We start from the raw sequence: 144,179 nt of genomic DNA, 5'->3' as shown, positions 1-144,179 counted from the left end.
GCCTAGGATACATCCTTGTGGAACTCCAGTTTTATTGGCATAACGCCAGTTTACGTGATATCAGGGAAAATATTAGCGTGTCCGAGCGATCTTACCAAAGGAGACAAGAACCAATATAAAACTTATTTTCAGTATTTTTAAATTATTTTTTCCGCCTTTGTTGTCTGTACATTCCGACCTTACGCCTGATAATAAAATAAGACGTAAGATTGTAATAAATATCACTTGTCCGAAAAGTTACAAAAACCAACATAAATTTGCGATAAAGTATATAAAAAAATGTTTTAAATATTAGATTTGTCTTTACCACCCCCTAGTGCTTTTAAATAAGAATTTTCAAAGTAATTAAAAAAAATAGGCATTCTTGAATTACTAACTCATAATTATTTGATTTTAACTTAAAAATGCATAACTCCTCTGGATTTTAACCAAATTCAACGTTTTTACAACCTTTGTACAGCATATTCGTTCTTTTAGGTTATGTCAACAACATTTAGATTTTTATTGTTATAAGTAAGAAAAGTACGGCCAGAAACTACAAAAATGTTTCAAACCTTTATTTTTTATCTCCGGCATTAATTTAATGAAGGAAGGTCTACGGATGTAGTGTAAATATCGTAGAAACGTGCTTCCTGTGAAATTCTTTCAGTATTCAATGCTAGTTTAATTGCGTTTACTAGTGAACAGTGTACTCCTGGTGGCATTCTTCTTAGTGTAGACCTTTTCCTGTACAGAACTGTTGATTACGTTAAAGACAAGAAAGTGAAAAAAAATTGAGCCGGGTCAGTAATCAACGGTTCGATTTGTCGTCTTTTATACGACGGACATAAGAGGATTGTTTACGCCAGTGTAATTTTTCTTGGTAATAATTTAAGTTTTTCTATATTTTTTTAACTTGTCGATGGGAAATCTTCTATAAATAAATTCCGTAGCAGAAATTTTGCAACTCCAAGCAGGTCTGTATATCGGAATTTTTCTGGAAAGAGAAAGAGTCGTCACTATTTTAGTCAGTTGTTCTTCCGTCTACAGTAAGAAAGTACCTTCTGTTCTCGGCTTTCCAGTCATTCAAGTTAATCCTGCGATCCATCGGTTTAAACGAACAAGCCTTTTCAGCGAGACTTCTCTTTATCTTGTGTGTGTTCTTTTAATTATTGGTTTTTCTTCATTCATGTTCTTCATTTGACCTGGAGGACAAAAATTAAGTATGAGCCGGTACGAGACGTTGTGTTTAATAAAGAATTTAAATTTGATAAAGAACAATCGATTTCTCTACTAAGTGTAACATTTATTATATCAACAAAAAATCAGAATGAACAAACGGTAAGTTAGAATTAAATAAAAGAAAAAAATCAAAATGAACGTAATGAAAGAGAGAACAAAAAATCATAACTAAAATTAAAGCGAACAAACCATACCGATGAAAACAATACCGCGTCGATACCGATACCGCCCAACCTAACGAATATTACCAACGCAAACAACAAACTTAATTCAGGGAACCTTTCACATGTTAAAAAAAGCACAAAATTTGCACAATTCTGTCAGTAATTGCAGATACGAATCCGTATATGTTTAGCGGTGATAATTGATCATATTACTTATTTCAATTAATTATTCTGTTTATCTTAAGTCTTGTGAGGTGAAAAAGTGACACGAGCCGGATTTGAACCCATGACTTTCGGCCGGGTTAATTAATTGAAATTATAGATACTATTGAGAAGTGAAAATTGTATTGTCGATCACGCGTAAAATACTTAACATAATGTAGTTAAATTTTTGATCATAAATCATTACAAGTACCATTGCTACAAACTGAAGGAAGACAGCTAACCTGAAATAAACTCTCGTTCCTCAACCGTTTCTTTCTTATAATGGAGTTCAATAAGCTTTAATTTTCTTTTTAAATGTTAAATTGTATTTACTTGCTTGGCATTACCTTATTTTTCTTTTTGTTATTGATTTTTTATTTTTTATTAGTTTTTTGGTTTATTATTCAGGGATAAAAGAAACATATCCTGGATAATGTCCAAAAACAGCGACTATAAATCATCGGCGAGCGCTGTTAATTGTTTCGGTTTTGTTGTAATAACCGGCCAAAACTAATGATATATATTAATCATAAGAGCCCTGTTCAGAATTTCAATCTATCTAATTAGTTATGAGAAAACAAGAATAGAAGGGAACAATATTAAATATCGTTGTAAAAAAATCGTTTTGGCTGAATGACATTTTTGTTTAATTTTGTTGAGTATTTACAGCGAAACATAAGTCGAGATCGCTATGGTTTATTTGGCCGCTGGCTCTTCCAAGAGCCTTATTTTAATATTATTTCCGCCCTAAATACCTCAATCGTAGGCAGGAATCACGTTAAAATAACCACGAACACGGCTGAAACGAGAAATTATTTGACGGAATGCCAAATATTAAAACCACAAAAGCCTTTCACGTATAAACCAGATGATTAATCAATAAAAAGTGCGTTTTTAGGTATATTAATACGAGTTTCTTTGAGGAAGAAATTGCAAAAAACTTAAAATCGGTCTCCAATAATAAGTCTTTAAAAATATGACAGAATAGACGGTAAAATTAAATAAAATTAAAATTAATTTTGCTGGCCAAAAAATCCAGGAGCGGATATTGAGATAGTGTGCAAATTGTTTATGGGTCAACCATGTCGCGGAAAGCAAAGATGCCCGAAATCCGGTAAGATACATTGGAACGAAAACCAGCCTACATGTCTGTACCTATTCTGGTAAAGGTCACCTGGGTAAGGATAAGATCTGTGATCCGTTATCAATAAAAAAGTGGCTTAACTACAAAAAATGATACATTCAATATCCATAACAGCCCTGATTTGGCTAGCCACATACAATTTTGATAAAGTGAACGAAACAAATATCAACAAACTGCACTCACAAAATTGGAACCGTTTACATTACTACTCACACCTAGCCAATACATAAAGGCTTTTGGCTTGTATTCGTTTTTTAACAAACGAGTGAATATAATTACCAAGTACTGCGCAAGAGTCAACAGTCCTGGATGAACATGTCTACAATGGCATATCAACTAAAAGAATAGTGAAACTCCGAAAAATCCTCATTTTAATACAAATTACAATATCGAGAAAGTGTTGCATAAGATTTGGCTATTTTACGACTTAATGTTTTTTCACACAAAACACGGTGGAAAGTTGACAATTACAAGGCCAACATTTGCCCGCATTGACAAACTGTTCAATCCAAATTTGTGAGATAAAATTTCGCATTACATCAAGTAGTTTTGTCAAATGTGAAGAAAAGATGTCGCATTATTGTATTTAAAGGTGAAAAAGTCAATAGCTAATTAACGTAATGATGTGAACACATTTCACAATACGTTTTTTCATAGAATGATAGCAAACTAAGAAAGGATTTCAAGTAATTTCAGATTTGACAGTATATCAGAGATTTCACAAATCACGGCGCAAAACCTATACACTTCTGCACGAATTTAATGTCAACGAGTGCATACTGCCAATTAAACTGAACAAAATTGTGCTTAGAATTTTCCCATGCTTTGATAAACTGTATTTTCTAAGAAAAGATACACATCATATTCAGATTTCAAATCTTCTATATTTACTACTTTTTTATGCTTAGAAGGTCCTCAGGTTTTGAATAACTGTACTGTCGATAGAATTTTGTGAGATTACATTTCACATTATATTAAACAATTGTGACAAATCACGGCGCAAAAGTATACAGTTCTGCACAACTTTAGTGTCAACGTTAGCATACTGGCAAGACAAATGAACTAAATCAGCTCAAGAAATTTCTCTATGTCCAATTTCATGTTTAAAATCCCCCCATGAATTGACAAACAGTACTGTTGAACGTATTTTTGGAAGTAAAATTTCACGTTATATCAAGAAAGCAGACCTAAAACACGGCGCAAAAGTAGACAGTTCCGTAAAACTTTAGTCTACATTTGCATAAAAGCAAGATAAACTGAGCAAAATTGTGTCAACAAATTTCACAATAACATTTTTTATGCTTAGAATGTCCTCCAGTTTTGACAAATTCTACTGCCATTCGAATTTTATGAGACTAGATTTAACGTTGTATCAAGAAAGTAGCCATAAAGCACGGCGCCAACGTATACAGTTCTGCACGACCAAAGTATCAATAATTGCATACTGACGAGTTAAACTGAGAAAAATCGTGTCAGAAAATTTCCTAACATTTTTTATGCTTAGAATGTGCCTCATTTTCAGGAAACATTCAAGTTTTATGAAATTAGATTTAATCTAAATATCAACAGAGTAACAAACTGTAATAATTATAATGTTTTATTTACTCATAAATAGATACAATGCAAAAAGAGAGATAAAATAATGAACTCGTCTAGAATGGACATAAATACAAATCAAAAATAAAGATAAAGGAATACAAAAGTAAACATATTAACAATAAGCAAAATATCTTTTTTATAAAAAATTTTATAAAATTAATTAAATTTAAATTTCTGCACTAAAAGCTTTCTTTATTTTATAATAATAAATATTACAACCGGTGATTCTTGACACATGATCAAGACACACTTGGGAAATAAGCGTCTCCAATTAAAATAGCTATTTACTGATCATGTGTCAAGAATCACCGGTTGTAATAAAGTAAACCTAATTATACTAGGATAGGACATTCGTCTAGATATTGGATTGTAGTTTCGTTGAGGTTGTAGTTGCACAGCGAGCAAACGTAATTATAATTTTGCCTCCAGCGTTGATAATTGAAGTTTATCATTTCTGTTCTTAATTTAAAAAAATAAGCTAGCCTCATTTAGAGTAAACTGGTTGATGTAATCTAAACATAATACGTGTTCATACTAGAGATACCATGGCCAATAATCTGTTCTATTCCTTTAACCTAAGCTTCTCCAAAAATATTACAGCGATGCCACCAACAAATTCGGCCCTAATTCCGTTTAAATCCATGGGGATTTCTGGTTCCTGCGCTCTTTTCAACCAGCCCTTAACCCAACCTCGGTCTAGAGAATTTTTTCTGATAAGATTTCACATTACATCGAGAAAATTGTGACAAATCACGGTGCAAAAGTGTAAAGTGCTGCAAGACTTTAATGTTAAAATGTGCGTAAACTGAACAAATTCTGACAACTAATTTCTCAAAATTGTTGTTTTGTTTAAAATGTACTCTCGCTTTGACTAACTGTACTGTCGATCGTTTGTGAGATGAGATCTCATATTGTATCCAGAAAATTGCCACAAATCACGGGGGAAATTTAACAGATCTGCACGACACCTATGTAAACAATTGCTAAATAAATTGTTTACATGATAAAAATAAAGTCAACGGACTTCTCAATGTATCTCAAATTTTTAGAATGTTCGTAAGCTTAAAAAAAACTGTATTTCATAGGAAGAGATTATACAACATTCATTTATCACACACCACGGAGCAAATGTTTGCAGTTTTTCAGATATTAAATGTTACTATTTGCATACAAATCATTTCAGAACAATATTTCACAAAATTTCAACAGATGCTACAAATCACGGCGCAAAATCATACACTTCGGCACGACTTATATACGATCGCGTACGAAGTAGGTCCACTGAACAATCTTTCCAACGGTTTTATTTCTGTTAAATTACACATTTTTACCTAAAAAATTATATTTTTGATTTTTTCCCCTTTGAAATTAAAAGTTTTACCCTTGTCACATTTTATCATGCTTTTTCCGACAAAAAATTAAGACGCTACATTTCATTTTGCACAGTTGACCTGTTCGCAATATCAATCAATTTGTCCGAAACAATTATTAACAAAATTAATGAAGGTTTCGTCGGTAAAATTAATTGCCGAAGTTGTAGAAAATTACTCCCTCCCTCCTTAATTTAAACCCTCAGAGCATTCGTCTTTTCAGTTGTTAATAGCGATTACGATAGGGGACCGCATGAGAGACTCTCACGCCGCGGTCGTGGGTTCGATTCTCACCGTCGCCTCTGGCCCTTTTTTCACAATAACCCCCCCCCCAAAATTTGAACACACATATATGAATTGTCACATGGCTAATATGCATAGTTCATAACGAAAAAAAAACGATTACGATAAAGATTTGCCTTTTATCTATTACCAAGCCTAAAATATTTTCGATTCGTGCTTGTTTTAAATATTATTCCGTTTAATGAACTAACATAAACAATTATATTGCAAAATGTTTCGTTTAAGCATGGCAAATGACTATTATTATCTAATACAAAATTTAATTATGCTTTTGTCATTTAAACATATTATTGAAAATCTATATTTAAACAGTCTACATAATCTGAACAAACAGCTGTGGAAATGTCGCATTTCTCTCTGTCTCTGTGCAATTATTCTCGATTCGGCGGACCCCCTCACTCTTCGGACTTGCCTAGAGATAAAATGTCCAATCCCTAGCGGATTTTCTCTCGTCTTAGTTATAAAACGTAAAAGCTATTTTTATCTCGTGTATTTTATAATTTTTAGAAATGACGAAAGTTTTATTGCCTAGGAATTCACCGAATTGCACTTCAGAACGAGCAGTCGGTTTTTTAGAATGCCTCTAGTATTGTTTTGTCTAATATGGATTTAACCTAAATAATTTGATAAATTAATTTATTTTATTTTATGATTCTAGAAGATAATATGTTATATCATACAATTCTTTATGTACTTATGACCAAAATGTTGTCAATGTGATCAAAACTGTTACCATTTTTTACTATGTTTGTAATTATATTGTAAATATGAGACAACAGTTTTGAAATATATCTATCTCTTCTTTTTGTTAATGTAATCTTTATTTCTTGCTGGAACCTCCTTTCCGCCCTTTGAGAGAGTCCGTAACAAAAAAAAATGTAACATGATGGCAATCTGTCCCTGGGTAAAAAGGCTTGGTGGAACGTACGTTGCGGTCGCTTTTCCCTCTGAACCCCTTTGTAAGGTTGATCACCGGCCCTTTTAATCCAGTTAATCACCAAGAAGGAATTCCTGGAGGGAAAAACCATGCTACAACGTGAAGTTTCATTTTACCCGGCGGCTGAAAATTCCAGGGTCGTCGTTTCGCATTGCCTTGTGGCGGTAAAACTGGAGTTGGGGATGTTTAAGTAAAGTTGGTGGAAAAGAAAAGCTTGTAGTGAATAAAGTATCAAACGGTATGTGCATAATTCATAACAGGCGGCCTTGGTAGAAAATTGCCACGCTGTCATATAAATGGAATAATATTATGTCCGGTTATCACGTTAAATCGAATACTGAATACAAAAACAATATTTACATTTTAATTTTTGCACATTTTTGTTTTTATAAAAAGATGAGAGGTGAGGTTTTTATTGAATTTGTTGAATGTCTGTGTTTGTTTGTACTTACGTTTTTACTTGATTGTCATTGATCGTATGTAAGATGGTTTGTGTAAATCTCAGGGTTTCTTTGTATTTATGATGGTTTGTGTAAGTGCCTGCGTATAATTATTTGTATGTTTGTTTACGTGATTTCATTGTTCATACGTATTTTTTGCACCCAGTACACCCTGGAATCGACGAATTTATTTCTACTGTTACTTAAAGTAATACATGTGATTGATTACGTTAATTATAAGTACAATTTATTCCTTATTATTAATTTTTCATTTAGACATTTAAACATAATATACGCTCAATGGCGTTGCGAATTTTACGTTATTGCAAGCTAGCATTTATTTTTATTTTAATTAATTTAATTTTTATTAATTATTTGGAGGTCGTGAGATGCGGTCTGGTACTTAGAAAAACAATTTCTTTATCGTGCAAACGTTTCGATCTTTATTGAGATCATTTTCAGGGCTCAAAGTGTTTGTTTTCCGTGTAGATGTGTCATTCTTGTCTGTCGTGTTAAGAGTGCCCAATAATAAATAATTTTTATTATTTAACAGTTATTGTTACTGATAGTAAATAAATGTCTGTGGCTGTATGTATGTTTGTTTGGTGGGCGAGTGTCTGCGTTTTTTTTTGTGAGTGCCTGTATTTGATTATATGTTGGTTTTTTGTGTGAGTGTCTGCGTTTGTATATACAATGGCTTTCTTCAAGTATCTGTGTTCGTTTGGATTCATGATGGTAAGTTGTTTGTATGTATGATTCATCGCGTGAAAATTCGTGGTTGTTGGTGTGGATATTTGTTTGCTAGAGTTGTTGTGGTCATTTGTGTTCATGTTCGTTTGCAGTGCGCGTTTGTTTTTCGTTTGTTTGCGTATGTGACCCCGTTTTGTTCGCGTGACTGTTTGTGTTTGCTACAATTAAGTATTTTTTGTCATTTACTGGTATCTAAATATGTACAATCAAAAACAAAATGTCTGTTATTTGGTCACCAGTATGATCTAAATGACAATAATAGAAACAATATTTGCCTGATAGACTTCAGAGAATTTGAACTAACAAATATAGCTTCGAATAAATAATTCCACTACAGTCTAGACCCAAATATAATTAATCTACATTTTATATAACAACTTTTGAATGTGTTTTTTTTTCAGGCATCAGAGGAGCTCGATCGGAATAGCTGTTCTTGGTTGACGCCGCATTGGAGCGACTGGATCGACCAGTCTGCGGCTCTTCTAGTCCTCGGGGTCAACCTCATATTCCTCTTCATGATCATGCTGGTGAGTCCATGAATAGCCAAAATTCGTGTAAAGAGCCCCAATCAAGCAAATTCCCACTCCCGCTCGTCAGCCTCATAACTTCCAGGCCTTTTCCAACGCGATAGTTCAAATTATACAAGTTCATAATACCGGTTGAATAGCTAATCCGTACTGTTAATGCCATGTCCAACAGAAAAGAGAAAGGCTCGTGTCAAAATGCTCAACTGAAATATCGGCCTTGATAAACAGCCAAGAGCATTTACATAAATTTGCATGTGGGTTTTATTTTCAACGAAACGTTGGAAACACCATGTTCAAAGTTGTTTTTTTTTTTAATAAAAAACCTGATTTTAATGCTGAAAATCATTTTCTATTCAGAAAGACTTGTAAAATTTGAAAACTAGTCCGTTCATCCATCACGCTGAAATAGGAAACAAAACCCTTTCTACAATTTTAAATCATAAAAAGTATTGGGTTTTATACGTTAAACAAAAGAAAGATCTCATAAAAAAATTACATATTTCATCTTGATCAAAATTCCATAAGCCACCGGTAAAAAATAAGTAGTTAGCCAAAAAAAATTTACGTAAAAAGCAGCAAATCCCTCGAACTTTGTTTTAAAATTGAAAACACAAAATGCAATTGTATGTTTTTTCTCAGTCATAAAATATATATTTCAATATCTAAAATACGATATTGTCCAAAGGCTGGTATTACTAAGGCTAGCTGCCAAATAATATTCTGGCAAAGTGACCAAACGACTTTGCAAATTACGTCAAAATATAGTTTAGCAAGAAACTAAGTTATTTCTTATTGAAGATCAAATTGTCAAAACCATTCTTAAGAAGCAAAACGAGAAGTCATTCTTTTCTCATATATGAAACAAAAAGAGGTTTTCAGATTATCAGTTAGATCTTCGGCAATTGCTTCCCCTTTATTGTAATTTCTTTTCCTTCTCTTCTGTGAAAGGATCACTCTAAGTAACTACTGAACTTTTTTTCCAAAGACTGTGGGAAAATTTTGACTCAATTAAGAAAAGGAAAGGTAAAAATATCTCTTAAAGATTTCAAAAGATTTATATTTTTTTCTTCCAAAAATGGAGCTCTTAGTGACATCCATATTGTTCAGAATAGTTACAAAATGTTTACAAAACATGTGCCGGACATAAGACGTGGGTGGGCGGTGACCAGTGGACACATTCAAAAGGATAATGTGACGGCTATTGATACCTGCCTTAAGAAAAATTGTTATCCTCACTTTCTATTATGCCCTACAGATTATTTTCTTCTAACATATTACTCATGTTACATGTTTTTCTGCATATTATATTACATTAGTGTTATATAAAATATATTTTCATAATTTTGTTTTTCCTATAAACATCCTTTCACAGTTAACTTTCTCTTCGAGGAACAAGTGATCCAACGATTCCCATTTATGCAGTGTACGTTGACTCGAAACTTTCCGGAGTTTGTACTTGCCTGACAATTCAATCTGCCAGGCCGTTTCCCATTTTCTCAGATACGTTTTTCATTAGCCAGCCAGTCACATAACTTTCGGGCTGTTATTACGAGCGTCCGGGATTCGTGGGCTTTCAAATTAAAAGATTTCAGCAGAATCGTTTATCAGAATGGCACATAATAATTTCTGTTTTACAGTTCACGCATTTTAATATACTGTTTCACATAAAAATCGTGACTCTATTGTATAAATTTTCATTAATAATCTCCATTTTAAACACAGTCAACAATCAAGAATTCATATTCTCCCAATCAATTACAACAACCTAGAAGCTTTACTGTTTTTATCACATAAATGAATTACAACGTATGTATGTTTATATACTTTTTCTTATCTTTTAAATATAAAGGTGTAAAAGTCTAATTATCAGAGTTAAAAAAATTATTTATTTCGTTTTATTTATATTTTTTTATTTAAAATGCAAAAAAACTGTTAGAAATGGTTTAAAAAATTATGAAACACACTCTTAGGCATCAAATTAAACGAGCATTTAGGATCAAAAGGCATTAAATAAATCCCATTTCCCCAAATTTCCAAGCATGATTTAGCCTTTTTTTACCATGGGTAGTGAAAATTATTCATGCCCAAAGCCCATATAATTGGTTGACAATATATAAAACATTATTTTGGTTCAATCAGTTATAACAAATAAATAGATGTTTTTTACACTATATGTAAACAGTAGTAAAGATTTGTAAATTAACTTGCAACCTAATACCCAGACCCCATATGAAAATATACCTCTAATCTCCAGCCTGAAGTACATGCAATTCAGAGATGTACCCAGTTCAATCTGAACAAAGGGTACAACAACAAGAATATAGTTATCATGCCAGATAGCCAAGCAAGCACCAAAGCTCTAAGTTCAAACATCATTAGCTCAAAGATGGTGCTGAATTGTAAAATTAAACCAAATAAATTACGTATGCAAAATAAAGTCAACCTCTGCTGGGTCCCAGGACATGTGGAGTAGCTGGAGTAGCGGGATAAGGAGAAAGCGGACCCCTTCCAGGGAAAGGAACTCTCACTCTCTCTCTCTCTCTCTCTCTCTCTCTCTCTCTCTCTCACTCTCTCTCACTCTCTCTGTCTCTCTCTGTCTCTCTCCCTCTCTCTCTCTCTCTCTTTCTCTCTCTCCCTCCCTCCTTCTCACCGCTCCCTCCTTCTCACCTCTCCCTCTCTCACCCCTTCTTCTCTCTCCCCTTCCTATCTCTCCCCCTTCCTCTCTCTCCCCCTCCTCACTCTCCCCCTCCTCACTCACTCCCTCTAGCAATCCCTCTAGCAATCCTTCCCTCACTCTCTCTCTCTCCCTCCCCCTCCCTCGGTCCCACTCCCTCTCTCTTATTATCCTAAATTCTTAAGCTTTCTAGTTGTTTTGTGAACTTTTTTTTACTTTTAACAGACACAATTTTTCAGATAATTGATTGATAAATATCGGCGTTTGCTCGTAAGTTTCCCTAACGGCGCGCGTTGTATAAATTATATTTAAATGTAAATACATTTAAAAAAACTTACCGTTTCATACTCTGAATTTGAATTAATTGAGTAATGTGAGATTTTACTGGTTTCAACCATGTCAGTGTCGTTAAGATTAAAACATTCCTTTATCTGAAATGACAAAGTACAAAAAATAATGTATGTATACAAATGAACAAATCACAATTCTTGTATAAATCCAGCTAATAGCATTTACCCAATCATGAGAAATGTTGCAATTGTTCTTTATCATATTGAAATATCCCTGTTAAAAATTGATTAAATATTATTATATTGATAAATATCGGTGTTTCCTCGTAAGTTTCCCTAACGGCGCACAAGTCCAACCCTGTAGGCGCTGGTAAATAAGGCGCGCGCTGGTGTGGTCGCGAAACTAATAAAAAAATAATAAAATAAAATGCTATTAAAATAAAACTCCAACACCTGAGATGGGTAGTCCTCGCCAATCTTCTGTTCGGTAGCCAGCAATGCAGTACCTAAACCCTCAATATAACCAAGGCCCTGAATCATATGATGGCTTAGATTACTACAATACCTGCTAGGTTCCGTCCGAACCTCTTCTATCGGCGGCTGGCGGATATCACTCCCGTGATTTGAAATGAAAAGAAAACTAAACTGAAAATAACTTTCTAGCCTAACGAATGCTAAAACTAAATAAAATGTTTGCACGGAAGCAAGACGTTCGTGTCTCTCGGACGCATGAGAGAAGTAACGACGGGAGCCAGTTGCAGACGCAGTGCCCTATCGGCCCGTTTTAGGGATTAGGGCACAAGGAAATGGATCAGCTTTAAACAGAAACAAAATATTTACGCTAATTACTTTGGCGAAAACACCAACTCTTTTCCAACACTCACAGGTCTTGCGGGTTTAGTATAAATGTGTCGCCGTATTGAACACAGTATATTAGATTTGTAGACACGGCAACACCTGAATACTAAACCCGCAAGGCCTGTGAGTGTTGGAGAAGTGTTGCTCTTGCGCGCCGTTATGGAAACTTACTTAGCAAACGCCGATATTTATCAATCAATTATCTGATAAATTGCCTCTGTGAAAAGTTAAAAATAATGTTTCAAGTAAACTAGAAAACATAAAAAAAGTTACGGATTTAGGATAATAAGGCCATGTGTCATAAACTGGACTGTGTGAAAAATGTTTTCGGTGATTGCACGAAGTTGCTGAGCAATAGCACTTTTGGTGACACTCGTTTTGTTGATAAAGGGTTATTTTTCAGATATACGTTTATGTTGTTTACATCGTGCAGAAATCACGAGAAAAATATGACTTCTTTGAGCCGATCCGTGCGAGCCTGATAGCGTTCAATGCCAAAATTTTGTTTGACTTCTTGATGACACGACTTTCGCACCAATGAAAAAACGAACTTTTTTACGTTTAATTCGACATAATATATGATTTGAAAAATCACAAATTTGAATATAAATTATTGTAATAAAAGGACATATAAGTAATTCGGTAACCTGCTAATGATATCGTTGCCCTTAAAGAAGCCAGCGGTGACTTAAGTGCATGAATCGCATTCGCAGGTTGCTAAATAATAAAAATTTTATTTTGCTTAGTGGTGATGACGCAACTGCGTTAAACTTTATACAATTAGGTGGACAGGGGGTAATTTCTGTAACAGCCAATATTGCAGCGAAGTTAATGAGTGAGATAAATAAGCTAGCATAAATAGGAAAGTATGCCGTATTAACTTTCCTGTTTTCTTTCAGCATTCTTTCATATAACTATTATACAGAATCCTTACGTTTTCTTTTCCAACCAACCAAAAAAATACATCTAATGAGGTAACAGAGTTTAAAAAATACATGATACTAATCTCCTGTGCTTAATGTACTTAATTATTTATATTATTTTTTTAAATAGTATATATTAAATATATATTATAAAAAATTATTATTTTACATTCATAGCGGGATAAAGATTCTAAAAAATCTGGCCTGCAAAACTTGACGGCAGGAAATGAATCCAAAAGAGATGCGTACTTGAAGAAAGCAAATTCACTCGTAAAACTTCATATCTGCAATTAAAAATATTATGTAATGCACAAACGAACGTTATTATATTTTGCAACATTTCTCATGATTGGGTAAATTCTATTACCTGGATTTACAGAAGAATTATAATTTGTACATATTATATTTTAGTACTTTGTTATTTCTTTTGAATTTAGAAGACTTTTGAAATTAAAATTGTTTCATTTATCAAATCTTGATCTTTGGGTGTATTCTTTCTTTGACTACGCCCGAAAAGTACACTCCAGTAACTTACTACGCCTGTTTTACAATAATGGGCGACTGGTCAACTATTTAGTAATTTATTTATTATTTATTTAGTACTAAACTTTTGTCATTAATATAGGCGTGGGTAATCTGTTGATTTTATAATATTATTGATATTGCCCATAATAAAAAAAAGCCTTTGAATAGTAATAATTTTGCTATAGTTTTTACTTTTATTTTTCCAAGTTTTCAATCCATTCACAAACCTTATCATTTAAAATAAATCAAACAAGTATATTTTATTTTGAAGTGACCCGGTGCGGTGTGTCACTGGTAGTTATATATTACACAGTCATTATTTACGAGGTAATTCGATATGCTTTCATACATAACTTTAGACAGTGTACTTTTATGTCTTTTTGCTTGTTCGTAAATGACATTGGTGGATAATTTGTTTTGCCAACTTAATTAGGTTAAAAAGCTGTATGTTAGTTTTACTTCATGTTACGACTGAATAATCATGTTCAGTTGATATTGAATTATAAAGCCCTTTTAGGTAGTTTGCTGAGCGATGTGCCTGCTTAAAAGTCCACACAGTAGAATGAAAAATTGCACAACCAGGATAGCACGCGAAGGATGATACGACGATCAAAAAATGTAGCAATTTACGAGTACAAATAAATTTTTAGGCTCAACCTGGCAGAATACCGATTCGATCAGCACATTCTGGCAAAACACGCAAATGTTCATTCTGGTCATTCCTCTCGAATATACACGCAAGCTTTAGTTATGTCAGGCTTTTAAATCCTTTTTTATCCTGTTTTTTTTAATCTACAAAGAAAATTATAAATCTAGAAAGAAAAAAATTTAAATTTGCACTATAAACTTGGGTTTACTAGGTTTCTAAACCTAGTAAAATGAAAATAATAAATTATTTATTCAAAGATCACGTCAAAAAATTTCTCAATGTACGAAAAGTACTTTTTTCGGCTGTTGTCCATGATGTCCCTCGGATGGGTCAGTCCTCCCTCGGAACTTTAACATCAAAGCCGTTCTTGTGTCTTTTCCCTGACAAGACAAAAATTCCAAAAACTTTTCCCCTAAGGCATTTTCTACTTTTGAAAAATTTCCATTAACACAGTTATAAAAAAATACCGAGTAATGGAAAAACTTGATTGATATGGTTTAAACAGAGATTTCTTTTATATTTGTAAAAATTGTTTTGTAATAATTGTACTTTTAACAAGCTATTTGTGTTTATCTTTAAAACCACGTAATATAAGCTCAACTTGGTTTGAAATGTCCAAGTTGAAATCTGATCAAGATGGCAGGGTTATTGACGTAAGCTGTCAAGAGCTTAATAAAGTTCGTAGGGTTTTAGCAACAAAATACTTCGATCAAACTGAATAAAGTACTCAATTCTCCGGCAGATCGTTGATGTTTTATACAAATTTGATGAAATAGAAGTGGCATCTAGTCACTCCCTGCTTATACTCCAGATATTACGCTGTAAATATGTGTTTGGGTTTTCCGGGCAATTATTTCTGAATCCTTATTACTGCCGGTGCTCTTCAAGTCTCTATACTTGGACCCATCGGGTTTCTTGCATATTTTAACACAATACCACACCCAAGTAATGTTAACACTGTAACAAATACACGCTAAGATACAATATCGAAAAGATTAAGCAACCCAATGCGCTTTATAGAAATTGGTAAAAGCTTTTAACAAGCGAAGACTGTTGATATAGTAGAAAGTACAAATTGAACCATTATAAAAATTAATTTAAGCGAATTTTCAAACATACAAGCGTAAGCATTTCTTAAGTGTCACTTCTCACAGTATACGTTTAGAAACTTTATCTTATTAGACTGTAGAGCAGCAGGTGTAGAAGTTATGAGCACTATGTCATCTGAGTACATTAGCGTCTTTATCCTCCGATCATTAATCCTTCTGGAGAGTTCGTCCTCTAAATCCATGCTGCTCTCATATTCCAAAAGCCTGTCGAAAATTATGTTTTGTCCAGATTCGAGCTACCGACTGGTCGTACAAGTTTTTGAAGCATTGTAATATTCGTCAAATGCCCGTATTGGATCAATACTTCAAAAGTATCGGACAAGAGAAAAATATGACTTGAATATGTAAAAAAGTAAGATTTAGGATATAGCATGAAAACGGGAAAAAAGACAAGGATGTAAAAATAAAATAAAACAGTTATGTATTTAGAACACACCGAACATTTATGGCATTGTCTTTTAATCCCACTATAATCTTTTTAATCCGGTCAACAAATATGTGAGAATGTCATGTTGTCCTAATAATGTCAGCAATAGCTTGGAGGTGACTTCTAATCCCACTGGTATCAACAAAAATGTGAGGATGTCATTTAATCAGACTGATCTCAAAAATTATGGGAGGAATTATTTTATTATCCCTCTGGTATCAGAAATTGTCTGGAAATGCCTTGTAAAAACCACTAGTTTCATCGCTTTTGTGGCGATGTCTTGTATCCAAGTAGTGTCCGCATATTGTGAGGAAGATTTTAATCCCACTGGTGTTCAACAAATGTGTGAGGATGTCATGTAATCCTAATGATATCGCTCTCATTTTGATTGGAGACATCTTATATTCCAACTGATGCCAATAATTGTGTGGGGATTTCATTTAATCCCTCTGGTATCAACAACATTTGAGGATGTCATGCAATCCCAGTGAAGTCGCTCACAAATTATTTGAAGATGTCTTATAATCAAAGTTGGGCAAAATCTAACTAATTCAATCATGATTAAGAATTTTGATTGAAGTTTAATCATCATTGAATTTGTCATGAGTAAATTAATCATTATGTGATTTTAATTAATTCAGTCATGAGGTATGACTAAATCATACAATGATTAATTTACTCATGACTAATTCAATCATTATGTGATTTTAATTAATTCAGTCATGAGGTATGACTAAATCATGCAATGATTAATTTACTCATGACTAATTCAATCATGATTAAACTTCAATCAAAATTCTTAATCATGATTGAAGTAGTTAGATTTTGCCCAACTCTGGCTACAATGACAAACTTACCAAAATCCAACAGACTGCGGATAAAAATTTTGAGATAAGAGTCGTGCTCAGGGCCAACATTCAAAAAGTGTTATCATAAACAAAACCAAAGTTGCATAATTATTCTACATGTCTATTTTATTACATTCAAGACCCCTAGATGGTGTATTTTCCAAATAATGTAGAAATCTCTCCTTTTAAGTGGAATAAATTTTAATTCTAAGAAATACTTTTTCCATTAATCGGTTATGTAAACATTTACTTTCCAAAGCGTAGCTTGTTCTAAGATTTTATTCTATTTTTTTTATTATTATCATTATTTTTTGGATTTTCATAAGAACGTAGTTTTACTTATAGTTGGAAGATGGATTTTTGTTAAATAAGGTGTTGACGAATTTTCGTTTTGATGAAATAAATTTCTGTTAGAAAATTTTTTAAAAGTGATGAAGTTGTGTATTTTTCGTTTTTTGCGCACCCATTTGAACATGATTTATCGAAATTTAGTCATGACCAACTATATTGTGACTAAATTAGTCATGCCTCGTATTTAATTACTAATCATGACTAATTTAGCCATCAATCAAATATGGTGACGAATGACTAAATTAGTCACTTACTACCAGTCATGACTAACGGTCTGAGTGATCAATCATTAATCATTAGACATGACTAATTTTTGCCCAACACTGCTTATAATCCAACTTGCCAATAATTGTGTGGGGTTTCATTTAATCCCACTGTTATCAAAAATGTTTGAGGATGTCATGTTATACCAATAATGTCGCTCACCAATCGTTTTAATATTTCTTATAATCTCACTGGTGACAACAAATGTGACGATATTTTGTAACATAATTGGTCTTAAAAGATTTGTAAGGATGTCTTGTGTTCCCACTGATGTCACCAATTGTACGGTGATGTCTAAAGTCTCTCTGGTATTGCTAATTGTCTGGGGACTTGTAATTCCAATGTGCCAACAAATGTGAGAGGATGTATGTACTTATTTTTGGTTATATCTCACCAAAAGTATCAAATGAGTAAAAATATCAAGAGAAAAGTATGGAGGAGAAAGTATTGGTATCGGATGGCATAAACCGAAACCTCTAAATTGTAGATGTTTAATCATTATCTCTAAAATGTACATTAACTTTTGACATGTCAAATTTCTGTTGGTGTTGTGGTGTTTAGGTCCTAGGATGACACCTTGGGGAAGTCCTGCCAAATTTTCTGCAAACTAGGAATTGGCGTGTCGTTCCAACAGTCTAACAGTTTAATTGAGAATTTAATTCGAGGGATTTCAGCCATTGCGGTTTGGAAATATTTCTCTAATCGAACTCTTTGTAGATTCCTCGAGAATTAGAAATGGTTTCCCGTCGAAGGCATAGGCCGCCGATGAAATTCTGAAAGGGCCTGCGGTTTTCCGTATCGGACATTTCGGAGCAAACTATGTGTGTCTGCGAATACTCGGAAATCTATCGCCGGCCAGAGCTGGGCCTTTGCCATATACACGATCGAAAGTAAACTGGGCAAGGGGTCGGTTAATTGCTTTTGCCAACAGTTTACAAGCTCGAAGTAATTATTTGCTCTAGGTAAACTTGTCCGTTTTGCTGGTTCGCGATAAAAAAAGTCAAATGAAAATTTTATTTTATTGTAAAACCATTTTTTTTTAATCCTGGCACGTTATTCATATCGCATCACACTTTTTTTACACGAAACCTTTTTATACAACTTCACTGACATGAGAAATTTATATGCTTCGGCATTCAAACGGTCGTTGCCACGTTGTCGATCTAATTTGGCGCAGGTTCTGATTTCATTTCGTTCCGACCGGCATAAAAACAGCAAAGCTTTTTCAGGATTTGGTGAAAAAGGAAGAGCAGTCGGGAAGAATAAATTCTTCCTTTGCCCTTGTTAACATAAATTAGGACCAGTAAATGTAGCAAAACCTGTTACTGACATTGGGTTATAAAAAGAGCCCATGTTGAAAACAAAGAACAAAACTTCTTTTGTAGGCTTACAAATGTTACAGCTAAATTTATTTAATAAGTCAATTTCGTTATTTTCCCACTTTATTTTAATATTTGTATTGGAGCTCGACCAAATGAAAATGTACATAACTCGGTTACAAGGATGATTCCTAGGTTTTTCAAACAGTGACCACGGTGCTTTGTTGGGCCAAACAATAATGTTTGCGTGTTCCTAAAAATCATCAAGGCGTTTTTGTGCCTCAGTTTCAATCTAGATATTGACTCTTTGTATTCTTACAGGTTTACTTTTTTCTTTCCCTTAGATGTCTATACAACGTAACCTTAAAATTACAGAGGAATGATAATATATGATGAAAGTGTGTTAGGTTAATTCAATGTTTATAAAACCATTATAATTCGTGGTCCGATTGACCAAATAACTTCTTTTCAATTGATTAATCTTTATGAAAGGTATTTGTTGAGATAAAAAGTCAGTGTCACGAGAGGGATTCGAACCCACGACCTTCGGCTAATACGCCGCTGCTCTACCACTTGAGCTATCGTGACTTCAATCTCCTCGGACATTTGAAAAATGGCAAAATGGGAAAATTCGAAAGGTGGGTTGATATGAGATACGAATTTTCCCATTTTGCCATTTTTCAAATGTCCGAAGAGATTGAAGTCACGATAGCTCAAGTGGTAGAGCAGCGGCGTATTAGCCGAAGGTCGTGGGTTCGAATCCCTATCGTGACATTGACTTTTTTATCTCAACCAATACCTTTCATAAAGTTTGTAATACCGATGAACAGGCAAGCATACAGTGAATAAAATACAATATAAACAACATAATAAAACATACATTGATTACTTGTGATCGATGAGATGATCTAGGGGATATTTGACTAGAAATAAATGGAAACAAATTTTAAAATATATTAAAAACTATACAGATAGACCTATGATAAATATTTGAAGATAAGAGAAAGATCAGTAAAATTATTGAATAAAGAATTAAAATCACATGACTACGAATTACAGCTCCACAAAAGACTTTTTTTTTTAATTATTCAGAAATCGTAAGATGCGCTCTGGTGTGATGTAGGTTTCAGAAAAACATTTTCTTTATCGTGCCAACGTTTCGATCTTTATTGAGACCATCTTCAGGGCCTGGGATTTACAAACATTGTTTACATTTAACAAATACATTTAGGATGTGGAAAAGTGAATTTATACAATGCAAAATATATTTTTTATATTCAATCAAAGTATTTCTACTCACTCAAAGTGTTTGTCTTCTGTGTAATTGTGCCATTCTTGCGTGTCGTGTTGAGAGTGCCAGTGAGATTTTGCTGTTTTATGTTTATATACGTTGGATTTTGAAGGGGTGGGGAAGGAAGTCGGTATAGAAAAGACATTTTTGTATAAGGCGTCGGCTTCTTTGAGGTGAAAAGAGCCGACGAAGGGAAAAAATGTGTTGGTAATGGTTCGGCCAGATTATCCTTTCAGGATTATATAGAAAGGGATAAATAGGAAAAGGAAAGCTAAATTGTTGGAAAATTAGACTATGTGAAAAATATTTGATGTGTGGAATGTAATGTGATGATATAGGTATGTTATCTGTATTGAATTTGATTAATGATATTGGCGTAGCTGCGACTGAGTTTACATGTATCTGTTCTGTAATTGATGCTGTGTTTATCTCTGTTGATATAAACCATTTCTAAGAAATTACGTTTATGTTTGTTTTGTTCTGTGTGTAATATTTTTGGATTTTTGAAGTCGAAATTGTGTTGGTGTTCAAAATGGTGGGTAGCGAGTGCTGTAGGATTTTGCTTAGGTTTTTTGCAATCATAGATATGTTGCTTTACTCTCTTGTCTAGATATTGGGATGTAAGACCGATGTAAGTTGCTGGACAGTTTAAACAGTTGATCTTGTAGATTACGTCAGATTTATTTGTTATTGGTGTGGGATCTTTAATTTTGGAAAAAAGTGTTTGGATTGTTTTATAATCTTTGAAAGCTATTTTGAAGTTATCGGACGAGAGAAATATGTTTAATTTATGTGATAGGCCTTGAATAAATGGCACGGAAATGTATGCTGGTTTGTTTGTATTTGATAGACTTAATGTAGTATTATTAGTAATAGTGGATGGTGTTAGTGTTGAGTTGTAGTTGTTGATTATTCTGTTAATTATGCGTTTAGGGTAGAGATTGTTATGGAGGATCTGTTTGTATATCTTTATGTTCTTGTGGTGAAATGATTCATGGATTAGGGTAATCATTCTGTGAACTAACCCTTTGACCGTGTTTATTATTTTATGAAAAGGATGGTGAGATGTAAAGTTGAGGTAGCGATCTGTATTTCTTGGTTTATGATACCAATCTGTGGTTAATGTGCCATCTGGTTGTTTTATTACGAGTGTATCTAAAAATGGTATTTTTTTGTTGTTTTCGATTTCATGTGTAAATTATAGGCGTGGGTGAAAGCTATTAAATGTATCTAATGTAGTTTGAATTTGATCTGTGGGAACTGCTGTCAATATATCATCTACGTATTTAGTGAGGAAGAGTAATGTGAAAGGAAGTTGTGGTATGACTATATTTAATAGATGTGTCATTATTATGTCTGCCAGTATCGGGCCTAGGTTGCTACCCATGGCTATGCCAAATAACTGTAAAATTGATTGTCGTATGTAAAGTATCCGTTAACACAGCAGTGTCGGATCATTGTTACGAACGTGTTCTTTGATAGAGTTGTGTGTGGTGTTATGTTGGGCCATTTATCTTTAATATTCAGTGTTGTGTCGATTGGTATGTTGGTTGGTAAACAATGATGAAACATCTAGGGATATGAGAGTGTGAGGGAATGTGGATATTATTAATTTTGTTAATGAAATGAAATGAATCATTTACATTATATGTGTTATCTGTGATGTTGTTGAGTATGTTGGTTAGGTATTTTGTCATGTTTTATGTGGGTGAGTTTACAAATGAAATTATGGGTCTTAGAGGATGTTCGGGGTTATGTGTTTTTACAGATCCATATAGTTTCGGAGGTGTTGGTGAGTTGTTTTGAGTGATTTGTAGGTTTATGTGTCAATTTCTTTTCGTTTAAGTGTTTCTTGGAGAATTTTGATTGTCTGTTTGATGAGAGAAGGAGTAGGGTCTGATTTGATTTTGCTGTATGTGTTTGTGTCTGTGATAATTTTGTCACTTTTTTCCTTGTACTCTTTTTTGCTGATTGCTACTGCTTGTTTCGTCTTATCAGCAGTCTTTTCCACATCCTAAATGTATTTGTTAAATGTAAACAATGTTTGTAAATCCCGGGCCCTGAAGATGATCTCAATAAAGATCGAAACGTTGGCACGATAAAGAAAATGTTTCTCTGAAACCTACATCACACCAGACCGCATCTCACGATTTCTGAATAATTATCGATTAACGGTCACTAATCACCACACTCTTTTTTAAAAGTTTTATTTTAGTTTTTATTCGTATACTGTATATTTTTTAAGTATAAAATGTAATTATTTATTCACGATCTTCACATATTCATTAGTAATTAAAAATAGCGATTTGGTCATTAATGTCTTAATGCTTAATTTTCATCTTGATTTTTTTTTTATCCGGGAAATCGTTTCTCTAAATAATTAACTAAACATTATATTTTAAAATTATTTTTCGGAACTGCTTGTACTCAGCTTAAAAATTTTTCATTTTTTATAGGTTCTCATCACCAAGCTGAGATCCAGCAACAACGTTGAGACTCAACAGTACCGCAAAGCATCGAAAGCACTTCTCGTCCTCATCCCACTTCTCGGCGTCACCTACATCTTTTTTCTCGTCGGCCCTAAAACGGACATCTACGAGTACATAAGGGCCATTCTTCTTTCAACTCAAGTGAGTCGATTTTGGACAAAACCGGAAACGTAGAAACGAAATTACTTGGGCGATTCAAGGGCGCGGTTGAGTCCATAATGAAATCGTTATTTTCTTACTTTATTCCCAGGGGTCTATCGTCAAATATTTTTCCATTACACTAATACGAACCTTTAATTTTTTTAATCTGATATTTCCACGTCAATGAAAGCTACAATAACATACGGCTTTTTCTTAAAAATAATAATAAGTTAAAGTGATTGCAGGTTAGGTGTTTTAATTTCTTGTGGTCCCAGTTTACTCCTGTGAGATTACCTATTGCACTGCGTATGGTTTTAGAGCTTATTGCTTATGCTAAGAAATTAAGCATCCCTTGCAAGATTACTGTTTGGAACAATAATATTCCTGGGTATATACAAGTCAGACAGTTTAATGTACTATTTATTTATGTTTTTAGTGGTCAATTGACCAAGTTACATCAATCAACTAATTATTCTTTTTATGGAAGGTCTTGGTTGAGGTAAAATAAAAAGAATAATTAATTGAAAAAAATAACTTGGTTAATTGACCACTAAAAAACATAAATGGATTAATATTTAATAAGAAAAAGAAGTATCACTTCACTAATAGCTCCCCGTGACCACTTCATAAGTCCCTGAGAGTTGAATCCTGATTACACATTTGAAAATGGCAAAAAGAGGGAAAATTCGAACGGTTGTAGGTTGAGATGGAGATTTGGTGTCCGAGAGGATCGAAGTCACGATAGATCAAGTGGTTAGAGCAGCGGCGTATTTAGCCGAAGGTCGTGGGTTCGAATCCCGCTCGTGACACTCACTTTTTTAACTCAGCCAAGACCTTGCATAAACATAATAATTTATTTATTTACTATATTGACTAGGTTGTAAGCTTTAGCTTACACTCCGTCATATTTTTTCTTCTCTCGAAATGAAACAGAACTACTCGGCAGTATTTCTTTAGAGCAGGCCTAAGACCGCGTCTCTGGGTCTTAATTAAAATTAAAAATGCATTTATTTTTCATATCACCTAATCATACCTGCAACCTTGATGACCGGCATTGTTAGCGAAAGAACTGCCCTTTTCTCATACCATCCAGTAAAAGCTGGAGTTCCTCAAGGTAGCGTTTTTGCTCCTGTCCTTTAGTTTTATTCTTACCTTTGCTGATGCCGATAAAAATCCTCTCCAGCCATACAGATCCAGTCAATCCCTTTTGTAACCTAAAGCAATATCTCCTAATCAAGCAATAGCGCAAAGAAAAGCGAATTAAAAACAAATAGAAGAAGTCCGTGAATATCACTTCCAATCTAAATTATCGATATTATTTCTCTTTGTGGAAGAATGTAGCTAACTTTCAATTAAGCTAATGTTTCAACTGTTCCGATTCATGTCTGGAAAAAATTTGACGAGTTCCAACTTTTCATGCGTTTGCAAATGCAGAAGTTAAGGAAATATAATAGAAAACGATTGAAATTTCATCTGCTATACACGCTATACACTATGCGCACAAAAATAACCCTTTAAAAAGTACAACTAATTGTTGTATTTATGATACCAAATTCGAAATAACTTTTTCGTTCATTTTCCAGGGATTTTCAGTGGCTTTGTTCTACTGCTTTCTTAACACGGAGGTGCAGAACACATTCCGTCACCACTTTCTCCGCTGGAAGGAATCCCGTGACATCGGCCACAGGAGGTACACGTACAGCAAAGACTGGTCGCCAAACACAAGGACGGAAAGCATCAGGTAATTGAAGTGGGCCTCGCACCAGCGATTTCAGGCTAAACTGACGCAGTTTTACCACTTTCCAGGCTGTACTCGAAGCACGAGGTGGCTCCGTACAAGAAGCGTGAATCGACGGCGAGCGAAAGCACGACAATGACGATGGTGGGAGCCGTGGGCGGAAGGCTGTCCAACGGATCGACGGCCAACGCGCTCAAGACGCCGGTCAACCCATCCTTACTCGCTCCACCGACTGAAAACGCCGTCTAAAAGCGAAAAACTAACGAAAATTTTCTACTTTTTAGGCCCGAGGGAAAGAATCAAAACCTAAAAATTTCTAGCTCGTACAACTAAATGGAGAGACTAAGTAAAATCACATATATTTTTACATCACTGCGAAGGCTACAGTGAATCCCCTGATTTAAAAACAATAGAACAACACTCTTTAAATTTTTATTTTTTTAAATCTATTTTCAATCATTGAATTTCACTTAAGTATCATTCCTGTGTCTTGAAATTCCTCGAAATCAAAGCTGTATGTAAAAAGAACAGTTTACAGTAAATGCTTATCTTCAAAACTAATCGCAATTTTAGATCTTTTGAAAATAATGGAAAAGCGATACTGTAGTCGAACAATATCCATTAAAAAGAAAACCCATCCACGAGTTAGCATTTTCCTGAGTTTACTTCACTTTTATTGTTCAAATTGAAGAAATTTCCACCTCTTAGGAAATTGAGACGTTTAAATCCATGGATTACTTTTAGCACCTATTTCCTTTAATTTGCTGAAATAAGAAGAACAACGATAAGTTTTTCATTTGTCTTTAAACCTTGTGGTGATATTTATTTTCTAATTAATCAATAGTGACCATTAAAAATATAAGTTGAAAATAAATTTTTTTATTTTTTACCAGTAGTAAGTAAATTTGATAACATCATAGAGAGTAAAACAAAACAAAAATATACATAAAAAAAGAGGAACTTCTCATTAATAGTTACTTCTGTTAATAAGCGTTAATCACTTTCACTGACATATAGGAGGTCGCGATGTCGCTTGAGTGGTTGATGATGAGTGTTTGGAAGGGTGCGGGATGAAAGGTTTCGTGGCTTGTGTGACTGGATAATTGTTTGTGAAACTTCTGTGGTTTTTCACTACGACTTCACGGTCGTATTGGATATTAAGATCATTGTCAATGTTAAGATTGGATAGATAGAAAGGAACAGTGACGATGGTTCGAAGGATTTTTGATCGTAGGGAATGAATACAGGTTGGACGTTATAACGCACAATGTAGGCGCCGCTAGGGCGCGCGCTGGTGTGGTGAAACCAATAATGAAAATCATTAAAAAAACTAAAATTAAATTGAATTAAAATTAAAATTGAAGTGAACGGGTGTGTAGTCCTCGCCAATCTTCTTTTCAGTACTCAGAAATGCAGCACCTAAACCCTCAACATAACCAACGTCCTGGATAATATGATGTCTTAGATTATTACGATACCTAGGTTCCATCTGAACGGCTGGCGGATTTCACTCCCGTGATTTGAAATTAAAAGAAAATTGAAAATTATACTGAAAATAACTTCTAAATCTTGAAGGTAAGGTGGCCATTCAAGATCGCTCCAAATAGAACCGCGCCGAGCCGTATAGATCCATTTGGAGTGCCTGAAATTTGAGGGGGATTCACGATCGCTCCACAGCCAGTCGTCTATCGTCATCTAGTGAATTACTTCCTCAAAATGAATGACGATCTCTTGTGCTAAGCTGCTGTTTGTTTATATATATATATATATATATATATATATATATATATATATATATATATATCTGTTTGTTTATATATAAAAAGCAAAAAACCGACGAGGAAATGGTGTAAGAAGTGGCTACTGAACAGAAGCCGTAATACCTACATCAATTTATGAAAGATTTTTCCCTTGAACCCGCTGATTGGAGGAAATATTTAAGAATGGATGAAACGTCTTATTTATATTTACTTGCTTGTTATTATTATATTCCCTTGATTAGAAAACAAAAGACAGTCATGAGAGAAATCATCACTCTACATTAAAGGTTGGCAGCCACATTACAATTTCTGGCTACAGGGATGAAGTACGAAGAACGTTCTCTACTACGATTTCTGCTCAGCGCTTAGAAGTTATCAATACCGCATCTCTCGTTGCATTTGGATCCTTTGTTTTGAAAAGGTCGACCAACTGGTCGAGGGCCGAATTTCTTTTATTTCTATCGTGGTAATCATTGTCCACCACTTTCCATAAACACGGTAAACATTTGATACAATTCAATCACCTCAACAATAAAATCTCGATTGGATGTCATTGCCAATAAAGAATAAACATTTTTGACTTTTGTGTACGACGGAGATGTTTGCTCAGTGACAGAAAGACGGAGACCGCCAAAAAAACGCGGGTTGTCCCATTCACGACCAAGCGAGCGAGCCAATATTCCACCGTTCACGCTAAGTTTTCCCATTCATCACGCGCCATGCCATCGTCGCGCCGTAGATGTTTGAACTGGCTCGATGAAATTTGGCTCGGTCGAATATTCGGCACGCCAGTTCAGTTTTGCCATTGACGTGGTTTTTGGCCCCTCGTCGCTCCGTTTGGACTGTAGGGAGCGATTGTGAATGGCAACGAAGGAATGCTATCATTTCGTATTTTTCGCACGGAAGCAAAGACGTTCGTCCCTAATCGGCCCGTTTAGGTATTAAGGCGCAAGGGATTGACAAAAAAGAACTGTTTTTTCAATGCTGAAAATTACTGTAACTTCAAGGGGAGAACACAACGGCCGACGGATGACTTACGAAGTTTGAATTCCTGCGCCGGCCCCCACCAATCATATTTTATTTATATATTTATCATCCTCACGATTACTAATTTATAATTTTGATAATTTTCCGAATAGGTTTGAGTTCAGGGCTTACGTTTTGCCATCAAGAACAAAAGTCCGTGAAGCGTTCATAATTATGTATAAAGATTCCTTAATTTTTTGCATATTCACCCCTTTATCATTTCTATAAAGATTTTTTTTTGCTTGCAACTTTTGTTAAAAGCGGTTTATTACTATGAGCAGGCACGTTCCTATTAAAAACCGCTCATAAAATGTAACCATATTGCAACTTTTTTATTTTTAATCATTATTCTTGTAAATTTTATGAGTTTATTTGACATAAATAAGTTTAATTTTTTTAAGTAGAAAAACAAATAACACGGAGCTAAAGACACTGGGCGATTCTGTCAAATTTAAAACCCCTCAACGTCACACCGACCTCGTTAAAATAATTGATTGTGGATAGTACTTCACAGAAAACACTAGAAAATATTTCTTTTATGGCGAGTTAAAACGAACTTCGCTATTCACAAAAAATATGCTAAACAAAGCCAATATATTTCACCAATTTGCCTCTTTTTTTAATGAAATACATCGACTTGTTATTACGTACATTTTATGTTTATATGTGCGCTGATTTTGATTTCGTTCGTCTAGTAGAAAAAATCTAGTGTTTAGTATATTCTACGTTTGAAATTCATCCTTTCAAAAAATAGTTTTTTGAAGCTGTTTCTTTTAGAGTGTCTTCCAAAATAGCTAGTAAACTAGCAAATTTACTCGTCATTAATAATTAATTAATTTAAAAACACAACAATAGCATCAAGGCTTTCTGTTTTTTTATTGGTTTGTTTACATTTGTAGTCTAAGTTAAATTTAGCAAATCCTTCGAATAGCCTACGTTAGAAAATTCTTAAAACAAATTTCAATAAATAGCTTTTTCCACATATTTATAGATTTAAATTATCTCTAAATTTTTATCATTAATTTGGCTGTAAATTGCACTAATTATTTTAAAAGACCATAATATTTTATATAATGAGGGCAATTTAATTTTGACGCATTTCTAAATCTTGTATAATTTTTGTAACGTCAAAGTAGAGCATGCCATCAATATACGTTACACTTGGAGTTTGTTTCCGACTGCAGCAAACTTTACATATGCCGACAAATTATTAAGTATAAATAAATAAAGCAAATAGCAAAGGTCTTAAGATACAACCTTGTTTTGACACCAGGCGGTGTTGAAAAAAGTTCCGAAAGACATTTACCATCCCATATTTTGTGATACTTTATAATATTCCTTATTTTTCCATATATTATGATAAATTAATTTGTAAAAAACCCTGCTGCAACAAAACACAACATTAAAAATACAAATGTTCCCTTTTGTTTAACAAGTTTACTTTTTGTATTTTTTGTTGTCCATTTTCGTTTTGTTTTGTTACATAAAATCAATTAAACCAATCAATCCTTAGATATTCTATATTAAAAACTTGTACTGCCTTTTCTTAAAATAAATTTCTTTTCAGTCATTTTATCTAGTAGTTGTTTATTTTTGAAAACTTTCTTGGAAAAAGCTGACAGATGAGCCAACCTTACAATATTCTACATCCAAACATATCATTTAAAAAAATAAATTATAGGCTATTTCTGTTGAGATTTGTTCTAGTTTAGTTTATTTACGTATTATAATGGTTTATTTAGTTCTGTTAAAAATATAGTAAACTTGACAAGTCCTTCGAATATTCTAGGCAAGACTCTCGATTCAATACTTTAGAATATTCCTTTTTTTCATATACTGCTGTAAAGTAATTAAAAAAAGCACTGCAACATCAACAAAACAAAATATCAAGGAAGAAATATTTGCTTTTGTTTAAGAAGTATTGTTCTTAAAGTTTTTATGTTTATATGTGTGCTATTTTCTTTTCGTTTTGTTTTCTTACACAAAATCTAGTAAACTTGTCAAGTTCAGAGAATGCTCTATTTCTTTGAGGTTGTTTTTTCTGTTTTGATGTTGACCAATTTTCCAACAAACATTCCTCTTTTGTGTGCTACTTCTACTTCTATTCAATGGATTTTAATTTCGATGGACTTTTTTTTCAGGAAAAAGTTTACGATCCGATTAAATACGAAACTCTAAAATAATAACGCGTTTCAGCATTTTTCGGGTATCATTTTCTTTAAATCTATTTGTCTTATATACAACTAATTTTTTGTGGTTTATTTTTTTGTGTACTACGAATTTGTAGTTAGGGACTATTAAAAACAACGAATCGTTAATTTTGGGCAACAATCTAAAATTGTGACAAAACTGTACACCTTTTCGATTACACAAAAAAATATTTCACCGAACCTGAGTGTTTTTAAATTCTGCTGGCTACGATTGTTCGCCTCTTATACGACAATACGCATACAATATCAAAAAAGTTAAAAGATAAAAGCGCATCAAAAGTTGATAAAGTACCACTTTCAGGAGAATTCTGATCGCGCTCAAATTTTCCCCTTTGCTTTCAAATTTACACAATAAAAACTTTACACGTAGGTTGTTTTATTTGGGAAAGTAGTTTTTAACTCAGAATATTTTAAAAAAGACTAGACCTGTCAAACGTAAGATATGGAGAGTTGCAAGTTCAAACACAATTTGATTCGCAACTTATAAAAAATTATTTCAAGCACAATTAAACGTTAGAAACGAAAAGGACAAGTTTCATTCCATTTAGAAAAAATTGTACTCTAATGTGACAAAATATCAACAAACAAAATGTACTTTAGGGATCAAAAAGCGGTCGCTACTCCCTTAAACGAGCCAACTTCTTGGAATACTTTAATATTAAAAAACTTATGAGTTTTTTTGAAAAGTGTCTTTTATATTAGATTGTATGTTCGCTATTTTTGTTCAAACCTAGTGAATCTGCCAATTTCATGAAAAATTCTACAAGAGACAGCATTANTATATATATATAAAGTGGAAGGTTTATGGTTTATGGGCCGACAAACAGCTGAGGTCATCGCCGGCCCTCCGCGTGTATTCCTTCTCTTTCCTAAAACTATCATTTATCATCTTTTATTTTATTTTTCTCGTGGTCGATTCTCGCAGTTCAGTGCTCTTTTGTAAATATCACCACTGAGTAGACATTGGTCGTAAATAATAATAGCTTGAAACAGTAAACGTGAAAAATAAGGATTTCACAAGGTGCTAAAAGCAATTAAACAAAATTATCAATTTCTAGGCGACAATGAACATATAAAACCATCATAATTCTTATATGATCCTTATCACCATCATCTTTATACTGTGAACCGATCGTACATTCTACACAATTTAAAGAGGGTAGATGTCCAAATGATTTAAACATCCATGGATTTAAATTGTTTTTACATTTCCCTTCCTGCCTGCCATTTTGGAAAGATTTTACTAAAGATTACACATACATTATAAGAAACATGTGCTGTATATAAATACCATCTAATATCATTAGATCATATCCTCGGCCTAAGTAGTTACTAAAATTTATAAGTAAATTACCATCTTATTAACAACCCGGATGATGTTTACTATTTTAAGAAAAAATGTACAAAATCAGTCATGTGTGTGAATAATCACTGGCGTTTGGTGAATGCCAAGGCGAATATAAAACTAATTGAAGTCCATCGGTTAAAAATCAGGGTCCTCTTTGCTTCGTCAGTACATCTTGGCTCGGTCAAAAGGTAAAACAGCAATATTTAAAAATAATAAAAAGAACATGAACCAAGCTTCAAAATCGAATATATTTCGTGGAAAGATTTTAGACCAAAAATTTTGGAATTTTTAAAAACGTCAGAATGTTAATAATAACGAATAGAATATTTTAAGATTTTAAAGAAATTTTTTATCTTCTTACGTAAACCAAACTGGTGGCTCTCAGGATTAAGAGTATCCTTCTTGGAAAAAAAATCTTCATCATAAAGATTGTCTTGAAAAATAACAGGTGCAATTGATGTTGCAATACCCGTGTTTCTAAAGCTCAATTTTGTTCCTGTGCAACTCTGAAATATTTTATACGGAAAATAAAAATGGCTGTTCACTGAATGTTCTGGACAGACAGGGTTTAATATTAAATTGCATTTTCTATCTCTCTCTTTTCTTTGTCTTTGCGCCTTTGCCTTTGCGCGTCGTCTTTGTAAATAGGCATTTCGTGAAGCAAAACAGTTGTTATAATTTTGTACACAACGTCATCTCTCAAAAGTTCTTATCAAATAGAAAAAAAAATTGTGAAGAGCAAACTGGATAAAAAAAGTTCCATATAATTCAAGAAGTATTTGAGCGATGACATAAATTTTAAATTTGTATTATAAACTTTTAATTTTAGTTTAAACAAAAATGTTTACATATCTTTAAATTGTTTAAAGTTCTGTCGTATTTCATACTTACATGAATGTTCTTTTTACAGCTACAAAAAATGATTAATTAAATAAAAATAATAACACTTCAAGTGAATTATTATTCTGTGATCTATTTCTATAATTAATATTGTTCGTTGTTTAACATTGTTAATAATTAGTAGGTTAACAAAAGTAATTTTAAAAATACTGTACCCTATGTTATCTGATGTACATAATAAAATGCTAGTCGTTGCTAAGTGGAAATTCTACAAGTAAAAAAGTTTAAAAATAAAATGTATATAGATGTTTAGTCGAGTCTGCAGTTACCATTCGCAAAAAGAACAAAATTTCTTCGAGAATAAAACCTCGCTTAAGCCGCCTAATCCTGGCCAAAGCCCAAAGTTTAGGACTTAAGGAGGACTTTCTTTTGTACTTGAACTATTTATTGATTTTAAAATAAACTTAAATAGATTATGTATTTTTTGTCGTAAGATTTTATGTATGAAAAATAAGAGAAATAAATGTTTGTTTTTTAAAAAAACTTTATTTCCTATGGAGACATTTATTTTTCAAAGTATTGAACCAAGTATGGTATTGAACAACAAACTTGATCAGGATCCGTGTGCATTCGCTGGTTTAAGACATCTTTAATAAAGAACGCGTTTGGCTGAAATATAAATCAGCGAGAGTAGACGGATCCAGCAAAGTCATCAACCGTTCCAATGGTCTCGAATCTCAGACCAACTTTTAACTTACGAATCAATAATTTAAGAAAAAAATCCTCACTACGATTTAACAGTACCACAAATTTCCGGAAGAATCACCTGGCCGCAGACTGTGTTCAAACCGTTGTCCAAATTTCTGGTACGAGATGGAAAATTGCCCCAAAAAGAGGTACTGCGTCAGCCGTATCGTCGATTCTATTAAAAACATGGTCGTACGCAAAAATGCCAACAAGCAGAAGGTGAGATTGTACCATTTATCATCTTAACAAAATATGTATATAAATAAAACGTAATTTGAAAAAATTTCTACACCTGCCTTCTCGATTTGACTCGAATTGTCCAATTTTAAACAGTGCTCAACACAGATAACAAATTATAGTTGAAACACATTTCTACACAAAATTATTGGCATAATTGAATTACATTTTAATTTTTGTATTGCAATTTTAATAATTTTGTAAAACAAAAAAATATATACTTACCAGACTCCATTTTCCAATGGTTTCCATAAAAACTTCAAAGATGCATAGTTCCCAAAGCACCAATCTAAAATAAACCGTTGTCCAGGAAGGGGCCATAGTTAATTCGTTAGGGTTATAAGCGGAGAGAGCATTCTAGCTGATTAAAAAATGAAAAAAATTGACTCTCATGCCTCTTTTCATTTTTCGACTCGAACCATATGCAATAGCAGACCATACCCCATTCATATGTCTGTTGAGTATAAAGTTAGAGTTTATTATTCATATTAGTATTCTAGAGTAAGAATCAAAGTTTCGTCAATGAGCCATGACCTCTCATTATACAACGAATGACTACTATCTCTTCGGCCATTAACTGCAACTTCAAAACAAGAACAGAACTCAAGAATACAAAAAAAGCACCAAAATTCAATAAATTATCCACACATTATCATTTACTGTTTATTCATTTGAGATATAAATGAAAATCTCTCTCTCTCACTCTCCCTCTCTCTCTCCCTGTGATAAAGTGTGAGAGGGAGAATACGTTTCTGTAAAACGTTACTGTAATGTAGAGAGTGATGAAAATATGTAATGACAGTCAGATATACCGACAACTATATACAAAAGAGACAGAGATGGAGAAAGAAGATGAATAGGATATATATGTATATATATATATATATATATATGTATAGCTCGAGAGAGAGAGAGAGAGAGCGAGAGAGAGAGAGCGAGATAGAAAGGTTAGAAGAACAATAAGGAAAAACAGGGCAAAAAAGAAAATATAGATAGATATTTAAATAACTATATAGATAAAAATATACACGATATATAAATAGATAGAGATAAAAAGAGAGGGAGCGAATAAAGATATTGATACAATAAGTCACAGTAAAAGTTATAAAACGAAGCAAACAATCTATAGATCGCGCGCTGAGGTGAGGACGAAAGTGAGAAAAGGGAAGAAGAAAGAATAAAAGTGAGAACGAGCGTTAAAGTTCGTATTCTCTCTCTCTCTCTCTCTCTCTCTCTCTCTCTCTCTCTCTCTCACACACACACACACTCACTTTCTCTATACGTTAAACATAGAGTAAAAATAAATGAATCTCTAAATGAGAATGATGATAGAGCAAACGCCCTTTACTTTATACTTTATTTATACACTTCAAATAGTCGCAAAGTACTAGTTGGCGTCTCCAAGCTGCTTGACTCTACCAATTGAGGTTGAGGATCGCAAAGTTTCTTGACTCTACTAGTTGAACTTCACCAAGTTGTTTCACGCTATTAGTTGCACTACTAAGTAGTTTGGCTTTACTATTGAGCGTTGCCAAATTGCTTGACTCTACTGTTGAGCGTTGCCAAGTTGCTAGACTCTACTAGTTGGGCGTCCGCTAGTTGCTTGACTCTACTATTGAGCGTTGCCAAGTTGCTAGACTCTACTAGTTGAGTGTCTCCAAGCTGCTTGACTCTACCAATTGAGGTTGAGGATCGCAAAGTTTCTTGACTCTACTATTTAAACTTCATCATGTTGTTTCACGCTATTAGTTGCACTACTAAGTAGTTTGACTTTACTATTGAGCGTTGCCAAATTGCTTGATTCTACTGGTTGAGCGTCAGCAAGCTGTTTGGCTCTACTAGTTCCTAGGTAGGGAACGTCAAGTTGCTTGACTCTACTACTAGGGCGTCTCCAAGTTGGTTGACTCTATAATTGAGGTTGAGGGTCGCAATGTTTCTTGACACTACTAGTTGAGATTCGCCAAATTGCTTTAAACTACAAAGTAGATTGACTCTACTATTGAGCGTTGCCAAGCTGCTAGACTCTACTAGTTGAGTGTCTCCAAGTTGCTTGACTCTACTAGTTAATCGTCATACACGCGCAAACTCACAATTTGTAACTAGCAATACGGATAAATACGCAAACAAAGTCATTGACAAAAAATAGGATTTTTCATATTATAATTGATATTTAAAAATTATCATTGAAATTTAAAAGTGTTTGACTGATGGTGATGAAAATACAAAAAAAACCGATAGTATCTCCCAAGCCCATCAAGATCAGAGAAATGACGAGATGCGTCTTCTCGAAACTAAGCTCGATCGCGAAATCAAAATGGGGGCTGAGTCCAAGGGCGCTCTCTATCACTTACAAAAGCGTATTCCTGCCCATTGCCACGTACGGAGGAGCAGCTTGGGGAACAAAATTGCAAAGCAGGAGTAGAAGCATCCTCGAGCAGAGTCAAAGAATAGCGCTCCTGAGAACGACTAAAGCTTATAGGACAGCCCCTTCTCACGCCCTCCAAGTCCTTGCTTCCGCTGCACCAATAGACATTGTCCTCCACAGTAAAATTGCAATCCGGCAGCTAAGAAATGGAAAGGAGCCAACAATGGTAAATTTGGATGCGGCGGATAGGGAAAGGCTACGAACTGCACCTAGAAAGCAGATCCGGGAGATCCTTACAGTTTGGATAGACAACTTGTGGCAGGAAAGATGGGACAGAAGCACCAAGGGAAGGCTAACCCACGAGTTTCTACCCAGTATTGAGGACCGAGCAAAAGCAAAGTGGTTTCAACCAGATTACTGGATCACACAAATATTGACAGGTCACGGAAATTTCAACGCTTACTTGCACCGATTCCGTAGAGCTAACAGTCCACTAGTGTCCAACACAGACTGTTCAACTGCCCCCTCCTTGAGAGTGTGAGGGAACCACTAAAGCTCCTCTTCCGCCACACTTGGCCACCGACCCTCCACGAACTGATTAAAGAAAAGAGGACGTTTGAGATCCTCAAGCCTGTTAGCCGAGCCATAGTGGACAAAGTGCCTGATTAGTTTGTTCTTTCGTTCTTTTTTTATTTTTCTTCCTATGTTGTTACTTGTTAATCTTAGCGTTTCCCTGAACTTTTAATCCCGGGCTGGTTACTCCTTGTACCCATAATTGTTATTTATTTATTAAAATATTGTATTTATTAGAAAGTGTGTTCAAAAGGATTAACCAGCAAGGGGGAGACCTATTAGAGTAGATAAATTAATAATAATAAAAAAAAATTTCCCTTCTTCCTTGGGTCTTCCCTTTCAGGGCAAGGTCGAAGGAAGACGTTAAGCACAATAAGATCCCCTAAACTTGCATCCCATTTGAATTAGTTTAGTGGCCGTGGTCCGCCGGCATGGGGTCTCCCTTAGGTACGGCGGGGAGGTGGAAAAAAAATTTTCCAAGCCGTCCAGGCTTGGATCTTATTATAGTATTCCTTAGCTAAGTCCACCTGACTTGATTCTTCTTTCAAGAAGGAGAAAGTCATTGATTGTCATTCTGCAAGTCATTTCCTCTAGTCTTCGTGATACCTTAGGTTATAACTGCTTTGAGCAGTTGCTCCACATTCGAAGATAATATGAAAGGCGATTTCTTCCTACTTATCGCATACCCTATGATTGGGGGTCACCGGCGAATATGTTGTGTTGTGCCACTGATCGGTGTACTCTGGTATTCCGGTGGAGACAGGTTTTATACTGTTTCTAAGGCGTGATGGCAGTTCACCAGATAAATGAGCCATAAATCATCATACATCTTATTAGTGCTGTATATAACGAATATGCCAATTGTAGTTATGGTTAATCAAGAGTTTATTTGTATATTTATTTATCAAATACAGGCGTTCATTTGTTGTGAAAGAAACATAATTTGACCAAAATTTCCCTTCCACAGTCCAATCCGAAAAAAGCCGGGTTGAAGATTAAATTGGGCAAAATAGAAAATGGCTACCTTCTAGAATCGGATTACAAACAGTTAAACAGTTTATTTGTTCCTGGTAAGCCCATGTTCGGTTACGATTATGACCTGTTGTCACACGTCGAGGTGAGCGGATTGAAACTAGACAGCGGGCACGAAGTCACGGGTAACTATTTCCCCATTGTGTATTAACTTTATTGGAATTCAACCTTAATATTTCCCAGTTGAAGGAGTTCTGCCGGTAGTAAAACTCAGCCAAACGAGGACAGATGAAGGAAAAACAATCAAGATAATTCATATCAAAGGGAGGTTTTCAAGAAAGTGTCCATTAGCGCCTAGAGTACGTAATCAAATGGTGTAAAATGAACGTAAATTTGTGTGTTCACATAATATACCTATTTTCCTACTTACCTACACTATATATCTGTCTGTTTCTGAGCCTGTCTGATTATCTATTCTTGCATTTGATTTACATTTATGTATTTCTATGAGCTTACTGTTATTAAAATTTAATATTCTGTTTATTTATTCATTTAACCATTATTCTACATAACCTTCGCCTAATCAATTTATTCATCACACTTTCTTTTTCTCAAAAATTCTCAATTGAATTATTTACATATCTGCAAATATGGTTTGTTCCAGACAGACTATTAAAGTGACAACACTTTTACAAATAATAAATATAATGGTTCTTAACAATTCGGCGTTTTTTCCTCTGAAATATTACAAACGCTGGAGAAAGGGTGGTTTTCAGGAAAGGGCAGAACAGGAGATAAGGGATTTCGAAGGTTGGAAAGCCTTATCTTGAAGCGAATATCGTAGGTGTTCCACTTTTCAAGAGAACAGCCACTAACGTGGAAACTATTTTCACTATTTCCCACCACGTACAAAAGGGGATACTGTGAAAAGAGTATTGAACGGGTTGCCTCGTACAAAAACACCAAACTGGAAAAATTCTATACACCTTAGCCGTTTTAAATATATAAAGATTAAATAATAAAATACAAAAACAACACTTGTAAATTATGAAGATAGGAAAAGGAAGAAAAGGACTGATAAGATTCCGTCATTTCAGGTCCGCTCTGATAGTTTCATGAGGGGAACGAGACTGAGAAAAAATGGAACTCTTTTCAGACCCCCGGTTACAATATCGGTGATAAATTTTAATGTATAAATATAATATATACTTATTTTTAACCTGAACACTGCTCGTCAGGAATTGAGAAATAGATCGACCGAGCAGAAAGAGGAAGAGAAGAAAATAAATGTTCAATTCACGCAAACGTGCCAGTCCAATGTGTGCAAATGCGTGCAAAATTCACCTGTCATGGTTAATTTCCAAACCATGTAAATTAAAATTAAAACATTATAAGAATTATTGTCTCTTTAACTACCAGGTGGACAAGAGGACATCCATGAATATCAAAACGGTCCAAATACCAAATCAGTATGATGAAGATAATGAAGGGAGAAACCGATTTAGAAAGAAAAGGAGACCAACTGGTTCGGCGCTGGTGAGTTGTCCCAAATTTTTTGAAATTTATAATACTAAATTTATTAATTTTCCACTCTCCCTGTTTTTCAGTCGTCCAACGGATCTATATTTTCAACTACAGAGAAAAATAATAGCTTTGGACAGGTATCTGCGACACGATTGAATTTTACTACCCAGTAAAAAAACTCTAGAAGCAAAAATTTAACAAAACTTCTCCTCTACAACTATTTTTTTAATATATTCTAGGTGGGCAAGAGAATATCACCGAATATCAAAAGCAAAATTCCGGATCAATATGACAAAGTGATTGAAATGGCAAAACAATTTAGAAACAAAAAGAGACCCACTGGCGAATCGCTGGTAATTTTGTATATATTAATAATCAATATTATATATAAATTAATAATAAAATATATAAATATATATAATAATATATAAATAAATATATAATATAAATAATATACAAATTAATATATCTTATTAATTATTATAATAAAATAAATTAATTATCTACCCTCGCTGGTTTCCAGTCATCAAACAAATTTATAAATTTTAACAGAGAGAAAAATAACGCAAATTTTGAGCAGGTATCTACGACAAAATGATTTTACTTGCCAAATATTTATTTTTAAAAAACTGTAGGTAAAAATTTAATCAATCTTCTGCTAAAAATCGCTCTTTTTCCATATTTCAGGTGGACAAGAGAACATCCGTGAATAACGAAACGGTCCAAATGCAAAATCAGTATGAGGATGAATTGAAAAATCAGTTTAGAAAGAAAAAGGTGAGTTGGAACCAAAATTTTGTATTTCTTAATAGAATTTTTTTTTCTACCCTCGCTGGTGACCAGTCGTCCAACATATCTACAGCTTTCAGTACGGAGAAAAATAACGAAAGCTTTGACCAGGTATACGGAAAATGATTGAATTTACACTGCTCGTGGAAAATGTATTACCAAACTTTTTTATGGTTTTCAGATGGTGAACAAATCGTACATAGATGCTCAAACGGGAAAGCATGAGCAAGATCGAATTGAATTGAAAAAATCTACTCCAAAATCGGTTATAATTGTAGGGTGTTTAGTGTTGTAAAATGTCATTGGGCACCACACACACACTCTCTCTCTCTCTCTCTCTCTCTCTCTCTCTCTCTCTCTCTTTCTCTCTCTTCACTCTATCTCACTCACTCACTCACTCGTTATCCTATCCTGAATCCTTAACTTTAAGCTTTCTAGTTGTTCTCAAAACTTTCTTTTACTTTTAACAGAGACAATTTATCAGATAATTGATTGATAAATATCGGTGTTTCCTCATAAGTCTCCCTAACGGCGCGGAAGACCAACACTTCTCCAATACTCACAGGTCTTGCGGGTTTAGTATAAAGGTGTCGCCGTATTGGTAAACAATCTACACAGTGTAGTAGATTTGTAGACACGGCGACACCTGTATGCTAAACCCGCAAGACCTGGGAGTATTGAAGAAGTGTTGGTCTTCCGCGCCGTTACGGAGACATGAGGAAACACCGATATCTATAAATAAATTATCTGATAAACTGTCTCTGTTAAAAGTAAAAACAAAAGTTTCGAGAACAACTAGAAAGCTTAAAGTTAACGATAATCCGGCCATGTGGTCATAAACTGGACTTACTGTGTGAAAATTGTTTTCGTGATTTACTACTATCTTACCCTGTTTTCTTTCAGTATCACTTCAGTTGCAGCCCTTCCTTTGATTAAAAATGTTTCCATATATATAACTATTATACAGAATACTTACATTTTCATTTCCAACCAACAAAAAAAATACATCTAATGAAGTAACATAGAGTTTAAAAAATATACGATAGTAATCTCCTGTACTTAAATGTGCTTAATTAGTTATATTATTTTTTAAATATAATATATTAAATATATTTTTTTTAATTTATTTTACGTTCATAGTGGGATGAAGATTCTAAAAAAATTGACCCGCAAAACTTGATGGCAGGAAATGAATCCGAAAAAGAAGCATACTTGAAGAAAGCAAAATCACACGTAAATTCTTCATAAAATTCAATTAAAAATATTATTTAATGTAACAAACAATCATAATAATATTTAATCAATTTTCAACAGGGATATTTCAATATGATAAAGAACCATTGCAACATTTCTCATGATTGGGTAAATGCTATTAGCTGGATTTATACATTGTGATTTGTACATATTATATTTTTGTACTTTGTTATTTCAGATAAAGGAAAGTTCTAATCTTAACAACACTGACATGGTTGAAACCAGTAAAAACTCACATTACTCAATTAATTCAAATTCAGAGTACAAAACGGCAAGTTTTTAAATATATTTGCATTTAAATATAATTTATACATCATAAAAATACAGTACAAATTGGTTAACAATAGGCCATTTAAATGTCATGCCATGTACATTTTCAAATGATTCACTGTCATAACATAATATATCATATAAACCAATATTATACAGTCTACATGTACCAAAAATAGTAAGAAATGAAATCCAAAAGAAGGCAGCTCTAAATCGTCTAATTTATGTGATGTCTCATTTCTGTGCCATTCCAAATTTGTCCATTCTAATAACCGTCTTTTATTCCCTAACATTATAGAATTGAAGCTAATTGGTTTACAAAAAATTTAAATATTATTATGATTATGCAATTACTATTTTTCCCTTTCTACAACCACACTGAAACACATAAGTCAACGATTTGATATTTTACTTTATTTTTTAACTATTTGCGTGGATTCTATGACATTAGGGTTTGTAAAACTGTTTACAGAATATAAAACTATGAAGTAGTGTAGAAATGAGAGGTCAAATAAATTTTTTGGTATGCCATGACTCCAACTTCGAATTCCTTCCTTTTTTTAGTGACACATCTATTACAAAAAGGCTGTTTTGCATGAACTTAGTGCTAATCATTAGTTACCATTCACTTAGCTGACAATCTTATTTTAGTAGTGGTTCACATGTGCTCTACTTGTAACCACTACCAGTTAATGTTCAGTGTGAAACTGCCATGTTTTTCCACTATGCATATCTATTGTTCAAATCGGTTTACACAACACAGATTTAGAGCCAACGGTGAGTACTAATAAACTAGGCCTGTGTAAACCAGCCTTATTTTAAATTAATAATAAATTTAAAATAGATATATAAGGTGAATTGTGTATTTAGGTAAATAGTGCAGAATCTTTGGTAGATTATTTATTGTTTTTTAACAATAATTCCCAAGAATTGGAGAAGGAAGAAAAGGTATATTTTTTAATTAAAAATTAGTAAAAAAAAATTTTTTTAATAAAATATTCTCACAGGAAGAGAACTCATTGACCCAAGAGACAAAAATACATGATAAAATCTTTAAAAATATTACAGAGGTATTTTAATATATTCAATATTATTTACAACGCTGATATGAATTTTTTTTAGACTTCCTCTCCGCCTAAATCTATTACGATCACAAGATCGAAGAAAAGATATATCACGTTGTCCAATGGCGAAGAGTTGGTTGAGAAAACCGGCGATGAGATTCTTACAGTTGACACTTCTAATGGTGATCATCAAATCGTGACAAAAGAGAATGTGTGCAAATTTCCTAACAACATCTTTACCTCTGATGACTATTTCAACAAATCGGATTTCAGACTGGACGAACAACTGTCATGGCTGGAAAAACTCACAAAATAAAAATACTCATATTTCAAATTCCTTTCACTTTTATAAATCCATTGTAGAGATTTGTTAATATGTTCTGAGCATATTTGCCATGTAATATAAATGGTTACTAGCTTTCCCTTTCCTGCATTTTACTAACCAGTTTATGAGAAAATGGATGATCGCAAGTTCGATTTGTCTGGAAAAATGAGTGTCTAAGATCAGCAAGGGGGACACACACAAAAATTTATTTACAATTAATGGAGGGTGGAATTACAAGACACATACAGAAGGTGACAAATAAAATTAAAAAATAAATTTAATGCTGGGACTTATAAAGCCCCTTGAAACCAAATGATGAACATAATAACCTATGTGCACATAATAACCTCATCCATACTTGAGAAAGTTAAACAAAAATGTCTATTTACAAAAATATATTCATACAAAATATCCAACAATAATAATAAATATTAATCCATTATGTTTAGTAGTCTAATTGACCAAATTACTTCTTTCAATAAATCATTCTTTTTGTGTATGGTCTTAGTTGAGTGGATCAAAGTCACGATAGTTCAAGTAGATAGAGCAATGGAGTATTCAGTCAAAGGTCGTGGATTCAGTCCCACTCGTTCAGTCACACTAACTTTTTCATCTCAACCAGACCTTACATAAAAAGAATAATTAATTGAAAGAAATAATAACAAAGCTAAAAAAGGGCAATTAAATACCAGCGATGTCAAGTTGTATGTTGGAAATGGACAAGGCTAGGCGGATAGAGTGAGGGGAATTCTATAGATTGGAGGCATGGGTGAGGAAAGTATGACTGAAGAGTTCAGTGTCAGGGGGATAGACGTCAAAACGATGAGAACAAGGTTGATGATAGTATATAAATGATGTGAAGATGATGTAGAGAGGGAAATGGGTAGATATGATAGAGGTAGGAGCAAAGGAACTAGGAATTATTGCCCTCTGGTAGGGATGGTATAACCACTTTAAGCCAGAGTACTGATCAGTCATGCGGGACCCTCTTGGGGGAACCGATGATGAAACACATAAAACAATTTATTAAACTTTTATGCTTATCAAACTCCTCAGTGACTCCCAATAAACAACACATCAGTAATCAAAGTGATGGGGGCCGCAGTAGCTGAGTGGTTAGCGTGAGAGACTCTCGGTTCGTAGACCCTGCGGATGTGGGTTCAATTCCCGCTGTCGCCTCTGGCCTTTTTTCACGATAACCTTCCCCCCAAAACGAATACACATCACATATTGTCTGGCATTGGCTAATATGCATAGTACATAAAGCCATTTAAAAAAAAATCAAAATGATAGTGGGACAGAATGTAGGGTGAATAAAATTTATTTTGTCATTTTATTTGCCACCAATTGTAAGTAAGCTAGTGTCACGAGCAGGATTCGAACCCATGACCTTCAGCTCAATACATTGCTGCTCTAACCACTTGAGCTATCATGACTCCGATAGTTCGATCCACTCAGACACTAACTCCACATCTCAACCTGCAACCTTTTGAATTTTTACCATTTTTTCAAATGTCGTGTAATCAGGATTTGATTCTCAGCGACTTATGAAGTGGCCTCGGGGAGCTGTTAGTGAAGTAATACTTATTTACTTATTAAAAATTATCCATTATATTTAGTGGTCTAATTGACCAAATTACTCATATCAATTAATTATTCTTTTTATGTAAGGTCTTGGTTGAGATGAAAAGTTAATGTTGCGAGCATGATTCGAACCCATGACCTACGGCTCAATATGCCAGCTGAAGGTCGTGGGTTCGAATCCCGCTCATGACACTAACTTTTTCATCTCAATCAAGACCTTACATAAAAAGAATAATTAATTGAAATAAGTAATTTGGTCCCCCAGGTAAATAAAATACGAGGCAGGTTGTAAAGGAAAGGTAAATTTGGGAGTAATCTGCATAAAGGTGATAGGTTCGATATTTTATCAATTTAGGGAAAGATATTTGTAACAACAAAAAAAGAAGCAGAGTTGCTTAAACTTTGAGGGCCTCAAGAGTGATAGGCTGAGGAGGTAATGAGGTCAAAGGTAAAGGAGCAACAAAACTAATGAAAGATGGAAAACCGGCAGCAGGATATCTAGAAATTATAGGGCTTCCACGACAAGGACTGATAAACGACATCCACAAGACTCTTGATGGAGGGACAGAATATAAAGTGATTAGTAATAGTAAACAGAGGGATAAGAGGTAAGTTAGATTAGGAGTTTGGAAGAAAAAGTAAATTTGGGGACATCTGCATAAAGGTGATGGGATCAATATTTTATGTATTCAGGAAAGTCATTAATGTGACAAGAAAAAAAGAAACAGCACTGCTTGAGTCTTGAAGGGCTCAATAAGTGATAAGCTATGAAGAGGATGGGAACTTAAAAGGTAAAAAATGTGTAATGTGACTCAGCCAAAGAATTGTTGTTATAAGTAGGACTTAACTTCCAACTACATATTGAGGTATTAAAGGGTCAGAACCAATTTACAATACTTTTTGCAAAATATTACTTATTAAAATTAGACGAGCTGTGCCAGAATTCGAACCCAGAATCACTAGCTTAGCTAATACAAGTCGAATGCCCTAACCTCTCGGCCACTACAGTGGTGTTATTTTCAAGGCTATGCGTACTAAAGGGGAGAAGGTGGCTGGCTCGATGGAACTTATGGATGGTGGAAAAGCAGCAGCAGGAACTCTAGGAGGTGTGCAGCTTCCAGGACAATGTCAAGTACAAGGTGGGATAGAATACAGGGTAATTGGTAATATTACGGTGGCTCCAGACATGTGGTATTCCCCCAATAATAATTGCCGTCTCAAAATACTCATCTTGGCATTTGCCAAATAGAATGCCCATGTAAACACACATGCCGGGTTTGTTTTTGGATACAATAAATACATATTTGCCAAGTGCTGTGTGAGTCCTCAACTAACTCCCAATCTGATAGACAATAGTGAAATTGTCATTGCTGCAGCTGCAGTTACTGTTTTGTGTAGATACTGCAAACTAAGTCATATAGAACTGTTGCCCCATATTACTTTCAATCCGTTTCCACGCATCAAAAATCTTGTTCTGATTTTTGTGACTCGGAAGAGAAGCGTTCCAAATTATTGCTTCGGCTTGGTTACGATCGAGGAACACCAAGACTCCTATGTTGGGCCAATCCATTCTTAACCAACAGAAACAACACTGTTGTTCTTTCATTAAAATTTGTAATAGAAGAAAAACGTCAATTAGCCGAGCAAGGTGAGCAGTCAGAATTTGGTGAACCTTTGCATGGCATTCAGCGAGTCCCATATACTACTTTTAAACTAAGGAGCTACTTTTAAACTAAGGAGCTACTTTTAAACGAAGGAGCTACTTTTAAACGAAGGCATAGGGGTAAGAATTGAAAGAGAGAAATGCATGCAACACAATATCCGGAGACTTTGTGTACATGTAAATTAATCCCATTTTCAGCGGCCTAAAAGTTAATTGGGTTTAAGTCTTCCTGAATTCTTACAATTTCAACTTGCAAGTCAGGAGTAGGGAAGGAGAGGTAAATTTGGAAGTAATTTGAATAAAGGTGATAGAGCATATTTATGGATCTGTAATGGCAGATTTCCTTTGGAAGAAGCAAAAAAAAATATTTTATGTATTTAGGAAAATAATTAACAAAACATCAAAAAAAGGGAAGTGGAGTTGCTTGACAATTGAGAGGCTCTAGAAATAAAGTAGAACAATACCTTTCTTCATACAGGAGCGCTTAACGTCCAACTACGCATTGGGTGTTATTACCAACCCAAAACTTTTTTTCATACAATTTTCATTTAAAATATGTGAGCTACGCTGGGACTGTTGCAGTAGGATTACATGGCATCATCTCCAAACATAGATGGAAAAAATAAGATGTCCATCCAAGCAGGACACCAAGAAAAGGATAATTTCATTCAAGTATATTAAATTTGGATTCACCTCAGAAAGCCAGAAAGAATTCAAAACTCAGCGATTAGGTCAGATTAGTCAGGAGGGTTTCAAATCAATAATAACTAAAAAGCAAAGTGATATTACATTTTTTTATTCCATAATTTCTGTACAAGTGCCAAATTACAAAATTCTGTGCCAAGACCCAGCACATTTGCCTCTTTCACCTTCTTGCCTACCCTTTCACAATTATCTTTATAATTACCTACTTAAAATTAGAATCTATTAGAAAATGACATTTTTTTATATATTTTAAAACATCAAAACAAAAAATAATAATAAAACTATAACAAACTACGCACATGATTATACAAATTAACGCTGTAGGACTCTCTGTCCAAATCTAAATATCAACAATAAAAACAATTAACAATCAATACACATGTGGCCCAACATTGCAAAAGATCTCATGTGCACTAAAAATAATAAACAGCAAATTTTTATTTCAAATTCAACAATATTGACTAGAAAATTGGGAAAACTAAAAACAGGTTTATGCAGTTGTTAACAAGAACATTGGATTACAGAAAAAAATCATATATAAAAATACTGCACAGGACGCCAATTTAAAAAGTTTATAAAGGAAGCCCTAGTAACAAATTTGTCATAGAAAAAAACCAAAACAACAGACAATAGTGAAAACAAAATATCAAAATACATTTTAAAAGTTTGTTAATTAAACATTTTAGAAGATACAGTTTATTATTGTCAATTCACTAATGCAAGGTAAATACAAAACTACAAAGGTTAGAAGACAAAATTTTCACAATAACTTTTTTTAATAATTTTGTATGTTACAAGAACAGCTGACTGGTTTTGAGTTGGTCCCAGCTAAAACTAAAACTATTCGCCTGATGCAAAAGTACCATACTTAAGTTAAAATTGCCATTCTGAGAATTTTGTAATTTGGGCATTTCTAAGCACTGATTAAAATATCTGAACAGAAAAAATATTATATATAAGAATTAAGACAGTTTTTTCTGTTTTACACATAAAAACTATTTAATGAGATATTTCTGTTCTGCTTATTCTTGTTTTGGGGGAGACCCAACAATGAAGATAGCAAAATGCCGAAACACATCTGACAGACCAGCACAGCAAGAACATGTAGACCAAAATTATCAATAATGACCAAATTACATGTCACTTCGCAGATTACACAGACAAATTTCACAGAAAATTTTTATTTTACAATGCGACATTACTTTTGCATCAGTACTATTTTTTTGAAATGTGGTATGGGAAACACAAAAGCAAACAAAAATAATTTCAGTTCTTATTCAACATTGATAAGATTATTACAAAAAAGGTTACATACTTAAGCTCGTAATTTCTATAGTCTAGGTCTAGAGTGTGCTTTTCTATGGTAGTTGTATAATTTTAATGATATTTTACAATAAAGTTGCCCATTGAGAGTGAAAACCTTGCTGGAAAAAGTTTTTTTTTTACATTTTTATCGCCAGAGAATTTATCCTGTCATAGAATGATTCTAAAGTAGTAGAGGTTCAAAATTGTACCAAATGATATTCTATACACTAATTAAAATTGCACTGACGGCCCACTGATTTATTTCTTTAACTAAACAAAATCCCACACTTATTTATCAACGCCAAATTAAAGGAATTCTGACTTTGGTATCTTCTTGTTTAACCTATACTAAAAATTAACGAAAAACTAAAAAAATTTAGAGTTAAGAGAGAATTAGATTTTAGCAATTTAAAATAAAAATGAAGCTGCTACAATATTACCCGGCTGAAAATTTTTCACATATATTTTGACTCTGTACCATCATCAGTGAGTCAAGCAGGTTTGAGGGAGTACTTTACTTTTGCTGTGCTTTGGTATAGTAAGCTGTCTCTCTACTAACAGTGTGTTTGTTTGTAAGAATATTGTGTGACTTTTGTTCTTCATTGGTTATGTTTACTGTGTTTTTTTCTTATTATTTTGTAATGTGATGTATATTTTGTGTATATGTACATGTATCAATTATGCATTATGTTTTAAGGTCTGTTTTTGCGTGGAATTTCTCTCTTTCTTTTTAATATGGATATGGTTTTAGGTTGGATAATAATTTTTTTGAACGGCCATTTTCGCATCGCTGATTACTGGGAGTGCACATGGGTTAGGAGAGGTTGGTACAGTAAGGTTAGGATAGGAATGGTGAGTTAGTAGGGAAAGGTTGATTTAAATTAGAAATTGTTAGATTATAGGTAAGGTATAGGTTAGGTTAAGTTAGGTTAGAAAGCATTAGGTTAGGTTAGAAATGGTTAGGTCAGATTAAGTATTGTGGGTTAGGGTTAGGGCTAGGTTACATATCCGTAATTCAATGTTTTTTGTGAAGCAGAAAAAATATGCATAAATATATCTGACCGTCTTTTGTTTTTTTGATGTTGTCACATTGTTATTTTTTCTGGGTGTTTTGTATTTATAATTTTTCTATATTGAAGTGGTTTATTTCCTTATTGTTGTACTATGTTGTAGTATGAAAGTAAGTTTTTGTGCATGTTTGTCAATAAAGGTAATTTTCATTGTTTTTGGTAGTTGGTCAGTATTTTGTTGCTTTATTGTTTGTCTACAGTTAGATTGAATTCATCAACGTTATCTAGTAGGTATGGTTTTATGTATATTTTAATTTCTTTTTGCATTTTATTGACTTCTTGAGGAGCAAAATAGGACTGAATATTGCCGATACTATACAGAATAAGTAAAAAAACAAAGTCAGAAAATATAAAAGACAGATAGCATTTACAATCATTATTTTTTCTTCTCCCACATATTATTTGAACATTTAAAGAAATTTACAAGTGAAAAAAAACTTTAAGTCAAATGATATATATGTACAATAGAAACATTATCTTATCCTCTGTTCAGCTAAAATAGTTTACACTTACACACAAAAACAAACAAAAATTGCGAACCATCCCACTTACCTTAGAATCAATAGTGCACAGAGAATAACGCCACCTGCTGCACAGATGTACAATTTTCAATATAATACGACAGCCAATTAACTATTTTTAGGCCCTTAATTGCAAACAAAAATTTGACTAATCCAAAAATCAGACTGCACATTTCTTTATTTAAAAAAAAAATTGCTTAAACTGATCAAAGATTATTGTCAGCATGTATTTAAAAGGTATTACATTTCAAAACAAATAAGAAAAAACCATCAAAATCTTTTACTTTATACTAAATTAATTTGAATATTAAATATTTGGCAACAAAATGACTGCATTATTATTATTATTATTATTAGCCATACAAGCCCATGGGAAATGTTTAAATTATGGAACAAAAATTCAAAATTGACTATTATTATTAAAATAAAACAAGTTTACAAAAATAAAATAATAACTTTGATATTAACGTAAAAAAATAAACAAGATTTAGATTTTTTCTAGAATATAACATTAACATATAACAACCTATAAACACTTTTATAATTAATAAGAAGTAATAGAATTCTAAACAAATAATGGTCAAATTTTGAGTTCTATTATGATAAATAAAAAACATTCAGGACAAGTTCAAATTATGTAAGGTTCCAAAAGAAGGAAGTTATGATTCATAAAAGTTTTTTTTTTTTTTTTTTTTTTTTAACAGCAGAGTCCAAGTAGAAAATTGGTCATCAACCAAGGTTGCTAGATTGTCTATTTTCCATTTATTCTTATGTGTTCAACCAATGTCAGTGGCAAGTTTAAATAATAAAATACTAGACTAGAAAGATTGTCCCGACGAAGTGAAGAGTATTAAGTACAAAATTAAGTATTGTCCACTGAAAAAATTACAAAATGATTCTGTTCTTTTTTTGAGGACGAGGGGGGTGTACTTACTACTTGCCACTTTTGCGGTTTACATTTGTTTTCACAAAACGCTCCATACCAATACAAACACTCGTCTATTTTTAAAAATCTCTCAATTTTACAAAACTAATTTTGAATTCAAGCTGCCGGAAAGAAATTCGGACTAAGAAATGAACAGAGATAATGGCGAAATAAAAGACAAGAAATATATTTATAGCCATCACTCTTGTAAATGCAACTTGTCTACCCCTATGTCGTTTACATCTAAAGCTTTTTTTATACACAACCATGTAATTATTACCCTACTCCATTTTTTCCATTAGTGTCTAACTTCTAATTGTAGTAATTGACTGGTTATAATATTTTCTTTTGAGTCGAGGAAGATAAATTTTTATATTTCCTTTAATATATACTCTAATTTTTGTATATAGGAAAAAAAATTGAAAACCAGGTAAAGAGATCCTTGCAGTCTTTAAAAACAACTCATTCAGTTAAAATATTACATCACAAAACTAGAGATGACACATAAAGCAATTTGTAACATTTAAATTCTCAGATTTAAAAAAAAAATTAATAGACCATAATGTTTATAAACTCTTCAAACACTTTTAAAATCTCTCGTTTTATCAACAGAATAAACATTAAAACTACAATTTAAAGCCCTTTTCTTTGTAGGTCATGTAAGTAACTAATTTAAATTATTAAAAGTAAGTAAAATAGTTTCCAATTTTTAAATTTTTACTGATAAACAGTTTGAGTAAGTCCTACCAACTTGTATTGAAAAATGAGTATTTTATACAGTGTCCCAACTTAAAAGATGAGATAAAATATAGTAATATTTTTGTAGAATTAGCTAATTTTAATGTAGACAACGAAGCATCAATTTCAGCAACAATATAAACATATGTTAATTATAATGGAGTGCTGAGAATAGTTGTTTAAGTTGTGAAGAGGCGGAAACAAAATGATAAATGTTTATATCACAGAAGTGGACTGACATCACAGAGATAGAATTGCCTTATTTCAATTTTTTAAAAAAATCCTTTTTCCTTCATAAAATTGCAAAGTCTAAATAAAAAATTTTAAAAAATTGCACAGTTGTTTAACCCCTCAGTTCTAATTTCCTATTCCCAACACTCCACAATAATCCGAATATATTACAGTCTACACATCTCGACAGAAATTTTTACACCAAGGCGTGTAAATGGTGAATGAAAAACTAGAGTTTAATTGTGTGCGGCGCGTTTACCTGCCATGTAGCCAAGCCACCTTTCCGCAGTCGAAGAGAGTACAGTGCTGTTGTCGAGAGTCGCGAGGAGGAGAAGCTGGTTGACATGTGTCGCATGATAGTCCCACCTGGCCACATTCGGCGCAACCCCTAAAGAGACATGTCTCAGATCATAATTACTACCTGAGCCATTGTCAAAAAGTGGTAAAAGCCTTTTTAATGAAGCCATCCCTTGATTGAACAGGACCACTGCTTCATGGTTCTAAAAATAAAATTAAAAATTAACTTGTAACTTGTTTTTGGCACTAATATCATGACCAAAAAGGTTATGTAGGGTTAAGTACTACTATAATACAATAAGTAGGTAAAGTAAGGTTAGGTATCAGTGTAATTCAATAGGTAGGTTATGTAGGGTTAGTACCAGTATAATTCAGTAAATAGGATAGGCAGGGTTAGGTACCAGTAAATTCAACAGGAAGGTTAGGTAGTGTTACGAACCAGTATAATTCAATAGGAAGGTTAGTACCAGTAAATTCAACAGGTAGGATAAGTAAAGATACGTACCAGTATAATTCCAAAAGTAGGTTAGGTGGGGTTAGGTAATATAATTTAATAGAAAGGTTAGGTACCAGTCTAATTCAATTGGAAGGTTAGTTAGGGTTAGGTACCAGTATAAGTCAACAGGAAAGTTAGGTACCAATAAGTACAGTAGGTAGGTTAGGTAGCAATACGTACCAGTGTAATTCAAAAAGTAGGTTAGGTTGAGTTACATACCAGTGTAATTCAAAAGGCACGTTGTTTGGTTAGGTGCCAGTATAATTCAAAAAGTAGGTTAGGTTGGGTACAAGTAATTCCATAATAGATTAAGTATGATTTTAATGTTTTTCCATGAAGTGCATGTGCATAAATATGTGAGTACAAATATGAGTTGTGATTAGGGCTAATATACATGCTAACATGCTATATCAAGTTTAGGTTTTTATTTTATTTACTTAATATTACAATATATATATATATATATTTGTAATATTAAGTTATGCATAAATGCAAAGAACAATAGCTAAATACAATTGAGAAAATTGTTATATCACCACCTTTGGAATAAGCGTAATCAGATCATAAAGGCCAATGAGAGAATAAATAAAGCCATTCAGGACGAACGATGGGGGCTGAGTGGGGTACTCCTCATACCATGGGAGGCCGCCCATAAAGTGAGCGAGAACACCTCCTTGCGAACTGGGTGCATGAAATGGTCTCAGTGACAAAAGTGCAGATTGGAGGTAAACAACTTTCCTCGAATGGTAATACGCCCTAGCTAATAACGACATGCCATGCCCTTGTCCCATCGCAGACAGCCTTAAACAAAGAAGTACAATAAGTATAAATAGTATTCAATGACCAATCTCAATATATTAGCTTAATTAAGGACATTAATATTTTAAGTCAGAATTTTTATATTATTATTTATTAACTATTTATTATTCTTATATCTATTATGATTATTTCTAGTACCATCCTGGCTGCAAATCCTTCATCCCCAATGGGCCTTTCCTTTTGACAGCATTAGGCCATCCACCAGTACGTTGGTCTTGGTGTTTTACAAGCCAGTCTGCAGCAAGGTAAAACTGTTCTAAATGCCTGCTTGTAGACAAGCTCAAATTTGCTAATTTACCACTTCCCTCTAAATAAATATTTGTTACTTTGAATTTAGATCTGAAACAAAAAATTAAATTGAAAAAACAGTTTCAAGGAGGTGAAGGCTTAAGATTTTTACCTAAGAAGTTTTTTCTTAGGTTTTGATTGCGCAGCAAGTCCCTTTTGAAGGTCTATGAGAAGATCACGGATGAGAAGTGACCAATGGCCGTCCTCACAAACAATTTTATGATAAACATCTTGATCCTTGAAATAAAATAAAAAATAATTTAAAAAATAAGTACGAAATTAAAGAGTAATCAAAATTATTACCTTGGAATAAATAAGAGGTGATAAACAGGAATAATGAAGTGACCAGGTTTCTTTTTTCTCTCTGTTTTGTAACACCACTGTAAAGGAAGAATTTTCGGATGCTTTTAACATCAACTCAACGGACAAGACAAAGTCTAGTACATGATCGAGTTTTAAAGAAACATGCCCTTCTGCAAAACAGAAAATTATTAAATTTATTCACTATGTTTATTTGGAATATATGTATAAATAAAATACCGCTTGAGTTGAAAACAAAAGTATGGGCAGTTCTTGAGATTTTTGAATAATCTGTAACCCATTCGCCCATTACACCAACACCATCATCAAGTACTTTAACCCTTGGTTCAGGCTCGGTGAGATTTTTTGAATAATGCGCCAGCCCGAATTGGGCGACCTGAGTGGGATAGTAGTAGCCGGACGATTCCCACTGGGTCGATACCGGGACCCCTTCGGTTGCGCTGATACACTTGACTCTCTCTCTAAGTTCGACATTGTAGTTTTCAAAGTACAGGAAAACACCCCGCGGATCGTACTTGCCCTTTGGGTAGTAGACCTTGGAATAAGAGTGGGACCATTCGAATCTTTCATAGCCATCGTAGATAGCTATCTTCCCGTACACCTCGAAATATTTGTGTATAAACGAAAATGGCAAGTATACTTCATCACCTTCCTTTCGACAAGGGACACTGTATTCGCCGTTTATGTGGCATTCTATCTCTTCCAGCCCACTGCCCTCAGAACCAATAGCACTCTGAAAATAAAAATTAAATAACAACAATGCGTAAAATTAAAATAAATGTATATATTTTTGAATCAGACTGCAACCTTATAAAATAATCATTCAAGCTAAGATTGTATTTTTTGTTTTTATTTTATTTTTTCAGGTAAAAATAGCTGTCCATACTAACCTTTTAAAATTCTAATACTTTAAAAAATACTAAATAATTTTTGTTTTGTTTGGTTTTCTGATCATTTTTGTCTGTCTATTCTCAATGGCTAACTCAACCCCTCATTTTACCCCCTATAATTTTACAATACAATCAAAAACTAACATAACTTATTTTTAATCTTATGTGAGCCGTTAGAACATGCACATGAGATGCCTACTATCTATAACAAATTTTATAGTAAATTTAACAGTAAATTGTGTTGTAAAATAATGAAACAGTTTTTCAAGCTATAAAAAACTGTTAGAATCTGCGAAAATATGTTTTACACTGAATGGATGAATAGTAATGAAAACTAATGGTGATGAACTCACAGGTATAGATGAACCCAATAAGTAACCCGGTTAAACATGAGTTCAGACCAACACCCTTTTACGCCGAGAATTTGCCGGCTTCGCTCTGTGGAGACGGGCGGGGTTACTTAATGAATTAACAATGATGAACTTAATATTAAATTTTTAAACAAATGGGCGCCACACTGTTTATATACACGGAAACAGCGAACCGTAAAGAAAGAAAAATAAAATAAAATAAAACAAAGAAAATTCAATAACAGTAAAATTAATAAAAAAAAAGAACACAATATTTACATAAGGAAACAAAAAAAACACATTTATTCCAACGGAAACTATAACATTAAACATAGACTAATTTTAATTCTCTACGGGTAACATTTTAACAAACTTACACACTAAATGAACCTAAATTATCATAAAATCTAAATAAACATTCCTTAAAAACTAAACTTTCCTGGGAACCAGTGTCCAGATATGCTTCTTTTCCAGGCGATTGAAAATCCCCGCTTCTAGGAATGTGGAGCACCTTCTCTGAAGTTGAGTGGTCCTCGATTGCCTTCGTTGATCAAGGAATTGATGATTTTCTTTGCTTCGGCCAAGCCGTAGGGATATCCGTCTCGACGCACACTGTCCTCTCTTTTCTTCACTCCTCTACTCTCTCATAAGCCTATCCTAGACCGTCTTAATTTTGATTAACCCACCGCTAATTTTAGTTTAGGTGGCATTACAATTCAGGAGGCATCTCTGGCCAAACAACAACAATACACTCATAAAATGTTATGTTTTCATACTATGTTATGTTTTACGAACGTAACAACCCAACATCAACCTTAATGGGGGGGAGGGGCTTGAGTGTATAATTTATTATATACGCAAAGATGAAAATTATCTCAAAGCGACGATGTCTGCTTTTCTCAATTTTGAGGAATGTTTTAGATAAAGTCCTCCCTTACATCACAGACTGTTTGGAGTTGACTATCTATCAAGGAAGCCATTAAATGGTTCCGTAAGCAGTAGGAGCAACTGGGAACTAAACATGTCAGACACACAATAATTAATAAAAGACGCCCATTTTTAAAAATAGGGAAAAGCTATAGGGAAATAAGTAGGTTGTACAAAGAACATAATTAAATAGGTATGTAATGAATATGCCGGTCTTTTTGGAAAGGTGTTGGAGAATTTTTGGAGTAATAAGATTAAAACCTGTAGCTTTCTTTGATTTTAAGTGTTACGGTAGAATGAACATCAGAAGGTGAAAAAGTTTTAGGAGGCAAGGATAATGGAATCGGGGAGTATAAATATTCCTTGATAGGTTTTGAAAAAGTATGGCTTATGATGTTGGCATGTGGGGTGAACACTGTGGTCAGATAAGAATGCAAAAGCTTTTTCCTTGTCTGACTTGGCCCCATAATAGAACTTGCTGAGGAAAGATTATTATGATCTTAAAAATGTCCCTTAAATAAAATAGCGTGAATGGCAACAAATGACCTCCCTGAACACAATAACTTTGGATTTCTGTACATTAACTGACAGGTTCCACAGGTCAAAATAGGCTTCTAGCAGTTTAAATGTTTCTTTTAAGACCCTCATCAGACTTGGCTACAACTAGAAAATCATCAGCATACAAGAGTTAAGAATCAGGGGAAGATCGTCCAAGAACAAGCAAACAATATCAAGCTCAACAAGCAACCCTGACACAATGACCACACTGCACCTCGAAAGAATCAGTTGTTTCCTCTTTGCCACAAACTTATATCAATGAAAAAACAATTTCAACACCTTGGGTCATATATTTATTCCAGGTTTCGCATTTTGAGAAATGTCACATACGTAGGGGATAGGGATATAAAAAAAAAAGGGTCACAAGGCCTACTGCACCTCGACCTGAATAGATCTATTGTGCTCCCCTATTATTTATAACTCGCTGGCCAGCTTCAGGTTATTAATTAGCCTCCACAGCTTTGCCAGCGGCTCCTTAGTATATGATCTTACTTGTGGTTTTTCTTGTCCTAGTTGCAAGAACCTGCACCTACACACACCTTCACAGAAATACAGAATGTGTTCTGCGGTCTCCTCCTCTTCCTGGCAGTATCTGCACAGTGTTTCTTCTGCCTGTACTCCAATCCGGTGCATGTGCCTTCTTAAGTGGCAGTGCTCTGTCAGGAGTCCAACCAGAATCCTGGTTCGGTTGCGGTTGCCTTCTAGTAATTCTTTTTTGCGAATGGATCTTCTCATAACTGTGGTATTATTCCACCAGGTTTTTGATTCATTTTAAAATGTATCCTCTTTTGTGGCAGGCTGCTAACCCACAGTAGGGTTCACGGCCCAGTGAGTCCATCTTAGCACGCTTTTTGGCCAGGCTGCGAATGTCCAGGGATGCATGCCAGGATCAGGCCATTAGTGTCAGTGTGACTTCTGTCAAGCCTCCATGCAGTTCCAAACACGCTTTGCTTTCGCCTCGCATGAGGCTAGGGCCCTAAGTGCTGCCTGACTGTCAGAGAAAATGGCTATTATCCAGGAATGTATTTGTAGCCTTTTTATTTCTCTGGCACATTGTTCAATCACTATGATTTCAGATTGGAAAACTTTAGCCAGGTTTACCCTCAGTTTGGTCTTTGGGTTCTTTGAGAAGACATCAGCTCCTGTACCCTTGTCGGTTTTAGGGTCATGAGTATACCAGTAGGAATACTTCCCATGATATAAATTTCTAGTAATTTCTATCAGTATGTAAACAGTGAAAGCGATTTTCTGCCTGATACTTGACATATATTTCCAGGCATAAATGTCATATGTAAACATTCATGCTGAACCAGTATTGGGTCATTTATTTGCTCCGTCTTCACTCGCATGTTTGCTGAACTACTCAAACGAGTGCAGGTGGACCAAATAAGTGACCCCGGATCAGTATGAGTTCACCGAGTCGCACAACACCCAGCATCAATGTGTTGATAATGTACTTTTGAACTACTAGGGCCAATTTCACTGGTGAAAGTCATGATGTGCAAAGCAAGATCGGGCTGACCCAAATATCAATACATACAAAATCACTACAATAATATCAGAATTACCTGTATTTTGCTTCTGACGGATTCGTCTTTGAACGAACTAGGGAAGGAAGGGATTTCGCCTCCGCATCTCGTCCATATGGATACAGAAAGGATGGTGAGGCAAATACAGATGCAGAGTATCGTCAGTTTCAGGTTGATCCGCATTTTAGGAGCCTGCGGAATTTCAGCAGTTGACAGGAGGATCAGGAGATAAGAGCTGTCAACTTACCTATAGTATTTAACCACTTCGAGAGTGTACAGTCGGTTTCTGCAGCCGTCGCCGGTTAACATCTCATCGGGTCTAATTTCGTGTATTTCACCCCGATTGGGGGGCTTTTTTCCCCAAGTCCTAAATAAAGAAAAATGCCAAATGGGCCAAGCTTTCAACTTCGGCCATATCGGAAAACACAACCGAAGTACAGTACTTCAAAGCACTGACTGACTCGCAGTACCTCCGGCACTTTCATCTGCTGCAGTGCTGGCATTAGCTGGCCCGTCAAATCTCCCTGTCGATTTGTCAATCTCAAAATAATATGATAATCTCTTTAAACAAAAGTGCATATTAAGCTTAATTAAACTAGAAAATAATAATTATCTACTATATTTTTAAAAATTCAACAAAATGTTCAACCTTTTTTTCTTTGACCAACATCAAATCAAATCATTTAATTCCCAAATTAACTATACACAAATTAACTATTGCATGTCAACTATCTTAACACTTAAATTATTGTTTTAACAGTATAATATAAATTTTATGTATTAAAATTATGACTTATTTTACATTAGACAATTGCTTCTTTTTCGGTTTTTGGCTTTTTGTATCTCTTGGGTTACTTTTCAGGAAGTAGACAACCGACAAACTCATTTTCTTTTTAATGATTTTGATGATTATTGATGCCAAAATAGACATCCATGTATGGTCAAAACTGACAGCAATTAACAAATGAAGTTTCTAACCCTACAACATGTAATAGCATTAAGAGTTTTAATTAATTATTTCATAAATATAACAACTGCATTACTCAATTTAAAAAGTAACCATTACACTGTCCATAGTCTATAACAAAACATTCATCTATCTTTTTCTTAATTTAACTTCTTAACTACTTACACACACACACACACACACACATTATCCAGCGTTGTTCTTATTACTTCGGCAAGGGTGTTATGATTTTGATGGTTGCTCAAGACTATATGTCCTGGATAATATGAGGGCTACAACAAGACACTGGATACGTTTAAGATGGATAATGGCTCATGCAGGACATCAGGGAAACGAACGAGTAGACCAATTAGCAAAGGATGTAGCAAGCGACGTGGAATTGCAAGTTATATTCAGTGCGATTCCCCTTTCTTATATGAAGTAGAACATGGAAAAGAAATCAGTACAAATATGAGAGCAGGAATGGAGACAAACCTCAAACGGATATGAAACATGGAAATACTTCCCGACCCGATCAGCCATACTCACAAAAACTACCATGGTATTGTCAGGTCATGGAAAGCACCGGTCATATCTCACCCGATTTGGCATAATTGATGATGCGACATGCCCATGTAATGGGGGTACACAAACATGGGAACACATTCTATTCAGTTGCTGGATGTTCGACCGAGAAAGGACATGCCTCATTAAAGCTATAGTGTTGAGAGGGGATAGATGGCCACAACTGCTTACTGCAAAACTATAGCCCGGAATTGTTCAAATTTATAAACTCAATTGACATTAACAACAATTGTTTTTCATAATGGGATATGTTATTAGATAACTATTATTATTGCAATTTAAATTATGTTTATAATATTGTACTAAGAACTAATTTTATAATTAGGTTACACTTTCACAAATCATTAAACTTAGAGATTATATTACAGTTTAAAGGTAAAATTTGTTAAAATTTAATTTCTTAAAAAAGTTTAAAAGCTGCAGGTCACATGCCGCATAAGCTGAACCCTTTCTCTCTTGTAAAACCTGCAGTCCATCAGTACATGTACGAAGGTCTGGGTCGAAAGGAAGTCGCTTGGGTTATATGTTATCTTGCATGGTAGAAGCAAAAAATATACATGTCATAAATTAAAAATAAATATTTCATTTAAGCATTGTACAAAAATAATGGACAATAAATTATCTTGTCTTATCTAATTACTCTGAAGAATATCAAGTACTCTGGGGTAATATGAACGAAGTCTGGTATGAATATAATTTATTTGCATGAATGGAGGAGCATATCCCTGATTACCATGAGGAATATCAAATACTCCTGTGTAGTGTGAATGCTAACCCGACTATCAGTTTTTATCTTGTTTTTGAGTATTTATTATTTGTGTAATTTTATCATTTAAACCTGAAGTGTAGAGAGACTAAAAAAAGAGAGAGAGAATGTTGTTAAACATTAAAATAAATTAGTAGGTTTAAAACTACCAATTTTTACTATTTCTATTTTGGAATTTTCTGTGTAAAATGGCAAGCAGAATGCATTTTGAAGCACATGATTTTTGTAGCAATATTATTTATGATTTAATATTTAGAATATTAGCAGCTGAATAGCAGAAGGAACATGATTTGGGAAGTTGTTGGGCCAATATTTGTAAGTCACAATTAATCCTACAGTATTTAACTTTTTTTAATACTAGAACACTTTTCAATAAATAGATAAATAAATAAAAAAATACAAAAACGTATCACTTGTTTTTGTTCCATCAGAATTTTAGGAAAATGAAAATCAGCCTGTCCTTTTTTAATATTTATCCATATGATGCTTTCAAGTATGTGAATGACTGTTTAAGCACCACATAACTTGCATATAATTAAACATGTATATTTACAACTAATTTAAGATTAAAAGACTTAGACATGAGACCTTTTTAAACTAGTAAAATTTATAATTAAATTAAATATAGTATTATTATTTGCAATATAAAATTTAAATGATTAATCAAATGATGAGATTATTTTAAATTATTTTTATTTGATTATTCTTGGTATCGCTTGAATTAATATTTAAATTGCCAACATTGACGGTCAAAAAAGATTTGTATATTACATGGTTTGTTGCAGAAGCGCATGATGCGTAAGAAATTGTTAATAGTAAGAGAAATCGGTCCTTTCAATCGTATCTATGGTACAGCAGATGCTTTTATACTTTGCGCCGGCTCGCTTATAGGCTACCAATGTTACAGCTTTTCAGCGCACATGGAAAAATACGGAGACGGGGGGCTGTACTCTTTCGTCATTTGCGGCATATTTTTATCACCTAATAGTAAGCTTTTGGGTAATAATTTCAATTGTAGTTTTAAATTTAAAAAACAAAATTGTGTTTCAGTTTGGTCCTTTGCTGAGTTGCTGTCAATCCTGCCTTGCCTTGGTGGCACTTTTCATTTCACTTACTGTTTTACAAATGAATTCATAGCATTTATGACCGGATGGTTTACTATACTCACCACTGGATTTGGTAAGTTTTTTAAAAATAATTTAAGTAATAAAGGGTATTGTTTTTATTACAATGGTTTTGCTCAGGATCAGTTTAAGTTGAGGTTGATGATAATGTTTAGAGGATCGTAACAAAAAGGATGCTTGATATTTCCCAAGCACTACAGCGTGTTGGCTGATATTTTTCCTAGTTTCTTTGTTCATTTCAATTGAATTGATCATTCATTTAATCCTATGATTACTAAAATCCCGCCTCCAGTCTTCTTGCTACCTTATATCTCCATTAAGCAGCAATCGAACATAATGTGGGTGACTGTTTCTTCCTCCTCATTGCATAACATAAAAATGGGGTTCATTGAATAAACCCACGTTCTTTAGGTGTTTTTTCAGATGGATGTAGCCAGTTTATATCCCTATCACTTCCCTAATGGGTTTGCCAGTTTTAGTGAGGGTTCTTTAACTATGAGTTTACTATGTCTGGCACATCGTGTCCTCTTATCCTTCTTTTTTTTGTGAACCCATACTAAGATGAAGGTGTCAATGTTTGATCTTGTTATCCAACTGTTGGTACTGAGCTAATGTATGACCTTGTGGATCCTCCTCTGGCCAGTTTGTCAGCTCCTCCATTATCCAAAATTTCATAATGCCCTGGTACCCAAGAAATTGTCAGGTTATTTTTTGCAGGTTTTGAAGATTTTGGATGTATTCATTGACTATTTTGGATGTGGCATTTTTATGTACTAATATTTCTAGGACTACTTGGGTGTCTCATCATATAAGGATTCTTTTGTCAGTTTAACTTTTTTTTAAGCTTGCTTTTAACACGAGCATTGATAGATATTTTAGCTTGAAAGACCAATGAGTTTGATTGTTCATATTTTTTGCTTCCACAGAGTATACGTGGTCTGGTTCCTTCCAGTTTTGAAGCCATACATTTTGGTTACTAGGAGTCCACCTCATTACGACGCATAAGTTATGACATTACTCCATCAATGTCTTTATCAGACCCAATGCTTTGTTAAGAACTCCTCTGTGTATCTTTCAAGTTTATTTTTTAATCTCAGCTTGTGTTTACACTGAGAGCAACAATTTCCATCTATTTCTTGATTGTTTTTATTATGGGCTTGCACAGAGTACACCTAACCTTGTTTCTTCATTGGTCTTGGAGCTGTAGTTTTAGGTTACTAGGAGTCTAACCCTTTTACCAATATTGGTAGTTTGTTCAACTTTAATCAATGACTAGAGCTCTTTGTTAATCTTAATACATTTGACCAAATCCCAAAACTTTTCAAAGTAACCTTCAGGCCTTGGCTGTTCTTCTCTCAGAAGTAGGAATCTCAGCCTGTATTGGCCTTCATACTCTGGAGTGTGTGGTCTATCAGGCATCCTAGTACCATTCTAGTCCTAAGAAATCCTAGGTTGAACAGTTCTGCTGTTAGTTTCTGTCATGTACTTGTTTGCATGACTCTGGCCTGGAATACATCCCCATTGAACCAAGGACTTATTTATAAAACACGATGGATGTACGTTTTAATTTTTTGGTTTGATATATGAGTAAAGGGTTTGAGATGTTGGGTATCCTGATTGAACTATCCTTTGCCAATTATGTATCGACCTCTTGTGCCCCTCTACTCTGTATGCCCTAGCTATTGTAGCCATCTATGCCCTGATATGTACTTATGCTTATTTTCCATCTTTTACAAATATGTATGAAAAAATTTGTTATGACCAATTAATATTATGGTTTTTAAATTTATATTTAGTTGATTCATATTATTAATCACTTTTGCTAACATAGTATCATTTTAAATTTTAGTTTGTATATATTTTTAAGTTTGTTTATTATCTCGTATTGAGCTATTGCTTAAATACAGTATGATTCTAATCTATTATACTCTTTAAATTTTAAAAGTTATTAATTGAACTGATAAATAAACTGTATTTTGCTAAAAGGTGCTGCAGCACAACTGAAAGCCGCTGGTTCTATAATGGACGACACATTTTTCAGTGGGCACATGGCCAATACAATGAAAGACTTCATGAACTTAGGTGAAAAAAGGTTTCTGTTGGACAGCGCTCCAGACTTTCTTGCGCTATTTTTGAGCCTGATATTCTCCGGTGAGACAGTTAGTCAGTCTATATCATGTCAATAACTAGACACTGTTGCAGGCATAGTTTCGGCAAATACGAGCGAGACAAAACTTCTGAATTCAGCGTTGTACTTTATAAACCAGTGCTGTCTGATATGTCTGACAATTTTGTTCATCGGTTACATTGACTTTAACAACTGGATCCCATTCAAATTGAACCATTTGATTGTGCTAACTAATTCATTTTTAAGCACTAGTGTTATCTACTCAACAATTCTTACATTAGTTTTTTTAGGCAAGATATTAATATTTATTTTTAAAAATTTAATAATAGTTAATGTTTTATCTAGGTGAGGAGGCAATAAACCCAAGCAAAACTCTTCCTAAAGCACATGTGTTGTCTTTTATTTTTGGCCTTATCCTTTTTTCTGTTTTTTCCCTGTTGATAACACTCGTATGGAACTACAGAGAAATTGTGAGACATTTTTAAATACAAATTTTGAAAATAAATTATAAAGAAATATTCCAGGAAAGTTCAAATTCAATTCAGTCAATTCTGATATATTTGAAATTAAATGGGCTGACATTCATACCACTCATCGGTGTCACTTGCTTTGTGTACAATAGGTAAACTAACAGTCAAAACTTTATTATTATTTTACATATTTTCTAAAATTTTGTAGTCTCTTTATCGACATGTTTTCCCTGACAAGAGTTGTGTGTGCAATGTCCAGAGATGGCTTGCTGTACAGAGTTTTGTCAAGAGTCGAACACTTCAACAACATGCCAGTCAAACCATCTTTTATATGTGGAATAGTTGCTGGTTTGTACATGAATCTAATTTAGACTGTTTAGTTTAAAATTGTCTACATTTACCGTTTTTGTTCATGTTTATGTTAGGTGTAGTCGCTATGTTCGGAAGACAGACTACACTACGAGAAATAGAAGCGATTTCATTTTTGATGATAAGTGCCATGGCACCTGTTTGTACTTTAAGAATGAGGTAAAAACTTTTGACTATCATAGATCTAAGTTATATCATCTAATCCTGACTTCCGCTGAAGTTGAATGCATTCATATTCCAGTAAGGCAGTGACGTAGTCTATCATGCATAAAACAAAACTAAGTAAGATGGGGTACTTAATATTCATCAACTTTTTCTCTCTATTTTGATAATTCAAATATGTATTAACCCTATATTTTAATCATGCTCTGAAAAGTTCACTATCATTTAACAATTTTTAGACTTTTGTAATTGCTACTTATCTCAAGGTTAGTTTCTCAAGGTGTTGTTTTAGCACTGTACTCGATGCCTTAGACCTTCATTCGCTTAAAAGATGTTCTTTTGACAGAGTCTGCCAATCTTGACTTTGCTCATAGTTTTAGGTAATCTGTAAAAAATGTCCAGTAACAAAACATAATTCTGATGGATCCCTGCTTACCACATTCAGCATTAAATTTGCTTTCAGCATACTCTGCAGTTATGTTCTCATTCGATGGCGTTAGTGCTACACCTTATTTTGTAAGTTAGTCAACTTTTAATTTAACTTAGACATTGAGAAGTGTTATTAGACACTTCCATACCAGCATGGAGCTAAAATGGTACACGGATATAATAACCGTATCACCTGGTATCAGATGGTATCTATGCACCTGACACTATTTTCAAAGTACTGCCTGTATTCTTTTTTAAGTGATTTTTTATGGGTTCCCTAGTGGAAGTTACATTTGTACTCAAGAAAATTTCTCAAGTCCGATGGCATGCCTACCAGCTCATCAGCTCATTATGATACTTTCCACTATGTGAAACATATCAAGTGATGTTTATTATACATCTCAACATTCATGAAAGCTTTGACCACAAAAGCCATCTGTGTTTGAACCACATATGGCCTCTTCTGAGTTGTAAGAGAAACTTTAACTCAGGTTGGAAATTTAAAACATTTTAATCGCTTGTACAAATAAATAATGTATTAGTTAAGGTTAAGGTTAAAATATGTTGACTTCTTTAAGACCTTGTACACTGTGTCTAATCTATCTCCATTATTATCTAGAGCTCTTTCTTAAGCTTAAGGCTTTTTTTATCAGTTTCCAAAGCACTCCTGTGTGCATTGTTTAGGCCTAGGCTTTTCCTCTCCCAGGAGAAGAATCTCAACTCGCATAGTTCATACCAACAGAGCACATATTTTGCTGCTTCTTCTTCTTCCTGGGTATATCAACATAGGTTGTTTCTTCTACTCAGAGTCTATACCTCTGCAATGTGTCCAGTTAGCAGTTCTACCTAGTCCTAAAACATTTTAGTTTTGCAGTTAGTTACTGCAATAGTCTTTTGATGAATTTTTTCTGCTTCTGTCCTGGAAAGCATTCCCTAATTCATGAACGAACCTGGTGGATCTATGTTTTTGGCAATTTGCGATGTTGTGAAAGGATTCTGGGTCATTGTGTGTTACGATTGAACTGGCCAATTGATCTGCCATATTGTCGCCACTCTGCCATTGTGAGCCCTAATTTAGTGATAAAAAAATCTTGCAAACCACAAGTCTAAGTTAACATTTCACTGATAAATCTAGAAGCTTTTATTTTCAGTGTTTTTACAATATTATATACTTAAATTAATCAGGTATGCTCACAACATAGAACATTTCAAAGGAAAAGTCTCATCCCCACATGGAAAACCCAGCCCAACCTGCGATGTCATCGTTTTAGTACTAAGTAAAATTTCATAAAAATTTTATACTTTGCGTGTTAGGTTAGTTAAATAATATCTTACAGAAGTGTCAGTCATGGGAATGGCAGTGACGACCAGGCACATACTCAACGATTTCATAAACATACACTGGATATCATGGAAAATTTTGCCATTGTTCCTTTTCACCGTTAGCATGCTGATATCAATGGTCTTTCTGATTTTGCAGCCGATGAATGTCACACACAGTCCTTATAGGGTACATTTTAAATTTTAAATAATTTTAATACTCACCGACATGGTATAATTGTTAATTTGTCTAATTTAGGTAAGGTTGATACCTTTTGTTCCAATGCTCGACATATTCATTCACTATTTTGCCATCGGTAACATCGAGGCAAAGTTTTTATATTTTATCATTTTATGGGCTCTTTTCGGTAGGCATTTATATTAAATAACATTATATATTTTTTTATTATTTCAGGTTATTTCATTATTTATATCATTTCAGGTTTAATTTTTTATTTTACCTATTCAATATGGCATTCAAAAGAAGAAATATAATTCTGAAAATTGAAAATTCCTAAGCATTTTTGATGTTATTGGTTTTAAATTAACTGAAGAATCAGGCAGTATAATAAAACTGCAGCCGAACAAATATATAATATGCATATAAAATTGAAAAAATATATAATTTAAAAAATGTATATTATATAGTTTCAAAAATTTTATTATTAGTTTAGTTTTATATACGACTTAGTTAAAAATCTTCTGCACTGCATTATAAATTTTATAGTCAAATTTATGGCCAGAAAAAAAATTACTGTAAAACATCTCAAGATAAAGGTGATTCACTTTAAAAAAGTTAAAAATTCTGCAGTCTTCATCAATCATTTGGTTTCGATCAAAACAAGACACAAAGGCTTTCTAAATAAAGAACCAGAATTTAAAAAAAATTGTAATGTTCATCTGCAATGTACAAAACTTGAGTAATAGTAAATAAAATAATAAATAATCAGCTTTTGACTTGTTAATTACTAAAAGAATAAAAGATGGCAACTGGAACAATGTACACAATTTTAATGTTGATTATACTTTATTGTCTTGATTGTCTCTTGTTTGGTACCTACCAACAAAAATAATGAAATTTCAGAAAGCATCAAACCAGAAAAGTATTGTGTAGAGATTAGTGACCGTTAATCGATAGTTATTCAGATATCGTGAGATGCGGTCGGGTGTGATGTAGGTTTCAGAAAAACATTTTCTTTATCGTGCCAACGTTTCGATCTTTTATTGAGATCATCTTCAGCACGGCATGGGCACTCTCAACACGACACGCAAGGATGGCACAATTACACAGAAGACAAACACTTTGAGGCCTGAAGATGATCTCAATAAAAGATCGAAACGTTGGCACGATAAAGAAAATGTTTTTCTGAAACCTACATCACTCCCGACCGCATCTCACGATATCTGAATAACCAGAAAAGTATATCAAGGTGATCAGGTTCACCATCTCACAGACCTAAAAAATTGCAATAAATATATTTGTCCTTTTGCCATTGATTCCTTCGATTAGAAAAGTTATGTGGAAACATTTACCAATTGTCCTCATGCCACCCCAATCCATCACTCTTTCTTGTAAATAGCATCCACTGTCTACAAAAATATGCTGTATAGTTGAATTGAAATAGCTGTTCACATGGTTGACAGGTTGGTGTTCACTGGCCATGTGAAAGTACAGTTTCCTCTAGTGTATATTTGCAAATTGAAAATTTCCATGCTTGAACATTACTATTAGTTTGTTCTCTGTATGACTCGTCCATTTTTCTTTCCAGATAGTCAAACTTAGTGACTTATTTCTGCCAAAAAAATCCTCATAAGAAATTTTATTAAATTAATTTCCATCTGAGATAACTTAATCAGCCTTCCAGTTATTCTGATACTTGACCTTTTATCTTTAAGGAATAGCATACAAAAGAAAGAAAAAATCAAGTTTTGTCAATCGATTTGAGAATGGTGAGACTTTTCCATACTACAATGCATAATATTAATTTATTTTTGTTATTTTTTTATTTTTTTGTATGCTGATTTAAACATTTCCTTCCCTATTCAGCCAACACAAAACTCTTATTTTGTAACAATATATTGTTGAACTTAGCTTCTGAATTGTTTAAAGAAGGCCTCTTTGTCCACCCGTTTCCTTCTTTATGAAGATTTGGCCCATTTCTTGTGCTTCTTTAATCCTCTGGATGAGCACCTAAATGTTTTTTGCCTTTTTGAGCTGTCCCAAATTTCTCCATTGATTGGTTGCTTCATCTATGAAAATGATACAGGTAGCAATTCCTTCCTCTTCATTACATAACCTAAAAATGGGGTCACAATTGAATATACCCTTTTGTAGGTGTTTTCTCAGAAGCTAGTGACACTCCCCTGAGTTGACTAATTGCAGCACTGTTTGCCAATTTTGATGAGGGTTCTATAATCATGTATACTGTGTGAACCTGTAGAGTTCATCCACACCCTTATTTCCAGGTTGCTATGTTTTCCTAGTTTTGGAGATTTGGGATACATTTGTAGACTATTGGGCGTGACCTTTTTACATATGTTTTTAGGGCTACTTGACTGTGTGATCTTATGAGGATTTAGCCTGAACGACAGAGGTGTACTTCCCTAATAAGTTTGACTGGTCATGTTTTATACTTGCACAGAACATAATTGATCTGGTTTGTTCATTGATTTTAGACCCAAAGGTTTTGGTTACAAGAATTTCACCTGTTTACAATCTTGCGCAGTGCAACAAATATTGGCCTATTGTGCAAACTCCATCATTGTCTAGAGCTCTTTGTTAATCTTAAAGCATTTTACCAGGTCCCAAAATATTTTTTAAGGGCTGCCGTGTGCATACTTAAGACTTCTCTCAATAGAAAGAATCTCAGCTTGCATAGGCCTTCAAACCAACATGTTCAACACATGTTCCAATGCTTCTCCTTCGTTCTGGCAATATCTTTTCTGGTTTATTTCTGCTATCCTCAGTACATATACCTCTGTAGTCAGCAGACTAGTCTTTTGTCAAACTTTAATCCTCCAGATTAATGAGCCATAGGATGTCTGAATCTTAGGTCTTCTTATTGCCATGTGTAGCCATGCCATTTTCATTCGCCACCTCAGGCTCTTCTTGTGGCTATTGGTGATATTTTATTTTTGGTTATGCGTTGTAGGTGAGGTTAATTTCTTGTCCAAGTTTATTACTACATCTTTAACCTTATTTTTGAACTGCATCACTTCATTTTTGAAGCTATTTCTATGTTTCTTTTCTTGGTAAATGAATTTAAAGTGGTTTTTGAAGGGTTTGCTTAATTGTTAGTTTAGTGATTTATATTGATTTGTTTGTACACAACTTTTTAAATAAATAAATTTTTGCTTCGTTTTGCAAAAGGACCAGTTTTTAAAAGAAGTACGTTTAAAGTAAAAGAAGTAAGTTTTTCATATTTAGTTATTTTGCCGCGATTTGAGTACATCATCAAATCAAGCCGGCAAATATGGTATATGCATAGGGCTTAAAATTGAATAGTTGCCACAGGTGGGGGGGCAGGCGAAAAGTTATCCCCACGCTTTTCAACGTCCAATGCAAGCGGGAACTCCGAGGAGGGGAAATCAAAAAAGTTACCAAACACAAGCACGTTGATTGCCTTGTTATTCTGTGTCAGTGCTTGTAGCGTGGTGGAGTATCGTCATGGTACACCTCAAACGGGATTTACACGTACGTAAAAATGTTTAATTGCCTCTAAAAAATTTTTTTAGATGTACCAAAAGGTTCGAATGTCGTAGAGAATCGCAAAGACAAAAGTTCCCATTAAACAAAAAATCAAATTAGGAATATTTTAAGCTTTTGGAGGTTTATTTTACTCTCGTTGACGTTTTGACTTTCTTAAATTTGGTCACATCATATAATTAGTATTTATTTTAAAATTTTGGGTATTTTTAATTCTTTCTATAATAATTTTAACACCGCTGAAGAGTCCTGTCTAAATTCAATTCTAAATAAAAATTGCCAGATGACTTTTTCTTTTAAATTCTAACGGTTTGTCAGTACTGACCATTTATCATTTCCATTTTTTGATGTAATAAATTTTAGTGGGTTGATGACGTAAAAAAGCCACTGTGAAATCCTTAAGGACGTTAATCAAATTTATTTTTAAAAAAATTTTCATTGATTTAAAAAGGACTTACATTATGTTACCTGTTTATTTAATTATGAAAATGACTGACATTGTAGAATCATACATAGAATCTCGTAGAAATTAGTGATATAAAAATTCCATGAAACAACCAATGTGCAAATGCTGATATGAAGTAATAACAATGATCACAAAATTTTAACATTAAATATGTGCATGCAGCATTTTCTGGAAGTGTTGGATTTAACAAAATAAAATTAATGCTTAATTAATTACTAAAATAATGGAAACAGTAGAAATTACACGTAATCTCGTAGAAGGGTTAGATGCAAGGAAATAAAAGAATAATTACGTTTAATTAATTATTAAAATGATCGAAACATTAGAAATACACACATAATCTCGTAGAATTGTTTATTGCAAAAACTGTAGGCTAAATTAATTATAAAAGGGATCAAAATCGTAGAAATATAAACAGAATCGCGTTACAGATTTAGAATGAATAAAATAAAATTTGTGTTTAATTAATTGGTTAATTATTGGAACACATAAATAAATGTAGAATTTCATTGAAGTGTTGGATATAACAAAATAGAATAAAATTTATGTTTAATCGATTATTTAAAAAGCCGCAAGAGTAGAAACATATACTGAATCTCGTATAATTTAGGGTATAAAACAATTAAATTAATGAAAATGACTGAAACTGTAGAAACATAAAAAGAATCTCGTAGATATGATTTATACAAAAAATTTCTTTAATTGTAAAATTTTATATTTTATATTTCATTTTCAATACAGGATAAAATTTATGTTTAGTTAATTATGAAAACGATTGAAACAGTAGAAATTATACAGATTCTGGTAGTAGTGTTTGATCTAATTAATTAATTTTGAAATAATAACGTTAATTGATTATGAAAAGATGGAAAAATTAGAAATATTTATCGACAGAATCTTGTACGAGGGCATGATGAAGAAAATAAATAAAAATTATATTTAATTATATATGCAAATGATCTAAACAGAAGAAATATACACAGAATTTTATAGAAGTTTTGAATATAACGAAATAAAATAAAATTAACGTTTAATTAATTATGAAGATGATCAAAACATATTTGAATGGATTGATGACGTAAAAATTGAAGTCCCAAAAAACATAAGTTCTTTTTCGTTCGGCACTTAATATTTTTCACAGCTTTCAGGGGGGGTAGCGTCCGTTCAAAGCCTTATGGACTTGTTAATGAGTATTTTTTAAATTGTCAATTTAAATTAAAAGAAAAATTATTAAAATCCTAATCTCATTATCCTTGCCTAGTTTAGTGGCTTAGACAATTGTTCAAGGTCATTTAGTTGTTCAAAGAAAGGGTAAAAGGTTGCCGTTTTCCGGTATTTTTTTCTCAAAATGTTTTTGGTCTATTAAAACCAACTTTTTGTTTGTTTTATTTGTCTTACACTTTGAATTTGTAGTTCATTGTTTAAAAAGTAGTGAATCGTTAATTTTTGGCAACAACCTAAATTTGAGTACAATTTTATTTTTTTTTTTATACAAAGAAATTTATTTATTCACTCCTGGGTGTTTTTAATGCATATTTTTTTATATAAATAACTCGCTATGATTTTTGCTTGTTATAGCTTTATTGATTTGCAAATAATAAAAAAAACAATCGTTTCAATATTATAAAGGGTTTTGGAGAAAACTACCAAAAGGTGAAAAAATCCAACTTTCAGGAGAAGCGTTTTTTTTTTGTTCGAGCTCGAATTTTTCTCTTTGCTGCCCAATTTACACCATTCGAACACACCGCAAATTCTTGATGTTGGGTGTTCTATTTGGGAGGGTAGTTTTTCACAGAGAATTTACATAAAAGATGTCTTCAAATAGGAGTTGGCGAATTGCAAGTTCAAGGCTAGACACTCCAGAACGCTTGTTTCTCTCTGGATTAGTTGAAACATTTTTAAAACTCGTAATCTTATGGGATCAATTTTGTTCTGTGTAAAAAATGTTTATTTGCGTCAAAACTTCTTTCTTCCAAACGTTTTCTATGAAAACAAATCAGTTTTCAAACTCTAAAATTTATAAATAAGAATAACTCTTAAATAAAACAGTTGCATATTTTACAATCGCTTTTTAATCCTTTGGTAGCCTTAAATTTAACTGCGAAAGTTTGCGAATTCAAAATACACATAAACTATCTCAAAGATAATATACCATAAAATAAAATATATTTAATTGAGTTATTTCTAGGTTGAAAGAATAATAGTTTTCATTCATTAAAGGAGGAATTTATTAACAAAATTACAAACAGCCGAAAGAGTAAAAACCTATATAGAATCTCGTAGAAGCGGGTGATGTAAAAAAATAGTTAATTAATTATGAACATGAAGGAAACAGGAACAAAAGGAAACCCAAAGAATATCATAGAATATTGGATGCAAGAAAATTAAATATAATTTGTGATTAATTAAATATGAAAATGATCAAAACTGTAGAAATGTACACAGAATCTCGAAGTAGTGTTTGAAGTAAAAAATTATGTTTGATTAATTATGAAAATGGTGGAAACATAAAAATCCACAAAATATCCTATAAGGGCTTGATGTAAAAAATTATTTTTAAGTAAATAAGAAAATGATGGAAACAATAAAAACAAACTCTCGTTGAAGTGCTTGATCTAAAAAATAACCCATTTTTTAAATAACTCGCTGAAATTGTAGACACATACACAGAATCTCGTAGAAGTGTTTGAAGTAAAAAGTTATGTTTAATTAATTATGATATAGTGGAAACCTAAAGACACATAAAATTTCGTAGAAGTGCTTGATGTAACAAATTATTTTTAAGTAAATAAGAAAATGATGGAAACAATAAAAACAAACTCTCGTTGAAGTGCTTGATCTAAAACATAACCCATTTTTAAATAACTCGCTGAAATTTAGAAACATACACACAATCTCGTAGAAGTGTTTGAAGTAAAAAATTATGATAAATTAAATCGCGAATTAGTAAAACAGAGAATCTCGGAGTAGTATTGGCTGTAACAAAGCAAAATTAAAGTAATGTTTAATTTATTTTGAAAATCACCGAAACAGTAGAAACATATGCGCAATCGGTTAGAAGTGTTTGATGTAAAAATAAATCGACAATATAAAGCGAATGCTAAATGCGACACTAAATAACTCTTCCGCCAGATTTAATTTACGATGTCATTTTTGTTATTATAGACGCAGTTAAATGTGTAATAAAAACAGCCGCAGCCCCAATACCACGCGTAATTAAACTAAATTACAATGTGATTCGTCTTATCTGAACAGATAACAAATGTGTCGTTATAGAACTGGTTGGCAATAATGTCGTGTATTTGCTTAATCAAAATTATATTAAAAACAAAATACTTATCCAAAATAAATTACCCAGGCTGTCGTTTTGTTCGTACCTTATAAAATAAAACCTGTATATTTATTATTCTCGCTATTAATGAATATTTATGGGTCGTATTTAAATCAAATTTCTTGTACGATAAAATTTGGTTATTAAATTAATTCGTCCATGTCAGACATCTCTGAGGTTTAGAGCCATGAGGTCTTGATATTCTCAGTAAAATTTGGCGGTTTTTTTTATCATTCTGGTCTTTATTTTCGGGTTGTGTTTTAGGTCTATTGTGACACATCTATGATTACATTTCACATCTTGGAATGTGCGCTTTTTCCTACAGAACTAAGCACTACAGTACATGGTGCTATCCTGTATCCATGTTACCATGCTAGTGCTTACTGCTTACCATTCTCAAAGGATGTGTGCCGATGTTTCTGGTTGACACGTTTCTGTCTGTGCTTTGCTTTTTTATTTCTTCAAATCTTGCCTGCTGGGAGAGAAAGAGAAAGAGAGTGAGAGAGAGAGAGAGAGAGAGAGAGAGAGAGAGAGTGTGTGAAAGAGAGAGATGCATGTTCGCCTTTCTTCGTGAGAGATTTATAAATCTTTTAGCTGGCTTCATACCTGCCGCTTTTGTCCAGTGCGTTTTTCTTTCTCAACCCGTTTTTCAGCTTTTCCTTTAGCATATTCTTGGCCGAGTTTACGGTATGTTTTCTTGAGGTTACGGACCCAGGAGAGATAGGGCTGTCCGTACTTTGGCTTATGGTCTGCTACTTTTTTCCTTTATATCAGGAACCCAAGGTATACTGGATTTGTTCTCCTAAGATCATTAGGCAGTTTAATCATTCCCAGATTTTAGAGCTAGAGGCATACGCATTTAGTGCCTAGATAGGTACCTGATCGTCCGAAAATATATAAATATGTGCGCCTTTCGTATTCTTCTTTATTTTCTTTAGTCTTCGCATATAAGAATAGTTTGCTACAGTTTCTTAAAGCTAGAGCCCATCTTCTGTATGAGGTCATGTAAATCCTAAAAGAAACTAATGGCCATTAGAATGAAGTCTGAAGGTGCCAGGGCCGGACTGCTGTATGGATGATAAATATCGTTTTTTGTATCAAGTGTACCGATCTTTTTTTGATATGTTTGTTTTTACGACAGAAGTGGATTAATCCGATCTTCTAAACTGCTTTGAGAATAAATTTTATTATAAATCGAGTATCTATTGTTGTAGATTTCGAATTTTTCGTAAAACTAAATTCTAATGTTTGTATAACGCCAATTGTTTAAGGTCCAAAGTTTGTACAATGGGTTAAAGAATAATGCTTTAAAGCTTATTAACAGTTTTTGACCAAAACAGGATATCGCTGCGTTGAAGCAACGTTAGGGCCTTCAAAATCGACACAATGAAGTTTGGTTTAATTTTCAAAATGGGGACTTTTGAAGTTCAAGTTTTTAGATTCGAACAGCTCGACCGGTTTATCTAGTTGTGATAAGCATGACGGATTCGAACTAGAGTCGATTCGTTCGACTTTTGTCCGGATAATGCCCGTTAAAAAACCGACCTTGTTGCCGGCGAAGGCCATTCTCTGGGCGTTTCCGCAATTCTGATTCTTTCTTCACAAAATAGAAGAAAAAAAGAGAACAAGGGTGGTAAACAATGTTTCCGCGTTAAACTCAAATGTTAAAACTTCAGGTTGACTTATCTGGGACAAGTGCGATTGAGAGCGAATCATTTTTTTTTTGTGCTAGGTTTCTATTTTATCTATGTAGATAAAACTTCTCAACCGAATAAGATAAAATGCCGTGTTGACGAAAACAGAAAAAGATCAACATAATCCTTAAGCATTGAGGTTAGTCCAAGTGATTTATAGGGAAGCGTAAAATTACGCTTTAATTATATTATTTTTAAAATTACAATTTCCAGAGTTTCGGGTTTTTATAGTACACAAGAAGAACAAACATGCAAAGGTTGGCTCATACAGTAATACAGCAGTGCTTTTATAATTATTTGATCAACCCAGTAAACGGATTTACAGCCTTAAGATTTAATTAAAAAAAGAATAGAAGCAAGGACATCTACGTTGTATTTTTATGGCGGTTTATATTGGCCCAAATATTTAACCTTGTATGTAAAAAATTCTTCGATAGGATAATGTCTTGGCCCAAGTATCCAGTTAGTTTCCGCCGAACCATACTGGCAGAGGTAAAACTAAATTCTAATCTATTAGGTTTCGTGGTCCGATTGACCAATAAATTCTTTTCAATTAATTAAGGCTTGAGATAAAAAGTCAGTGTCACGAGCGGGATTCGAACCTACGACTTTCGGCTACTCTACCACTTGAGCTATCGTGACTTCTTTAGAGTAGCCGTAGAGCAGCGGCGAATTTAGCCCGAAGGTCGTGGGTTCGAATCCCGTTCATGACACTGACTTTTTTAGCTCAACTAAAGCCTTAATTAACTAAATTGTAATGTTTGTTCAACGCCAATTGTTGAAGGTTCAAAGTTTGTGCAATGGGTTAAAGAATAATGCTTTAAAGCTTATTAGCAATTTTTGACCATATCGCTGTGTTGAAGCGTTAGGGTCTTCAAAATCGACCTAATGATCTTTGGTTTGATTTTCAAAATAGGGACTTCTCCCAATTGAGGTTTGTGAACAGTCACATACCAGCATCACTGAACATACCATACAGATGCAAATCTGCTCAATTGACGCATTATTATTTGATTGATCCTCTATGACCATCCTGATACACTCGCTGTAGGTTTTCTGAGAAACAATGATTAGGATTAAATGAAACCATTAACAGTACAATAATAAATTAATCTGACCGACGAACGTTCAACCAGACGTGAACACATATCAATATACTTTAATTATAATTTAGTAGTAAATTATTTAACTACATAATTAATTTCTGCCAAAAACGTAATTGGGTACAAACTGCAAAGAACACCGACAAAAAAAAAATTAATAACAGCTCATTTTCAATACCTCAGTTGACTCACATATATTAAAGATTAAACGCTGAAAATACTCCTGCAGAAATCTAAATTGAGCTAAAAGCTAAAATAAGCAGCAATAACAGTTGGTGACCGATGTAAAGGGCAAAAATTTACAGTTTTGAATGAAACGTTGCACATAAAAATTAATGCAAAATTGCTTAAAAAGTACCCTCGGGAAGATTCTTCCATGCCTATTTGGACAGAATTCTTTCGATAGTTCTGCACACCTAACTGTGCAATTATTCTTCCGTTGAAAATAAATTTAAGGGATTAAGAAAATCATATTTACACCTCTTAAGTTGGTTCTTCATAGCCCTGTTAAGGATAAATTTGTTAATAGTTGTTCAAACTTCAAACTATTTTGATAAATTTATTAAATAAAATTTGCTTAAAGATGCCAAACCGTTCGTGTTTTGACCCTGCAAGCTGGTCCTAACCCCTTTGGACTTCGTTGGTCGATTGAGACCCAACCTTGCAATTATACTCTCAGGATTCACTCCAATTATTTTGATGTGTAATAATATATTAAAAACGATAAGTAATTGATTTTGTGAGAGAAATTCTTGCAAATTTATAACAGAAGACAAAGAATAACACTCCTGGGGTGAAAACGTGGATTGTAAAATTATTAAGAAATTACTGCCATACAGTAGGGTTTTACCACCTGTTGAGCGTCGTGGACGATGAGTCAAACTACTTTAAAATACTTTTTTCATACAATTCTCTATTAAAATTCCATGGGCTATGTCTGGTTTCGAACCCAGGGCCTCGAGCGTGGCGAATATTAGTCGGATTTATCCAGTCGGCCGCAGGTGAATTTTTTTATTTCGCAACCACAATATTCTGATTCATAAATTTATCAATATTATTGGACTGAAAATGAACAGAACATTTGCAAATTATGGTCCTGATTTATAATTTTTTTTACCCCAATTGTATAGAACTCTAGATCTAATCATGTCGGTTTATTTTCCTAATTATATTTTCAGTATTGCAATGTTTCATTTAACAAATTGGACTGAAACATGACAAAATAATTGTAATTAATATATTGTTAATTGTTTAAAAACAAACAATGGAATATATTCAAATTTGGGTCCCCTATCTACTGTCAAAACCTTGTCTGAATCTATTATAAAATCCAACCTGAAGTGTCTAAACGTGTATTGTTTTGTTCTTACATATTTTACAGTTAAACTTAGTTGGACTTTGTTACCAACAAAATTCTGTTCCAATTTGCTCGAAAGAACCCACCAAACTGGTGTTAAGTTGTGATGCTTAATTTTTTGGACGTGTTTTCATTAACCTATTAATAATAAATAATAATAATAATAATAATAATACTTTATTGCAAAAAAGAAAAGTTATAAACATTACATAATATATAATTTAAAGTAAAATTACGGCATGGAGGGTCTATCTTCCGGTGGTCGATTTTCATTTGACTTAAATTTTTGGTCGACACATAGAAAAAAGTACAAAAGAAAAAAAGAAAAAAAATTCATCCTTAAATAAATATTACAATTGATAATTTCATTTTTAATAATTACATTAATTACTAACATACATTATAAACAATAATTTTCGTTCTTTGTTTATTTTACAATAAGTATAGATATATAAATTATTTGGGCCAGCAATTTAGAATGACAAGGGTTTAAAATATTCAAAAATTAAATTCTAATATTAACTCTTGGCGAAAGTGCCAGGCGTGGCGAGCATATTTGATTAAATTTTTGTAATCATTAAGCAGTAAGTCAATAACCTGTGTCATTCAATTTAGCAAAATTTAGATGCAGAAGCCGAATCTCCGATAGGATAGTGCATTTTGCAATAAAATGCACTATGCCTTCTTTAACCTGGTCATTGCATAATGAACAAATTATATTTTCTCTAGCCCGAAAAGGTAAAGGATGAGATAAAGGAGGTCCCCTCTGATTTTGAATAACCACCTTATCTCGACCAATGACAAACCTTTAGACCTGTCCTTAGATAGGTTAAACATATTAAAATCATCTTGGTAAAGTTCCTTATAGAATAAAAAGCGCGAGGTTGATCTGACTTGTTCACGAAGTTCTTCGCTGAAATGGACACTCAGTTTTGTTATAATTTCCTTAAACTGCAAAGGCCACTCATTCAAGTTATTTATAGAAAATAATGAGTCACATGATAGATCCCTACACATGCTATTCCAACGTTTAAACCACAATGCACCACGACTAACGACTTCCAGGGCTACTATTTTGGAAAGACGGTAATCAGGATGTTTCAAGAGTTTCAAGATGTAATTAAAATGAAGTTTGAAAGTATATAAAATTAACGGGTCAACTTTAGTCTCTAAATAAATCATAAAATTCGGGGTAGTTTTAGGAAGGGCAAATAACTTTCTAATGAAAAAACGTTGAGTTTTTTCAAGCTGTTCAAATTTTTCATAGCCCCAGACTTGTGAGGTAACACAGTATCGAGCGGCAAACTGAGTGGAACAGTCTGAATTTCACTGGAAGAGAAATAAAATTTTGGGAAATTAAGTCGTGCCATATACAGTTCAGAGCCCGTTTCGCTGTAGATTATTGTTGATATGATAATTGAAAGACAGACGAGGGGATAGCGTTACACCGAGATATTTATATTCCTTAACAATCAATTTTTTTGTTATAAAAAAAAATCGATATTTAACAGCCAGCCTTCCACCCCTCCTAAATACCATGATCTTCGATTTACTTAGATTAACCGATAAATTTCATTGAAGACAGTAGGATTCCAAAAGTTTTATATTCCTTCGGAGACTGGCTGCGTTGTCGGCGATGAGAACAATAACGTCAGCGTACATTAGAACTTTAATCAACGAATGGCCGATTCTGATACCAGAATCTAAAGCAGCTGGCAGGTCATCTAAAAATAATGAGAACAGAAGTGGAGTCAGCACACAGCCTTGCCTTACCCCCGAGTTCACATGAAACCACTCCGAAATACCTTTTTTTCCACGGACTGCAGACTGAGAACCTGAATATACCTTATAACGTTTATGAATTTGGTTGATACACCAATATTAAAAAGTTTTAAAACAAGCGCTTTTCTGTCCACTCGGTCAAACGCTGCCCGAAAATCTACAAAGAAACAATATGTCTTCTTACCTCTTTCAAGGAAACGGAGTTTAATAATATTTATGAACGCAAAGAGATTGTCAACAGTACAATAGGTCTAAAACCTGTTTGAAATTCAGACAATAAATGATTATTAGATATGTAAGTTTCAAGACGCAGCAGTAATACACCAGAAAATATCTTAGCGATTGTATCTATACAAGATACCCCTATAGTTGGCAACCTTGTTGATATCACCGTGCTTGAAGAGAGGAAAATTGACCGACTGAAAGAAGCGGGGGTAACACCTGTATTGTAAACTAAATTAAAAAATTGCAATAATTTTTCTTTAAACATATCGGGTGCAAATTTATAGAACTCATAACATACCCTGTCCTAACCAGGAGCTTTGCCATCCTTTAACCCGGAAATTACTGGCGTCAACTCATCCTGAGCAAAAGGTGCATTTAAACATTGATCCTGAATAAATGGTTCTGGGTACAAAGTTGATACTACATTAATTTTAGGATTGAGCAGACTACCAAAGTGGTACAGTGATCCATTAAAATATTAGATCCGCAGACCATTCTTTTTTTTTTTAAGTGGTTCACTTGTTTCCAAAATTCTTTCGACTCGTTTATTTGCTCTAATTTTCTAGCCGTAGAAGTAAGGAAATCCCTCTTTTTATATGCCCAAATACTTTTGTACTCATTAATGGGGTTCTTGTAGGCTATTTGGATGTAGGTAGATTTAGTTTGGCGAAACAAATTTAAAAGTCTAAAAGACCGATTTCTCCCATGGTAGCATTTACTGTCAAACCATGGTTGTTTTCTTTCAAACCTTGTAACTGAAGAATGGGAGACGAGGTAAGCATTTTTAACAATTGCCACTAAAGCATCTGAGGATCTTTGAGGATCCACAAAAATCTCATCGGAATTTTTAAGAATTTTCTCAATATTTTTCCTGTAAGCACTTGAAGTACTATCCCGCCAAACTAACTGAGAATAAAGAGGAAAAACATTATCATCTGGGGTTGTTACAATGGATAAAGAGAAATAAAGGGGAAGATGATCTGAAAATGGTTTGAAAAACACCTTGAAGTATTCAATTAAATGTATGCACTGTAACGGAACACAGCAGAGATCCTTAATCTATTATTTCATCAAAATATTTTTTATGAAATTTGACGGAATGCTTGCAGAACCAGTTCGAAGGGTCAAATTATGAACGGTTTTATAAATCAAACAAAATTTCATTAATAAATTAATCAAAATTATTGGGCAAAAAATTAACAGAATAGTTGAGAAGTTTGATTCCGAACTAGCAACAAAATTTTGTCCAAATTGAGTACTAAGGACCCTCTCGAGATCTCTAAACGAGAATTGTTTTATCTCTTAAATATATTGCCATTAAGAAATTGATTGAATGGAAATAAAATTTGCAACATTGAGTTTCCGTTCTTATTTAAATTTACTAGAAACAACCTGCCAGAGAGGTTTTAAAAGTGTGATAAGGATGAAGGAAAAACTTTATCCTTGAAACAAATTTTCTTTGATATGATTAAATTTTCTCATTTCAGATATCTAACGTCAGCTGGTTATTTACACTTTAACAAGAGTATAAATTTTTAAGTTACGAATTGTTCAATAAATCATTTTTGACACTAGCAAGCCATATCAGATATCTGATTGAATCTCCTTTACCTTCGTCATTAATTATTAAGAAAATTGATAAATACATATTTTTATGTCGTTATGTTTTTAATAAATAATAATTTAATATAAATAAGTGAAGTTGATCTTATTTCTTGTATACTATTTTTCCGTTAGATCACTCAATTGAACATTATTAACAGCTAATTTTGGATTTGTGATAAAATTAAAATTATTGTTCAAATCTTCCAGTGTAATGAATCATACAAATGAAGAATCCAACCATGAAAGAATCTTTTGGCTGTTCTTTAACCTAATCGCTGTTGAAACACCTTGGCCCACTTTTACCTGGCAGTAGTTCATTAACACAAACATTTCGAAAGAAATGAAATTTAACTATTGTTATCGTTTCAATATACGAAAATTTGTATTAAAATTGATACTTTTTCAAATAAAAATTAACAAAATGCATGTTGAATATTTGCACAAAAAAAAACAGGGATAAGTAATGAGATATTTCAAAATTGCGTTTGATTTCAAAATATGTAAATAGAGCTGCATTCTATTTCAATTTAGAGCAGATTTAAGAAATAAACAACGGGAAAGTAATGCAAGACAAGGCCAACTAGGGGAACATACGCCCAGAACGCATTCAGGAAGTTATTTCTAACAAATTAAAGATGACAGTTATTAAGTTTTTAACTTAAATTTATTAAAAACAGAGGTTGTTATTTTATCTTTTTCCATCATAAACATCTTCAATTACGAATCAAAATTGAATGTAAAAGATGCTTCAATGGACGTTTATCTTGATTAGGTGGTAATTGCTTGCTAATTCAAATTTTACAAGCCTTCAAATTTCCTCAAGTCGATCGAGTGGAATAACCCACGTATAATTTATTATAATTTCTTGGGATTTGGTTAAATTGTTATTGTTGTTGTTTTTTATAATATTGTAGAAATTACTCAAGGTAACCAAACAAAAGAACGGGTCAAATCCACGGTTGATTAAACAAACGTCTTTACAAGCAGAAACTTCGTAATCGACCGAAACTTAGCTCACTTTTTTAAAGTACAAACACTACAGTTATGATAATAAAGCCTGAAGCCCCTGTTCAACGTGGTAATAACAATAAATATTTCTCTCCCAGTGAACTCAGTCTTCCAGTTGAAAATTTCACAGAAGAAATACCAAATGTGCAAAAATATTTTGATGTTCGATTAAACAATTAAGACTGGTTTTTGGCCGAGCCGTAACTAAAAAAAGTTCCCAACAAAATAAATTGGGGGCATTCTTGATATTTGGGCGTTTATTTATTTATCTTCTCATAACTTTCTACCTTAATCTTTAATAGTTCCTTTTTAAAGCTCAGAATTAAAAAAAAGTTTTAATTTTGAACTAAAAGTAACTATATAGAACAAAATAGTATTAACAGTAGTTTACTAATAGTAGTACAATAATATACATAAGACAAAACTATTTGTAATTTAGTTAATAATAGAGAGACCAAATAAGAGCGTAAGATAGATCAGAAGGACTAAAACCTTCTTATATTGTGAAATACATAAATGAATTAATTAATAAATCTTAAAAAAATAGCGTATTAAAAAACAAACTAGTTAAAATATTAATAAAAAAAAATACTTCTTAGTCTGCAGGATTTTGACCTCCTTGGGTCTTAAAAGCCGGAAGGGAAACAATGGCTTTCGGAAGGCCGTTGCCGGAATACAAAATTACTTTTAGCCATCCCATCACGATTTACGCCATGATGAGGACGGGTGGAAATAATCATCGGCAAAATTAGAAAAAAATAGCACAAATTGAAAACAGATGTAGGATTGTCCGCAGAAGGACGTCAATACGGCCGTGACATTTGTACCGGTTGGAATTAATGACCTACTCTCTAATATTGCGGTAAATAATTTGTGAAAGTCGATAAAAAAAAAAAAAAAACACTTCGATAAATTGTTTAACAAGAAAAATTCTAACACAAAGAATAAAAACATCTCATGTAAGTAATGTCGGTATGAATTGAATAATAAACGTAATAATCATGCAACTCCCCAGTGAGATAACCATTTGCTCGAAAGTCCTCAAAACATGCTTAAGATTTAAGCTTTGGTTCAAATTTTAAATTTACTCAGTCAAAATGAGCGTTGTTCTTTAAAAAAATATCATTCTGGGAGTTATGTAATCAAGTCATGTAACGATGATTCTCGATCCCCTGCTTATCTTATTGCTAAATAGATTTTTTACCCTCGAAAGATTAGTAATAAGAAATGATCAATTTTATTGTCAAGTGAAAAAAACGTTTATCATCAAATTCCAATAAAGGTATGATTTTCTTACAGGGCTTTCTTCTTCTACGAATTTAATCATGTTTTTTATTAGAATTTTATTTTATCTTTTATACTTTATTTTAGCTATTATCCTTCTTATGTACATAAAATTCATGTTAATAGTTATCAATTCATTCAAAGGTTTAAAAAAATTAAAATTTCCGCATATTTCTAATCAAGGATATACCCTGAAAGTTTAAAGCAATTCTATTTGAAAAATTACAATTTGAGCATAAAATATACTACGAAAAAGTATTTTGTAAAAACGGAAGTTTAAATAAGAAAGATCTTCAGAAAAAAGGAACATGTTCGGCTTGATAGAGCACCTTCAAAGAAAACAAAGTCGCTTCCTATGACGCTGTGTGTTTTAATGTCCTTGGATAAAATTTTTTTACCGATGTTACGCACCTTATCAGTTTAATCAAATTGTATCAATAATGATGAGAGGATAGAAAGCTGAGTTGGGATGTTGCAAGCAGTTTAGCTGTCTTCTTTATTGTTCTTTTCTTCATTTCCAGGAAGTCATTAACTGTCATTACTGTAATTCATTTTCTCGGGTCTTCTATATACCGTAGGTTATGTTTCCGTAAAGTGGTTGCTTCACATTCGGAAATAATATGCGTGGCAGTTTCTTCCTCATTATTGCTAACGTACAAATAGGGTCATCATTGCATAAACACATGCTTTTTAGGTGTTTCTCAGAAGGATGTGGCTGGTTTATAGCCCTATCACTCATCTAAATTGTATCCTTTCAAACTATACCAATGTGTTTGCCAGTTTTAGTGAGTGTTCTTTAACTATGAGTTTACTATATCTGGCAAATCTTGTCGACCTTTTGTATTTTTATACCAATTGTAAGCTGGAGGAGTCAATGTTTTATCTTGTGAACTGTGGGTGTTAAGAATTTTTGGGTAATGAAGAAGCTGACAAACTGGCCAGAGGAGGAAAATTTTTTTAACGCCCTAGTACCCTCCCAAAAAAAACTGTTACGTTTTCTCAGGTTGTTGAGATTTTGGATGCATTCACTTACTATTTTGGTTGTGACTTTTTTTATGTGTATTTGTATATTTTATGTATATTTTTATGTACAAATACAATACAATACAGGTACAAATACCTGCTTGGCTGTCTGAACATATAAAGATCTTTTAGTCAGTTTAGCCTTTTTTTTAGATTTTCTATGGCACATGGCTATTTTGCTTGAAAAACCAAGGTGTACAGAGGAGTTTGATTGCTCATATTTTGGGCTTCCACAGAATATGCACGATCCGGTTCTTCCACTGGGTTTGAAGTCATATATTTTGGTTACTAGGAGCCCACCTCATTACGACTCATAGGTTATGACATTACTCCATCAATGTCTTTATCAGACACAAAACTTTGTTAAGAACTCCTGTGTGTGGCTTTCAGGCTAAGGTTTTTAGGAGTAGGAATCTCAGCTTGTGTTTACACTGAGAACAACAATTTCTAGCTATTTCTTGATAGTGTATATTATGGGCTTGCACAGAGTACACCTACCCTAGTTTCTTCATTGGTCTTGGAGCTGTAGGTTTAGGTTACTAGGAGTCTATCCCTTTTATCAATATTGGTCTATTGTTTAACTTTAATCAATGACTAGAGCTGTTTATTAATCTTAAGAAATTTGACCAGATCCCAAAACTTTTAAGTAAGTATCCTTCAGGCCATGGCTGTTCTCCCAGAAGTAGGAATCTCAGCCTGTATTGTTTGCATGGCCCTGACCTGGAATACCAGAACTTATTTATAAAACATTGCCCGATGGATCTACGTTTTGAATTTTTGGTTTGATATGTGGGTAAAGGTGTAAACAGTGGGTTGCTTGGCTCTATGATCTTATGAGAATTCAGCTCGAAAGACAGAGGTATACTTAATAACTAGTGAGTTTGATTTCATATTTTGCTTGCTCAGAATATACTTGACGCGTTTCTTTAATTCGTTTTGGAGCCATAAGTTTTGGAGTTCGGCTTTTTATAACCTAGAGCACAACTATCAATGTGCCTGTCGAGCTAGTCTCTTCAAAGATTTGTCTTGCTCCTCATTCTTGGATAAATGCTTGAGAAGGTTATCCTTAGCTAAGTGTAACCTTCTCAACACTCTGACCACTACATCATACACCAATCACGTTATGGAGGAAACCATCCTTGAGTTGACGATGTGTCCAGATGTCCCATTGAATTTGACAAGGCATGGCATATGTCCATAACGTGGAAACATAGAACAATACTTCCTCCTACCTTCATCTAAAATCCTACTTACCTGATTTTCGTCGCCCGACATACAAACAGGCAAACTGAACAAAGTTAGAAAAAACCTACTTTTTTGGCCGCTTGCATAAACACATTGGCCATGCCTCAATTTTTCTGATAGGACTCAATGCCATGCCTCTTTACGACCTTGTGCACAGCGACCAATCCGTTGGACATTATCTAGAGCTTTTCATTAATCTTAGCTTTTTTACCAGATCCCAAAGCTTTTTAAACTTTATAGTGTGTTCTGAGCTATTCTTCACCCCTGGGATAGAAACCTCAGGCTACATATGACTTCGCAACAACAGAGTGCATGTTCCGCTAGTTCTCCTTATTGCTATTTCGAGTCTATACATATGCCTCTGTAATCTGTAGCCTCTTTTCACCAGCCCTACTAAAATCCTAAGAAGTGTAAGCTTAACAGTTCTGAATGGTCCTTTGATGAACTTTCCTGCATACCTCTTTCTTTGAATTCATTCCAGTTGAACCAAGAACTCATTTTTAACCCATTGTCAATTTGGTATGATGCAAAAGGTTTCAGGGCCGTTGGGTGCCTCGATTTAACGTCACTTGACATTTATCGGCCTCCTTGTCTGGCTATATGTCATAGAATCCAAAGCCGGATAATTTTATTGACTTAACCAAAGACTGATTCATGCGTCAATTAACTATTGTGAAAATATTTGCTTAATTGCACTGCATAAATCACAAATAAAAGTTTTAAGACAATAAATTCCTGCCTGTAAATTTTAACTGAAATGATGTTTTATAGCTTGACTATAAAGGTTTAAGTATCGTTTAACGGGCGGTTGTAAAACATATCAAAACCCTTCGTTCTACCATAAGAGTAACTGGCTAAATTACAAGTACAATATTTCAAGGAAATAAGGTTCGGACCGAACCTATCACAATGTGCTATTTAAAGAAATTCTGGAATTATGGATAATAATATTCTGAAGGGTATATTATTCACATGATTATTCGGAAACCATGAGATGCAGTCTGGTGTGATGTAGGTTTCAGAAAAAGTTTTCTTTATCGTGCCAACGTTTCGATCTTTATTGAGTTCATCTTCAGGGCCTGGGATTTACAAACATTGTTTACATTTAACAAATACATATAGGGTGTGGAAAAAAGTGAATTTATACCTTGCAAAATATATTTTTTATATTCAATCAAAGTGTTTGTCTTCTGTGTAATTGTGCCATTCTTGCGTGTTGTGTTGAGAATGCCAGTGAGATATTGCTGTTTGATGTTTATATATGTTGGATTTTGTACATAAATGTAAACAATGTTTGTAAATCCCAGGCCCTGAAGATGATCTCAATAAAGAACGAAACGTCGGCACGATAAAGAAAATGTTTTTCTGAAACCTACATCACACTAGACCGCATCTCACGATTTCTGAATAATTATCTATTAACGGTCTGTAATCACCACACATGAAAAATAATGTTCACTCCGTCGTGTCTATTTGAATTGACGGTCATATTAATCCCCGGGGTTGCGAAGTTAATGACGTTTTGCTTTATGGTTTTGACTTCGAAAAAGACAGGTTCTTACTTAACGAGGCAGTACCAAACCTTGGATGCTTGTCCAGCAATTGCACTTGTTTAGCACATTCTTGTATTTCAGCCTTGACTTCTGGTCAGTACACATTTTTGAAAAAACAACATGAATACTTCGACTAATACACTTCCAAAATTTAATGTATAAATGTTATTTTTTTAATTAATTAATCTTTTTACGTTAGGTTTTGATTGAAGTAAAAAAGCTAGTGTCACAAGCGGGATTCGAACCCACGACCTTCAGCTCAATACGCCGCTGCTCTAACCATTTCATCTATCGTGACTTCGATCTTCTCAGACACCAACTCCCCATCTCAACCTCCAACCTTTCGAATTTTCCTTCCTTTTGCCATTTTTCAAGGCCGAAGGTCGTGGGTTCGAATCCTCCTCGTGACACTAGCTTATTCATTTCAACCAAAACCTTACATAAAAAGATTAATTAATTGAAAGAAATAATTTAGTCAATCAGACTACTAAATATAAAGGATTATTTTTTTAATATTAATTTTATTCATACAAGAATTATTCGAAGAAATATGCCTTTTTGCTGTGTTGTATTTTAGATGTGACAGCATGTACACCTGTTATTTTCGGCTGTCGTATTTATTCATAATGATAGTACTTCTTTTTTTACCAATAACCACTGCCATGGACTAGAAAAAGGTGCGCTATTCAGCAAAAAAAAATTAGTCTTGGTCAGGAATCGAATCGCGTGATGGACTACCCCGTTACATAAAGGAACAGAAACAAACCGCAGACTTTCCGTTTCTTTTTAAAAATTGTTCGAATCCTGTGAAAGGGCAAATATTTCGGACCCCGTTCGATTTCACGGGTGTCCTTCATGTCCTACAATTAATTCCGTCGTATCCTGGGAGTGCTTGATTTTTCTTGATCCTTAAAGAAAAAAAAGTCTGCAATAAAGTTAATCCGTGGGATATCCCTCGATTTAACTTTAATGCTCACTTCACTTATCAGTTACGTAAAATTTTACATCGCCAATGATAAAAAGCAATTTTTTTGTTGAAAATAAAACTACAGTTAAAATACAGCGAAATTATGATCGTTGACTTTAATGCCCTCATAAAACATCTATTGACTGTGTTCGTTTGTTATGCAATCATTTCTTTCAGGCATGTTACTCCTTGGAAGAAAGCAATCCTCAATCCTGAAGTTTCAATATTGTAACTTTCTATTAAAAAATCAGGGCTAAGGACAATCTGAAAGAAAATAAAAACATTGTTTTTTGTCAAGCTTTCGAGAAAGCTCTTTAATTGATTTGGTGTGACTCCTTTGTGATGTGAGTACCCTAGATTCTAGCCCTTCTCGAACACTAAGTCTCATTGTAACTAAAAAATATCAATGAGTTTATTTGTGAGTAAATAAATCTAATAAAAAATGCCCCCGGCGTGTTTCACGCAGGTCCTCCCGTCTGGAGTCCACCAAAACTCTTATTTGTAATGACAAGTTCTGCAATAAGTACAAATATGAACATCTACTTACAATACTTACACTCATGGTTTCAACAGAATGGATTTCTTAGTTGGTTTCTTCTCATGTCACGCCAGTACACAACAGTTGCATCGCGTTGAGGACATCATCCTCTCTTAAGCAGAAACAATATTGCTGCTATTCACTTTTTCATATATACTTAAATATCTGACTGACCAATACGGCCGCACCTGTCGGAGATTTCTTTTTATATTACAAAGAAGCGCGTGTCTCTCATGGCAATATCTTCAGGCCGTTCTTATTCAAGTATCCTCATTTAACGTTAATTCGAGACTTCTTCTCAAAGTCAGCAGAGTGATTCATGTGCAGTTTGGTCTAACTTGTTTCTATCGTACACACATAGTAATTTAATCCATTAAAAGGCATTTTTTCTAACCTTTCCGTAAATTAAAACTAGTATATAGCACACTTCCAATTTTTCGCGTTTATCGCGTTTCAGCTTTTCGCCTTCTTCAAGCTGCTGTGTGTTTTTTGTCAAAATTTTGTATTTTTGAAGCACAGCAAAAGCCTGCTCGAGATACCAGTCTAACTGACCAAACCAAGGAGACTGGGCGGGCCTAGATAGATATTTTGACATCAGGCATTTCTAGAGCTGTAATAATACAAGTAAAACGGTTTTTATGGGTATGGACAAATACGAGTCTACTTCAGGGAGGATATCTTTCTTATAAAAAGAGCCAAAATTATTTTTCTACCACAGTCCATGATCTGAAACCATCACATATACCTTATCTAGGCTCTAAAATTTCTCAGTTTGGTACATAAGAGATAACTATACTTTTCCCAGGTAGAATTTATTACAAATCTGACAGTTTTCTATCTTTTTTTCAAAGTAGTTGCAATTGGACCATCTTTATAGATTTACTTTTCTTCTTATCTCATCCAGCCCCCAAAATTCTAAAAATTAGCCTTTACTGCCAATATTACAATGTTAACCAATATACTGAAATTTATGGTTTCAAATACAAATTTTCTAGATAGTTTCTTTTCATTTTACTCAACTATACAATAGGTACATTGCGTTGAGGACATCTTGAGTATAAACATTGCTCTGGTATCTTTCTCGTCATAGCTCAAGCGTTTGATCTGATATTACATACTCACAAACAAGCAGTACTGACGCATCTCTCAGATATTTCTATCTAAATTTCAATTAAACTGGTTGTCTCCATGGCAGCATCTTTGGGCCCTTTTTATTTACAATATACACAGCGGAACCTGTTCTTCTTGGTATTACATGCTCTTTTGTTTACGACACACCTGTCATCTAATCCTGATGCTTTCCTATCTGGTCTTAACATCCAACTCCAATTAAAACTTTTCCAGTTTTGGTCTAATAAAACTAAATCGACCTAAGGTGATGTACCGTACTAAAATTCTCTTGGAGTCGATGGATCCACTGCAGGGAAACTTTTTTTTTTATCAAGCTTAACGCTAGATTTTCATTGAGCCAAAATCACTTTTGTGACAAAATTCGCTATTGTAAATTTTATAATAAACAAGAAAATAAAAAAAAGGAAGTTTTTTATTTGAAGAAAAATAAATATTGTTAATAACTTTTATTGTAACAGTTTTCGTTTTATTAAAGAGTATGGCCATACTTCTTATTAAAATGGTTAAAATAGACTGTATCGCAAAAGAAAAACGAGTCAAAACCTGATTGAAAAAAAATTACAAACATAAAAACAATGAAAAGAGAAAAACGTAGATATTTACCCTAATGTAGGTTCGACATTGAATTTACTTACTTAAAGAGCTTACCGTCTTTTTCCTTCATAATAAAATTATTTTAAGGAAATCCCATAATAAAACATGCTCTTATATAATTTTTAAAAACTAGGTAAAAAATAGGTGATACATTATATACAAATTGATTGTTTGGGAATGAATTTGTCTCAAAACCAATACCACGTTAGAATTACATGATTAGAAAGTTCATTACTTATAGTCAGAGTATTTTTTTGTTCAAAATATATGCGATTTATAATCTGACATGGGAATTTTAAAGGAGGAAATTAAAAATCATAAATTTCTCCGTTTAATTTGCCGATTTTACGAAACCAGTCCGCATCCAGTTCATGTTTCAAACTGGATACCCCAACCCTCGCTCGGTTGCATAACTTTTAATTATTTCCATTCAAATCTTATCAACCCTACTCAAAATCCCATCCGTCTTGATTTGGCCGGATTTTACACGGGGAAAAAAATTTATTGCCGCCTTTCTCCTGCACACAACGAACGCGTGAAATTGTTATGCAACGGAATCAAAAGGAAATTAACGCCTCACCGAATAAGCTTTATTGCCCGTCTTAAGAGTAATGCCATCAATAAAAGTAAATGGAATTATAGCATAAAATGCAAACAAGGGAAAAGATCTATATGACGATTGATGAAGGTATGAGTAGTAATTTAGAGATGGGCAAAAAATCGAGAATCGATTCAAAGAATCGACTCATCTAAAAGAATCGATCCCCCAATCGATTCCTTTAAGTGAGTTGCGGTTCAGTTCAGGTAACTGGAGGGGACGGATACGTCACACGTTTCCGGACGATTCTTTTTCCTAACAACTCTTTTTGATTCTTCTAAGAAAATCTTCAACTCCCGGAGTCGGATTTCAACTCCCGGAGTCGGATTTCAACTCCCGGAGTCGGATTTCAACTCCCGGAGTCGGATTTCAACTCCCGGAGTCGGATTTCGACTCTTCAATTCTTTTGGCGACTCATAAACTCTGCGATTCCTTTGATTCTTTCGATTCCTCAACTCCCGGACTCCCAGTTTGATTCTTTCGATTCCTCAACTCCCGNTAATTGGAAAAAACTTTAATTTATAAGGAGCCAGTAAGCTCAAGCAAAGCCTTATTATTTCTTTTGTTTGGTGTTGGGAAATTTTACGAACGAATGGTGTTGGTAAGGGACAGGTGTACATAAGTGTTGTAAAAGATTCTTTATTAATAAACTCTTGTATATAAAAAGGGAAGGGTCTTGTCTTAATTTTAGGACATAGTCCGTTTTAACCCTTTCTTCCTCTTTTGACTGAAGAGGGGCGCTTATCGCCCAGCACTCAGGCTTATTTACCCCGTAGGTAATAAGTGCCACCTCACAACGTTTATTTCGTTGAGAGCACGCGCAAGATGCATCGGGTCCATCTGTAGATTAAATATTTAATCGGTATTTACTCATAAATAAAATCAGAGAAAGCAAACTGATTAACCTACCTTGTACTTTGTAGACGTTGTCCTCGGTTGAAAACTGTTGAAGAACAATAGGTAGAATGAGAGATTATAGCATATCTATTGAATGTCCCCCACCATTCGGACTTTAATGCACGATCGCCCGCTCTCTGACGGCAAACTTGTGCACCTCGATACCACACAAAGTATTTAGACCGTTCTTAGTATATTATATTTTTAATTATATCTTATTTATAATTTTTATAAAGACGACTTATTAAATCTGTCGCCGTAAATTCGAGTATTGCATTCATTTTTTTTTTTTTTGCAGATTCTGACTTTTTTTTCTCTGAACATTTATCGTTGATGAATCGAACTATGAAATTTTATACGAAGTAACTACTACAAAAAAAAAAAACCTACGTTTTAAAATAAAAAAAAAACTTTATCGCCTACCGTTGACCATGTAATGTCGTTAAAAAATGCTTTTGCAGACGTGATCAGATATTTGATAGTAAATTCTTCAGCGTCGGATAAAATAGGTTTAACATTTGGCAACCATAATATTTCGAAAAGCGGGTGGATTCCTTACACCAGTGCCATTGAGATAACAGGTGGACGTGTGTGGGAGATGATAGAATCTATTTTTCAGAGCAATGATGCTGCTCTCCACACAGATGAATTTACAATTTCGGTCTCAGTTGTGAGTTACCAAGGGGAGGGGGCAGAATGAAAAAAATTTTCATTCAATGATATGTTCCTTAGGAAAAACGGTATAATTAGTTTTACTAATTCTGATTTTTTATTTTTTTTTTTTTTTTTGGCGAAGACTGGTGGAAAAAGGGATCCCAAATTTATGAAAGTCAGGAGAGTCAATTCCGACCGACCAAACGGAATGAGTGTACTGTATGGATGTATTTACGTGTATGAACGTATTTATTTGTATGAATGCAGTGTTTGAAAGTGTTAAATAGAAAATAGACTCANCGATTCAAAGAATCGACTCATTTCAGGGATTGAATCGAAGGGAATCGACTCACTTAAAAGAATCAAACTTCCCACCACTAAGTAGTATATAGTACTTGGGGCAGACAAACATTACCCCCTCCACCTTCCTGTGTCGGCGAGACAGACTTTGCCCCCACTTATCTTCCTTCGAGGTGCCCCCATCACTCGTCGGGTCTGATGCGGCCTAGGATTGACTTTTAAAATTTGCTAAGGGGGTTTTTTTCACCCTTATTGTTTACATTGAAACGTCACCACGCCTGTAACCTTCCTGACCAGACTCTACTCTGGTCAAATTCGGGGGGGGATGACGAGGGTTGTTTTCATCTTTATTTTTCCTTGTTACGAAAATAATTTTCATTTTTAAATATTTAGGTTGATAAATGAATTTACTAAATCGATACATATTCTTAAATGTTAACCCATCCGACTGTATATGTCGCTTTAAAAAAAAATACCATGGGGTTTGCCGAGGGTTGTTTTCACCCTTATTTTATTTTCCTTTTGATGAAAATCGTTTTCATTTTTAAATATTTAGGTTGATAAATGAAATTACTAAATAGATGTGTACTTTATTCCATCAATATTTCATTGAGAATTGTCATGTGGATCCGTTTGCAGAATGTATCACCATTGCGTCAGCATGCAATCTTGCATATCGACGAAATTTTTTGAAAATGAATAGGCATTATCCTCCTGAACGGGTATCGGCTCTTTGGTTACTATGGGACTCGCTATACAATGGTTACTATGGGAAGAGAATAAACGAAAAATTAAAATTCAACATGTCGGAAGAGGAAGGGAAGTCAGTATCCCCTTTACGAAATTTAAAGTTGATGGGTATAATAAAGAAACAAATACCGTTTTTGAATTCAGAGGGTGTTTTTATCATGGTCATCCACCGTGCTACCCTTACAGAAAAGATGAACCATTATATAAGGCATCTACTGAAACAATGAATACCAGATATAATGATACCCTAAAACGTCTAGACTATTTAAAAAGTATGGGGTACAATATTGTCCATTGTTGAGTGTGAATTTCGCGAATTGCTCAAATCGAACTCTGAATGTTCACTATATTTCAAAAATCCCACAATTCTCTCTCAAGAACCACTACTCCCTATTTTACGGGGGTCGGACGGGGAATACACGGCTTCATTATAAAACGACAGACGATGAAGAAATTCACTATGTTGATGTCTGCTCCCTCTATCCTTATAAACACGGAAAATTCCCAATCGGCCATCCAACAGTGTATGTAGGCGAAGATTGTGTAAAAATTACTGGAGCGCAATGCGGTTTAAATAGCATTGAGGGTTTCGTAAAATGTACCGTCTTACCACCTAATGATCTTTATCATCCTGTTTTGCCGATTAAAAAACATGGCAAACTGCTGTTTGTTTTATGCAACGAGTGTGCTGTTGAGCTTTCTTCAAATCCCTGCACCCATAATGAACAACGGAGATGCTTGAATGGCACATGGGTTGTAGACGAATTACGAAAAGCAGTCAGATTGGGATATAAGATCACGAAAATTTATGAAATTTGGAATTATAAGATAGTACAGTACTCCAAAGAGAAAAAAGAAGACGGGTTATTTTCTAAACGTATACATCACTTCCTTAAAATAAAACAAGAAGCTTCAGGTTACCCTAGTACAGTAACGGATGAGATAATCATGAAAAGCTACATTCAATCGTATTACCTGGTTGAAGGTATTATGTTAAATAAATATGCCACAAAAAGTAATCAGGGACTACGCTCTTTAGCAAAGTTGATGCTTAACTCGTTTTGGGGCAAATTCGGCCAACGAGACAATTTTACAAAGACAATTTTAATCGAAGACCACTCTCAGTTATGCGAAATGCTTATAAATTCCAACTACATTGTGAATCATATTCAGGAAATCAATGATAATGTCATATGTTTCAACTGGGAGAACAAGGAAGATACTATAGTACCCTCGCCAATTATGAATGTAGCAATTGCTGCTTATACTACCACTCAAGCCCGCCTAATAATGTACAACTACCTCGAAAAATTAGGTGAAAGAGTTTTGTACTATGATACTGACTCGATTATATATATAAAGAGACCTCGGTCTACAGAATATGAACCACCAGTGGGGAATTATTTAGGGGATCTTACTAACGAGCTAGTAGAGTACGGCGAAGGGAATTTTATCACCGAATTTGCTTTAGGGTGGGCCAAAAAATTACGGTTACTCCGTTAAAAGCATAAAATTGAACAAAATAATAAATGTCTGCAAAATAAAGGTGAATTAAATTAAATTGGGAGAATCTGCAACTAGTAAATTTTGATGTAATTAGAAATATGATTTTGACGGACGAAGAGACTCAGAATAAAACATTTTTAAAAAGTAAAAACATTAAAATTACACAACAGCCTAATGTATCAATGCAGGAAAATAAACTGTATAGAATAAATTTCATGAAAAGAGTTAGGTGTGAGGACTATAACTCCTACCTTATGGTCAAAATAGGTCGGCTAGACGATTAGATTTTTATTTAACAGGGAGTATATTGCGTTAATTTATTTCGAAGTATTTCGTTATGTTTTTGTTCCTCATTATTTTTTATGAGAGGGTTATTTTATTTGACTGAAAGTATATTGCGTTAATATATTTAGTAGAAGTATTTCATTATGTTTTTGTTTTTCATTATTTGTTATGAGATGGTTATTTTATTTGATTGAAAGTATATTTTCTCATTATTTATTATGAGAGGGTTATTTTATTTGACTGAAAGTTTATTGGATTAATTTATTTAGTAGAAGTATTTCATTATGTTTTTGTTTCTCATTATTTATTAGGAGATGGTTATTTTATTTGTTTGAAAGTTTATTGGATTAATTTATTTAGAAGGATTTCTATATTTTTAAAAATATCATTATTAATTATGAGAGGGTAATTTGACTGGAAGTTTCCATTCGTTTTAAATTCATTTTTTAACTCTGGCGAAGACCGTTCCAACCCGGTTTGAAAAAAGAGGAGGAAAAAATGAATTTAAAATGAATGCAATACTCTAAATTGCGGCGACTCATAAAGGTTTCCATATTCTCTTATAAACATGAATCCTTATGAATAAAAGATGAATGAATTATTTATTTAAATATTAGTTTTGTAAACACATCATCCACTTTCACATGGATAAGGTGATGTTTTTTTTAAATTTCTCAAAAATTTGTAGAAAGTTTATTATTTGTTTTCGTTACGTCTTCTAATGGGAGGATAAAAATAGCAGGCTCCTTTCGCTCTTTAGGGCATCCTTATATAAAATAACACCCCATTAATAATAATTGTCAATAAAACGTAATTTAAAATTGGCCGGCTACGGCAATTTTCTATTTATTAAATTTAATCGAAAATGTCAACCATTATGCAAGCGAGATTTACAGCATGAATTTTGTTTATTTAACATTTCAAGTGTTTTGAGAATTTATTGGCCAGTTTGGGGTCTTATGACAACTATAAAATCCAATAAAATATACATACTACAAATTATTACGTTTAAGAAGATGTTTTTTAAAATAAATTCTTTTCTATCTCTTACGCAGTCATTTTTTTAAAGTACTAACCCTTCCGACATGTGATTAATTTTTCATTCAAAAGATAGAAGTAAGATAATTTTATAGAACTCTAATTGTAAACAAAAACTGAAGTGTCATAACATTCAAATTTCCTACGAACTTTTCTAACTGATCTTTAATAGTTGTTATTAACAGCCTAATTCAATCGAAAACATAAATTAACGAAGCTGAACTGACAATAAAATTGTCAAATCAAATAAACATAATGTATTTACCATAGCATTTGTACTACTAACGATTTTCAAACTTTTGTTGTTTGCATTTCCAATTATGATTCATTTACTTTAAAAAAACTTTAAAAAACTACTTCTCGTAGCTAAAACTGTAAAGTTGCGTGCGAATTTTCGGTCTGAAAAATAGGTTTCATGAAGCGTTTAGTCTGTGAAGCAGATTTTACAACAGTATTTCGTCTTAAGAAAAAGGGTTGCATGATTTCCATTTTTTGAAGTTCGTCGTTTTTTTCGCCGAAAAATTAAGTGCCATACCAACTTCTAGTGATAAAAGTTTATTATCTCATCTTTTTAGTCTGTAAAGCAGGTTTACAAAAGTATTTAGTCTAAAAATAAGGTTGTTTTATTCCTGTTATTTCTGGTTTTCGATTTTTCGTTGGAAAAGTCAGTGCCTTGCGAACTTCTAGACTTAGGCGCGGTGCGCAATGGGGCGATGCAATAGGCGATACGGCAACTGATACACAATTCGACATCACATCGCCGACACTGTATTTCTCGCCTATGCAACTAGACCTATGCATAGCAGCCCTACTGCGATGCAACGCCGATAATTATCGCTCGTCAATCGCTCCAGACGATAAATCGGCGCAATTCGTCAGTGGATCATGTCGGCTCAACAGGACGACGTCTCTGCTGCTTTCTTTTGACAAAATAGGTGATTAGAGCCCATGTTTATGGAACTATGTGTTAAAAAGTTATTCAAGAACTAATTTGACAAGCATAGCATGGAAGAAAATAGCAGAAAAGCTGAAGTTGAAAATATTTGTGTCTGGTGTTTAGTGACCGTTAGTTAATGATTATTTTGAGATCGTGAGATGCGGTCTGGTGTGACGTAGGTTTTAGAAAAGCATTTTCTTTATCGTGCCAACGTTTCGATCTTTAATGAGATCATCTTCAGGGCTCAAAGTGCTTGTTTTCTGCGTAATTGTGTCATGCTTGTGTGTCGAGTTGAGAGTGCCAGTCAGTTGAAAATATTGTTAATTGTACATTGGTGTACCCAATATTTTTTCGTTTTTTTATTTCCGCTGACTAAAGTACCAATAATAATGACATCCTCTTCCGAAGAGCTCATGATTACAAATGCGTAAAAAGGTAGTACTACTCTCTAATAATAGAGATCAAGATTACACCAATGGATTAGAGTCCGTCTGTCGAGTTTACATATGCAAATAAATAACAAATACAGAAGTAAACATATTCAAAATTAAGAAAAATATTATTTTTAGTAAAATGAAAATGGTTTAAAATTACATTCATCCACCAAAAACTGTCTGTACCAGCGTTCTTTCCAACCAGTCCTTAACCCAACCCTTAAACCTCACATGATCATGAGTAATCAAATTAGCCAGTTTGTTAAGATCATTGAATGTTTTGGCAATAAAGGTGGAATGTAATTTAAACATAAAAAGAAATAAACTTGACGTATTAGTTTCTAAATAGATAGCATAATTGGGCGTATTGTTGGGAAGGGATAATATTAAGTTCGCAGCGAATAGTTAAAATTTTTCTACAGCTATATATTTTTTATAACCCCAAATTTGCGCTGCGTAGCAAGCCAAGTTCTAGTAAAGCCTAATTTTGCTAGTTTTACGTTTTCCAACAAACGTTTCGTGAAATCTAACTGTAATGTCAATAAGACCCCCAAATATTTATGTTTTAACTATTTTTACAATTTCATTTTTAATTTCCATCTTTCGCTTGGTCGTATTTCTTTAAATATCATAATTTTTGATTTAGAGGTATTAGCTTTTCCAGCATACATTTCTAAATCTTCTATCATTTTTATAACACAAAAGGAGAGTCTAGTAACACCATATAACATACATAACAGTGTAATGTAAAAAGGTACTATGGTTTTGTATCTATCGCTTTGCTCCAGTGGGGACGAGCGTGTTGCGCCGATAAAAGTCGTATCGGGCGATTAAAGATCGCTTAATGTTGCTTCACTATCCTTAGAAGTATATTCTACCTCCACGTCATGATATTACTTTTTCAACATGCAGGACATAAACTTTTCTGACAAGTAATGTTGACTTATTAAAAAAACACTTTACTAAACAGGTTAATTGATTTCTCAATTTGTCCTTGTAAGACGGCTCGCTCTCTTATAACTTTCAGAAAGGATTATAGACTTGTATTCGTTTGTGATCCTGTGTCGGAAAAAAAAAGTTCGATACAAAAAGTGGGCTTGGAGTAAAAGTTGTTTTCGCGAACGGCACGGTTTTATTAATGAAGATGTATAACGTAACAGAACGTCGCTTTCTCGGATTCTTGCTCGATTGTTTTCCCATTAATTTTTCTTAAACAGTTATAAAATGTTTATTTATATAAAACACGATAGTTAAAAATTACGATTTATGGCTAGAAAATAAATAATGTGTTTTTGTGAGTTGTCCTTCATTTTCAGTAGAAGAATGATATTATGCACAGATCAAATTCTGCTTTAAAAAAGAAAATATTTTCTCCAAGCGATACACTGCTTGTGGATAAAGCACTCATTTTTAAACGCACAAATTTAAAACGGAACCTTTTTCATTTATCTTGCCCACACAATCAAATAAAAACGTAAAATCGTACATTTAATGACAATATAAAGTATTTAATAATTAAACATCAACATTAGAAAACCGTTTCCGTTTTTAAATATACTTCAAAATCTACTCTCATTTTTGTATATGTTTTAAAGTACTTTTGTTTCATGCGATTTCGAAACTGGTAAAACCGATGATCGTTAATTTGTTGTTTCAACGACTGTTCAATTATTATTAAATTTTAATAGTTGATATTGTGTCAACTTCGATAACGCCATGAGTGCATATTGATAACTTTAATTGTCTCAATCTTTAATTGTAAGGAGTGAATTAACAGTAGAAATGTATTTGTTTCTCAATATAAAATCTCAAATACAATACGACAATTACACCTAATGAAAATTGAATGTTTAAGAGGATCAGCGTATGTAAAATTAGTCTCATAAATAACTAATTATAATTTTTTATTCCCAGGTCTAGGTTGAGATGAAAAAGCTAGTCACGAGCGGGCTAGCAGAAGGTAGTGGGTTCGAATCCCGCTCGTGATTCTAGCTTTTTCATTTCAATCAAGACTTTAGATAAAAATTATAATGAATTAAAATAATCAAAACGGTCAATTATGACTACTAACACACATGTTCAATAATTTAAAAAAATTATATGCTTAAAACTAAAAGCATTACATACCAGAATTTGTTCGTTTCAAAACAAAGTTCGCTTACTTCAATGTTAACTAAAGAAAAAAAACATATCTGAACATCCAGCTATATATTTTCATAAAATGAGAGTGAGCGAGGAAAAATTAAAATGAGGGAGAATGAAAGATAATAAGAATGTGAGATAGCGGTCAAAATCGAGAAAAAAAGACTATGGAAACAATAAAGGCGAGAGAGAAATTGAGATTGAGAAAGAGAGAGAGAAAAGAGAGTTTTGAAATCATGAAAAATAATTGGCAGAAAGGCACATAAGAAACAATCAGAAAGTAGAAAAACAATAGGTAAGGCTAGCTAAGGGTAAAGGAATGAGAGTGGGTGTGAGATATAAAGAGAGGGAGAGAGGGAGAGAGAGAGAGTGATAGACAGAGAGACTAAGATTCAGACGGACAGACAGACAAAAAAGCCAAAATTAGAAAGCAGAAGTAAGCTAAAGGAAGATAAAGGGAGAGAGGGGGTTGAGACTGTGAAAAAATTCAATTTAGGCAGAAAGTAACAACGAAAAGGTACAAAAACAATAGGTAAGGTTAGCTAAGGGAAAAGTAATGAGAGTGTGTGTTTGAGAGAGGGAGAGAGAGAGAAAGAGAGAGAGAATGAGAAGGAGAGAGAATCCAGAGAGAAAACTTGGAATCAAAGAGATAAAATAGTTGATTAAAATGTAACAAAAGAAGAAAATAATTTAAATAGAGAAAGAAAAAAAGATAATAACATCATGGAAGAGAGGGAAAGAGGGAGACAGACACAGAAAGAAAGCGAGTGAAGTGATAAAAATACTGTGAGAAGAGGGGGAGAAAGTAAGTGAAAGTATAAAGTTCGAAATTAGATAAGAATATGAAATTGAGATATGGCATGAAATAAAAAAAAATTGAAATTGATGGAGAAAAGAGTGAGAATGAAAATAAAATAAATAAAGAAAGAAGAGAGACTGAAAGACAGTGAGAGAAGGGAAAGAGCGTCGGAAACCAAGTGAAAAAGATGATGATGAGAAGAATTGGTGTCGAGGGTTTGGTATTCCCCAACGACCTTTTTTCGAACGGTTATTTCCAATTACTTTAATTCAATTCATATCACATGAACTTCTTTTTAGAAGTAGGTAGAAGTTCATAGTAGTTCATTAATTTTCATTTTTAAAAGAGAGAGTGAGAATGGTAATACAAGAATGCATTATGCAATTGATACAATTCAGCCGATAAGCTGTAGGAAGAATGTGTTTTTCTAACGTGTTGATGAACAACCCAATTCCGGCCGTTGTTAAAAGAGCGAAGCCAATTGTTGCCATCCCAAGGCCCGAGCTAATTACACCTAAGATGCCGGCAGGTAAGAAAAAAATACCAACCCAAAGTACAAAGTTCGTAGTAATTAAAATTGTATTTAAACCAACACAAATCGTCCAGTTGTTAGATAACTGGTCGTACTAATTGTCTGGCTTATTAATGCTTAACGTTTGTTGGTTTTAAATATTTAATTCAGCCCAAACTAGGCCAGTAATTTCATTTCTTTTTGTCCCAATTTTCTTTTAACCTGTATGATGCCTGTTTAATGCCTATTTAATGACTTTCTTAAATATTAAAAGAGTCCCCAGGACAGTCTTTTTAAATGTACATTGTACAATATGAAGAAGAAGAAGAAGAAAAATAACTTTATTCTGGGAGTGGTGTCCCCTAAGAATAATTTACATGAAATAAATAAAGGAAGTTCCTTCTATGACTGCATACCAGTAAGGCAGGCCAGAAGAGAAATTTACGAGAATATTAAACAACAGTAACAAATGTTAACGTGAGGTCTCTGCTTGGAGGGAGAGGAGGTGATTATATAGGTGAGATTTAAAGGAGAAAAAGGAGGCAGCGTGACGAATAGAAAGGGGAAAGGAGTTCCAGAGTTTAGGGGCTATTTTATATATTTTAATATGGAAACGCACGAGAAAAAATTGTGCCTTAGGAACAAAAGGAAGAACCATCCGTTTAAATTCTTAAAGATTTTTTTTTCTGATGTAATTCTTAAATTAATTCCGTCAAATTTAATTGTTCAAGTGATAATGTTACAATGAAGAAAAAAATCAGATATTTTCTTAGTTATGCAGATTAAGACTAAGAACTATTTAAATTCACTATTTTTCGTGGTCCGCTTGACCAATTAATATCTTTCAAGTAATTAAGGTTTTAGATGAGATAAAAAGTCAGTGTCAAGAGCGGGATTCGAACTCACGACCTTCGGCTTGACACGCCGCTCCTCTACCACTTGAGCAATCGTGACTTTATTGCAATTCATGCTGTAATAACACGTTCTAGTCGTGTCAAATTGAGAGATAGTAATCGAATGGGAAGTTGGATTGATGTGACGTTTAAAGAAAAACACCTTGAGCAGCCAAACGACTGCAATGTAGAAAGTACGTTCGAAGTGATGTCCTCAATATCCTGATCAAAAAGGAAGAGTTACGCAACGAGCCGTTAGTGTATGAAATCATATAGATATTGACACGCTGAAATGTCGAACGATTTGGTTTTTAATTCCGCGTTAATTAAAATTAATTAATTGAGGGGGAGGGATATTCAATATTCTCCTGTTTCCCAGACTTTATCGATGTCATGGTCATTTGTATGTTTAATAATGATTATTATATATTTTTGTGGTGCCATTGGAGGTATTCAACAAATGGACAATACACTTTCAAAATGAGCGTATTGGAAAAACACAAATTGTTACAAATACACATATTATAAAACATCTAAGTTTGTTTTTTAAGACAATTATTTAAAACAATTGTTTAAACGAAATAACCAAAAGTTATTCACTGAAACATAGTCTATAATTTTAATCATCTTTGAACCCATCCTTGTGTCAAAAAATTCAATTTTAGAGTGTTTTTAAAGATGGGAAGACAATTGTGGACAAGAATTACTCGCCTGAAGGAGCGAGGTCGGTGCACTCTGTGAAACGACGGAGAATTTTAATTTCAATTAATTCAATTTTGAGGTAGACCCATGCTATCATTTTTGCTTTTAAAAGAACCGTCAATATTTTCGTTTCAAAAAACAAAAATTACGTTATATTAAGTTTTTTTAAATTCGTTCATGAGAATGTGCTGTTCTCATGCTGTTCAATAGTCAATTAGTTGAGATTGATAGATTATTTTTAATTTATTGAATGTTCAGCGTCACAATCCATCAAAATACTTTTAAGTCAAGTGTTTAAATGTACTTTCATTGATTATTCAACGTGTAATATTGACACTATATCGTGACTTGGACGTTCTCTCCCTCACTCTCTCTCTCTCTGACAAATTACCTGCAATTCGCCTTCATCAGGCGATGTCCCGAGTGCCGTCTCAAGATTTAATTACACATTTGACTCCTTTCCAAGGTTTCCACGGCCCAATGTCAAAGCTTTCGGGGGCCGTCGACATTAAAAAAAAACATTTCCGATACGGAAAGAAATCTATGTTCGGCCAGAACGCGCACCAGCGGCGATGACACGGTTTGATAAACGGCACCGTGCGAGAATTAACTCAGTTTCTCCATTGTAGGTCGGTTGCTTAAGATCAGAGACGGAACCGGGGCATCTCTTGCGGAAATGACTTCTAAATTATCTAATAATGAAACTATGCCAGCCCAACATTATAAATAATTCAATTAATTAAGGTTTTTAGTTGAAATAAAAAAGTCAGTGTCACGAGCGGGATTCGAACCCACGACCTTCGGCTTGATACGCCGCTATTCTACCACTTGAGCTATCGTGACTTCGATCCACTGGGCACTAACTTCCCATCTCAACCCCACCTTTTGAATTTTCCCTCCTTTTTGGCATTTTTCAATGGCAAAATGGCAAAAAGGAGGGAAAATTCAAAAAGTGGGGTTGAGATGGGAAGTTAGTGCCCAGTGGATCGAAGTCACGATAGTTCAAGTTTACTAACTTTTTTATCTCAACTAAAAACCTTAATTAATTGAATGATATTAATTGGTCAAGCGGACCACGAAAACTAGTGAATTATAAATAATTCTTCTAGCCTATGGAAGATAAACTAGCAAAAACAGTTCATCTAAAATTGTTCTCTTTACTGTGGAAACATTTTATGACTTATCCGTACAGTGGTTTTAAAGGTGATAAGTCAATTGTGGACAAGAATGACCCGGCCTGGCATTTTTCCAACGTGAAAAAATCATTTCAATTAAGTTTTCCAAGCTGGTAGAACGGCAGTATTTTTAAATTGTTTATTTTGAAGTAATCCTTTCGTTATCTTTGTTTTATGATCTGAATCATCTGTTAAATCTACATCCGTCTAGGTTTTGTGTAAATTCTGGCTTAAAGTACGGTCGCAAGAATACCAAGAAAACCAATTTTGATAGATAATGATGCACGTATAGTCCCTTTTTGATGTTGAAGAATTGCAGAGCTTCCTTGTTCACTGAGGATTTTAAGTAATGGCAAATCTAAAATCAATTGATGAAATAGCTAATAAATATTAAAACGGTACTTGACCATGATAAATAATACTTATCCATAATAGCAAGCACACAGAGCACTTGGTTTATTTGATCAATTAACACTCAATTTAAAAACCTGGTACTCTTAAGCAAGTACAAGTACGGTTGTTACTATGTATCAGTCACAGGATTTCCTTGGTGTGTATATTATGCAAAAGTGCTCGCCACATGTGGTACCAAGTTGCATGAGATAAACTAAATACCAAGTCCTCATCATATACACTTAGTATATTTGTAAAGAAGACATATGCTATGAAACCTGGTCGCAATATGCCAAGGCAACCCACTTGATAATGAAATGATAATAAAACTCGCGGTAGCCGAGTGGTTAAGGCGTCAGACTCTCGGCTAGTAGATCCCACGGTCGTGGGTTCGAGCCCCACCGTCGCCTCTGGGCTTTTTCTGACGTCTAAGGGGACCGGTGGCCGCAATTGAAAGAAATTGACATGGCATTCATTAATGTAAGGGGCGGGATCGGATCTCAGCGACCCTGAATTTGGTCCCGACCCCCTTCAAAAATGAGTTTCTTCGATGGAAGAACGGGGGCTCAAGTTCACATTTGTGTGGCGAGCCCTCCCTCATAATATGGAGCCAGGAATAAAGTACAATAAGCTGTACAACTCAGCTGCAGTGCTCAGGAGGGAACTCCTCCAGTCCCTGGTATAAAAAAAAAAAAAAAAAAAAAACACTAAATGCCAAGTAGCATAATACATTAGATACAAATTAGCACGTTACACTATATACTAATTAACATGATACACTATATACCAATAAATAAGATACACTAAATACCAATTAACATGATACACAAATTAGCAATTATTAAGATACAGTAAATACCAATTAACAAGATACACTGAATACCAATTAACATGATACACAAATTACCAATTATTAAGATACAGTAAATACCAATTAACAAGATACACTGAATACCAATTAACATGATACACTGAATGCCAATTAACAAGATACTCTAAATACCAAGTAGCATGATACACTAGATATCAATTAATATCATATACTAAATTCCACGTAGCATAAAACATTAGATACCAATTAGCATGTTACACTATATATTAATTAACATGATACACTAAATACCAATTAACAAGATACAGTAAATACCAATTAACAAGATACACTGAATATCAATTAACAAGATACAGGAAATACCAATTAACAAGATACACAAAAATACCAAGCAGCATGATACACTAAATGCCAAGTCGCATAGTACATTAGATACAAATTAGCACGTTACACTAAATACCAAGTAACATGATACCCACAATACCAAGTAGCATGATACATTAAATACCAATTAACATGATCCACTAAATATCAATTAACAAGATACAGGAAATACCAATTAACAAGATACACTAAATACCAAGTAGCATGATACACTAGATATCAATTAACATATACACTAAATGCCAAGTAGCATACTACATTAGATACAAATTAGTACGATACACTATATACTAATTAAAATGATACACTATATACCAATTAATAAGATGCACTAAACACCAATTAACAAAATACACTAAATACCAATTAACTTGATACACAAATTACCAATTATTAAGATACAGTAAATACCAATTAACAAGATACACTGAATACCAATTAACGTGATACACTGAATGCCAATTAACAAGGTACTCTAAATACCAAGTAGCATGATACACTAGATATCAATTAACATCATACACTAAATTCCACGTAGCATAATACATTAGATAACAATTAGCATTACACTATATAATAATTAACATGATACACTAAATACCAATTAATAAGATTCAGTAAATACCAATTAACAAGATACACTGAATATCAATTAACATGATACACTGAATGCCAATTAACAAGGTACTCTAAATACCAAGTAGCATGATACACTAGATATCAATTAACATCATACACTAAATTCCAAGTACCATAATACATTAGATACAAATTAGCATGTTACAATATATACTAATTAACATGATACAATAATTACCAACTATTAAGATACACTAAATACCAAGTAACATAATATGCTCAATATACCAAGTGATCTCGATGTGCAGTGATTAAAGTGATAAAAGATATATTTGATTCATTTCATATCACATCGCTATATGAGTGTACCTGGTACATAAAATATCAACTTTTGAATCACTAAGAATGCAACATACTTACTTATGCCAGTAGTGTCCTCGTCCGTAATGCTAGCTTATTTAATACATGTAGTCTAATACGCCATGTCATGTATCCTACAAATACTTAATACCAAGTAAAGGTACACGCCAAATCGATACCATGTAGCCTCGATTTATTTAAAACGGTACAGTTACTACCAATTTACATACCAAATCACTTGATACCTTGTTGAAACACTATCGATATGCGCTGTCAGGTATGATACTTTTGACTGAAACATGTTTGCCACTTACGATTCATATATACACAATTTGCCTAGTACATACAATTGGCGAATTTCGCCCAAAACACTGTTTTTATTTGATTTGAATCATCCTGTTTCGATTTGAATAATTAAAGTTTTGACCTTTCTGTTTCAGAGGATAGTGTCCAAGTTCGGTTCCGTGGTGAGCAGGAAGAAAACCGACGACACAGATGCCAGCCTCGAAGGTTCCCACCTGGCCAGGGTGCTCGGCTTCGGCGACCTGACCCTCCTCGGGGTCGGGTCGACACTAGGCGTCGGCGTTTACGTCCTAGCGGGCAGCGTCGCCAGGACGGACGCAGGTCCAGCTGTCACCCTGTCCTTTCTCGTCGCTGCCATCGCCTCCTCCTTAGCAGGTAATAACTCATAAAACATTTTTCCCTCAGCGATTCGTGTGATTAAATGCTGTGAGAACCAGGGCATATAGTGATTTTTTCGCAAGAATTGTCAAATAAAGTTTTATTCTGTGAAAGTAGGTGTCAAATAGCTGTTTGATGTTTTATTCTTCTTTTTAAGTTGTCTTTTCTTTGCGAATTTCAGCCATGATGCTTATTTTAATTTGAATTCGTTGTCGACTATTGTCCAGGTTTAAACCGGGTTTTTAATTCCGTTTGACTCCAAAGCGTAAAAGCGAGCCTCTCGAAGGAACCCTTGCGTGAAATCATGAATCATTGAATGACGGCCTGAAAAGTCAATCATTGCACGGAAAACGTTAGCCCTCTCTCCTTGGAACAAAACAGAATCCGGATCCCCGTTCTGCTATCTTGCCACGCGGACCGAGCATCTAGGTCTCTTTTCACCCAAAAACACCCGATTTCACGAATATCATTTTCTAACGTTGATAATTTGAAAAAGGGAAAACATTACATCAACTGTTTGTTTGTGGGCACAGCAAAGATGCAATTACAAGGCAAATCGGTTTGAAATTATAATTAATGTTTTTAAAAAAAGCGGTCATTCGTTTACCATTATCTTTCTTTACTTCTAATGATCACTAAATCATAGATCATCATCACACAATTTTGTATTTAATAGAATCGGACATAAAATAGGTTTGTGGAATTAGTAAACCGTATTTTCGTTTATAATTGTGTGCCCGTTTTGCTAAGTCGGGGTCGGTAAACTCATTGTTATCGGTTTAATTGATACCCGCATTCGATCGACGTTTCCAGGATGTGCTTGTTTAACTACCTTCAATTATGCTCACAGCTTTCGCGGATTTTAGCATTTTTCCATTTCCACCTTTACGTCATCTGGAGTGAGGTAATTGTCCAGTAATCTACTCTTCAGGAATGACAATTATCTTTACATTCATTTCACGTTTCAGTGTTGAAATTCGAAAACATCTAGATTTCTCGCGTTATCTCGAAGAAGATTGATGCCTTATTTTTCTTTTGGAATAAAGAAATGTAAATTGTGTTATCTCGGCAATAGAGCTCACAATATTGCCCAATTGCGATTGACAAATGTTAAATTTGTGCATTCAAAATTTGCAGTCTTTTGATACATAAATCATGAGATTTGAATCTTAGGAGCGATTAGATTAATTGGTGGTTCAGTCGTTTCCGAACACTTTGGTCTGGGTTTTCTCAAAAAACCGACCTCAGGCGTATAAACGAGAAGAGACAAAACGCTTTTTCTACTATTATCCTATTTGGCAACCCTACCTCAAAACTTTGAGTACAAATATTTCCAAGAAATTACTGCAAAGCAAAAATTACATATATATAGATACCTAGATACAGCTCTTCTTAGTAGACATCTAGATAAAAAATATAACAACCGGACAACAATAGTACAAGGCAAAACAAACTGGTCAGAAACGACCAAACTACAGAGGAATTATTGTTGCGTCAAACTAACCTTACGCATCACTAACACCTAATGCGTTAAAACTAACGTTCCGCTTATACAGGAAACCAGATGCACCATTGAAGATGACGAGAAGCTGAAACATATGACACGACTAACAGTGCAAAGAACCAAGGATAGGCAAACCAAATTGGTCAGAAACGACCAAACTACAGAGGAATTATTGTTGCGTCAAACTAACCTTACGCATCACTAACACCTAATGCGTTAAAACTAACGTTCGGCTTATACAGGAAACCAGACGCACAATTGAAGATGACGAGAAGCTGAAACGTATGTCATTTCAAAACTGCGAGGATATTTAGATCAAACGATAAAAAACGACTAGTTTACACAAGAATTCATTTTCATTCGTACAATCTTACTGGGTTTGACCATGTGTTCAACATGTCTTCACTGACTGATACCACCAACCAGAGGAATTGCCAAAGTTTGGTCAAGCCTTTAAACTCCTACCCGGGACTGAGCCAAGCCCTATGCACGGTATATAAAAGCATATAGAGCATATGGCGTAGGGAAGCACGACGTGAGCGATAAAAATCACAACAGGTGACATCCGTGTACATGTATGTACATATGTCAAGCCATATCCTACAATATTGCGCTTCAAGCACTTAGACAAATCAGAAAAACAGACGAACTTACCAAATGTCAAGGAGTAGTGCTCCGAAAAAAATGCTTGCATTTTATTTAAAAAATGGATAGAAGCTATATGGGACAAATAGTAACAAGGGAAGACTGGCTTCAAATACTTCACTGAAATTGAAAATAAAAAGAAAAGCAAAGAACCCATTAGGACATTAATTAATCAAGGAATTAAATGTAAAAAAAACATATTTCTCGAGCCTTACCTTTAACCAGGGCCATGTTAATTTCAACCTTTTAAACCATAATTTTAGTTAATTGGTCTGACGGTATAGGCTCTCCCCGGTTAGAAATTAAGAGATAAAATGTATCCGAGTGGAACGGAATGTCTAGCCCAAAAACGATCTTTACAGACTGAAAACTATGCAGGGTGTTCGGCTACTCGAGTCACAAACTTTGCCAGTAGATTCAGCATTCAAAATGGAACCAAAAAGTCCTAGTTAACTATGGTCCGAATCTCAACAATTTCGTAGTTAGTTCACTTTTTCTGATTTTTTAAGATTGCACGACCTTGCTTCAAATAAACAATGATAACTCTAACCTTCGTAAAATAAGTGTTTTAGTAGCGAGAACTTTGAAAAATATTTTTTTTTTTCAAAGTTGAAAAACTTACTATGGAAATTCTAAACTACTATTCTCAAACCTAGAAAAATGCTTAAGGAAATTTTGAATGAGATTATTAAACTTTTTTTTAAATTTGGGTTTGAAACCGAAATAGTGCAAGATACTGATTTACCAACACGACTGCAACTTTGATTAAAGGATTACTGTATTATTATTCTCCGGAATAAAAGAATTTTAAGATTCAAAACATTTTTAGTTATCTACGTAATATCATGATAACACTATGGCTACTTTATCTAATACACCTTATGTACAGGTTTTGCGGGTTTAATGCAACGGCAGCGCGTCGAAAATACATTGCGGAGGGTGGAGAGATTTAGAATCAAAATTTAAAAAACGATTATTTGGGGATCTGGAGATGCGGTCTGGTGTGCCGTAGGTTTTAGACATTTTCTTTATCTTGCCAACGTTTCGATCTTTATTGAGATCATCTTCAGGGCCTGGGATTTTTAAACATCGTTTAAATTTTACAAATACATGAAGGATGTGGAAAAAAACACGACACAGAAGAATGACACATCTACACGGGAAACAAACACTTTGAGTGAGTACAAATACTTTGAATCTAAAATTTCCGGCATTGTCTAAATTCATTTTTTTCTCTTTGAAGGCTCTGAAGATGATCTCAATAAAGATCGAAACGTTGGCACGATAAAGAAAATCGAAAAACTACGTCACATCAGACCTCATCTCACGATCTCTAACTAATCATTGGCTAACTGTCACTAAACACCACACATTAAAACAACGTTTAATAAATTCATTCAAAATTTCTTTGAGTTTTTTTATTTTTTATTATTATTAATCTTTCCACCTTACCAATCCGTCAACCACGGTTTCTTACTTTCCTTCATTCATTTCTCCATCTTTGAAAAAAGTAATTAAAAAAGCAATTGCGCCACTAAAATGGATATTAAATGGGGTACTTTTTCTGAAATTTGCTGGACTCTAGGTTTGGAAATAGTAGTTTAGAATCATCATAGTAAGTCTTTCAACTTTGAAGAAAAATATTATTTTCAATGTTCTCGCTACCAAAACGCTTATTTCACTAACGTTTACATGTTTAATATTGGTCACATCTTATTGGAAATTTAACGTACTTTTCAATGGTCTCAACGGATTTGTCCAAAACCTTTTAGTTTCGGAGTTATCATTGTTTATTTGAAGCAAATTCTTGAAATCTTAAAGTATCAGAAAAAGTGAAATAACTCTGAAACTGTTGAGATTTAGACCATAGTTAATTAGGACTTTTTGGTTCCAAATTGAATGTAGAATCTACTAACAAAGTTTGTAACACGAGTAGCCGAACACCCCCCTGAAGAAGAAACCCGAAAAACAAACAATTTTGTTGCATACTTGTATTGGTCCTCCGTACCATATACATTCAAAACTAACTTCTAGATGGTAAAAACAATTACAATCCTTTATTTTTTGTCAGCAGTTGTCCGTTAAAATAAGAACTCTTGGGTTTCTTCTTGATTTCTAATGTTCATTTTGATGTCTGGGTTTAATGATACTAGGATCGAAGCAAATATAAGAGATAAAGGCGATGGTACATTAATAGAAATAACACATAAGAGATAGATTTAAACGGGAAAAAAGGTACATAATAAAAGAGAAACTGGAAGAAAGTAAAAATAGATAAATAGGTAGAGTCAACAAGATAGATTCTAGGTAATTAAGGTTTTTAGTTGAGATAAAAAAGTCAGGGTCACGAGCGGGATTCGAACCCACGACATTCGGCTAAATACGCCGCTGCTCTACCACGTGAGCTATCGTGACTTCGATCCACTCGGACACTAACTTCCCATCTCAACCTCACCTTTTGAATTTCCCCTCCTTTTTGCCATTTTTCAAATGTCATGTAATCTATTTGATTCTCGGCGACAAATGAAATGGCCACGGAGAGCTTTAGTGAAGATATACTTCATGTAACTTATTAAATTTACTAGTGACTCCGCTTGACCAATTAATATCTTTCAATTAATGAAGGGTTTTAGTTGAGGTTAAAAAAATCGCAAAAAGGAGGGAAAATTCAAAAGGTGGGGTTGAGATTGAAAGTTAGTGTCCGAGTGGATCGAATCACGATAGCTCAAGTAGTAGAGCAGCGCGTATTTAGCCGAAGGTCGTGGGTTCGAATCCCGCTCGTGACACTGACTTTTTTATCTCAACTAAAAACCTTAATTAATAGAAAGATATTAATTGGTCAAGCGGACAGGAAAACTAGTGAATATAATAGATTCTAAGCTTCTGAGCATTTTTCGGCACTTTTTGAACTTTGAACGGTCGAACCTTCTTCGATTTTTCGAAAATACGGAAATAAAACTTGATTGGGGCAAAAGAAATGGGGGGTTTTAATGGCAAACTCGTGATTCTTCTGACCAACGGTGAAAGTGCTTATTTCTCAATTGATTATTACAGGCTTTTGAACGATCGGAACGCGAGGCCTACTGGCGATTATGCCTTATGGGGACACATGGCTGATGTAATGTTTCGTTTGCAATTTTTCCATTTTTCCCCTCTTCTTCTTCGCCCCACTCTTGGCCTTTATTTACATCTTGTCTGGGGAAACGGAAATTTTAGTCAATCGTCAAATAAACCTGCTAATTGGGCGGGTAATGGTTGATCTAATGACTCCTGCCTCAAGCCGAGTTAATGAGGGAAAAATAGCGAAAAATTTCCATGGTTGGTTTTTGGTTTTTTTAGTCCATCCTTAACTTGACCCATTTTTTTTTAAATTATTATCTTGCATATAAACAAACAGTGTATATTTCTATATAAGCACCCTCTTTAAAAAATAAATATTTTATTCAGGTAGACGAAATATCCGTATAAAATAATCTATGCAAAACTAGATCAAATGCTTAACTGGAAGGAACGTATAGGTAAAACAATAAAAAAGGCAAAGGCTACAACAAATGTGGGCTAAACAGTTTAGGCGTTGACACGGCGCTCATCACTGTAAGGTAAAGGTCCCGGGTTCGAATCCAGCGGACCTGCATTCGAACCTGACATACAAATGGGCTTTTTTCAAAAACACCAGCACCCTGAGGGTTTATATGATCTCTGCTTTTGTAAAAAAAAAAGGGGGGTTCCATCCACGTGGAAGAACCAAAAAGTAGCTGAAATTTTTGGCTAGAAAGTGTCTGAACGACCACCAGATAATTTTTACTTATTTATAGATTGGAAGGGAGATTCAAATCATAACGATAAATCTCTAAAAAATAAATCATAACAATTAATCATAAAGGAAAACCAATATCCTGTAAAATAATTAATATGGTCTTTCAAGTTTAGGTTTGTTTTAAAAAAAATGGTATTTTCATTTAATAGGTCTCTGCTATGCTGAGTTTGCTGCAAGGGTGCCGAAAGCAGGTTCAGCCTATGTCTACAGCTATGTCACCGTAGGAGAGCTTGCTGCGTTTGTCATTGGTTGGAATCTCATACTTGAATACGTCATAGGTGAACGTTTAATTAAACATAATTATTTTTTTAAATTATGCTAAATATTTTAAATATTACAGGGACAGCAAGTGTCGCGAGGGCTTTCAGTGCGTACCTGGATCAAATGTTTGGAAAGGTGATTGCATCGACACTTACAGAAGTAATGCCACTACATGTAGATTTTCTGTCTCCTTACCCAGACTTTCTCTCCCTCGGGATTGTACTTCTTCTCACAGGTTTTTTCCCTATATTTATTTTTCAGTATAATAGTTATTTTAATATAAAATTTGTTCATATAGTTTTGCTTGCTTATGGAGTCAAAGAATCAGCATTGTTGAACAACATATTTACTGCATTAAATCTGTTAACTGTTGTGACTGTTATTATAGCTGGACTTTTTAAAGGTATTTAGAAAAAATTCTTAAAATTTAGTGTTTCTTGTTAATGAATTTTTTTTTTTTAGTTGATTCTTATAATTGGGCTATACCAAAAAGTGCTATTCCAGCAAAGGACAAAGGGGGTGAAGGCGGTTTCATGCCATATGGTATATCCGGAGTAATGGCTGGAGCAGCCAAGTGCTTTTTCGGTTTTGTAGGATTCGACTGCGTTGCTACAACTGGTGGGTATCAGATATTTTTTTTTTCATTAATTTACAATTCACTGAACTTTTTTCCAATTGTTTGCACAGGAGAGGAGGCCAAGAATCCACAAAAACACATCCCACTGGCTATCATCTTTTCTATGCTGATCATTTTTTCATCGTACTTTGGCATTTCAACAGTTTTGACTATGATGATCCCTTATTTTGAGCAGGTGAATGCCTTTAACAATTTTTTACTTACTTTAAAAGTTTAAAACATTTATTATTTTATGTCAAGTGATTAATTTAGCAAGAATGATTTATGATATAAATGTTCTTAACCATTATTTTTTTGTTTTATCCTTTTATTATTAAGTAGCATTAATGCATTGTGTTTTTTCTAGGATCTAGATGCACCACTTGTAAGTGCATTTGAAATTACAGGAATGCCAGTTATAAGTAAAATTGTCTCAATTGGTGCTATTTTTGCCCTTTGTACAAGGTAGCTATAAAATATTCTCCATATTAAACACTGCGTAATAAAATAAAAGTAATTTAGCATAAAAAAATTGGGATATTGATTTTAAAAGAGGTTCAATAATATTAAAGAAGCCAATGTTCATGAATTAAATCCAGTAAAATATTCTAGCATGCTTGGTTGTATTTTTCCCCTTCCGAGGATCCTATATTCAATGGCAAATGACGGCATTTTGCCTCAATTTTTCTGCCATGTGCACCGAGGGTCACCGCTCCTGGCAACACTCTCATCTGGCGTTTTCGCAGGTTATTCCGTGATCAAAATTTCACTTGGAATGTATCCGTTTGATTAACACTAAATAACTGGAGAAGGAAGCATGCAAAGGAATGATTTAATCATGAAACTCTAATGCACCGAAAAATTAATTGATAACATGTTAATTTTTTTAAAGAACACAGGTTTTTTTACACAAAAAAAAATAAAAAGATTAAATAGTAAATTTTCTTCCAGTCTTCTTGGAACTATGTTTCCAATGCCTAGGATGTTTTATGCAATGGCTGGAGATGGTCTTCTATTCAAAAGACTAGCAACTATTAACAAAAGGACAAAAACTGCTGTTTTCTCGACAATACTCTCAGGATTGATTTCAGGTTGTATCATCAATGTGATAAATGTCTTGTGTGCCAAATTGCAAAGTGAAAAAGGCAGTTTTTGTTACTTTTTTACAACTGTTATTTTTTTAAATATGTATTTGGTTTGCATGATGTCATGTGGTTTTTTAAAATAGTCTTTTAGGATGCATGTTTCCTGCACCGAGGCTGCTTTATTCCATGGGGAAAGACAAAACTTTGTGGAATTTCCTGGCTATAATCAGTTATAGAACACAGACTCCATTGAGAGCTACATTTGTAGCAGGAGGCATAACAGGTTAAGGCCTGACTTGTTGAACAATATTTTTTTGTCCTGAACAAATTAATATGTTTCATCGTTTCCACTAATTCATATTTTAACGAGTACATTTTAAAGAAAATAAAACCATCTTTGATAACCTTTGATTTCTCTCTCAAAACTATACTTAACCTCGAAAGCTTAATAAACATTTGGCTAAAATAAAACACAAAATGTGTCAAATTAACATTTTAAGAAATATTTTCACCTGCAAAGATTTCTATCATTGTAAAATTTTACATAATTAAACATACATCGCTAAATGTAAACTCTATAATTGTAATTGCTTCTTAATAAATAAACCAGTTTTAACCCTCGAATATCAGCTTGTACAAATAAGTTCATAGTGTTTTTAATAATTTCATCTTGCTTGAGTTTTTGAACTAATGTTTCTTTAGTTGTTACTGTTTACAAATATGAAAATTGATTAGTTAAACTGTTTTTATTTATAAATTTCATTTGAGAGCTCATATTTTACAAGATGTTTTGTTAATTTAAAATGAAAGAAAGAAAATATGGTAATGAACACTTTAAGAAAAAGAATTCTTTGTAAGTAGCATGCTTGGTTCAAAAGTGGATATTTTGATTTGGAAGACACAAAGTGTTTTAGTTCTTCAACTGTTGATAATGACCACATTCAAGCATTTGCAGATGGATATGTGTTGGACCAATATATGTGCCTGTTGACTGTGAAAAATTTATTGGACTGCATCAACCCATTTTTAAAAAGATTGACATTTGGATATGAAAAGTGGGTCCTTTATAACAATGTTTAGAGAAGAAAATTTTGGGGAAAACGTAACTATCCACTGTTAATTACTCCAAAAGCCAGATCACATCCCAAGAAGGTTATGATGATGTTGATGATGAATACTAAGGCTTATTGTACTTTCCTAGTTCTTTAGTTCAGTCAATGACCCGATCCTTCTCTTAAGAAGTTATCAGTTAATTCCTTTCCCTGGGTTTCTTTGCATCCCAGATTTGGCCTCCATCAAACCGTTCTTTGCATTTGAAGGTTATATGGGTGTCTTATTCGTTGTATAACTTGCGAATGTGGTCATCATTAAATCTACCCATGTTGTGTAGATATTTTCTCAGATGGTAGTATGGTATGTAGTCCTACTCTTCTGAATTTAGCCCTCTCTAACCGTAGCATTATGTTTGACAGTCTTGGTGAAGGTCGTTTTAACATAAGCTGTCTAGTACTCGAATGTTTATCCTCTTCTCGTTTTGCCCTTTTTAATCCATTCTGTGATTGAGGATTTTATGTTTGTTTTTGTTGGCACAAGAATAGGTTCAGGACCTATAAATGGTCTTGCAGATCCTCCTTCGGCCAGTATGTCTTCCTTTTCATAACCCAAAATTTCCTTGTGTCTTCATACCAAAGATACTAGCAGGTTGTTGTGTTTTGTCAGGTCAGCATTTACTGACTAATTTTGATGTGATTTTTTTACATGCCAATGCCTGTAAATGGAGTTGCTTGGCTATCCGATCGTATGAGAATTATTTTGTCAGTCTAACCTCTTTTAAGTTTTTCTAAGGCACAAGAGTTGATGGCATGTATTTGAGCTTGAAAGACTGAAATGTACTTCCCTAATGAGCTTGGTTGCTCATATTTTGGACTTGTACAGAAAACACCAGATTTAGTCCCATCATTTGTTTTGAAGCCTTCTGTATACCGTATCATTGTATCTGATTTCCTCCTGAATTCTTCTTCTCCTTTGGAGTCTGTAGAGACTTTATTAGATGTTGCAAAGAGAGTTTCAAACCCCAATTTCTAAGAAAGGGTATCTGATTTTATTGATTATTGTAGTTTGCCTGAAATATTCAGTTCCCATCAAATTTGATCATTTTAGGAGTCTAAGTGAGTGTTTTATAGTGTAATTGACAGGGTTGTTTGCATTGTCCATCCCAAGAAGGTAATGTCGTGCATTCGATGGGTTTGAATGGCTACTTTAGTATGAACGCCCAATTAAACCATCAATTATAGTATATACTGCAAATATTCAAAGTGATTAAAGTCAGCAATTCACCAAAAAATAACTGGCATTGGTTAAGAAATTGTTTAGCCTTGGCTAGGTTGTACTACCAAACTCACCATTTCCAATTTTTTTTTTCTCGCTAACTCTTCTTCAATTTTCCTCATAAACATTTTTGGAGCATCATCAATTGACACTTTATTGAAACATTAACTTAATTTGTTAATGTTAGTTTTTGTTTTGTCTGTGTTTAGTTTTCCTCATTTTTATATTTAAACAAATCATGTTTAATGGTTATAGACACACTGTAAGTTTTGTTAATTGTGCATGTGTGCCTTTCAATTGTGTTTTACATGACTTTGCCATTGTTTACTTTCATAGTAATATGATTTCTGTATTATAAACAATAGTTTTGTTTTATATTGTATATTTATTTATTGTTTTATTTTTTTAAAGTCTTCTTGTGCATGGTTATAATTTAACCTGTTTTGGGTGTAAGTTTTAACTTTATTGTGCAGCATGTTGTTCATTGTTGGGAGTTGTACTCATTTGCATCGTGTTATCCGTAAACTTTTACAACTTGTCAAAATGTTTTGTATTAATTTTTGTTGTATTTTGTCCCATTGATTTTTGATTTTGAGAAAAGCAATAAAAAAATTTATTAAATCAAATGTAAATATACAAATTATGAATTTTTTACTAGTTGATAATCAAATAAAAAAGTTAAAATTCATTCTAAACATTTTTTTTATTTACTCAAGAATATTTTGAAAGTTCAACCATCGTTGAATTATGAGATTAATTTAACCAAAATAACTTTCAGTTTAATTGTTCCAATTAATTATTCTTTTTCGAACCCACATTATTCGGCTCAATATGCTGCTGCTCTATCCATTTGAGGTATCATCACTTCGAAAGTAGTGGCATATTGAACCAAAGGTTGTGGGTTCGAATCCCGCTCGTCACACTAATTTTTCATCTCAACCAAAAACCTTAGATAAAAAATAATAATAATTGGAATAATTAATATGGTCAATTATGACCACTAAACAAAAATGGATTAATTTCATTTTAATTTTCAACTCAATTTCAATTCAATTCAATTTTTAATTTTTTAAAAATTGTAATATATTAATTGGTCAAGCGGACCACAAAATTAGTGAATTTAATTTTCAATATTATAATGATTTTTTACACCAACATGTTTATGTTATTATTTATTATTATTTCCATTTTAATTTTGGTTTTAAAAATCTAGGTATAATGGCAGCTTTGTTTAATTTGGAACAGCTAATTGACATGATGTCCATTGGAACACTTTTGGCGTATACAATTGTTGCCCTTTGCGTACTGCTTCTTAGGTATTTGAAATTTCCCCTCACCCCCTCAGGTGATTTAAAAATTTTAACTATTTCATATCATCATACAGATATAGAGATCCAAAGCCTGCATTGTACGAGCCGAGCACACACAACACTGATGAAATCTCTTGGTCTCATTCTATGAGTAACTTGGTCAACCGAAGAGGTATGACAACACCTGACAAGACAACTACGGCAGTCTCTGAAGCAGCGACGATTTCATTCAGTAAGTCCATAAAGCTTCTAATATCTAATATTTTTTGTTTATTTTTTAATTTTTTTATTTTTTGCAGTTGTTTTAACTTTTATAACAACTCTCTTGATTGTAAACTTCGAGGATGAAATAGGCAAAGGGAACATGGGTCCTGTTTATATAATTTTGTGTTTTGTAGTACTCCTTTGCTTACCAGTTATCATCATTGCCTTCCAGCCACAAGACAACCCCAGCTTATTTTTTAAAGTATGTTTACTAAAATTATTAAAGTGATACTAATGTTTGAATATATTTTGTTGTTACTAAATCCGCTGAGTTTCATAAAAATATTTTCAGGTGCCTTTAATTCCTCTTCTTCCATGTATTAGTATTTTCATCAACATGTACCTGATGATGAAACTTGACATGCATACTTGGATCAGATTTGGTGTCTGGCTCATTCTCGGTAAGTACATTTTAACCAAATATTATTTAATTAAATCAATGTATAGGTAATTTAATATATTAGCCATTCTTGCATTAATAAACAGAGTAAATAAACAGAACTTGAAATGCTTCCCTTGGGTACTATACAACCTACAGGTGATTCTGTTGTAAAATCATCTTTGAAAAAAAAAAAAAAAAAAAAAAAAAAAAAAAAAAGAGAGATTGAGTCCTGGTCTAGAGTGATGTTCCAGTCAAACAGATTTTCTGACATAGAAGCTTTTTCTCTCTATCTTATCATCTAAAAGCAGTTATTATTTAAAAATTATCCAAGGAGAGACATTTTATTTATCTCAACATCACCAGCACCTTCATATATCATACTTGCTTCATCTTTACATTTTTCGTGTATCAATTTTCTTTTTCTTTTTTTTTCTTGTGTCCTTTGAAAAACTGAACTATTTTAAACAATTTTTGTTGATTTTGCCCCATATTATGTCTTCTAACGTTCTACCTTCTCTAAGATATTATTTATTATTATTTATCACTATTTAAAAGAACTAACAAGAAATGCAACCTGAAGATGTACATATGTAACATAATAAACATTCAACTAACCTAAATATGATTAACCTCAAATCCTACATGATTGTTTACAATAAAAAGTGTTAAAAAAGAAATTCAAACACTATCCCTTCATAAATTATGCTATTTACATTTTTCAGGTATTCACTTTCTTCTATTCTTTCTTGTGTTTTCTTGAAATCTCCAGCCATTTTGAACAATTCAAACCTTAGGGTGATTAACCTTAAATCCTTTACTATAGTCTAAAATTAAAGGAAAGAAGCAAATTGCCAACTCTTCATAAACCAGCCTTTCTTTTTTTCTAAGATTTCATATATGTATTTCTTTGTTATATTTTTTCATGTGTCTTCACAATAAATTGCAGCCATTTTAAACAATTCTATTAGATCATTGTACCTCCATTTATTCATTTCTTTCCTCTGATGTGTCATCTTCTTATAAATACTTTCAGAAAACACAACTAACCACATCTGCAACTGTGGAAAAAAGTTATATTAAAACTGGAAAAACCTTAATCACAACCTCATCTTAACCTCGAACCCTGTATGATTGTTAATAACTGTTGTCATAAACAAACCATATCTGCAACTGTAAAAAAGAACAGTTATTGTAATAAATTATTATTATCTCTTAAATAAATTCTTCATTTTTGTCTACAATTAAAAAAAGAGCAAATTAATTACCAGCTTATCATAAACTGTTTCTTTTCTTTCCTGTTTTTCTTTCTTATGTCTTTTGAAAATTGCAGCCCTTTTAAACCAGTCTATTAGATCTTTGTACCTCCATATGTTTAAGGTTAGGCAGATAACCTTAAACCCTTTATAATTGTTTAATATTCAAAGAAAAAAAGCAAACCACCAGCCCTTCATATTTTTCACATTTTTCATGTATTAACTTTCTTTCTTCTTCTTTTCTTTCGTTCATTTTCTGGGAATATGCAGCCATTTTAAACAATTCAAACTTTAGGGTGATTAACCTTAATCCTTTATTATAGTTTAATATTAAAAGAATGAAGCAAATTACTAACTCTTTATAAACCAGGTTTTCATGGTTTTTCCTTCTAATTTTTCATATTCAACATAACATTTGTAATGTTTTTACAAATTTTAATAGATTTTCAACTTTTATAGGTATTAAAAATTAACTTATTGTCTGTTTCAGGTGGTTTAATATACATTTTCTACAGCATACCAAACAGCGTTGAAGGAAATAAAGAGAAGCTCGCCAAACAAATGGAAAACATAAGGAAATGAGCGTTGTGCCAGTGCGGTGTATAATAATTGTACAAACAATATATTATTTATTTTATAATTTTAATTTGTTAACTAACACAAGTTCTTTGTGTAACTCAATCATAACATAATGAATCCCAAAAATTTTCCCAGTAAGACATTTTACTTGAGTGTTTTGATTTGTTGATGGATAAATTTTATTTATGTACATTATATAAGCTTACATAATTTGAGACTTTGACCAATCTGTCCAAATAATTAAAAAATTTATTTATTGTAAAGAACTGTTTATAGCGATCAAGAATGATGTGAAAATGTTTCAGAAAAGACAAGATAAGTGTAAAATACATTGGGTACATTAAGTTTCAAAATATTGACACAAGAATAAAAGATAAGTAAAATAAGTAAAACATTTGTAAAGAGAGTATAGATTTTTAAAAAGGTTACGATTTTAAAGAAAAAAGATTTTTTTCTAGACATAGATTTTATGATGGAGCTTGACAAATCAAACAAATATCACATACCTTAGAGATTTTAAGGAGGGAACAATAATCAGGGTTAATATACTGCAGATAATTGAGCGGCAACTTTGCATTGAATTGAAAAATACTGTGATTGTTTCTTTTCAGTATTAACTTTAGTATTTTTAAATAATAATAAAAATAAATACCTTTTTTTATGCAGTATGAATAATTTGTCATTGAAACAATTAAGTTTTTAGATATCTTACATTTAAATTTAATTATTTTACTTCAAAATCAAGAAATATTTTGGTCAAAGTCTTGTTATGTTAAAATTGTATCAAACACTATAACACAGATTTAAAAGATAATACAAAAAACATAGCCAGAACGAGACTTGTTTTCCATCTGTGTAAAATAATGTATATATTATTTTCTAAAAGTTTGTATATACCATGGAAAGGTGTTAACACTAATAAAAGAAATACAATTTTTGTTTAGAAATTATCTGTGATCTTGTAATGAAAAGTACAATAATTTGTAAAAATATAAAATGTGATGATTCTTTTTTGTTGTCTAATATTTAGTAGCTTCAATTTCCAATTCAATTCAATCCAACAAAATTGTTTTCATGAAGAATGAATATTTTGAAAGAATATGAATATCCATTGGATTAATATAAACGACTTAAAAAAACAGGAAAAGTGAAAAGTGCTTATTTGACATTGCTATTTTGGTGTAGAGCTCTTTTACCATGTGGATGCTACAGCACGCTCCCATACACATTTCTCTCTCTTTCACTCTTTCCTTCTCTCCCTGTTTCTGTAGAATTAGGGTGGAAGTACAAAAATATCTCCATAAGGAATTTATTTTTATAGAAGGCTTTAAAAATACTTAACCCAGTTGTTATTTATATTCACTTTCCTTCTTCATCTAATATATCATAAATATGCTTTCTTGAAAAAAAAGCGCATTTCCTAACTTGCTGCTGCAGCATACTGATTTGAAGGAAACAGTGAAATTACCAGTTCTTCATAAACCATCCTTCCTTTTTTATAATGTTCATGTATAGACATTATTCTTTGTTTCTTTCTTGTGTCTTCTGAGAAATTGCAGCCCTTTTAAACAATTCAATTAGATCTTTGTACCTTCATGTGATTAAGGTTAGGCAATTGTTTAAAATTAAAAGAAAGAGGCAAATCACCAGCCACAAGCCAAAAACCAGATTTTCTTTGTTTCCTCATTTTTCATGCATCAACTTTCTTCTTCATTTATTCCTTGTGTCTTCTAAGAAATTGCAGCCCTTTTATGCAATTCTTTCTGACACATAACGTGTTTACAAATGTTCTCTGTCATATTAATATTGACACTTTTACAATAAATCAAATACCTCTGCAAATGTAAAGAAGAAAGCTATCGCATAAAAAGTAGAAACATTCAAACTAACTAAAGGGTGATTAACCTCAACAATTGAGTTCTCAATGAAAATACTAACTCTTCAGAAACCAGCCATTCTTTTATTTTTCTAATTTTTTATGTATCGCTTTTTTTTTCTTCCTTGTGTCTTTTGAGAAATAGCAGCCCTGTTAAGCAATTCAATTAGATCTTTGTATCTCCATGTGTTTAAGGTTACACAGTTAACCTTAAACGTTTCATTATTGTTTAAAATTAAACAAAAAGAAGCAGATCATCAGCCGTTCATATACCAAATTTTCTTTGTTCCCACATTTTTCATGCATCAACGTCCTTCTTCATTTATTCCTCGTGTCTTCTAAGAAACTGCAGCCCTTTTATGCAATTCTTTCTGACTCATAAATGTTTATATCATACATCATAAATCATACTTACAGATTCTTTTCTTAGTAACTCAACGAAAATGTAAAACAGGAAGTTATTACAGAAAAAGTATAAACATTCAAATTAATTAAACCTCTTCTAACCAATAACCAATAGTCTAAAATTAAAATCTAATAATTAATTTTAACTATTAGATTACTAAATGAATACTAACCCTTTCATAAATTGTATTACAAAACCCTTACAAATTGCTATCTTTGTAAATCATTCTTGCCTCATCTTCAAATTTTGCATTTATCAACTGTATTCTTCTTTCCTTTTAGGGGTCTTAAACAACTGTAGCCTTTTTAAATTATTGTTCATTACTTTTGACCCTTCATAAGTCCATGCCTTTTTAAAATATGTTATCGTCTCTTTGAAGCTTTTAGAATGCAGACATATTTAACCAGCAGCACTGAACCTTTGACTAACCCTATTGTTTTCTGTCCAAAATTTTGGCTTTTATAAATGAAGGAATTTGATTGCATCGTCAATCAAAGATTATTCAGAGATAAATTGGTATTTTGGAATGGAGAATAATTGGCCAAAAATTGAGGTGGCGAATTTATTGAAGTAGTCGGTTATACTAAGCTTATATATTTTGCTTAGTCCAAATTTACACAAAAAAACAAAGTTTGGAGAAAAGATTCTTGATGTCAGAATCAGTACAAAATATTGAAAAACCTATTATTATATTAGGCAATGTACAGAACCGATTATATGTTTGCCATTTAAATTTATTAAGCATTTTTAACAAATAATAAATTAAATAAAATAAATATAATTAGTTTGAAAAGTTGGCTTTGGAGATGTTTTCTAGAGCTTGTCATTTGTATTTGACATGGTCTTCAGACAGTGTTGATTCATACTTTCTGGCAACAAACATCCAAGAATGATTTTCACTTGGCTTCATCCCACAAAGACAAAACCGCGAGACATCCTGGCCTCTATTTTTGCCTTTTAAAGCCATAAAACGCCTTGTCAGACACCACGTCGAACCTAGACAGACAAGATGTAGTAGTAGTGCTGGAGGATGAAAAAGATCCTTCGAATTAAAATAGAATAGCGATAGGAGGAAAATTGCGACGTGGGACGTCTCGTCCTAATAATACCGGTTTCATCGTGGATGTCGGCCAAAGCCAAGCTGTCTGCTGCTTTGAATGTGTCTAGACCGTTTGGGATGACCGATCAATTATTAACGGCGATGGATATTTTTACCTTCCGGCCCAAGAAATATAGCCGACTTGTTTACATCTCCCGGCTACTATTTCTATCTGGGGGATCCTCTTTATGAAAAACGAGTCGTACAACCAGGACTTTTATCTAAATTTACAAAAAGATATGACGTAGTTGCAAAGTCAAAATCGACCACAAGCTCTTTTATAGAATATTAATAATTTTCCTTCTCGATTGTTGTCTAGCTCTTGGTAAACTTTTAGACTTTTTACCATAACCCATTTTATTAGAGCTCCGGTATGTATCCTTCAGGACAAGGCTTTACATCTTCCAGGAGTAGCTTCGATAGGCCTTCGCACCAACAGAAAACATATTCGCCGTTTCTTCTTCGTCCTGGCAATACCTGCGCAGGTTTGTTTCTGCTGCTCAGAATATGCAATACCCCTATGGAATCTGCAGTGTCCGGTCAGCAGTCCTACTCCCATTTTGCATGGTCTTGTGATAATCTTTTCTGTCTCAGGATCCAGTCTCTTTGAACCGAGGATAGGAAAATGTATACTGGTGTGTTCAGTCAATTTTGTTGATGTCTAATATGGGGAGTGTGCTTTCAAAATTGTTAAAAACCTAGCAAGCAGGGCTAACGTGAGACTGTCCATGCATTATATCCTTTGGGTGTATATCTGTCCGTTGAATTTGAAGTAGTTTTGTTCTTTTTGTTACGTTTTTAAGTTAGTACGCTAGTAATAGTAGCGTAAATGCTACCATGTTAAGTGAAATTTTTAAAAAGGCCATTGGCTGCTCAAAGCGAACTTTTAGTCAAAGCTTAATTAGAAATTTTCCTTTGAGACTTTTTAATTTTTTCTAGCAAATCATACAATTTCTATTCATCCAAAATTCGGCTTATTAAAAATGTATGTAACTGAGCTGTAAGTGATATGGCTATAGTTGAGATAGATAATGCTTAGATGTATCTAAATCTTAGTTATGCTACTCTAAGATTGTGGTTGTTAAGCCGTTCTTTGGAAATACTGGATTACTTTTTGGTTGGGATAATAATTAGTTTACAAAATTGGCAGATTGGATCTAATTTTGGTGGAGAGGTAGCATGGGCTCCAGTATTACTGACTATTGAAACCCTTAATAGTTTTGAACGCAAATGATTAATTTTGATGTAATAAATGGTTGAATATAGATGTTTACAAGTTAAAAGTGCCTTTTCCACTCTGGCGTATCTGCTGTTTTCTTCGTTCTCGTCTTATCTTCCAAAGAAGGAATGTCTCCGAGTCTTAACCAATCTAAGGTTTAATTAACATGGTGCGTTCTTTGGTTTTTGGTTGTAACGTAACAATTTTTTTAATCGAATTCCACTCACACTTATGCGTCACCAGTTAAGGGTCACTTGTTCTTTTATGACCCATGAAAAACGAAGCGGACCGAAGATATACTGTTTTGCCGACGTGCCTTGGTTTCGTCGGCTGTTTTCTGAGAATCCGCGGGTATGAACTCTAGGGAAAACAAGATGTAATCGCGTTAGGGTTTTTTAAGAGGTTCCGCCGGGATCTGGTGATCGACATCGTCAGACGTTGCTGGATACCCTCTGGGGGAGAAAACACGCACAAGCAAACATAATTTTTAAACCAGCATTTTACACCCTTGGTTAATACTTCTTCTGATAAAAAATAGCTCAAAACTTTATTTTGGTTAATTTTAATATTTACAACTATATGCCAAATACATAACAAGGGCGAAGTCCTTGTAGTAGAAAGATATACTTCGAGCAACCATCAGAGTACGTAACTTAAATGTTAAGCTTGAGAATGGTGCTGAATAGGAAAACGAAATTAACTCAAAACTGTGGGTCCTAACAGAGGTCGAGGTAAAAGAATATGCGTACCTTGTAAAAAATGGGCTGCCACCTGGACCCGAACACTTTTTTGGTATAAGGATCCACACTATCAATGAGCATCTTGGAAAATAGGTAGATACAAAGGAGTACTTCGCGTCTGTACTACAAACTCCGACTTTCCAAGAAAGAGGAGCTGAACTTGTCTCTTCCTGAATGCTACTTTGCGTACCTCACATTTATTTCTACCTTGCTCTCACAATCAAGCCCAACGGAAGTGTTGTATTCGTGTTGAAGGATGAAGGGGTTACTATATCGATAATAGAGCCTCAAGGGTACAAGGTGACCTTCAGTAACAAATCTTATACCGGAGAGAGGGCTCCTCACGTGGGGTTTTTTAGACTTCTTCTTACTCGTGGGAAGTCATTGAAAATCCAGATCAACAAATAAATAAAGAAATAAAACGAACACTCCGAGAAAACCTAAAAAGGGAAAATCCTACTATTGAGCTAAGGAAGATAGAGCTCTGAACCATCTCTACCCCAAACCAAGTCTCCTCTCTTCGCGTCCTGCAGAAGTGGACGATTCCAAAAAGGCGGAAACATCAAACCTGAAGACGAAACCAATTAAAAAATTCACCAAATTGCCAAAAACTTGGATCCATCAGACAATGAGAAGAAGAAGACAAGAAAAAGGCCTCTGTTTAATAGGATTGTATTCAAGAAAAGAATGCGAAAATAAAATTAAAATAACTGATAAAGTAGATTGGGAGAACACCACGAGTCAGGAGCTCTAGGTATAGAAGGACAAGAATTCATATGTGGGAAATATGAGTCTTTCAGATGGAGACCATGGCTATTTAACAGGCAGATCAAAAGACTAGTTATTGCCAAAAAAAGAATAGCTATATATTCGGGCAGGTAGGGGACACTAAAGACTTCATCAGTAGTAAAGTCAGAGCCGTTTGGGATTGCACCAGACATTGGGAAAAGCAACGAAATGAGGCATACGAAACAGAGGCAAAACGAGGAGGCCGATAAATTGGCCAAGTTCGATTAGCACACCTATCGGTCCTGTACACTGTTACGCCATACCCAATTACCAAAAACGTAGGTGCATCAGACAATGGGTTAATAGTAAGTCCTCGGTTCAATGGGCATGTATTCAAACGCATGCAGAAAAGTTCTTTAAAGGACCATCGCAGACATTAAGGGTAGGTCTTCTAAACGTAGGACGTGTTAGGAATGATGCTAGGACTGCTGACTGGAACCTGCGGAGACATACATGTAGAATCTGGGTAGTAGAAAGAAGCCTTTCCAGAAATGGCCAGGGAGAAGAAAAATCAGCAGACTATGTTCTCTGTTAGAAATACTCCAAGGACGCCTTAACAAAGCTTTGGGATCTTATGAAATGTCTTAAACAATAATGGTTTATTGCACAATAGGCCAAAATTGGTCGAGATGCGCAAGGTCGTAAAGAAGCTCCTTCTAACCTTGAGAGGGTTTGTTTACGTTCGTTTTGTGTTTGCCCGTTTGCATTCCGAACAGCAAAAGATCAAATAAGAAGGATTTGAAAAGAAAGTGGGAAGAAGGTTTTTCTTCATGGCCAGTACATCTTCAACTCAAGGATGGTTTCCACCATAACGTGGCATGGGGGATGGTGTGGTCATCGTAAGGTGATGGTTTTCAGTTGGAAAACGATAACCATCTCAAGCACATTTATCCAAGGATGTGAAACAAGAAAAAGGGGGGTAAATCGTATTTGAAACCGGCTCGGCAGGTCTTGTTAGAAATTGTGGATATCGCGATCCCTCTGTAGGCCTGTCACGTTGAAAATAGAAGCCAGACCGAGTAAACAACTCGAAGATATTTATGCGCCTCTTTGAAGCAAATATAGTCAACATTGTTGTTCATATTTGCTCCGTCCTCTTAACTAGTCTAGACTCGAACGGGTTCACAGACAGCATGGCTTATGCCAACACCTCCAGGCACAACAGAGTTATTAATCATTTATTTATAGAAAGGACAACGCAGCTCGAATGTTTTTATATTCTACCTCTTTGAATTTCATTCGATTCTTTTATAAAACGTCATTATTCCGAATAATGCATCGCCAAGATCTGCATATGGCTCTAGATCAGCTGGCAACCACGCAGAAGATGAGTTAATACTATCAAAATTAGAATCTAATATTAAAAGTTACGTGCAACTAAGCAGAATACAGCCAGAGTACACGACACGGGTGATATGAATGATAACAAATAAATCAGTAATTAGTAATTTCATGATAAACATAACAAGGGGAGCAAACACATATACATAATATTATTTACCTTTAAAACCGACAATTAAACTAAAATTAAACCAATTTAACAAGCAACACACATAATCATTCATTTATGCGGTACTCGTGTGAAGAGATGTTGAAGTTAGCTGCTCGCATGTATTGTGTTGCGGCCCATGATTTTGGAATACCACGTAGGACAAGATAGTTAAGATTCCAATCCCACCAAACGTCTCGATCTCCTTCTGCATGCAATTAATATGAAAAGGGGATTAAAATCACAGCAAATGAAGTTCTCCCCGAAATAGAAAGGTGATAGTTACAGAAGGCTCCAAGACCAAGTAGGGACCAAGGGCAAGGAGCTGGTATCTATGGAACTAAACAAAACTAAAATCCATGCAAATCCAGAGCAGTTTTTGTACCAAGGACATGTCAGATATCGAGGAAAATTATCTTTGGGGAAATCCACTATAGCATCAACCAGTGGTTAGACATGGTTTAATGAAAAGATCACGAAATCGCTTTGTTCTTGCCTCACCATCAAGAGTTAAAACGCTCAGCGGAACTATGGGGTACTTTGTAGTAATCGATTTATAAATTGCAATCTTTAAAATTTATTAAATTCACTAGTTTTCGTGGTACGCTTGACCTATTAAATTCTTTCAATTAATTAAGGTATTTTAGTTGAGATAAAAAAGTCAGTGTCGCGAGCGGGATTCGAACCTACGACCTTCGGCTAGATACGCCGCTGCTCTACCACTTGAGCTACCTTGAAGGAAGGTTGAGGTGCTGCTGTTGCTCAGAAGCTTAGAATCTATTATATTCACTAGTTTTCCTGTCCGCTTGACCAATTAATATCTTTCTATTAATTAAGGTTTTTAGTTGAGATAAAGTCAGTGTCGCGAGCGGGATTCGAACCTACGACCTTCGGCTAGATACGCCGCTGCTCTACCACTTAAGCTATCGTGAATCCGATCCACTCGGACCCATCTTCCCATCTCAACCCCACCTTTTGAATTTTCCCTCCTTTTTTGCCATTTTTCAAATGTCGTGTAATCTATTTGATTGTCGGCGACAAATGAAATGGCCACGGAGAGGTGAACGACGATAAAAGTAGAATCGCATTTGGATACTCAAAACAAAACGTGTTTTCGATATTAATTTTTACTCTCACTAAATCAGTGTTATTAATTCATAAAGTAATAATATATCAGTATAAAATTTAGGATTATTCGTTTATATAAATTTTTGTTTTGTCATGTAAATACACAATTTTATCGATTTGTCACGTCAACCTGCAGCCTCTCCAACCAAAAAAAAAAAAAAAATATGTTTACCATGTCTATTATCTAGAGCGATTCATTTCCTTCTAATAAATCAAAAATGAAATCTTTTAAACATATGCCACCAGATTGATAGTGAGAGGATCAGCGGCGTGACGACCAGCCACCGCCAGGCTAATTGCTGCTGGCTAATGGCTGCTTTACCACGAGGAAAAACAAAAACAGCTTTATCACATAAACAGCCCATAGTGTGCGATAAAGGGTTGTAAAGAGATAAAATAATCTGTAGATTATATTTCAGTCATCACCTCATTTGACGTCACTGACATGAGTTAACATTTTTCATAGAAAAAACAAACAACCCCCAACTATTTATTTAATAGTGTATAGTGTGGAATATTATAAGAATAAACGTTTTGGTGACTAAATTAACAATCTTGGGAAAAGATTATGTCATGATTATGTTTCTCTTGTAGCAATTATTTTCATGAGATTCATTCATATTTTTATTCACTTGTCGAAAAGATATTCTATTTTTTTCATTACTACTGTAAAAATACAGTTCTAGTTGAGATCCTAACAGTTTACTATACAGACTATACCAAATTTTCATTAAGTGTTAAAAAACAGCAAGGCGTATGCGGACCAGAACCTTGAAATTTGTGGTTAAAATTCTGACATAACAGCCGTTAATCCAAATTTGTTTAGTAATAACATAATTGACCACATTAATTATTCCAATGAATTATTCTTTTTATGTAAAGTCTTGGATGAGCGAAAAAGTTAGTATCACGAGCGGGATTCGAACCCACGACCTTCGGCCATCACGATAGCTCAAGTGATTACAGCAGCGGCGTATTGAGCCGAAGGTCGTGAGTTCGAATTCCACTCGCTAATTTTTCATCTCAACCAAAAAACCTTACATAAAAAGAATAATTAATAGGTATTAGTCGTTAATTAAATTATTTTCACTGCTTAATCAGTACAAAATATTGAACAAAATATCATCAAATTACACACAGAATAATGAAAAGGGGTGAAAATGTATATTATTTAATCTGACTTCTTTATATTATTTATAAATTCTTTTTAATTAATTAATCTTTAAGTAAGGTATTGGTTAAGATAAAAAAGTCAGTGTCACGAGCGGGATTCGAACCCACGACTTCGGCTAAATACGCAGCTGCTCTGCGAATTGAGATATCGTGATCCACTCAGACACCTCAACCTTCCTTCAAGATAGCTCAAGTGGTAGAGCAGCGACGTATTTAGCCGAAGGTCGTCGGTTCGAATCCCGCTCGTGACACTGACTTTTTATCTCAACCAATACCTTACTTAAAGATTAATTAATTGAAAAGAATTTATAAATAATATAAAGAAGTCAGATTAAATAATATATATTTAACGTTGCTTGTTTAAAATGCTGTCCTGTGATACCGGTGGTCATCTTTTTCCATAAAGCACTGTTGAAATGATTTTGTTCTTAAATTTTCAACTGATCTAGTGGTACGAATCGCAGGGGCTGAATTGAAGAGATGTAGGTACTCTTTACGCAGGTCACGTTCTATGAGTCAATGTTTAGTTGAGCTGACGTATGAAGTGCTCAGCTGGGAAGTACTTGTCACCCTGCCATGGCCACCGTAACAACATGCAATACCCTCTTCAATTGTATTTGCACGGGTATTTCCCGAACCCAAAAGTCGGCTTCTCTTATGTCCTATTTTGGCACTTAAGTATGCCACCTCTTTGACTTTGATGCTTATGTGGACCTTCCCTAAAATTATTTGGCGCCTTTCTGCTTGATTCTCGTTAAGTTTTGTTTCATTTGTATATCAGTAGGGATGAATTATTATTAAATAGTTTTTATGTGACACCACTGTCGATATTAAGTTCGTTTTAATCGACCGTTATCGTTTCAACCGATGAAAATATAGCATTAAGCCAAAGTATACAAAATTGGGTCAAATCAAGACAACGTTTGGGAACTTCTTTCCTCAATTCCCCCAAAATGACAAATTCATCAGAACATCATTTTGTAAAATACAAGCCCTAGCAGAGTAATTTGAGGCTGGCTTATCTGTTAAGTAAACAAAAAAAAGTTTTATAGGTAGTAAAAGATATTTTATTACCGGTAGAAAAAAAGGGAGAGAAAGGAGGATGGTTAGGAAATAAGAAGAGAAAGAACGAGACAGAGATATAGAAAATTTAAAGGGTGAGTATGAACAAAAAGAGAACGAGAAAGGAAAAGTATAAAAAGAGAGAAATTAAAGTATAATGAAAGATACAAAAATAATAAAGCGAAAGAAAGAGAAATTAAATAAGAAAAATTGAGAAATTATAGAAGAATGAAAGGATGAGAGAAAGAGAGAAGGAGAGAGTGTAATTGAGCGAGAGAGAGAGAGAGAGAGAAAGAGAGAAGGAGAGAGTGTGATTGAGCGAGAGAGAGAAAGGAGAATGGCTAGGACATAAGAAGAGGACGACCGAGGCAGAGAAAGAGAGACAGATTGAAGAGTCAGTATGAAAAAAGAAAGCTAGAAAGGAAAAGCTAAAAAAAGTGAAAGAAACAGACAAATTGAGAAAGTACAGAAGAATAAAAGGATGAGAGAATAGAGAGAAAGAAAGAGAAGGAGAGAGTGATTAAGCAAGAGAGAGAAAGAAAAAATAAGGGAGAGTTAAGGGTGACATGACTTTTTGGAGATGTGGAAAGCTGAAATTTTTTTTTATTTTTATCCTTCATTAAATTGCATTGTCAATACTTGTCTACAAATAATCAATTTTACATAAACTTTCATTGGATTATATGCAGAAAACCGTTGTTCGAACAAACTTAAAAATTGCCTAATCTTAAGCTTAATAACAGCTAATAATGAATAGTTTAATACAATCGTTATCGTACAACAGGGTGAGGGTTTTATCAGGTCCGTGAAAATTTGACTGAAACTCGCGGAATAAAAAATATTTGCGTACCCATCAGTACATATGTCATCCGTTGGTCAGGTAGGTCTGCGGTTGTTACACTTATGTTAAGAAAGATCCTGCGACTTCACTTACTTTTATATTTATGAGAAGCTAACCATCTGTAATTGTGTAATCAGATTTTTTAGTGTAAATTCATAACTTGTGTTGTTCGTAAACTTAAGGGGTTTTCCTCTTAAATGTGTTTTTATTCGTGTTTGCTGTGCTACATCCACCTTCTCTATTATCACTCTGATTGTTTTTCTTTTTCTCATTTTGTTTGCGAGTATGTTTGTGAAAAATGTTAAACTCTAGGTCAATTTATATCTTTCGGTTTTAATTGAACCGTATTGAGACCTTTGCTGTATATTTTTGTTGTCACATTTCAAATTAACGTCATTAATTTAACTCTGCAGTTTGTCAAAACAACTCAAAAAATTTTAAAAACGTTATCATATTTTTTTAAATAATTTGTTTTAAATTAATAATAGTTTCTAATGAAAATGGTCAATAATTAAGGACAGCTGTTTGCTTTATAATATAATCTCGCTTGAAAATAAAATTAATTACTCACATTTTTTTTTTAATCTGCGATAACTCAAACCTAAATTCTGCTTGACCAACCAATTTATTTAATTATTTGTTCTGCTATTTTTATATCTTTTCTTTTCAATTCGTAACTCGAGATAATATTCATAACCTTTTATATACTATTTTTAAATAAATACATGAATAAAACTTGCATAAAAGTATAGTTAAATGGAAAAAATAAACCTTATTTCTTATGCTTGAAAAATGGCAAAAAAAGGAGGGAAAATTCAAAAGGTGGGTTTGAGATGGGAAGTTAGTGCCCGAGGGGATCGAAGTCACGATAGCTCAAGTGGTATAGTAGCGGCGTATCAAGCCGATGGTCGTAGGTTCGAATCCCACTCGTGACACTGACTTTTTTATCTCAACTTAAAACCTCAATTAATCGAATGTTAATAATTGGTCAAGCGGACCACGAAAAATAGTGAACTTATCTCTTATTATGATTTGTGACTATAAGCCTTATGTTTTTCTATTATGTAGTTGTACTTACAAAAACAAAAATTACATGTCTTCACCCGTAAAAATAGAAATCATTGTTTCTCTAATCAACGATATTGACTACTTATACATATTTTTTATGCCAGAAAGTCGAATGGGGGACTTTGTATACATGTATTCATATATTTCCTAGCAAATCAGGGGCAATTATGCAGTAATAAAAAATTAGGGCTTCTTTACAATACGCAATCAAGACAATGCATTATCTATGTTCGATGTATTGGAATGGCAGAAAAACGCAGGAACGACAATTCCCTCCTAACATCAAGTGGACTGATACCTTGGTCACACCTCTTCTTTAATTTCGAATTGAATAACCGAGGGATGAAAAAATTTCAAGGCTTATCATTCTGATGTTTTCTTGATAAGTGATCGATTATCACTCTCTCCTGGTTCGCCTGATTTTGAATTTTCTCGCCTATTTGGGTCAACTACTAGTATCGCTCTTCGTTAGAATAATCAGGTTAATATCCGGATATCCGACGGGACGTTCAGATCGGCCCAAATAAATCCAGACCAACAGCGATAAGACGCACGATATGAATCAGAAAATAATTTTTCATTATTCGGTGTGTTTCAATCAAATTCTCTGGATTTGATAATACCAACTCCCGGTTGTACGAGATCGACTAGATAAAGCAGTATTAAGTTTGAATTAAAACGACTGCCTTCTTTATATCATCCAATGTAAGTTTATTTACAGCTGATTATATTTGACAAAAAGTATTGAAATAAACACTTCATTGAAAGGTAAAAGGAAAATCTTTCGTAATTTCTCTCTTTTAATCTTTTTCTTTCTCTTTCGTTGAATTTTTCATTCTAGTTCTTCTATTCTTCTTTAATTTCTCAGTTTCAATCTCTATGTTTCTTTCATATTCTCTTTTTGACTAATTGATCTTTTGATTACTCTGTTTTATGCTTTTTATTTATTGTTCTTTTTTTTCATGCTCTTTCTCTCTCTTGCTCCCATCCTCTCTCTCTCTTTCTTATCTATTTACCTATGCATTTCTTTCTCGCTCGCTCTCTCTCTCTCTCTCTCTCTCTCTCTCTCTCTCTCTCTCTCTCTCTCTCTCTCTCTNCTCTCTTCCTCCGTCTCTCTCTCTCTCTCTCTCTCTCTCTTTCTTTCTCTCTCTCTTTCTTTAGATGTAAGAGTGGTCCTCGAGAGGAAATCTTGAGAGATTATGTAAATAAAGCGATCTCTCTCTCTCTCTCTCTCTCTCTCTCTCTCTCTGTCTCTCTCTCTCTCTCTCTCTCTCTCAATCTTCCTCTTGTTATCTGATAACTATTCTTTTTTTTCATTTTACATTATGTTTTTCTCATTTCAAAGGCGTCCCCTCTTTCTTTCTGCCTCCCTCCCCCTCCTGCTTTCCCTCTTTATTTTTCTACCTTTTTCTATTTACCTACTCTCTCATCTCTCTCTCACTCTCTCTCTCTCGCTCTCTCATTCTCTCTCCCTCTCTCTCTCTCTCTCTCTCTCTCTCTCTCTCTCTCTCTCTCTCTCTCTCTCTCTCTCTCTCAGACTTCCTCTTGTTATCTGATAACTATTCTATTTTTTTATTTTACATTGTTTTTCTTATTTCAAAGGCGTCCATTCTTTCCTTCTGCCTCCCTCCCTCTCTTGCTTTCCCTCTTTATTTTTCTACTTTTTTCTATTTACCTATCTACTCTCTCATCTCTCTTTCACTCATTCTCTCTCCCTCCTTCTTTCTTTTTCTGATCATTTCGTTCTTCTTTAAATTAACTCTTTTTATAATCTCTCACTTTTTCGTTCTTTTTTTCTTCTTTCTTTTGTTCTTTCTCTTTTGTTCTTTCTCTTTTAATTTTTCTTTTTTTCTCTCTCGTTAGCCTATTTTATCATTCTTGTCCTATCATTTCTCTTTTTCATTCTCTCTGTCTCTCTCTCCTTCTTTATTTCTCTTTTTCTTTTCTCTCAATTTTCATTTTCGACCTTTCATTTTCCTTTAATTTCGGTTTCTTTCCCCCTCTCTACCTATCTATCGATTTATCTATCTATCGCCTTTCTCTCTCTTGTTCTTTTTCTCTCTCTACATCTACTAGCCTTTTATCTCTTCTCTCTTCTCCTCTGCTTTGCTTATTAACTTTCGTTGTTACTATATTAAGATCGAACAATTTTCAATCTCTCCACTAACTACGGGACAAGTAGTTAATAATGTAAATTTAATTACACCCCAAAGAGCCATCCGCTATTTTCAAAAACCAAAGTGATCGCTTTCATCAGACTGCTGGCCACTTACAAAACAAGAAAAAAACAGTTCGTCGTCCGCCTACTCTCGCTGAGTCTGGCCAAAGGGAAAGGGCATTTAAAGCGAGCTCCTGCCACTCTCTGACACCCGGGCATTATCTAGAGCACGTGGTTCCCAGCCCACGCACAATGCGGCCCAAGGCTACCACCTTACAAAACCATGAGCCTCCGACTACCTGGAAACAAAACAATGAGTTAAGTGAGAAAATACACAGATATTTTAAGTATCCAGGGTGAAGTTGATAGCTTTTTAAACCAATCCCTCGATCTACGTCTACTTTTAAGTTTTAATAATCGCAAAGCATTATCGTACGATTTAATGGAATAAAATCATATTGATAAGTTTTAAACCAATCTTAAAGATGAGAATCCACTTAAAAATAATTCGCCTCAAAGTACTTCATCCCAGAGTACTATTCCATACCTAAAATTTTTATCTTTTCAGGAATGTTAAGAAAAGAAGTGACTACATAAATAAAAGGAAAACGTATGAAAATAATCAGCTTTGCTTTAATGGGAGGGCACGCCTTACCATTGATTCGACCCCGATTTGTAGTTATCGGACTCAAAATTTAAATAAAAAAAGATCAAATAATAATAGGACGCGTGATAATATATCGCAACGGTTAATTCGAAAAAGCTCAATGGACTAATTTGAATGGGACAAAACGGATGTTGACACTTTTCCGATTATCGTAAATGTGATTTATCACAGAGATCAGACTGATTACTTCCAAGGCGTGAGATGAGATTAAGTATTTTTTCTGAATTTCCTCTAGGATATTATTTCTAACGCCGTTAATAGTTTATCCTTTTGTGAGATGGGATATAAATTAAGTCGAGTTATTTAATATAAATAAGAAAGAAAAATTGAACGTACAAATCAAACAAAATACATAAAAAACAGACAATAAATATATTAAACAAGTAAAATAACCATTTAATTACACCAATTAAAGTTGGTTTTTACAACTTGTCTTTTTTTTTCTTTTGTCTATGTTTAATAGATATATTTTGTCCTATTCTCTGTTTTGGTTGTTCGCTAAACGTTTATTCTCTTTTTCATTTGTATGTTTCATTTTCTTTCTTTTTGTACTTTTTCATTAGGTTAAACTTGGGAAATAAATTTTAACCCTCTTTTACAAGCTGTCACCACTTTTTTTTTTCCATTTGCATGAAATTTCTCCATTTTGGTTCCAATCACATTTAATGGTTTATTATTTATTCTAAATGGATTGTATTAATCTACAAAATAATTTTCATTGACATTTGCGAATCACGCCTAATTTCAGTTTAAAAAAACAATCAATAAAACTGAAGGGGGCGCCGGTGGCCTCAACGGTTTAGGCGTTGACACGGAGCTCATCACTGTAAGGTAAAGGTCCCGGGTTCGAATCCAGCGGCCGTGCATTTGAGCCCAACATATTTACAAATGGGCTTTTTTTTCAAAAACACCGGCACCCCGAGGGTTGATAACCTCTGCTGTTTCGAACCCTCGTAAAAACATTAAAAATTAATAAATAAAACTGAATTTTATCCTATCTATTATTACAAGTAAAACGTGATAGAAAGTAAATTATTAAAAGTATTTGTTTTGAACTAAAAATCAAGTTGAATTTTTAAAATAGATTTATAGCAAATTACACAAAAATATTCTGGTATAGATTTATTCGTATAGATGACCAAAAATAACTGTTATTTGAAATTATAAACTAAATAAAAAATCAATTCTTTTTTCGTGGTATTAAATATTAATAAATAAAACTGAATTTTATCCTATCTATTAATACAAGTAAAACGTGATAGAAAGTAAATTATTAAAAGTATTTGTTTTGAACTAAAAATCAAGTTGAATTTTTAAAATAGATTTATAGCACATTATACAAATATTCCGATATAGATTTATTCGTATAAATGACCAAAAATGACTTTTTTTGAAAATTTATTATTTACTAAATAAAAAATAATTTCTTTTTTTGTGTATTTTGACCAATGTCTATATTTAATTTATTCTTTCATCGATTTCTTATTACATCACAGCATTTTAGAATGTGAATCTTTAAGCTTTTTTTTTCAATTTATTGAAATTATTTTAAAATGTCTTCTCCTCCCATGATTTTCCTAATTTTTTGCCAGTAGCCGAACCCTACATTTATAATTTTATTTGCTCCCCTTTGTCACGCCGTCCTCATACCGTTTGAAACACAATAAAACAATAATCTTCACGTGCTGTTCTTAATTAGTTATTTAAAGTGGGACGGCTTCCATTTTTCAAACGATTGGTGCAAACGCTAACGACAATATTGACTCTGGCAGATACACAGTCAAACAAAAATCGGGGCTTTTCTGGGGTTTCGTTATCTCCTTGTGTTTGATTCGGTGACACGTACGGTGAACTTTCTTTATATCAGCAGGCCCATGGATGCGTTAACCTTTGCTTACACGAGTCTGCATCGACGTAGAAATATTTACAAAAAGGAAATTTATTGTTTTAGACTCAGCATAAATCTATAATTAATAAAAAAATAATAATATTGATAGACACGCACTTTCAACACGACACGCAAAAATGGCACACTTACGCAGAAAACAAACACTTTGAGCGCTGAAGATGATTTCAATAAAGATCGAAACGTTGGCACGATAAAGAAAATGTTTTTCTGAAACCTACATCACACCAGACCGCATCTCACGGGTTATTTGAATAATCATATTAATTGATTTCTGAATAATCATATAATATACAGTTATAAACATCGTAAAATATAAAAAGATCAAGATAAAGTACTTATTATATACTCGGTGTTACAGCGTTAAATGTTAATAGTGCCATGGTGGATTCACTAAATAAAAGATAGTTCAGTGCCTTCAGAATGAGTTTTCTATTTTGACTCCTTCCTGAGATATTATCATTTTTGTGTTTTTAGTGTAAACTCAGATTATTTAAACAGAATTGTAATTTCTCAACTTTAGCGTCATTAAAAGACAAATTTGACCTTTGTTTCGCAAATTTCATTAAATTCTCTATAAGATAACATTTCTGTCGACAAATTCGTGTTTCCGAATACACAGTAACCGCTCAAATAATAAGAAATGACAAAAACCACGTGTTTTAGAAATATTCAATTGTTGCTCTTTCAATGGATTTTCCATCAAAATTTTCGGGGATTTCACCAAAGTTGCCTTATTTTATAAGTATTCCAAGGATATACTCAACTTTACGTTTTTTAGAGGTTTTCTTAGTGAAATCTCCTTTGCAAGGTTGAAAAACGTGACAGCGAACCCAAGGAGAGCAGCAACCCAAGAACATCGTACATGTCATGTTTTTAATAAAAAGAACATTTATTAGTTGGTAACAAATTAAAGAAAAATTACAATGAAATGATTCGGAAATCGTGATATGCGGTCTGGTGTGATATAGGTTTCAGAAAAACATTTTCTTTATCGTGCCAACGTTTCGATCTTTATTGAGACCATCTTCAGTAGAATCTTGAGTAGAAATACTTTGATTGTATATAAAAAATATTTTTGCAAGGTATAAATTCACTTTTTTCGACATCCTACATGTATTTGTTAAATTTAAACAATGTTTGTAAACCCCAGGATCTGAAGATGATCGCAATAAAGATCGAAACGTTGGCACGATAAAGAAAATGCTTTTCTGAAACCTACATCACACCAGACCGCATCTCACGATTTCCGAATAATAATCGACTAACGGTCTCTAATCACCACATATTGCAATAAAAATTAAACTTCATTAAACTGATGTATTGTTCGAAATGCTTTCCTTCTATCGGATACACAAGCGCGAACGTAGAGCAACCTGACTTCATGGAGGAATTCTTTCCTTCTTTCCCTCATGTCATTTTACGTGATTTCCATGTTCTCTCTGAGCTGTTCCCTCGTTTCGATGTGTGTGCTGTACACTGCACTTTTCACAGTTCTACATATGTAAAAATCTAATGGAGTCAAATCAGGTCTCCTCGCTGGGCATGCCACGAGAAGAATGTATCTAATTTTTGTTACCAACTAATAAATGTTGTATTAAAAACATGGCATTTACGATGTTCTTGGGTTGCTGCCCTCCTTGGTTTCGTTGTCACGTTTTTCAACTTTGAAAAGGAGATTTTACTAAGAAAAGCTCTAAAAAATGTAAAAGTGAGTATGTCCCTGAAATATTTATAAAATAAGGCAACTTTGATGAAAATACCCGAAAGATTTTAAGGAAAAGACATTGCATGAGCCATAATTGAGGTTTTCTAAAGAAACATGGGTTTTATCATTTGTTATCATTTGAGCGGCTACTATGTATTCGCAAGTGCGAATTTTTCGACGGAAATGTTATCTTGTGGAAATTTTAATGGAGTTTGCGAAACAAAGGTCAGATTTGTCTTTTAATGACGCTCAAGTTGAGAAATTACGATTTTCTGTATAAAAAAACAAACAACTGATTTTAGACTAAAATAACAAAAATGTTAATATCTCAGTAAAGGGTGAAGACAGAAACCTCGCCCTGGCGACAGTGAACGAAGTTTTATTCAATGAATCCACCATGACAGTATTGACATTTAACCCTGTAACACCCTGTATAGTTATATTTCCATATTTTAGGATGCTTACGAACCTATCGACACTTGATCATTTTACTGGGCCGGTCTTTTAAGTTTCATTCAAACGCTCATCGGTTTCAAGTTATGTTATGTTATATAATGTTAAATCTAAATCGATCAAAATTGTCGAAGAGTCTAACAATATGTTCCAACAACCACCACCAACGGTATAAATTTGTTCAAATGTGCAAATACATATTATAAAGAAAGTTTGTATTATTCCTTACAAAAAGTTGCCACAAGTCCTTTCCACTATCTCTCTCTGTCCATCAGTCTCTTTCACTGTTTCTCTCTCTCTCTCTCTCTCTCTCTCTCCCTCTCTCTCTATCTCTAACTTTCTATCTATCTATCTCTATCTCTTTCTCTCTGGGTATCTCTGTCTCTGTCTGTCTGTCTCTCTCTCTCTCTCTCTCTCTCTCTCTCTCTCTCTCTCTCTCTCTTTCTCTCTCTCTCTCTCTCTCTTCTCTTTTAATTGCTCAATTATTCTGTAAACTAGAGTGTTTATCAATAGGCAATTTGAAGTAAATACATATGTAGTTCAATGTAAAACGAATANTCTCTCTCTCTCTCTCTCTCTCTCTCTCTCTCTCTCTCTCTCTCTCTCTCTCTCTCATTATCAATCAATCTGTATTTCTATATGTCTGTTTATCTTTTTATCTTTTCTAAATGTAAGAAAACAAGTTGTAAATTTCATCTTATTTACATATTTGCAGGCCAAACATTTTTGTATTTTATCTAGTGCTCAATTGTATTCAGTGTTTTACATGTGTACCATTGTTGTTTTATGTATTACCATTGCATGCCACTCATTTAGAAACTGGCAGTAATTTGTTGACAATAATTGTTAAATTTATAAACTATTAGGGTTTTGCTAGTCAAAGGAAAGAAATGTTTCCTCACATTCTTTCTACTTAGGTTTCAATATGACAAATGACATAATTTTGAGGAATAACTTTTTTTTTATATTCAAAACTAATAAAAGTTGAGAATCATTTCGAAACTGTTCTTTTGAGCCGGATTCCCGGAGTGGATTATTTGAAAAGAAATCCGTGGCATCTGTATTAAATCAAAGTCAATATTCATTCGAAATGATTGCCAAGCCTAGTAATGGTATTTCATTATCTTCAACGTTGAACGCGAGGCCAGTTGAACCGTGACTCATTTCACAAATTCGCAGAAGTTGAATGGCCAGTATTTAATTATACCGGCATCCTTTTCATTAACCGGTCATTACAGAGAGTACTAGGAACATTTTAAATTATCCTAAAGATTCAATCAATTTTCATTACTGATGTACAACTGAACGGTTTAAGAATCATCGACTGTAACTACTCAACGCATTTTTTCAAATCGAAACCACCATTGATATGAGTCGTCGGGTTTTTTCGTTGTGACACTTTGGTGGGTGAGTCTGATTTCTGGTTTCAAAAATTGAATAGGTTTTTTTTAAATAAGTTGTATTTAGGTCCGCATATTCTCGCTTCTACGGCGAAATCAGTACGTGATCTATATGAAATTAGGTCATCCAACCGATTATTGACTATTCTTCCTAGTCAATTTAAACTAACTTTTTAAATAAACTCTGTTATTAATGATGTAATATTTTGAGCAACTGTGCAATCATCTGGCCTTCGTATTGCTGACAGACAAGTGTATCTTATGTAGAGCTCAAAGATGATGAAACACAGCTCAACTGTTGATTTAGAGAATAATTGGAAATTAGGTTGTTTTCTCTCGGAATGGCCTGCGAGTCGGAACAGTGAATAGATAACGTATTAAAAACAAACAATTAAGCCCCTTTTTTTTAAATTTGACGAATAATTTAATTATTTTATAGATGATGCAATATGTTCTTGCAAAAAACCACACTCATAATTTAAAAAAATGGGCGAATCTAGTTATTTGTTACACCACGTTTCGTGATAATCGTTGTTGACCAACTCAGCAAATATAAGGTGCGCAAGTGTTAACAATCTCCCTTCATATTGATTGTAATGATTAGGATAACTATTTTTATGGCTACTACAAAGATAAGGTGTTTGTGAAACGGCCTAAAAATTGCTGAATTAAATTTTTACAAATTATATTAATAATGCCACAAATCTGCACAGATCTGTATATCTCACAATTTATTATTCTTCGGCTTATCCAATTATTGTTAGGGATTGTGAAATTGTTATTCCTATTTATGTTCCTATTTAAGAGAAACAGGAAAGAAAGGAAAGAGGGGGAGAAAGACCGAATGAATGAGAAAGAGGGAGAGAGAGGGTTACAGTGAGTGAGAGAAAGAGAGAGAGAGCGAGCGAAAGAATAGAAAAACATACAAATAAACAGAAAGAAAGATAGAGATTCAGAGAAAGAGAGAAAGAGAGGCAGAGAGAGGGAAAGGAGGATAGAGAAAAGAAGCAGAGAGAAAACGACAAAGATGAGATTATAAAATGTTGTGATAAAGAAAAAATAGATGGGTAGATAGATAGATAGAGAAAAAAGAGAGTGACAGACAGACAGATGGAAAAAAGTGAAAGTTGAGATTAGAAAATATTGTGATAAAGGGAAAAATAGATAGATAGAGTGAGAGAAAGAGAATGAGTAGAAAAACATACAAACAAACCGAAAGAAAGATAAAGATTCAGAGACAGAGCGAGAGAGAGAGAGAGAGAGAGAGAGAGAGAGAGAGAGAGAGAGAGAGAGGGAAGGGGAGAAGGAGGATAGAGAAAAGAAAGAGAGAGGAAATGACAAAGATGTGAATATGAAATGTTGTGATAAAGAGAAAAATAGATGGAAAGATAGATATTAAAGAGAGTAAAAAGAGAGTAACAGACAGACAGACGGAAAAAAGTCAAAGATATTATAAAATATTGTGATAACGAGAAAAATAAATAGATAAATAGACAGATAGAGAGAGAGTGTGTGTGAGAGAGGAGAGTGCGACTGAGAGAGATTAAACGTTTTATTTAACAAAGTAAAGTTCGGTCTCGTAGACCTTTCTTCCCCTTGACGTACTCCTTTGGTCATTACAATTTATTTTACAAATAGAATATAAGAAAATAAGTTTTACACATTTTTTACTAAATAGTTCACATTTCAAAAATTTTTGGTTTATAAATATATAAGGCAATACGTAACTATCTATGTAAACAACAAACAATAACAATTCTTGGATAGTTAGACATGACTTTAAATTAATTAACCAATTATTTTTTAATTTTCGTTTTTATTAGTTATTTAGAGAAAGTTAGTTATTTTTTTTTTAAGTACGGAAACTACTCTCAGATGAAATACTATTCGGAGCATTATGTTGATAATTAATAAAGAATTGGAGTATTTTTTAGTTCTATCAATTGGGCGTTCGAATATAATTTTTTACTTAAGTTTAAAGTTTAATTTTTTTTCTAGTCCAGTTTGTTTTGAGTTTATGGTCTATTGAGAAACCAAGTATCTTTAGTGCATTTTCATATCTTTTTATGTTATTCTCTACTATTATTGGATCAATATTAATATATTCCAATTTACA

The 144,179-nt window shown here is 33.6% G+C and overlaps 5 protein-coding genes and 1 long non-coding RNA gene across 19 annotated transcripts in view; 4 read left to right on the top strand and 2 right to left on the bottom strand.

The window, feature by feature from the left end:
- The window catches only part of LOC106668989 (diuretic hormone receptor-like), a 288,654-nt gene extending 262,334 nt beyond the window's left edge, over positions 1-26,320 (top strand). For 5 of the 6 annotated variants that reach the window (XM_014398227.2, XM_014398242.2, XM_014398218.2 and 2 more), the window contains 4 exons: positions 8,534-8,659; positions 22,644-22,817; positions 24,401-24,558; positions 24,624-26,320. In XM_014398227.2, the coding sequence (XP_014253713.1) occupies positions 8,534-8,659; positions 22,644-22,817; positions 24,401-24,558; positions 24,624-24,804 (639 nt within the window). In that variant the 3' untranslated portion in view covers positions 24,805-26,320. Of the gene's footprint in view, positions 1-8,533; positions 8,660-22,643; positions 22,818-24,400; positions 24,559-24,607 lie in introns of all 6 variants that reach the window. The other variant, XM_014398258.2, reaches the window with a different exon arrangement.
- Positions 26,321-32,293: 5,973 nt separating this feature from the next.
- LOC106668966 lies at positions 32,294-41,868 on the top strand. Of its 4 annotated transcripts, none has more exons than XM_014398199.1 (17): positions 32,294-32,705; positions 36,629-36,818; positions 36,877-36,992; positions 37,731-37,808; positions 37,872-37,985; positions 38,053-38,169; positions 38,241-38,294; positions 38,397-38,510; positions 38,845-38,934; positions 39,001-39,057; positions 39,128-39,211; positions 40,087-40,179; positions 40,261-40,308; positions 40,379-40,471; positions 41,341-41,418; positions 41,478-41,540; positions 41,593-41,868. In XM_014398199.1, the coding sequence occupies exons 1-17, from the start codon at positions 32,613-32,615 to the stop codon at positions 41,848-41,850; spliced, it is 1,740 nt and encodes a 579-aa protein (XP_014253685.1). In that variant the 5' UTR covers positions 32,294-32,612; the 3' UTR covers positions 41,851-41,868. The 4 variants fall into 4 exon arrangements, with proteins under 4 accessions (XP_014253685.1, XP_014253677.1, XP_024082374.1 ...); XM_014398191.1 differs by having other exon boundaries at positions 39,128-39,220; XM_024226606.1 differs by lacking the exons at positions 36,629-36,818; positions 36,877-36,992 and having other exon boundaries at positions 39,128-39,220.
- A 7,503-nt stretch (positions 41,869-49,371) lies between these two features.
- Positions 49,372-57,564, bottom strand: LOC106670169 (D-glucuronyl C5-epimerase B). Its single transcript, XM_014400259.2, has 8 exons — positions 57,324-57,564; positions 57,116-57,268; positions 53,042-53,555; positions 52,805-52,974; positions 52,614-52,738; positions 52,352-52,552; positions 51,934-52,195; positions 49,372-51,101 (listed from the first exon to the last, which is right to left on the bottom strand). Exons 2-8 carry the CDS (start codon positions 57,257-57,259, stop codon positions 50,838-50,840), a joined length of 1,680 nt encoding a protein of 559 aa, XP_014255745.1. The 5' UTR covers positions 57,260-57,268; positions 57,324-57,564; the 3' UTR covers positions 49,372-50,837.
- A 2,027-nt stretch (positions 57,565-59,591) lies between these two features.
- LOC106666763 (probable cationic amino acid transporter) lies at positions 59,592-65,977 on the top strand. Of its 3 annotated transcripts, none has more exons than XR_001340478.1 (13): positions 59,592-59,688; positions 60,159-60,360; positions 60,424-60,552; positions 62,484-62,648; positions 62,700-62,915; positions 62,971-63,095; positions 63,150-63,247; positions 63,304-63,443; positions 63,521-63,623; positions 65,258-65,332; positions 65,393-65,565; positions 65,635-65,743; positions 65,818-65,977. XR_001340478.1 is itself a non-coding variant. In XM_014394188.1 (13 exons), exons 1-13 carry the CDS (start codon positions 59,659-59,661, stop codon positions 65,868-65,870), a joined length of 1,635 nt encoding a protein of 544 aa, XP_014249674.1. In that variant the 5' UTR covers positions 59,592-59,658; the 3' UTR covers positions 65,871-65,977. The 3 variants fall into 3 exon arrangements, 2 of the variants coding, with proteins under 2 accessions (XP_014249674.1, XP_014249689.1); XM_014394188.1 differs by having other exon boundaries at positions 65,241-65,332; XM_014394203.1 differs by lacking the exon at positions 60,159-60,360 and having other exon boundaries at positions 59,630-59,688; positions 65,241-65,332.
- Positions 65,978-68,946: 2,969 nt separating this feature from the next.
- LOC106669723 (high affinity cationic amino acid transporter 1-like) lies at positions 68,947-120,942 on the top strand. 4 transcript variants are annotated; one of them, XM_014399424.2, is made up of 14 exons: positions 68,947-69,069; positions 106,597-106,834; positions 112,953-113,081; positions 113,144-113,299; positions 113,363-113,467; positions 113,527-113,682; positions 113,752-113,876; positions 114,048-114,145; positions 114,632-114,771; positions 118,307-118,409; positions 118,478-118,635; positions 118,703-118,869; positions 118,960-119,068; positions 120,793-120,942. In XM_014399424.2, exons 1-14 carry the CDS (start codon positions 69,043-69,045, stop codon positions 120,882-120,884), a joined length of 1,803 nt encoding a protein of 600 aa, XP_014254910.1. In that variant the 5' UTR covers positions 68,947-69,042; the 3' UTR covers positions 120,885-120,942. The 4 variants fall into 4 exon arrangements, with proteins under 4 accessions (XP_014254910.1, XP_014254892.1, XP_014254882.1 ...); XM_014399406.2 differs by lacking the exon at positions 114,632-114,771 and adding an exon at positions 114,909-115,048 and having other exon boundaries at positions 113,144-113,467; XM_014399396.2 differs by having other exon boundaries at positions 113,144-113,467.
- On the bottom strand, positions 91,381-91,706 carry LOC112126786. Its single transcript, XR_002910225.1, has 2 exons — positions 91,495-91,706; positions 91,381-91,425 (listed from the first exon to the last, which is right to left on the bottom strand). It is a non-coding gene; the product is annotated as an uncharacterized LOC112126786 (long non-coding RNA).
- Positions 120,943-144,179: the final 23,237 nt, after the last annotated feature.

Source organism: Cimex lectularius, unplaced genomic scaffold (assembly GCF_000648675.2).
Source record: "Cimex lectularius strain Harlan isolate CLEC.00 unplaced genomic scaffold, Clec_2.1 scaffold85, whole genome shotgun sequence".
Classification (NCBI taxonomy): Eukaryota; Metazoa; Arthropoda; class Insecta; order Hemiptera; family Cimicidae; genus Cimex; species Cimex lectularius.
This window is presented reverse-complemented; position numbering and strand designations above follow the sequence as displayed.

Excerpts from the sequence above, each read along its gene's own strand:
- LOC106669723 (XM_014399406.2), top strand. The coding sequence starts at position 69,043 with ATGGTACACCTCAAACGGGATTTACAC. Across the intron at positions 114,146-114,908 it reads ATTTTTGCCCTTTGTACAAG|TCTTTTAGGATGCATGTTTC; the intron begins GTAGCTATAAAA and ends TTTTTAAAATAG. Across the intron at positions 118,870-118,959 it reads ACCCCAGCTTATTTTTTAAA|GTGCCTTTAATTCCTCTTCT; the intron begins GTATGTTTACTA and ends AAATATTTTCAG.
- LOC106670169 (XM_014400259.2), bottom strand. The coding sequence starts at position 57,259 with ATGCGGATCAACCTGAAACTGACGATACTCTGCATCTGTATTTGCCTC. Across the intron at positions 52,739-52,804 it reads CACCTCTTATTTATTCCAAG|GATCAAGATGTTTATCATAA; the intron begins GTAATAATTTTG and ends TTTTATTTCAAG. Across the intron at positions 52,196-52,351 it reads AAGGATTTGCAGCCAGGATG|GCTGTCTGCGATGGGACAAG; the intron begins GTACTAGAAATA and ends TCTTTGTTTAAG.
- LOC106666763 (XM_014394188.1), top strand. The coding sequence starts at position 59,659 with ATGATTTGGGAAGTTGTTGGGCCAATATTT. Across the intron at positions 60,553-62,483 it reads TATACTCACCACTGGATTTG|GTGCTGCAGCACAACTGAAA; the intron begins GTAAGTTTTTTA and ends TTTTGCTAAAAG. Across the intron at positions 65,744-65,817 it reads CATTTTATGGGCTCTTTTCG|GTTTAATTTTTTATTTTACC; the intron begins GTAGGCATTTAT and ends ATATCATTTCAG.
- LOC106668966 (XM_014398191.1), top strand. The coding sequence starts at position 32,613 with ATGGAAAATTGCCCCAAAAAGAGGTACTGCGTCAGCCGTATCGTCGAT. Across the intron at positions 36,993-37,730 it reads AGTGTCCATTAGCGCCTAGA|GTCCGCTCTGATAGTTTCAT; the intron begins GTACGTAATCAA and ends CCGTCATTTCAG. Across the intron at positions 39,221-40,086 it reads CTCCAAAATCGGTTATAATT|TGGGATGAAGATTCTAAAAA; the intron begins GTAGGGTGTTTA and ends TTACGTTCATAG.